Genomic DNA, 144,179 nt, shown 5'->3' with positions numbered 1-144,179 from the left:
ATTGAGATGAGACAGCCTGGAAACCAAGTTGTTTTTCATAGCAACTCCATGTCGCTTGTACACTAAAAACTCCCTATATTTTTTGCTGGTCACTGATATTGCATTATCAGAACATTGTTATACCACTGCTGTTTCCATCTCAGCATTTAGCAGCTTAACGGTATTAGCTAATGAATATCTAAATGGCCAACTTAACATGTATTCTCACGCAGATGCTTTTCTAAACAAAAAAAAAAGGCAAAAAAGAAAGAAAGGATCACGTTTGACTTACAGTCCCATTTTCAAAAGGTTTATTGGTAAGATAATTAGCATGACTTCCAATCTGAGAGTCAGCATCCCTACAATTTGGGATCTAGGAGAAGATGGCATTCTGTAGCTATAAGTCAATATAGAGCAGCTGAGAAGCACAGCCATTCAGCAGGGGTGCAGGAAGTTGCTTCTGAGCATCTGGGAACCTACAGGCTGCACGCTGCCAAAACAACACTACTTTGTCAGGACACATTCATCTTCTCTTTCCCCATTCCCCTGCACAGCCAAGCAGTTTGCTGGATGCCATACCGAGAGCTGTAAGCAGCAGAGCTGAAGTACTGTATCCTGCATATTCCTTGTTTTTCCTCCCAGAAGGCCAGCAGAGCTCTGCCTACAGGGAGAGCACGATGAATCCCAGCCCCAGCTCTCCCACGTGCCAGGCAGTGCTGCCCCCTCTCACACAAGTGATAGCCAGACCCCATTTCTTTACAAGAGCACTGCACTGCTGGCTAAAAGCCAGGCAGATCTTAGCAGTGAAGGTGTTTCTTTTTTAGGTCAAATCTTTTCAGGCGTTTTTGTTTTCTGTTGGAAAGCTCTCCTGCACGCATATCTAGAGCAGCATTTCAAAAGCAGTCTGCTAGAAGAAAATATGCTTTTGACAGGAATAAAAGTTTACGGTATCCTTTGATATGTCAAATTATATCAGTGAATATCAAAAATATTCTCCAAAACACAGGTTGTTTTTAATGCTTAAAGTTCCTGGCAGAAGTGTGCCAAAGTTGCTATGAACAACTTGTTAAAAAATAAAATAATTAAAAGAAGGAGATTTGTGGATGTTTATCCAGGTCTGCCAAGTTTCCCTGCATATGATCTGTGTATGTGAATTGTTAGGTTACTGAAAGAAAGACGTACTCAGCAAACCTAAATCAGTAAGTCATATAAAAGACAAAACAATTATTTTCTTTTAGGACAGAAGAAAATAAAAGTCTTATTTAATTACTCCTCCCAGTGGTACCGGGGTTGGTTGGGAAGATGAGCTTGTACAGATACACTGAATTATCTCAACATTTTCAGCCTAGGGAGATTGACATGATTTGATAAGTTTCTCTTAGAGAGCTTATCTGTAAAAAACGATGCCACAGTATCCAGTATGCTGTGCCAGCATTTGTATTAATTCACCCCTGATGCTGGACAAAGTACTCACAAGTATTAAGTTCCTCCTGATGGCTTTCTCAAGGGCTTATTACTTGTTGCTTGACTGGTTGCCACCAAATGATCTCTCATTTGATCATCCTATTTATTATGAAATAACTGACAAGTCAGAAAGCACAAAAATGGCACCCTGGTTCACCTATTTTCTCTTCAACCCCAACAGTCAATACCATCTATCAAAAGCCAGTGTTGGCAGTGACAAGTCAATTGAGCTATTTCAAACTTTCGAGACAACACCTACTTAGTTTAAGATGAAAGGGAATCTGTGCTCCTCAGATTTCCTATGATTTTTTTTTCTTACTAATGAATACACTTGCACTGGAAAGATTAATGGATTATGTTTTGACACAATGAAAAGAATTCTCACAGTACAAAAGTATAGAGCTCATCAAGCAACAGTAAGATTTAATTAGTACCTGAGATGTCTGCAATGTAGAATCCCAGCACCTAGCAAGCCCTTACAAACGTGCATATGACTTAGCTGATTTTCAATGCGGTGAATTAGAACACTGTTTCAAACTCACATGTTGAGCTGCTTCCCAGATGAGATTCATTAACTACAGACCATGATAGTTGGAAAAAAGCTAAGTGTAACTCCTTCAGACAAGTCTCAGTGCAACAGAGCTGAAGTCCATCCTCCCATTCATACAGACCTGATGATAACCTGCCTTTCCATCTTTCTACACATGCAAAGAGGATGTAAACCACTAAGAAACTGAAAGAACAAATACTTCTTTTAATGTACTCTACGACAGTTTATATGGATAGATAGTATGCAAAACAGCACTGTGGGAATATGCTAAACCGAAATATAACATATTGCTGCAGCTCAGCTGAGAACACAGGGACTATGTTCATTTACTCCACTGGTGAATTTTGTATCCACAATATATTAAGCTGGGGCTTTTTCAAAACTCTGTTCAAAAGTTCAAGCTCAGCTTGCAGTTTTCATCCTGTACTATATTACATGGAAATCTTGCTACCCTTTTGTGAACTCAGGGTTGTTGGTTTCTCTCCTATTACTACTTTTATTTGTTATCATACTTCCTTATTTATTTAATCAAAAACTGGGAGCTCAAAAGGACCTCAAGATAGGCCATTGCATCAACAGTTCTGGCCTAAATGGAATTAGGAAGTGATAGGATCTTGCCACAAATTCGATTTCAGCTTTCTTCAGTTGCCAGCTCAGCACTGAGGATCTCCCAGTTTTGTTGTGTTTCTCTGCATGCCACAGAAGAAAGCAAAAGGCCCAACAGAGAGAGTTTTCCAGCAGGGGACAATAAAAATGATATCTGCACACTATGCTGGCTTTCATCCACAGACCCCAAGATTGAAACAAATGAATCCCAGACTGAATCTAAGAAGCCAAAGGTTTCCTGAGCTCTGTATTTAATTCTTCATTTGAGATTTTGTCTTTATTTTGCTGCCTTCTTCACATCTATGTCTGGCAGTTAAATAGAGCTCTGTGAAATCGGTTTGGAAATATATTCGTAAAAAGACTGCAACATAGCAGAGAAGAAAATTTCTAGTTAGAACCAAAAATAACATTTCCACCACCATAAGCCCTGCTATTGGTCCTTGTTATGAGACCTATGTCCAAGCTAAACAGAGCTTTACAGTTTTTAAACAATGCTGAAATCTTACATTATCCTTTCTCATAACCAACCACACTTCTATGGCTGGATATTTCTAATAATTGCACTTCTACAAGTTGCTAAGAATGGCACCATACCCCAGTTAACAGAACAGTGCTTTAGAAAATGTATTTGTGTGTCTGTTACGGTGACTCATTGGAGCTGGAATCTCTCTGTGATGGTGCCTGTTAGAAAGAACATTTTTGGATCTGTTTCAGCAAGTGGTATGCTAGTGGTTTGACAGGTAGTTAAATGAACACTTTTGTTCCACCTCTAGGTCGATTCATAAAATAAGTAAGCTACCATCACCCTTTCTCTTCTAGGGAGCAGTACACCTACTCACATCTCTCACTTCTGAGAAAAGTGAAGACTGATGCTTCCTATTAGTTTTCTGTAATTAGTTTCTTGTACTAATGGTACAGAATAAATAGAATAAACTTGTTTCAGATCTTTCTCCCTATGTGTCAAGAACACATACAGAAACACTTTGATGTCCAGAGGTTTCTTAGACATCTGCATGACATACAACTTCAGTTTAAAGAAATACCCTGCTTAAACCACTCTTAAAATCTACCTCTGTTGTGTTTGTAAGGTACTGAGCTGGCTTTGGGTTGTTTTTTTTTTTTTTTTGCAGGAGGGTCTATTTTTTTTTAAAATATAAAATAGACACAGGGGAATAAACTGCTTATAAAAGTGTTAGCAGGGAGCTACAGTGTTTGAATTGACATGCATTAATAGTTCCAAGTTATCTATGATTAAATATTCTGTGGTTATTATTTAACGCATGGAAAGGTCAAAAATCCTTTTCATGTGAAACCTGTTGTAGCCTACATCAAAACTTAGTGAGAAAGATCAAGGATCTGATAAAAGCCTGAAAAGCTGTTAGTAGAGGCTTTAATAAAGACCTGTCTCCTGATCTTATTGTCTTGTAAATAGCGTTCATCACAGTTTGGCCTTTTACTTGGCAGGATAAGCAATGATCTTCAACATTACTTGCAAGGGCTTTTTATTTATAGAGATCTCTGACTATTAAAGTCTAAACCCGTCATGCGCTGTGTCATATTCTTCCACATAATGCACGTATAAAATAAATAGCCTGCTTTTCAGGGAAAAGCCGGTGTGTGGTGACTGCACAAGGGTTTGCAAAAATAAGTGGCATTACTAAAATGAATTAAAAATGCAATTACTGTCTCTATAGGCATATTTGGCAATGTCTGTACAAATGGAGAAAAACTGTAATAAGCCATGAAAGCCCTAAGTACAAAGAAGAGACAAAGTGGGAGACTGGTTGCTGTATAATGGGCAAACGAAAAACCCAAGGGATGATTTATTTTAACAGCTGTGTTTTGTAAGTGCTATGGAGGAAGCTGTACTTACTGCAGATAGCCCTGAAGGAGCTTACAACTTTCTATGGAGACCTGTTATTTCTTCTCTGTCTTCTCCTATTTTTTATTGGAATGGCTGGTCTTCATTTTAAAATTTAGGCTCAGATTGTTCAGTTCTCCCAAATATCAGGTACCAACTGCATCACTGGATAAAATCAGCAACAAAACAGCAACAATAAATGCAGACAAGTAGCAAGCTGATGACAGTATTACACAAAGGAACAAAATATGTCAAAAATAAATGCAATTGGCAAAAAGGTCTGTAGCTGTACTGACTGAACTCTTAACTATTCACTACAAATGAAGTGCGCATACTCGGAATTTAAGAATCAGATTTGTCCATGCAGGTTCACATATGACACCCAGAGTAACAAATACACAAGTGTCTCACAGAATGCCAAATAGAGCAAACCCAGTGGGCAGTCAGTCAACTAGTTCAGATGTTTCTCAGCTTCAACGTCATACACCTCAGACTGCACCGGCATGTTACTGTTTGCAAACTGTGGACAGTATTCCCCAGCACAAATTTAGCCAACTGTAATTAACACTTCATTGGAGAGGTCCTGAGCCCTGACTGGCAATTATTCTTGTTCCAGGGGACCATCACAGCAGGGAGCTTGCATGAAGCCACTCAGTACTGCAGGCTAGGACAGTTTGCTGGACCTACCTACTGGCCCCTAGTTGGCTTCAGTGCCAAGAAACATTCTCATTCATAAGTGTACTTTAACATGTAGTCCAAGTGCTTGTTTTGTGGCACTGTGAAAATTCCATACAGGCAAGCATGCTAAAAAAATTAACCACAAAATTTAGCCTTATTTGTTTGGTTGCAAATGAAAATCACCATGGTGACACTGCAGTAGGATGATTAAGTCTGTTGCTTTGCGGCTTTCTAAATTCTGATAACTTTCTAAATGGTGCCTATGTCTTTGCTACACGCTGAAGCAACAAGGGGAAGCAGCACAAGGAGCTTTTTACCCACGTGAAAGTCTGAACAGGACATCAGTAACACTTGCACAAATTAAAAACTAAAAGTGCACTTCTCCATGCCTGCTTCAGCACAGATAATGAGAGCTTTCCTATTGCAGCTCACCAGCAGGCATAACATTATGTCAGATCCCTTAAAACAGGAAAGAGCTGCTGGAAGTTTTGATAAGACTTTGTTTTATCATCCCAAAATTTCTTAAATGTAGTTTCTAGCCTATATGTGAAACTTCTTATAGACTGAACATCACAAAAGCTAATTAGGCGGGAATGTAAAAAGAAAACAATCAATAGCCCTATGTGGTAAACTCATGTATTATCATCCTGTGGTACTTACCTGAAGCGTAGTCACTTCAGAAATCAAACATTTTGCACATTACCCAGCCTCTCTATTCTGTACAGTAGCCAGGGCATTAAAAAGATGACTGAGGCAGTGCTTGACTTCAGCCCAGAACAGGCAAACACACACTGCACATGAAGGATGTTCTCATTACTAAAGAGCTATAGGTCATGTCATTGTCATCACCCTATTTTAGCACTGCTCATTTAAGCAGAGATGTGTTCACTCTCCTTGCTTCCTTTCATCTCTTCTTTCTGATGCATAGGAGACCGCCTGATGTTAGACTTTTTTTCTTCCTTTTCTTTTCTTTTAGGATAACTTCAAAACACCTGCCAAGGAGGTTCCTACTCCTCAATTAATTCATGGTGAGTTGATAACTGCATTGGAGCTCAGGTAGTCTGGAAATACTGCTTAGTCATGCATATACTTTGTTTCTGATCACTCCTTAGGACTGAAGCTTTGTTCTTCTAAAGACACACACAGATTTAGATCAATGATTTTAACAGGTCTGTGTTGGTCCCCAGATCAATGCAAATGGTAGTGAACTGAATAAAGTGGGAAGTGGGGAAATATACCGCTATAGATGGCATATGAGTGGCACATAAATTCAAACAATGTAAAAACAAAGGGGAGGTAAACTCACAAGAATAAATGATCCACATGTGGTATTAATGACTTGTGGAGTTAGAAAACGGAACATTCTCCTTAACTTAAGCAATTCTCACCAATAGTTAAAACTACCACAATGGCATCATAAAGTGTTAACTGACTTGTGATGCAAACTTATCTCCCAGTGCCCAAACTACCACTTATTTCTTCATATCTTCCAGTCCTCAGATCCCACAGCTCAGCTCACAATTGCTTTGTTCTGTGAAACAGAGTACTGTGGTACTTCATTTTGAGAGAGCACACAGACTGGCTCATCAGCTGAATTTCTACTCAAACTACAATTGCTAGTTGGTGATTACTCAAAGTACACTGCAGAGGTGAAGGCTGAAATAAATGCAACAATAAAGGGGAAAAAAAAAAGCATGAAAGTGTCTTTAAATCATTGAAATTAGCATTTCTGTCAATGCCTACCTCTTCATCTGGTTATTGTCAAGTTGGGGAAAATTCTGGGCAAAAGAAAAAGCTTTTTCATAGGATAGAAGAAGTGATATGTGTTAATTTAGGTATTAAGTGGAATGAAATGGTTAAAACCAGATGAAGATCACAGGACAAGCAATAAATTTCAGTGTCACTTCCATCAGTTTACTTGCTGAAACTTACACAGCATCACTGAATTCTGTATAGTGACCCACAAGCAGATCTGAATGAACCTGTAGCAAAAGTACTGAGACCCAAACCTGTTAGAAGTATAGCACAATACTCGTTAATCTCTCACCTATGAAATCCATTCCTTGTTCCAGCAGATAAAGGTTTTGGATAATTTTATTTTGAAGGAAAGCAACTTATCAGTGGATAAATCCTTCATCCTGCTTTTATTGGTTTCAGTCACAGCTGCTATCACATCTGACCCCTGGAACTCTTTCTGTACCTACAGCAGGACACTATCTTAAACTGGATATCAAGAGATTATGGAATTATAACTTTTGTAAATCAAGTTTAAATTGTTTTTGTGTTGTGGTTTTGTTTTTGTTTTTTTTTCTTTTCCCAGAGCTAAGCAGATCTAAGGCAAAAAAAATACACAAACTCACAATGTTCAGAAAAAACAGCCCTGAAAACAGCAGGAGTTACTGTGTTTAAGCAGTGCTATAGTCCTTGCTTCCTGTAACTTTAGACCTGAGATGATGGCAAGAAATTTTACTTATAGCAAACAATGATATTATATTACTAGAGTCCAAAGAATTTGGCAAGTATGAGGAAGACCATTCAGGGAAATGTTAACAACTTCTGCCAAAGCTCACAAGCATCCCAGGAAGTGTCCCTAGGGCTAAAGAAGGTGGAAAAGGCTTTTGATGATTTCCCAGGTCTTTGATGTTAAGCCACACAGAGCTGGATGTGTGTGTTCTTCTCTTTCATGTTACCCGGGAGAAGTGTTTTTCCTACTAACTTTCAGGGCAATTCCTGAGACCATCTTGTGTGGCATTTTCCCAAATAAAAATTATAATTAAAGTATGACAATATCAGTAATAGAGAGCACTGAAGACAAAATCCAGACATCTGTACACATGCCAGGGAACATGCTGTTCAGAGAGAGATTTCATTGGAAAAAAGAAAATCCATGTAAGCCTTTTGTCAAGAGAGGTACAACCACAGCTCAGACCAAAAGGGAGATGTCACTGTGTTAGCTGGTCAGTCCTGCCCAGGGCAGACACAAGAGAGAGTGTATAAAATCATGGTGACGTAGTGATGAGGCAGACTGAAACACATTTAGACTATCTCCTGCCCAATACCAAAAATCAGACAAGGATTGCAGTTTAAGCCCAGAACTTCTCAGCTACAATCTTTTCTCTGTCCATACCATCCTGCCTTGTTATCCCTGTTTACAGCTTCATCAGAATTATGGCATCATACACATTGAGTGCTGTGCATGTTCATGTCTGTCTGTGTTTGCATGTGTGTGTTTATAACTTACAGACCAGTTTCAGCTCAGTAGGACAAGACATGAAAAGTCTCAAGGATAAATGAAGTGACACAAGTTTAAAGGACCTAGGCAGCTCTGTGGGGACAGATGGTCAATGCCCTAACAGGGGGAAGAACAACAGCTTGACCTCAAAATCACTGGCCATTAAGGATACCAAAATAGCAGAAAAACTTGATACATGCCTAAGCTCCTTATTATACTAAGTTTACTTAGTGACCAACCTTACCCACAGAGTAAATGAGGCTTTACTGGTTCCAGTCTCTCCAAAACATCTTGTTCATGCTGTGTCCTTCTGCTCCATTGAGTAATCATAAAGAAGGACTGATGCTTACTGCTGCTTAGTATGAGGGACTTTATCCCAGGCTCAAAAGTGCAAACCATGAACACTTACAAGAACAAGGTCTTGGGCTCTGGGGAACTATTAAAGATTGATAAATCTCTGCCGAGGTAAGGAAAGAGCTGAATAATTTGGTCATCATTTAATTTCTTTTGTACATGATTGTTGCCTTCATACATTTGCCTCAGAGCAAAACCAATTTGGCTTTCATTAAGGATTAAAAAGTCCTAGCAAAATTTCCTGTGACTGGAATTTTATCCAATGAATCTGAAGGACACTATCCACATGCAAAAAAAAATTCTATTTACTTACAAATATTAGTACTCTTCTTTCATAAGTAAATAATATAAAATTGTAGGAAAATAAAAACAAAACAAATGCACAAATACAAAAAAGTTTTTAATTCTGAACTGTGGATTATTTGATGTCAAAGACAAATAGTGGCTCTTTGGGTCTATCAAGATGACAACTATAATGCAGCTGGATAACAATGAATTATTTTTCGTTTGAATTAGATACAATATGAAATAAAGGTTAGCTTCAAAACAGTCAGTGTGGTAACTGACTGTTTTGAAGCTAACCTTCTAGCAAAGGTTAGCTAGATCTAGCTAAAAACAACCTCACTCTTTAGGTCAGTTTTTTTCTCCTCATGAAAGGTTATTGTAGACTTATATGCTATACTTAGAAAGTACGATTTTGTTTTCAAAGAGATGGAGTATGTTCTAGACCCACCTACAACAGTGGGGGTTATGGCTCATGCTTGTCAGGGCCAAACCCCCAGCTTTGATACAAGGTAAAACAGAGGCAAGTAAATGAGTCAGAACCTAAGCAACCTAGCTTTTGGATGGCAGAAGGCAAGATTAACACAGTTGACCATTTTTAGTCTCAGAATCTGTGATGCTAAGTCACTTACTGCACTGTACCAGCTTTTCTTGCTCACCTATTTCCTAAGTGTTGGAGTTCTTGCTGCAGTTCAGCCAGGGAAGCTCCTAACGGCAGTGTGCAAGATGATATAACTACCATGATCTAACTGAGGATTAATTTAGGATGTAACCTCTTCTCTAGATTATACACTAGTCTGCTGGCCACATTTCAAGGTAATATGCAAAGGAACACAGGATACGGAAAAAGCAGTTACAGGGCTATATATTAAAATGAGTGAGCCTGTGTATCCCCATGATAGATTGAAAAGATACCAAGTGACAGCTCTCCCAAACTGTACTCTCCTAAAGCGCAGTATTACCCTAAATAAATATACCCAAATTCACAGACAAATAGGTCTACAATGAAATCTTCCAGGATTTTTCAAAGCTAGCAATACTGTATCATCAAGTATGATCATCAAGTACGTTCTTACTCACTCTCTCAGGCCTCTATAACTATTGCAGGGAACAATAAAGACAGGTTATGATGCTTTTCACTGGGTTTGTACCACTGGTAAAGATATTTGATTTCCAAAACTACACAAGAATTCTTGATATCAAGTAGTTGGAATGACTAAGCCAGATGCCAGACTGGGATCTTTGGAGATTTATGTCTTTTCCTTACAAGAGCTTATGCAGCCATTCCCTTGCAATGACCCACTCATCTGACTCATCAGTTGTGGTCAAGAGGCTTCTTCCAAAAGGGAGAACGCAGTTCATTCATACTCAATTTGCAATTGACAGTGGCACTCTCAGATGTTCTGATGAAAAAGAGCTCTTGTTGTGATGGTGGCTCTTGATTAAAGCAATTCAGCCATAAGAACAAAGCTGACAGCTCTAATTTGTTTCACACAAGCCAGCACAAAGCCAGATTTAACTGGCAACAAACCAATAAATGTCTACACTTTCAAATGTCTAAGCCACCCAAATATATATTGAAGAACACATATTTATTTTATATTTATGTCTGTACTTACTTATATTTAAAAAAAGGAAACTACAGATTCTGAAATGCTGTTCTTTCTCCCCTTGATCTATTTTCTACTTTCTGACAGCACAACATCTCTAAAGCAGCTCAGATAGGAAAAGAATAAAGTAAATGGCTTAGGCATTACTTTTTTTTACTTTCTCTTTTTTACTTTTTAAATCTTGTCATCATGTCAGGAGTTCTAATAATCATATGCCAGATCCGAAATAATTAGGCCTACACCTGTTTGTAAGCTGGGAGATAACTGAAGTGATGACAACCAAAAGCTCTTCAATTATAAGAAAAAGGTGGACATGCCAACTCAGGGAGGGCTGGATCTATTGCTAGACTGAATATTATTCTGGCATATTCATTTGACCTAAGGAATTCACCTTCAGCTATCAGCAGAGGATCTACATGGTTAGAAGAGGTTTAGTCAGATAACAATTCCTGTATATGTACTGGGTAAAAGACGCCAAAAAGGAACTCGAGAACCCAAGTAAAGCAATTATTAGGTGAAAGAAAAAAAAAAGAAATATAATCTTCCTTCTACTGTAAAAAACAAAATTACACAACTGGTACTCATGGAATTACTCAAGGTCTCCTATAACGTTTGCCTTCATTCTCAAGCTTGGACATGTATTGCCTGCAAAACTGACAGAAGTTTCAAGAAAATTAACTAATTTTGTTTCATTCGTGAAAACTGTTTTCCCCAAGGGTCTGCAGAATCCTTCCACTATCATTTCTCCCTGCTCCCTCAGCTAAGTAGCCAGTAGTAGTTTCCTGGCTTACTCTCTACTGTGAACATGAGATCCACTGCCCTTACTCCGGAACTAATCACAAACAAGTTACTCTTAACAAACTCCTAGTCCATTAAGGTCATTCCTGATGGCATTAAGATAGCGCTTCTATATTACTGCCCTCAAAGCATCAGTGCTGATAAAGACAGAGCCAAAGGAGGCAGGAAGTGATTCCTCCCATTCAGGTTAGTAGCAGTTATCAGCAAGGGAACAGAATGAGACTCGGGGCACAGCTGCTGGGCCTGGAATGATGCAAATAGGCTAGAAGGCTTTTTTCTCTCCTAGACCCAGCACTGCCTGAACCTCAATGGTGTAATTAATAAGTTAAAAAAAAAAAAAACAACCAACAAGCCAAATGCTAAAAATGTTCCCCTTCAAACCAAAAACAATTAACAGGAAACATTAGGAACTTTATCTGTACAAAGAAAATAAGTCTGATCACTCAATTAAAAATAAATCAGATAACACACTCCAAACTGATTCCAGCGAATTAGTACTCAGGAGTTTCCGATTAATTGCTGCCAGACAGCCAGAAAACATTGTCTTCTGTAGTGTTAATTTTTGTTCAAAAAGAAAATTGCACTTCCAAGGAAAACATTTCTTGTGTCTTTAGCACTGTTATCGGAAGTGTCTTATTACAGAAGGTTAAAACAACTGGCATTTTGCACTGCAGAGCCAGATCAGATGAGTAATGAGTTGTGGAAGAAGAGGGAAGTGAAAAAGCTGTCTCCTTATCTTGGTATTAAACCATAAAAAGCAACGGAAACTTTAATCATGTCATCTTTCAGAAAAAAACACTGTGGGGGGAGGATCTTTGAGAGGTGCAAATGAATTTTTCTCATGATAGAGGTTACATTAAATGATTAATGGATAGAAAAACAACACAAAATTTCACCAGATTCAAAATATAGCTATAATCTGTTAACAATGTTACATTTGTCTATAGCATCATTTGCTCAATACTATAACATTTGCATTACCCTTTGCAGAAGAAATGGGAATGCTGGGTAACATGGCCATAGAAGAGACACATGGCCTATAGGTGTAGAGCTGGATCTAAGATGTAGCCAGAATGAGCACATAGCACAGCTAACTTCCCAGTGTGCATCAAACATGGCTGCCTCATTGCTGAGGTTCATTAAAAAAAGTCAGCAAGGATCCTTCCCAGTTAGAAGAAAAGGCCTCATCAAAAAGTGGAGGCACAAACCAGGGAAGAAAAATCCTAATCATTCTGGGATAGTTGTGAAACCAGCTACTGAAAACAGCCCACCTTTATGGCAACGCACTTCTAAATACTCAGATCCTCCTTTGTACTGACTGTCCTGGTAAGAGAAGAATTCCTATGACAGAGCTAAACGAAAGAGTTTCTATTCTCTCTTTAATGATAACAATACATTCCACTATTATGGTGTTTTCTTCTGTCTATAAAATGATTTCCAATATTAGCTATTTCAAAAGCTTGTCCATTTCACACAGCCAGCTCCTACAGCAATGTGGCTGGATTGTGCTAAAGACATAATTTCTTACCAATGCTAGTACTTGTATCCCCAAGTATATCCTTACTGTATCATCAAAATATGCAATACAATCACCATATAAAATATTTATTTACCCAGGCACACTCTATAAAACGTATATAATAGAATAATTACCTTTTTCATAATCACTATACTTCACACCTGGCCCAGTGACAAACATATGTCTTGCATTTTCTTTATATACAAATTCAGAATGGGCAAGTTGTTTTTACCAGACACCCTTCTTACTTTGCAAACATATACATTTCGTACAAAGAGGTACTGTGATATTTCTGATAAACACTGTGTGCAACTACAAACCATTCTGCACTGCACCTGTGTGCAAATATCTTCATCAAGTATCTATCTGCTCAAATGAAGCCCTGTGGAAAGGGTTCAGGCATGGTGCATTTGCGAGTTAAGCTCAACCATATATACCCCAAGTCTCTAAGCATAGGCAAATACCCCCAGGGTGAACAAAAGAGTATCTGAACACACTAACTACAAAATGATTCTGGAACTTGGTGGAAAGTGAATGGGTAGTCATAGCCCTACCTGTTTCTCAAGTTAGGAAATAAGAAATGAAAACATGAGAGAGAAGGAAAAAAAACCATCCTCTATGAAAGTTTTATTGATAGTTCTGATTGAGCACAATCTCTTTGACTGTTAGGAGAAAAGTTTGTTAAAAAGAACACAGAGGTAGGCCTTTCCCTCTCTTTCTCCCCCTCCCTCCCTTTTCTGCTGTTTCCCCTGATTAAATCTTTTAGGTGGGAGAAAAACAATTTTGGGTTAAAACTGCCATAGCTCATCCTGGTCAAAATGAAGGAAGAAGGATGTAGAGCACCTGTGTTAGTAATGGATGCTGAATTCCTGACCTCAGTTCTGCAACACTGGCAGACAAGCTTTGCTCCAGCATAGCTGCTGCAGATTTACACTGGAGCAAGAGACAAGAAGTCAGCTCAAATGATGAACACAGAGAAAAAGGGCAGGTTTGTCCTCTTTCAACTTTGTACCGTAACTGCTGCTCTCAAAGCATATATCCCAGTCTCTGGAGTCATTCAAAGCTACCAGTCTGGACACAAGAAAGATTCCAGAGTTTTCCCTTCTCCTTAAAGTCTCAGCCATCAACTCAGATCAGTCATTTTTTTCAAAGATAGAGATTTTCCATTTGAACAGTAACATTTCAACACATCTAGGACCCACACATATTTATCCCTTACCAAGTCAATCAGTCCAAAGGAGGGCCACAAAGATGATCAGGGGGTTAGGGCACCTCTCCTATGAAGGCAGGCTGAGAGGGTTGGGCTTGTTCAGCCTGGAGAAGAGAAGGCTCAGGGGAGACCTCAGAGCAGCCTTCCAGTACCTAAAGAGGGCCCGCAAGAAATCTGGAGAGCGAATTCTTAGGACATTAGTGACAGGACAAGGAAGAATGGTTCTATGCTGAAAGAGAGTAGATTTAGATTAGATACTAGGAAAAAAAACCTTCACTATGAAGGTAGTGAGACACTGGAACAGGTTGCCCAGAGAAGTTGTGAATGCTCTATCTCTGGAAGTTCAAGGTCAGGCTGGATGGGACTTTGAACAATCTGGTCTAGTGGAAAGTGTCTCTGCCCATGACAGGAGGGTTGGAAGTTCATGACCTTTAAGGTCCCTTACAATCCAAACCATTCTATGATTCTAAGATTCTATGAAAAAAAAAAAATCCCTCTGTGTCATCAAGGAATAATTATTTGAAATAAATTGAAATAATTTTAAATTTGGAAAAGATAAGCATAAAAAAATAAAAATCTGAAAATGTTTTAAAAACCACGGTATCATCAGGAGACTGCTCTGTGTATTTCAGTTGCTTGTTTTATTCACTGAAGCATTCTGGTCAATCAAAAAAAGGCCTAGGAAATCTTACCCGTTTCATAAATGATCACAGATGATAAAAAGAGTCAAAGCAGTCAAATCTTTTGTTTCATATGTATCACTCTTACATGCAGGTCCAGTTGCAGATAGTGGAATGCGATTCCACAGCTTTTTGTTTACTGTCTTCTGTAGCACTTATTGTTAATTATGTTGGAAAGGGATGCATGGATTTTAGTTATGACATTTTGATTTTCAAGAACACATTTGATAGGCATGTTTAATCATAAAGACACTGTAAACTTTCAAGTTGTTAGCTGAGAATGAAACATTGAAGAAGTGTTCCCTTATACCATTGGACAGGTCTCCTTTCTTAAAGATTTTGAATATATTTTCTCTTTTCTCACATTGAATCCAGGCATACCAGCTTTTACTCTTGTTATCTCTAGGCCTATAGCACTCAAGGCATCATACAACATCCGGTGAAAAATGTTAGCTTTGGACAGACTATTATGTCTATATGCATACTTCACAAGAGACTAAAGTGGGTCTTATCGGTTAGTAAAGTGAGAAGTTGGGAGGCTCAGTATTACTGAGAATGTACTTGCAATTTAAGGATGCAGGGGTCAAAGTGGGATCCTTAAGAATTAAAGACAGATGTCCTCCTACCTAAGAGCCAGTAGAGAGGCCAATTTACTGACAGATGATACACTTGAAAGCCATAGTAAAGAAGTGACAACTGTTCACTAGGAGCCCAGCAAACAGAGGAAACAGGTTAACCAGTTTGCACACCCATCGGGCTTACAACTACTATCTATTAATTCTTGTGATTAAAATCAGATACTCCCCAGTGGAGTTAACACAACCGAACACTTAATTTCTACACTGAAAATTTCCTGAAATGCTCTTGGAAATCTACACATTTTATTTGAAAAGGTCACCCTGTAATGCAGCGCACTGAGACAACCATGCCTGTGGTTTTGGAAAAGCAGCTGAACAAAGAATTGGTTCTTCACACTCAGGTGCTTTCCACAGTTAGATTTCTTAAGAAGAAAAGTCAAACGAAACTTTAGTTGAATTTTGCATAAATGTAACACTTCTAGTATTTGTCTTTCTATGAGAAGTGTCTTCTTGAGAGGAAAAGAAGTTCTCAGTTAACTGCTTATTAGTTATGAGGAAAGCTGAAAAGGTCAGAGCCTCAGCCGCGATTATTGGCTGTCTGAGCAGGCGTGTTAATGCTGCAGGCTGCACTGCAGTCCCAGATAGAGATAAAGCCAGTTACCGAGCTCATTTGGACATCAAAAAACATCTAGCCAGAACAACAAAGGCCTCAGCATGATCTCATTTACTCGGTCTGCTTTTGTTTCTAATATGTGTTTGATGTTTTTTGCAGTATTCAAAGGAGCACCACAATAATGAGAAAATAATATCCCATAGCCCTTTTTCTCCTTATGCTGACATTTTTAAAGAACATACTGACAAAATGACATTATAATTACAGAACCACTCGGCCCAGTTCTGAAGTTCTTACTTGGTTCCTGGTCAGGAAAACAGAGCAATTACTAATGTTTGAGGCATAGTGAGTTCAGTTCAGCACTTTTTAAAATTTATTTGTTAAATAAAATATGCTGAACAAAAAACAAGAACAGCAAAGGCTGTATCACAAAGGCTGGCAGAAAACTTGATTCCCCTCTTCAGGAATATACATTAAAACATACGCAAAAGCACATGCAAGTCACTCAGTTATTCAGGAATCTTTGCTGTTTATTTGACCCATCTGGAAACAATAACATGACGGGAAACTTGGTAGAAAACCATGTTTTCTTCCTGCTTGTTCTGCCAAAAGAACAGGTGCCACTGCTCTCCCTTGTGCTGCTGACAAGCTGGGCTCTGCAGAAATAGTGCTTCCAAGACAGGACCGGCTGAGCCTTGAGTGAGAAAATGGCTATCTTTCAGGAAGCCTTCCAAAACCAGGGAAAGGAATGTGGACAATTTTAAAGGATAAAAAGGTGAAAGCAAATGCTTGTGTGGCCTGTGGTGAAACCTACAGATTTAAATGTATGCTTTAGGTTATAAGAATAACGTAGCTTGGTGTAAGGGCTGTGCCTCTGAGCACACTCAGTCATCAGTAAGACAGTAACATTTGCTCCCCAGCACACTCCTCCCCAGGTGAGATTCCCAACTGATAGATAAAAGACTTCTGCAGTGCTGCCTTGCATAGACAGCAGCAGCAGCTGACTGATAGGAACCCCCGATGGAGAACTCTGGTTTCTGATCTATATTATGCTTACATATATTTATTTCTGGATAGGACACTTTTTTTCCTAGATACTTAAGGTATATTTTCATAACACAGTATGTTTTCATAAGATACATTTTGTACATAGCTAGAGATAGTCAACAGACCTCAGAGTAGTCATGTAGAAATTACAGTAATTCACTGGACAACAGTTCAGGGAGTCTCCCCTGACCTAGGTGAAGAAGCTGTCACAAAGATGTCTATGATGGAAATCCCCATGACCATCTAGACAGTGAATGACCACCCTGTTAATTGCACTCCTTATGCAAGTATTAACCTCTACAGATGATACCAATAAATCAGATTCTTTAACTTACAGTCTGTGCATGGGTATCTGTGCACCACACCAGTAGAGAAAAGAAACAAACTCAGGCATGATATGACCCAGATAATATATGATATAGAGTAACAGGAGTTTTCCTGGAGGAGAAAGGTTGTTCAGCAGTTTGAGCTTTAGCTCAAGGCTTAGGGGACACATTTAATTTTTAATTCCCTGCTCCAGCTATTTCCTTCCTATGAGGTTTCTGGATATTTTCAAGATAATAAACCTCAAAGTACCTTTAGTATTGGACCCTTTACAATTTTCCTGTAACTCAAGTCTTCATTTTTACATTGAATATTATAGAACTTCCTGATCTCACGGGAGTGTTACAAAGAGCTAATTGCATGGAAGATGGTTAGGTGTTCAGGTGCTGCAATGGTGAGGGTCACGTTAACATCTGGCTCATAGTCTTGTTGATGTGGTGTGTGGCTGTGTGACTAGAACAAACCCCTCCACCTTTTAGTACCTTATTTCTTCTTCAGAACTGGAAGAATATTTTTCTACTCCCTTTGCAAAGTACATTAAAGCAGCACTCATTAATGCCAAAAGGTGATGAGAAAAATAATGATGAGTGGCTTCTGCAAGCTCATAAATAAACAAAACATACTCTTGTAATCAGAATCTTTGATAGCTTTACTATGAAAAGAGACTGTAGAAAACCAAGGAAAATAAAGCCTGATCTAAACCCCAAAGGAATTAATGGTTTACATTTTTGGTTCCTTGATACCATGCAGATAAATAAATAAGTCACTTTAAGAAAAGGAAAATACTTAAACTGCTCAGTATAAGATTGAGATATTCTCTGCATGCAGAACAGAACTTTAATAACCTGGGGAAATCCTAATATTTTGGGGGATATAGACATCTTAAGTATTTTACCCATAAATCTTGGCCCTTCAGTTTCTCTTGAATCAAACTTGATGCTCTTCAATAGTTCTGTAGAACTTTAAGCCTCTTTACACTTGGACTTCCATGATCCAAGACTCACAAATTATTTAGACATTTAGAAATTGCAGAGAAATGAACACAGCTTTTTCAAATGCTTGTAAGATTAGAAGTTCCAAATCTTACTTTCTGCCCTTACACTCCTTTATATTCTAGTCAGTGCCTGACCATAGTTTCATAGCTCAATGCCCTAAAAATCAGATCTTCTGCCATTTAGGTGCATTAGAAAATTTTATCCAAATCATATTACATTTTTTTTGTGCTTTCCTTATCAGTAACAGATGAGTGACCACTGAGACAATTTCATACAATATGAGTCATCTGTAAGTACTTTGGTATGGGTTTTACTAGGGCTTAAATAATTGAAACTTATTACTTGTGACTTATCATTTATTTGTGTAACAGTGGTAATGTAAGGCTATACGTTATCCAAAATGAAATACTTATATAAAAAGGAAAATGAAAACCCACAGCTTTTTTATATTTCTCTAAGTCACAGTGGTTGATCTACTTTATTAGATAAAACTGTAGAGATGATATCTGCTACATCAGGTATAACTTCCACCAACACATCACACATTCACTGAAAAGTCACCTGACTGCTGTGGCAAAATGTAAAAATCCTTTTAAAAAAAGTTGTAAAGTGATAGCTATTAGTCTTGATACATCTGATGCATCACTGTGCAAGCTGCTTTCCATTAATAGATGATATTAAAGAGAGGATATAAAATGTTACATAGATGACAAAAGCTTGGTACATTGTCCAAAAGAAATTGCTGATTTGGGAACTTAATTCCCTCCACACTGGAAGGACAGTAGAAAGATCATTGATGCCACTAAATCAAACTCTATGTTAATGATCTGTGTGAGACCAAGGTGAGGGTCAAGCCTATCATTTCTGCAAATTTAAGTTTCCTTTTAACTAGATCCATCTTTACAGAAAGTGGGGCATCCATTCCATTATCAAGCTGCTGTAAGATGCTTATGGTTGATGTGTCTGGCAAGCAAAATGATTTGTAACAGGAAAAAAAGGGACATGAAACTCAAGAGAATATGTGGTGCTCAGAGATTCATTCACAGATTGTTTTTATGACAGCTTTTTCACATTCATTTCCTACTTAATCAGTGGAAGCATGCATTACTGAACTGCAACTATGTTCAGCATGGCTGGGAGAATCACCTATGAAGTCTTTTACTGAATGATATTCTAGGTCAAAATAAGGAAACCATAAGATATCTTCATTATAACTGAAATGTTTCAGTTCAGACATACTTACTGTCAAACTAAAGACCAAGAACAGGAAGAAAAATAAAAATTCTTATTATTCGAATGTGCAAATCTATCAGTTAAATGCATAGATGACTGTGTAGTTAGATACCATTATTTTAGTGTTTTGCAGATATAGATGTAAATGAGTTCCTTTTCTTGTGGACAAATCTCTGGGATTCTGCACCTTCAGAAAGAGATCATTACCTGTTTTCTCAGTATTGACTCATAAAAGCCAATAGCTGAAAAGTATCTCATTTTCTGTTATATGGTACAGTTTTTCTTTTTTATATAATCCATGCATGGGCCCAAACTGATGTTTTTAACATCACCCCAGAATTGAGAATAAGTTGAAACCAATATATTTTTTTCGGAATGTTTCTAAATGTCTAGTTATTAATATTACTTATATGCATTTTGACTTTGTGAAGTGAAATCACATCTTCCGGGAATTGATCCAGGATGTTTGCCAAGGACTGTATGTACATCAAGGACAGTACGTCTCCCTAGAAGTGCATTTAGTAGCTAAGAGCCCTCAGGAACAATGTTTAGATTATCAGTGAATTAAATATTCTCTTAAGACAAAAATCTGCCCACAGACTTAGCCTGTCAATCACTGCCATGCAAGTTAAAAAGAGAAGAGGAAAATGTATTTATTTTTGGAATTCATAGTGATTTTCATGCAGTGTGTGAAATTTTCTGCTATACAAAGCCAAAATGACAAAATTCAGCAATATGTATGTCATAAACCAAGAGAAATAATCAGTGATCTCCAAAATGTCTTTGAAATCACCAGGGTAGATGGAAGATGATTTTCTAGCCTTGGACAGTTTCATACATCAGGAATTTCAATTTAGCTAAAAATTGCCCTGCAATATTCATGTCCTATCTGGGACAAATAAATTGATGTATTCTCTCTTTTTATAAGCATAAGCACAGAATCAAAGAAAGAGAAGATGGAAAATGAAAACCAGTTTATACATTCATGCCCGTATCAGTCATGTTTGGTCTTTCCTTGGTGTACTGGTCCAGTGCAGAACTCAAAACACCATGTTTTACAGCTAAAATTCTAAGGTCTGCTCTGATACATCCACTTATAACACTCAGGGGACATTTTCAGCTTAAAGGAAAATATTCAGTAAACATTTTTTTTTATTTTCTCTCATTTTTCCTGTTACTTCCTAAGAATAAAACCCCAGGGCCAGTTTTCAGAAGTCTGAAGGCTTACAACTCCCACCAACTTCAGGTACAATTCTGGCTGGCTAAAAACAGGCCTGCAGCACAGTAGTTTTTGCTGCTTACAAAACACACACAGAGATTTCTAATGTTCACACAAAATCTCTGATTCTACAGTGTCAGCCTAAAGATTCACATATGAAATCTGTTCATTATAATATTTCCTGTCTCTAAAAGATGAAGCCATGCTGCCCACATTTCAGTGTACCCCTCCAAAGCATTTCTTTCATGTCAGAGGTGGAGATAATTATGCTAGGTTTAGAGATAAAACACTAAATAGAAAAAAATTAATCCTAAGCACTTAACAGCACTGATGCAATTTAAACCTCCCTCCTATTCAGCTGTGATAATATAAGCAATTGCACACAGCTTCTGGGGTTTGGAAGATGCTCATCAGAAATTTTTCCTTTTTGTTCTTTGAAGCATACTCACTCACTTAACCTATTAATTTTCTGCCCATTTCCAGAAAGCAGTTAAATATCAGATGTAACTTCAATTGCCTCATTGCAATGCATGGTAGTATTTATAGGACAGCTGAAGAGGTATCTGAGCTAGAAAGTGAGGACACAGATATGGGGGGGGGGAAAAAAACAGAGAAGACAGAGATGTTCTATGTAAATTGAATCTGTATGTCTTACAAAAACAATTAAACTAAACAATGTAAAGAAAAATATCTCCAGGGAAAAACTTCTCTTCTGGAAAGCTGTTTGAGCATAAACGATTGCTCTTTCTTCCCTTGCTCTTTCCTTCCCCAGACTCAAGCTACCTATTAAACTAAGACAGCTATAAAATAAAGTGATTATGCTTGAACAGGTTGTGTATGTTTAAGGCCATGTACTGCAGAATACACACTGTCATCATGCCCCACTGAATTTGCTGCCTTATGGAAGAGTCCAGCGTGCTCTCTTCTTCTGTATTTCATCGACATGACATACCATTCCACAGAGAATAACAGCCAAACTCCAACAGTCGAAAAGGCATAATTACACAAAGAAGTAATTAGGTTGGGATGATAACCACAAAATCATAGTTTTCGAAGGGAAGACAATTAAATAACGCAGGGGAAATGATTTGAATCAATATAACAGTTTTTTAAATTTAATAAACTGGCACCTCTTTGAAGAGTTGAGCCATTTTATTCGTTCCTTTTTCAGCCGCTTGTACATCCAGATTACCCAGAAGCCTGCACTGCCTTCATTTTTGGCAGCAATGATAAACCAATCAGGTATTTGTTACTTTAAGAGGCTTACATTTTGTCTTGGTTATGATTACAGTCTATCATGCTGCATCACATTTGTTGGTGTTGCTTCCCTCTTGGCAAGCTAAGGATGCTGCTATTTAGGTAGTTCCAAGTAAGTGGTAAACCTCCTAAACCTTTTTATTCCCTGCTTGACAATTTACATGACATTATCATGTAGTAGTTCTGTAACATAGTTTTTAAACCTATTCTAATGCAAATTAGGGCTGTTACCTAATACCTAGACAAGTTCAATTTAGATAGTATTATTCAGATTAGAGATTTGATTGTCATGTTTATTATCTACCTTTCACTGCTAGGCTTGCATATATTTTCATTCGACCCTTTTTTGTTTGTTTTCTTCTGCACTTAAAGAGAAAATATCACCCTTAATTATGTGAATGGTTTTTATTATCTTTCATAATGTCCTTGCAGTGAGCTACTATTTACTCACGTGAATCTCACTGTGGAAGTGGCACCCTCATTCTTTAACCCACTAGCAAATTTCACCTTCACTTACCGAAATATATTATAGTACATAAAACTTTAAAACTGCAGCACACTGTTTTCTTTGGACATTTCACTCTGGTTGGTCAGTTGCTCATTTTTATGTGCATCCTCTTTATGTGCATTTTCTTCCTCGCATTCAGAAGAAGACACTGACCTCACTGAAGTTTTCAGTGACATTTAGAAAAATGATAAACATAGTTTTCAGTGGAATAACAACTATCCTGGAAAAACTTCTGTCTAACAAAACTGACATGTAGGTCCTTGATACTGTTTTTTTTTTTTTAACAACTAATCTTTTTGATAAGAGGGTCTCAAAACTGTGTAATTACTCCAGAAAAATGGATAAATTGTCCTCATCAAGAATCAGGATTCCTAGCATGAACGCCAGATAAATAGAAACATGAAGTCTAGGCATATTGGTTTTGACACAGAACAATCATTACAATTTCACTGTATAGTCATCAGAAGGGCTCTCCCTTTAGCAATCTCTCGTAGCAGAGATTAGTGAAGGGTTGAATCACATGCTTCCAGAGCAGCAAGAGTCAGAACAGTTGTGTAGCTATTGATTCCACATTCAAAACTATTTTTAGGGTCCTAAACACTTCCTCTACTTCAATTAATCTGAGATGGTGTTATCTGAGAAAAGGTCTGCTCAAGGATGATTAGTATGTAAAGACAAGTATCTCTGTGGTTTAATAGTTGTATGTGATTTTTACAGTGCACTGCAAGTCAAAATTCAGCATGTGATTTTCATCTACAAACCTCTGCTGTTACAGAATCCTGGTTAACTCCTTATAAGACCAAGTGGTAAACAATCCCTTTACTATCCCTTCTGGAACATTTCTGTAAAGGACAACTCATTATATTGAGCCAACTTGGCAGAAACATAGATACTGTTGAGCATTTATTAAAGTGCCTTGTACATTGCTATAGCTGTACAAAATCTAATTAGAATGGAAGCCAATGTATACAGACTTATAAATAACATAAAGTCTTGCATTAGAGACCCGCTGTCTTTGCACATAATCAGTGATCATCTATACAGCAGATGGCTACTTAGCCAGTTGGCTAAGGGTTACAGTACATTTACATTTGTAAAAATGGCTGAGAGTTTGTTAAAATCCTCTCAAATAACTGATTTTCTGTTATGTATTTGCCCAACAACATAACTTTAAAGACGGTTTATTGGCTGATTGAAAAGATCAAAAAGGAAATCAAACTGGCTCATTAAGGGATGTTGTAATAACACCTTTTCATCTGCTTCCATTTAATATTCCTTGATTTTTACTATACTGAAAAAATAAGGACACTTCACTGAACATAAAGCTTAACTGCACTGCTGCTCTGGATATCTTCCAGACATTTAACAGCTTTTTAGCCATATGGACAATGCATATACAGTTAGAAAACAGCTTTTATCCAGATACATATGAATTTACAGGGAAATGAAACGGAAAGTATCTTGGGAAGTTAAGGACAAGCATCTGGCATTCCCAGAAAATACCTAATTGCTTATTTGTAAACCAGGTATATTGGAAGTTATCTTCAAATAATTACAATAAAAAATAACACAAACCACAGATTAATGCATTTATATTCTCTCTATATAAACACACACAGTGTACAGGAAGGTTGTGGACAGCTCTATAATTAACTAGTTTCAGCACTGCAGTTAAGAAGGACTCTGTCTTTTGATACGCATGAAAATTACAATGTTTCCTTCCCCCAAATTACCACACTGAGTCATTAAGAAATGAATTTGTACATAATGAATCAGAAATCTACTCATTCTTTTAGGAATTACAATCAATTAAAATTTATTAATTTAAGATATTAATACTCCATGCTAGACTAATCTTAGTAACAATAACACTGAAGCTTCAGGCTTCTGATATAATTAAACTAAAGAAATTCTATAGGATGGGCTATACTACAATTTTTCAGAGTTAAGGTCATTTTTATTTCCATTCATTTTTATTTATTGTAACAAAAAGTTATTTATTCACTGCGCTCTAAAGGATAAATAATCAACTCCAAATCATACTGTGAAGAACAGCCTCTTCTAAAGCGACTGTCATCTCTTATTCTTCCGCAGTGGGACTAAAACCAAAGCTGAGCTCTGCTTCTTGCCACTCTGAGAAAGACTGGATGGCAGCCTTTACACCCTCAGAAGACTACTGGGCTCCCTACGTATATTTTGGTGAGGATTAGATTCACACTGTGCTTTCAGCTCAGCATCACACCTAAGTTAAACCCAAGACAGCACAGAAAAAAAGATTACAAGATATAAACGTGTCTCCTACTTATCTCTGCTTTTGAACATTGTGGACATACATATAGGTGCAATTCTGTGGCCTAAATGTACACTGTACATGCTGACTTGCTTTGTAGTGCTATATTGTGGCAAATGTGCAGCATATAGGATTGTGATTTCTTTCTGAGAAGATCCTGGAGTGCTGAGCACAGTGTACTGTGCTGTAAGTAGACAGTCATGTTTGTCAGATGATGGGGTAAGGTGTATGGATGCACAGTGTGTAGAGATTATGCACTACCCCATGCTTCAGACTGCTCTTGGCCTGTGCCCCACTGAACAGTACAGATTCAGCTTTTGACAACACAAGGCACTGCTGAATCACTCTGAAAGGAGTCCTTTCTTGTGCAAAGAACTATTTTTGAGATGGTAACTGCAAAAATGGACTATTCATTTTCAATCTATGACTTCTGAATAGCTACCCACTGAACCTCATTAGCACATCTGGGGTGGAGGAGTGGCAGAGGACAGTTTAAATACACGTGCGAGAAAGAATGAAGCAAATGAGAGAAGCAGAAGTTTACACAGGAAATGCAAATGTGTGTGTTTGTGGAGATATGATTGAACAGGTATACGTCCAGGTATGCAGTTAAAGAAAGCCAGAAGGGGAAAAACCCAGGAGCTTTCTAAAGCACAGGAGAAAGAGAAAAACTAGCCTGCCAAAATGCAGGATCTCTCAATGCAGTTAAAATGGCCAGTTTGCACTGGGAGCTTTGTGCAGGGATAACAAAAGTTAGAAGGTATTGCTGAATCACTGATGCTAAAAAGTTGATGAAAGATTGATACTTCTTATTTCAAATTACTGTAAATATTAATGGACACACTGTGTTTGATTTTCAGTGTTATTTTGTGCTAAGGGGCATTGTTTTTCACCTAGGAAGGACCACAGAAACTTTCCCCAAAAAACTGTGCTAAAAAATTAGGTGGGGTGAATGTACATGTCTATGATTTGGAATAAAATATACTACTGAGATGTTGTAAGTGTTCTTAGATATGCATTATGACCTCCAAAATTACTCTTTAAGACTAAGCTTAGTAGCACTCCAAACAGATGAAGTTGGAAATGTCCTGCAAAGATTCTGATATGATATGGTATTATTGACAAATTCTTCAAATGAGGAAGAACAAAAATTTATGATCCTTCACAAATTAATTGTTAAATTCTTAATCAGTGGAACTGTATAGAAGCAACATTTGCATATCATTTTTTAACTGAATTGTGTGTTTCCTTATGTAAGTTTTCAGCCTTTATATTATTTTTCTTTCAATAGACATATTTACCTGTTCTTGATGCTACCCTTTCTGGTAGCTGAGATAAATGAGAATGAAGAAGAACATCCCACTTACCTGCAGTGGAATAGGAATTTCTATATTTTCTAAGGCAAATAAAGTTTAAATAAAACTAAAATCTTTTTCCCTTAAATCCCAGGTGATTTTTTAATTGAACTTGATCTGTTCTTTTTTTAGTTCTAAACCACTTGAATAACTTCCTTTCTCTGCCTACAAGCCTAAACCAGGCATTTGTTTTAGACTTGAAACTAGGTCAGGAACTGACAAAATAGTGATAGGATTACTTTTTTAGCAGTGTCAGCTCAAATACGTTTTAGTTGCTGGGGATCCTTTGCTGAGGGCACAGGCACCCTGTAGCTCAAGTTCCTCTGTGCAGTGGTGTTGGGCACATTACTGCTGTGTAAGCCCCTGCCATCCTTTCTTGGTGCAAGGAGAAAACAGTTCGGAGTTTTGTTATAGTTGTTGATCAGTTAGGTTTTGGTGGGGATGAAAAGGCTTCCCTGTGGAAGAGCAGGCTCTTCCCTGTAATAATTCCAGCTGGCAGCAAATGAGGAAAATATTGTGAATTCCAAAAGAAAACCTAACCAAGACTCTCCCCTCCCTCAAATCCATCTTTCCATGTATGCCTACCTTAGACCAAACCTGCTTCTAACCACCTTTTCACATTTGTTCCCTCACAATTTCTAAGGTAATCCTTGCCTCTTTAAATCTCAGTGGAAATCAAGCTGTGAATCATCACAACTATTCCAGACTGCTTTTCATTTGCCAGCTTTCTTCAACTCTTCGCTACTTCTTAAAGAATACCCTTTAGATATTGCTAGAAAAAAAGAAGATTCATTAGTTGCAGTTCTTTGTCTAAGTGGGTAGGCTATCTGTGTTATTTTGTTCTATACAATTGTCCATTTTAAAAGATTTTAAATCTAAAAGCCTGTCATAATTCTTGTCATAATTCAGTCAGTGGAATACAATAGTTAATTTGCTAGTCACTTCTCATGTTTCACATATTAGTGATAAAAAACTCACAGTGTTTCAGATTTTTTTATACTTACACGAGCAAACACCTGAGGCATTAGTGCCTCCTAATAATGTAAGAACAATTACTTCCTGTGTGAGACTGGCATTTCATCAATGGGTCTTCCATTAAACCAGCCTTCTGTCTTGATAATGCTATGGTCTTTTTTCAAAATCTTGACAACATTACAATATGTCAATGCAAAAGCAAATCTTTGATGATTTTAAATATCAGAGGAATAAAGACACATTTCTAGTGGTGACAACTGACAACTTGGAATTGAAAACTTTCTTCTTCTTATAAGAGCTTGAGTTCTCCACAAGACACATGCAAATATAACAGACCATGACTTAGTGCAATCCAAAACTCCAATAATAAAATTGGAATGTTTAATCTCCTGCAAAGGTTATTTATTTAATATTTTGAGATATTCCTATCTTCTAAGACAGTATTATAGTATGCATGGTGTACACATACTACATATTTTCCCTGAACACAGGAAAATACTCTGCCTTTGAAGTATAGCAATTCCCTGAACATATTAATTATCTCCAAAGCTACAACCTGCAAGGCTTTCATCCTGACACGGATTTGACTGAGTAAATCTAATTTGAAACATTTTAAATCATATGTGCATTAGAAAAGTATGTTTGTTTGTTTTTCCTGGTATTTCCAGCAGAAAGTATAATTTTCATGATTATTCTAGCATGCAATCACATATATGTTATTTTGAATGTCATGTGTCAAATGTCTAATAATCTGATCCAACGTATGTTGAAACTAATATTAATTTCTCTTAATTGCTCTTATTCATTTCACTGAACATTAAACATGACCTAGTATTTAATCCAGGATGCAAGTCCATTTTGATATTTGCAGAATGTGAAAGTTTGAACAACATGGTGAATTGTGACTATGAAATGATGTGACCTCTTCCTTTTTTCCCACCTTCTCTGTGCTAAGCAACATACAAAAGTCTTAATGAACAAAGAGGAGGCAGAAGACAGCTCTTATGCAGTAGAGAAATAAGATCTCCCTTTTCTTGGCTATTTGATATGGACATATGTAATTCAGATTTTTAATGTGAAGTTCTGCCTGTCTGTCTTGGTATTGTATGTCTATGACCTCGAGCCATTAAGAGGTATCATATAGCTACTGTGCACTGGAAAGATAGGAGAAGCCATTAGAAGGAAACAAAATATATACTGTTGTAATTGGTTGAAATGTGATGCTTCTACTACATTAAAAATGAAGAAAAAATCAAAAACAGAGACAGAAATAATCAGAATGCTGTGGGTAGGAAGGGAGAGATGACAGGGAAGATTATTGGTTATCAGTACTGCACCATTTCAGTATCTTAAAGTCTGCTCCAAATTATCCACATACAGCCTCAACCGTATTTTTGTTAAATTATTATAAGACTTCAAATTATTTCAAGAAAGGCAGAGTCAGGTCTACTTTTCTGTAGGAATATTAGCCCATTATTTTCTGTAAGTTCCTACTGCAACTACCGCTTTGTTTTGTACATTGAATATTCTGGCTGAGTGACATGAGGACAATTTAAAGTTGTAGAACTGAAGCCTTAACATACACCTTTGGTTTTAATTAACATTTCTATATTAGGTTACACAATCTGGCAATCTAGCACAGGGAAGTTCAAATCAACAGCTTTCGCAAGGTACAGTTCAAACAGTGGTAGGGCAAAGGAGGGAGAAATCACAATAATTTCCATAATTTCTGTCAGTTTACAGAGCTGTTTATGATTAAACAATATTAAAATCAATGCTGATATCTATGTTGAATGATGGCACTGCTTGTCCATCAAGTCTGGGGTAGCTTTTCTGCTAAAGGCTGCAAAATTGAAGCAAAAGACAAGACCAAGACTTCGAATGAGAAAAGAAACCTGGTGAAAAGGATGTGTAGGAAATGTAGAACAAAGCTGTATGAGCATCACCATCTGCAGACCTGTGCTGAACCTCTAACAACAGGGCAGAGCATCCTTAACCTACCAGAAAAGAGATTATTTTACTAACTGGATCCCAATAGATTTTTTATTCTATCTGGGTACTGAACTGTATTCCTTCTATGTATCATATGTAGAAACAGTTTATTGAAATAAAAAACCTGGCCTCCTGCAGCCTTCCTCACTACTTGAGTAGGAGAGAAGAACTCTCTTTAGTCTTGTGGGGATTAAAGACAGTAAAATTTAATTCCCATTTAGAAATGTCTGTTATTTCCACATACCTACTGTGACCAAGTAGTTTATTGCTACTGCTGACTATCCATAGTCTAGAAATCTTGAGTAAATTCCCATCCAGCAGAAAGGAAAATGGTGGTATATGTGTTACACAAACCAAGGTTTATAACCATTTCCACTTTTTCAACCAAATTTGCATTTTGAATATTACAGAATAAAACCTGAAGCTGCTCAATGTGAACACAACAGCAAATCAGAACTTATTTTGGAGATCTTTGGCTGGACTTTTACTGGAAGAAACTGCTGAAGACTGTAATTGATAAGAAATTACGACATAACATAAATAAACAACATAAATTAACAAGAAAATATAAAGAAATCATCCTCACAGATGTAACCTAGTCGTTAAAATTTTTACAACCCCTTCAAAACAATTTTTAACACCTTCCTTTATTTTTATTTTTGTTTTTGTTGTTTGTTTTCCTTCTAAGATGTCACAACCAAATAATGGCTCATTTTTAAAGATTCCTAAGGAAGTAATTGACACTCCTTTTACCCATATCACTGGACTGGGAGTTGGGCAGAAGCAAGTTATAATTGCATTTTTAGCATTAACTTTTATTAGGGCTAATTTTAGCTGGGCATCTAGGTACTTGTAGTATTTGTAAAGGAAGCACAAATACTCCCCAAACATTTGACCTTAAGCACATATGTTTCCTTTCTTACTGTATGATTTCTCTTTCTATGCTGCTAAGGACATGACCACCTACCTAAGGAACTCCTTCTATTTGAAATATAGAATTTCCACAGTTTGCAGTTCTAAGAGGGTGTGCAGGAGCAAAACACACTTCTTTGAGTGTGTAGAGCAAACACTGGCTTGCAGAATATGACTAGCCAGAAAATGAAAGCTACAATTTTGTAAGTCTTAGGACATCTGTAAAGGTCCTCCCTTTCTATGATTTTTACAAGTGAAAAAGGAAATTCCCTTACATATATGTTTTGTTAAACTAAGAGTTCAATCAAAAATCATTACCATTAAGGATGATGTGTTTTTAAAAAAATAAAATATGTAAGAAACCATGAAGTTATTCTACAGTCCATCTCAGAAAAAAAGCTTTTAATGCTGAAGATATTAACCATGACAGAGCTAAGAGATCCCACCAGCCTAAAGACATTTTGAACATTTTGAAAAGACCACAGTGCTAAATAAAATGCTAAGACAAAGTAGGAAAGATTTTACAACTGTGACTCAGTTTACATGCTCTCTGGATCAACAGGCTGCATTATGTGGTTCAGTGCCAAATGGATGGCCACAGCTGTAAGCTATCAAGTACAGATGACTCCAACAATACATTTCTCAGAGACCTGCTTATCTGAAACTGATAACAGAAAAATTGCTCTGTTTATCTGAACTGTAAAATGTGAAGCATTTAATAACACTTATCTTAACTTAAGGCCCATAAATCCAACGTTTTATATGTCAATACTCATATTGCAACCCCCTTCTCAAGAATCCTCATTCACACACGACCTCCTGCAAAAACAGTCCTCATCCTTCCAAAACAGGTCTAATATGAACAAAGTTACTTCTTACAACTAGCATCTCCTCATCCTTTCTAACTTGTTATATCGTTTTAATTATACTACAATTATAATATTGTAATAATATTATAATCCTGGTTCAGTTGCAACCAAGTGTGGCAAGCAACAGCAATTTCCATTCCAAGCTTTCAAGTCATCCATTTATAATTTCCATTTCCACACTGGTCCCTGTAGAAGTCCCTAAGGATGTTTTTCTAAACATGAGTATTGGTAGCTGGGATCTGATACGGGTGTTAATGACTGGAAGGTAACATAATGCTGGAAAGGGTTAATGCTGTTTCATTAATGCTGGAGAGTTGGGCGGGGAGAAACTTGATGAAATTCAGCAAGGGCAAGTGTAGAGTCTTGCATCTGGGGAAGAACAACCCCATGTACCAGTACAGGTTGGGGGTTGACCTGCTGGAAAGGAGTGAAGCGGAAAGGGACCTGGGGGTCCTGGTGGATAGGAGGATGACCATGAGCCAGCAATGTGCCCTTGTGGCCAAGAAGGCAAATGGCATCCTAGGGTGCATTAGAAAGGGTGTGGTTAGTAGGGCAAGAGAGGTTCTCCTGCCCCTCTACTCTGCCTTGGTGAGGCTGCATCTGGAATACTGCGTCCAGTTCTGGGCCCCTCAGTTCAAGAAGGACAGGGAATTGCTTGAAAGAGTCCAGCGCAGAGCCACAAAGATGATGAAGGGAGTGGAACACCTCCCTTATGAGGAAAGGCTGAGGGAGCTGGATCTCTTTAGCTTGGAGGAGACTGAGGGGTGACCTCATCAGTGTTTACAAATATGTAAAGGGTGGGTGTCAGGATGATGGAGCTAGGCTTTTTTCAGTGATATCCAGTGGTAGGACAAGGGGCAATGGGTGTAAACTGGAGCATAGGAGGTTCCACGTTAACATCAGGAAGAACTTCTTTACTGTAAGACTGACAGAGCACTGGAACAGGTTGCCCAGGGGGGTTGTGGAGTCTCCTACGTTGGAGATATTCAAGGCCCGCCTGGACAAGTTCCTGTGTGATATACTCTAGGTTACCCTGCTCTTGCAGGGGGGTTGGACTAGATGATCTTTCGAGGTCCCTTCCAACCCTTGGGATTCTGTGATTAACCAAGTGACCTCCAGACATTTTTTGTTTGGTCCATCTGAAAAGGTTGATGACTGGAAAGAAGAGGTTAGTAAATATCCCCAGGTATTTGAGTACAACATCCTTGATTATACCCATTCAAACTTTTCCACAGAGAGACTGATTTATTGTACAGCTTCAAAAGGGACTTCACAAACTCTTAATCAAGGGTTCCTGTACTACCACAAGAACATGAATGTCAGTGTCAAGAAGGACCACCTTTCTCCACCCTACCCTTTCTATCCTGTACTTTAATTTTTTTTTAAACCTTTTTCATAACTGAATATGTGCACAAAGTCTCTGCCTTGAAGAAGAATACTTCCTGAAGATGTCAAATAAATAAATTTGACTCAGAATTTTTGGATCAACAGCTATTTCTCTTTTGAGTTCTTTCTTGAAAACTTCTTGGATAAAGGTAAGCCATGTACTCTTCCATTACACCTATGTACAAATAACACAAGGAAATGTAAATAACAGTTTGAAAATAAGAGAAAATAAGGCCAGGATATTACGGGAATCAAGTGAAGAGGCTTGTCTAGAAATCCTTGCCCGAAGTTAGAGCACTGCAAACAGAAAGTTTTTTCATATGTGCTATGGATCTGCTTTTCTCCAATACTATAAGCTCTGTCTGAGTGCAAGCAAATTCAACAGTGTACTTCCTTGGTAAGAAGAACCAATACCACTGTTCAGAAATTCCTACCAAAACGTTCCTAAAATTTTTAATCCCTATTTTAAATATGCAAATGCATGCTATCAATAAGAAAGATCTCTACATTTTACAGAATAGAACAATCTCTGTATCTTACAGAATGCCCACATTAGAAAAATAAGCTATAATTTACCTTCAGCTAGTGAGAATCAACACATTTTGCAAGAAATCAGCATAGCTAAGTCTGACTACAGCACTCAAGGAGTGTTTGCTGACATTAAGACATCATACACTACCTTCATAACCAAACGCACCAAATAAAGAGAAGGACATGACCCAGTATAGTTATATTTGGAACTACTAATGAATATTTCTGCTCTGATGTCATGTACAGATGATCCAGATATTTGAAAATTCATACAATATTATTATTTTACATATGTACATGCATTTATAAGCACACAAGGTTTCAAATCCAGATACTGTGGTGATTTCCTGTGTTTGCTTATGAAAACTTACTTTTTTTAAATGCAATGTGATGAAAAGAGAAGGAACTAGTTCAATCACAAAATTAACTGGTCTGCAATTTAGAAAGCCCTCAGTAATTTCAAAGCTAGTACCTATGTTTCAAGGACATATGACTAACTACTGAAGCAGAATGAAGTATTCTCATTGTGAGGAAAATTCCATGGTAAAAATAGCCTTTGAGTAAGTCACACAACATTAGCAGAATAATTAGTCTTAGACAATAAAATTAGACAATTTTCAAGGACAGTTCAGAATGATGTATTTCAGAGGCTGTTTTTTTTGTTCTAAAATCCAGTACGCAGAGGTACAGTATGACCTATAAGGTACAGCTTTTATTTCCTTTATATTGTAACTGAAATTACCTGTACATTGAGCTGTTAGAAAGCTTAGGCAAATACATTCCGTTATATTTACAATGAGAATCCTGAAGTTCATCAACCCACAGCACAATCTAGAAGGTTTAACTATAATGCACTTTTAACACTGATATGCTCTCATATGCCCTTCCTGCAATAACACCACCTTGGCTATGTTGGCCAAGCCTGTTGCCTTCCGTATCAAAACCAACACCAAAGCTTTCTCTGTTATGTATATTAAAAATCTACTGCAGAGGAGTCACACAAACCGCATCCAAATGTGAAGGTTAAAGTACAGCTGACTTTGCTGGACTGCCAGGCACTTTAAACAGAAACATCACTTCAGGTGTTACAGATTATTCCATCTGGGAATAACAAAGAAGTAGCAGATGCTCCCCAGTACTTCAGAGAGGTATTCTAGCTGAGGTCATTCACTGCAAAATTAGGTATTCTCTTGCACTGAAAGTTATGAAAAGGCTTCCTTCCCTACCTTCCTGAATCAAGACTTCAATAATGATGACAAATACCCACAACACACAGGACATCAATCCTTCCTGTCAAGGATGTTCCAGAGCCTACTCTGGCCTCTCTGGGTTCCTCATGTTTTTCCCTGAAAGCAATGGTAATGCACAGGTACAGCATTTCTGTGGGTATCATCAAGAGGAATGAGTCTCTACCCTTAGGCTTTAATTTGGGTTAACTTGTAGAAACTATTTGAAGAGGAAATATATGCAAAAAATGTCCTTGTCTCAAAACACTTCTGGCCTATTGGAAAGAATGCAGCCACTTTACTTGCAATACATTCCTTGTATCCTGGTACTCCACTAAGGAAGGGCAATGCCACAAGTTTATTTTTTTCCCAGAGTTTAGAAGCAACATCTTATACTCTGTGTCTCCACAGAGACACAGAGCCTCAAAGCCAGTGCAGCCATTTTGAAAGGCATTTCCCAAAAGAACATCCCGTGGCACAGTACCAATTCCCACAGGTACAGTTGGGAAAGTGGCCTTGGCCACTTGCGAAAAGGACTGGCCAGTAGTTTCTGATGTTCCAGATATTCCTAACTCCTGTGTCCGAGCAAAAGTGGGCTCCCAACATTTTTGCTGAAAACCTGGCTTAAGAAGAGGAGAAACTAGCAGCATGAGGCTGTCTTTTCACGCCTCTAGCCCTGTACTGTGCCACATGCAAAGCTAGGAGCATCTGGGTCACAGATTTTATACCATGGCACACCAGGGACACTTGTTTGCTCTCAGTGGCACCCCGATGCAACTTTGCATACAAAAATACTTTGAATATCACACTGGGGAGACAAGTAACATGTATCACCCTTTGGGTGAATCCGAAAGCCAATGCGACATTTACCCCAAATTTGCACGAGCAAAACTCTATGCTCCTCAGCAGAATTACTTCTAAATGTGTGGGGGAGACTGCACAAGGTAAAAAGACAAACTGAAATTTACCATTAAATTTTTCAGTTTATTAGGATCAAGGTTTCTGCTCACACACTTAAACTGAAATGATCTGCAAGTCTCATATTTAACTTAAATGATTTTTATGCAGTGCAAATTAGTTACAGATTGGGGAGATAATGAATCAGTGCTTTGAGCTGTTGCATCTGTGTTTTTCCTATTGAGTTGATGGATATGGTTTCCACAGCCTTACAACCTACACGTTGATACGTCAGGCACTATTATGAGCCTGGACAGCAGCTCATATTTTTTTGTTTTTATAATGCATAAAGCTTGCAAGGCTCCACTGCTACTACTAATAAGCAGCTTCACAGAATAAAATGACACAGCTGAAGTTAAAATTATGCCCTCTCTCAGAAATTATCAAGCATTATATATCATAATTCACTGTTAGTAGGAATAAGTTTAATTTGGGGGAATCATTAATACTTGTATAATGTTTTTTAAATCTTTTTTATATTAAATCTTTTTAATTTTACATGATAAAACTATACATTAAAAAGTAAGAAAGAACACTTCTGGCTATAGAAAATGGTTTAGTTTTGAAAGCATATTGAGTATTTTATTGTGGATAGTATTAAAGTGGACTGATCTTTTACTTTCTATTATTACACAGCTCTACATAATCTCCAGGTTCTACGAAGATGTGCTGAGATATTTATCTTGGCTTTGGTGAACACTTCATGAATAAGCCATGTATTCGAATGCAACCAAAGTTCTGCCATCAAATCAGATTTTGTTCCAAGAGAAGCTTGGAGCTTGCTTCCTCAGCTGCATAAAAGCCTCTGCACTGCCACTGTCCTGGGAAAGATTTTCACCTGGTTTTGTACATCTCACAATCTGCTGGCTCCTCCAGTCATATGCAGGTGCTTGTGTAACCCAAGTGTAATATACAGTTTTTTACGCTGGAGTGAAAAAGGCCTGCGCAATTTCATTGTGGCTTTATTGTCTTTTGCAAGCATGGGGCTGTTTCCAGAGTCACGAGGAGTATGAGCTGCAAGAAAGGATAGATAAAAAAGGCCAAAAGGAAATTTTGGTTGTCGTGGTTTCCTTTTTGAAAGGTCTTCTAGTTGAAGTTCCTAGTTCAGAGCTGAAGAAATAAAGGTCCTGAGGGTGGTATTTAGTAGAAGTCAAAAGAAACTTAACTGGGGATTAGGGAAAAACAGCACATGACCTACAGCTGGTGTTAAAAAATAGGGTGTCCATATTGAAGGCAGTCTTTCTGAGAATGAGGTGCACAGGAAAATACTTTTCAGGACCTCTGAGCTTATGATGGTTTGGCTTTTGGCATTTTAGTTTCATTTTTTCATTTCTAACAGTAAATACAATAGGATTAAAGAATGATAAAAAGGGAGTATTAACCAAGCACAGTGCCTCCATCCAATTCATGCATCATCCGTGGCAGCACAGCTATCAAAAGATTCTTAGTTTCAAACCCGAACAGCTGTGGCACTGCTTTCTTTCTTAGGATGTGATGAAAAATTCATGGAAAGATTGCCTAAGTATCATCTCACTTCTCTTTAGCCATCAAAAATGTAACTTTCATTTATTTTCTTCACATGTATTTGCTTTCTTCGTGTATTTTCCCCTGATACATCATTCCATTCTGATTAGAACCTTTTCACGTTTTAGCTGCTATCAATTTCATCTCTCATAAGAAAGCTCCAAAGCAATTTCATCATCTTCATAGCTTTATTCCCCAGTCGTTTAGGAAAGCACACACTACTGAGATGAGCATAAGGTGGTCACATTACACAGTCAGCAACAGGCTCTGCACGGCCAGGCACTCACTAAACAGGCTTTCCCTTTACCACTTTTCATACAGATAGGACAGTTCAACAGAGAGTTGACTGATGACATTCAATATCAGCAGTTCCTCTGCAACAATGCTCAGTGTAACTAGCAGTCCATGTCTTTTCTCGACAAAAAAGCACTCCTAAAAATGTTTAAACTACATCTCATGTACTCCAATTGGTTGCATTATCTACCATATATTCTGGGGGGTTTGAGTCTGGGATTGTTTAGTTTGGAGATAAGGAAGCTTATTGCTGTCTACAACTACCTGAAAGGAAAATGGAGTGAAGAGGTAGCTAGTGTCTTCTCCCAAGTAACAAGTGATAGGACAAGAGATAATGGCCTCAACCTGTGCCAGGGCAGGTTTACACTGGATATTAGGAAAAATTTCTTCACCAGAAGGGTGCTCATGTATTGGAACAGACTGCCCAGGGAAGTGGTGGAATCACTGTTCCTGGAAGTGTTCAAAAACCATGTAGATGAGGCCCTCAGTGACATGGATTAGATGGCAGTCCTGCGATGAAGGCTGGACTTAGTGATAGTAAAGGTCTTTTCCAACTGTATTGATTCTATGATTCAATGAAACAGTCTTCTGCAGAATACAGCTGAATCATAGAATCATAGAACAGTTAGGGTTGGAAAGGAGCTTAAGGTCATCTAGTTCCAACCCCCCTACCACGGGCAAGGACACCTAACACTTAACCATGTCACCCAAGGCTCTGTCCAACCTGGCCTCGAACACTGCGAGGGATGGAGCATTCACAACTTCCTTGGGCAACCCAATCCAGTGCCTCACCACCCTAACAGTAAAGAATTTCTTCTTTATATCCAGTCTAAACCTCTGCTGTTTAAGTTTCAACCCTTTACCCCTTTATCATGGGTTCAGCCGTAGCAGTCATTTTCCTCCTTCTTGTAGCTGGTGCAGTGCTGTGTTTTGACTTCTGGGCTGGGAGCAGTTGCTGATAGCAAGTATGTTTTAAGGGTGTTTTTGTTCAAGGCCTTTTCTGAGCACATGCTCTGCCGGGGAGGAGGGGAGGCCGGGAGGAAGGAGAGACAGGACACCTGACCCAGGCTAGCCAATGAGGTATTCCATACCATAGCACGTGATGCCCAGGAGGCAACGGGGAGAGAGCTGGAGGGGTGGAGCTCTGGAGGAAAATGGAGGAGGGAGCACGCGGTGCTCGGCCGGGCAGGGTGGAGTGAGTTATGGATCGGTGGCTGGTGGGGTGTTGTATTCTTTTCGCTTGTTGTTTGCTGTATCATTATTATTTGTAGTAGTAATGGCAGTGGTGATTTGTGTTGTGCCTTAGCAATTAAACCGTTCTTATCTCAGCCCGTGGGGGCTACATTCTTTGGATTTTCCTTTCTAACTCTCCAGGAGTTGGGGGACTTGCTTTAAACCACGACACCCTTGTCCTATCACTACAGTCCTTATAGGCCCCCTTCTGATACTGGAAGACTGCTATGAGGTCTCCACGCAGCCTTCTCTTCTCCAGGCTGAACAGCCCCAACTTTCTCAGCCTGTCTTCATACAGGAGGTGCTCCCTCTGCAATCCGCAATAACTGATTGTCCAGTAGCTAAGCTGAACGGTTGTGTTATTGTTTGGGGGATTTGGAAGAGGAGGGGACACTGGATTACATATTCTTTTTTGAATGCTATGCTGCTGATAGAAGAGGTAAGAACAAATCACAGGATGTGGGAGATGATAAAACTGGTACTGCTGCTGAATGCTTTGCACTACTTAAACCGTGTTCTTGGCATATTGTCCAGAGCATGAAGTCCCAATTTCCAACTGTGCAACTAAACACATGCTCATGGAAAGGCAAAAGAGAAGAATCTAGAGTTTAATCTTTTTCTTTAGCAAGGAAGGCTAGTAAATAATAACAGGAAAATAACATTTTGGCTGTTTTACATTTTAAATGGTTGTACCATGTTTAGATTTATATTTCATGTAACTGAAGACATAAAACCCCCCACAAATGACCAAATCACCCGAAGCACAAAACATTTAGAAGATTCCCTTTTAAAATGTTTATAATCAGGTTCTGCCTAGAGATTATAAAAGCAAATTTAATATAAATGAAGAAACAGAAAGAATTAAAAGCAAAAATAAAAGAAGCTGACTGACCAACGTAAATGACTCCCTGCAGGTTAGAAGTTTGCAAATGAAATACTAAATATTTCTAAATCACTGTAATTTTCTAGATGCAAAGAACTCTCCTGGTATTTTCATTAATGAAGCATTTCAGAAGGTAAGTGTTCGAATTGCTATGGCTGATGCAATTTCAGGTTGATGATTAGGTGGTTTGTTTGTGTACATGGCAGGGGGCACTGGGAGTCATGTTTACATTTGAGGTTACAGTTTTTGTAGCACATTTTGTTACAAGGAAAACAGCATTACTGTGATTGGAAGAAAAAACATCTGATTTTTTTTAAAAGTGATTTTTGTATTTTAACAACACAAACAGAAATAAATGTTCAGCCTATCCAGATGCAACAGAGAACTCATCACACAGATTACTATCTGCCTGATAGCCATCTGTAAAATACTTGTAGTATGACTACCATGTCATATATACTTATACCTATAAGTATACAGAAGGGACTTCTCAGAAGAAAGAAGAGAAACTGGGGGAAAACAGCATCATCCCAAAAGACAAGAACATAGCAAAAGCCGAAGACTGACAGGCCAGTTTTCACAGGTACCTCACTTCCATCTTCTTTCAGATTCATCCAGTCCCCACTGGATGATGAATGAATATTTAGATGCTAAAATGGTTCTGTATTTCAGGATTAAACCAAATCAATGCAACTGGTCAAAAAATGCAGTCTATTAATATAAAAAATGCTTAAAGGAGTATGGTGGTCTCACTTTCCGAGGGGACTATGCTATATGCTAATTGCAATACAACATAATATAATTTTGAGATTGTTATTTACATGACTTATGTTGCAACATTCACATGAAGGCATTGATTATAACATTATGTTTACTATTTTATATTTCAGCATACTGTCTCCTATTATCAAAAAGAAGTATTTTCCTTATTAAATTAAAACATGTGCCATTAAAATAACTCATTCTTTAAAATCCTTTTCAGGCAATGAAAAATGTTCAGATTTCTTCCTTTTCTATCAGTCCAGCATAAAACATTGGTGACTAGAAATTCCTTTATCATTTTTATCTGATAAACATACTTGGTATTTTTGAAAGAAACTATGGACAGACATTGCAGTTGGGCATTGAAGTTTTACCCAGACTAGGTTGTTTTAAGAAACAGCATATTTTTAGAGATGTATTGAATGAAAAATAATAGTAGGAGAAAAAAAAATGTGTAGAGCTCTAGCTTGTATGGTCACTGGATCCTGGATATAGCCAATCCAAATTTATATAATGATACTGTGCAGCATGGTATTCCTTTATTAGACATTGCAGTGCATAAAAAAATCAAGGTCTACTTGAAGTACAGTGAAATGTCTTTATGTTAGATACTGGGCATATATCAAAACCTCTCTCTCTGTTTGAAGTCCTGTCTTTCCTTTGTTTAAGACTAGTCATTATTTCCCTATCTATATTCAGGATTTGTTTGTGTTTATGGAGATAACATTACTTTTTTTCCCATAGGGACAAATCCTCCAGTTTACCTTGAGATGTTGGTTATACTTGCAGATCAAGATCCTGAATCTTAACTTTTAACTGAATACTCTGCTCAAAGCTGTAGCTTTTCATAAAGCAGCAGTGTACAGAGAAGGAGTAGCACTTTGGTGATACTTACAAAAACCTGGTTTTATAGAGTGTAATAACAGAATGTAAATATTTGCACCAGAGGTCATGGCTCATACTCTGTTCTCAAAACCTTTTAAACTTATTGGCTTAGACAAACATAAGAGTAGCCTAGACCAGGCCTGGATATGGTTTCTTTCCAACATTGCTTACGCATCTCAACATGGAATTAATACTCTCCTTTCTAGCATTCTAGCAATAGCTTTACAGAATTATACATGTTAACAGAAAGTATGCCTAGTCAAATCCCAGCAAAAACCACTTGTGTTTATGTAATTCCACTAAATGGCTGAAAGCCACAATACCTTTTTGCTATGCGCATAAAGTCCTGACTGATATCTGATGCTAAAAATGAAGCATTTTGTCTCTTATATAAAGCATATTGCTATGTGTGCAAATATAGTGTAAATTAAATGCATAAATTGTTAGCCGAAGTACAGTTTATTTCAATACATAAAGAAACAACTACTGTTTTTCCCTTTTATCCTAATCATTCACCCTATCTGACAGAATTATCTCAAGAAGAAAAATCATGTTTGATTTTTCAGGCTCAGCATTTCCAACCTGCAGCTCCTTGCTGAAAATGGCAGACAACCACTTTGGTTTGTGAAGCAGGTGACAAGAGAAGCTACAGGAACAAAACACAGAACAATTCTTATCACCACCACTATCACTGTCTCGTTCAAGTACAAATACACAACCTAGTTCAGAGAAGAAAATTCTACCTAATCCACTGGCAATATTACGAAACATAATTGTGCATTCTCCATCACTCAAACATCTTCACTCTATATTGAGAACTGCAAGTTACATCTGTGCTGCATAAGTGTTTCATAGGTCTCAAAGGCTACAAGTCTCAGATTTTATAGAAGGATGAAGCAGTCTCCATCAGAGCATTAGTTACACATATGTAGTGGTTACTAAATAAAGCAATTTTTCCCCCTTTAGTTATGGGTCACCTCATTTCAGTTTAGAGACAGTTCACAGTCTATTATCCAGCATCTAAAATGTCATGGATCAGGTTGTCTTAATGTAAAAAAATTCCAGATAATGCAAACATGAGAGGGGTAAACCAAATGCCAGTGGTCAAATTAATAATTTACATAATAAAGATGAACTCCAAATCTTTTTACATATTCCCCCAACTTCAGCAGCAGATGTTGAACTGGAAGATAAAGTTAGGCACAGCATAAATGAAAGTCAAACCCCACTGGTTCTTAGGCCCCACAACATCCATTTTGTCAAACTTCCTGCCACCAGTTCTTCAGTGATGCCTCATTATACATTAAAGTGCCTTTATTACCTCAGCAATGACACCAACCTGAAGCATAAAAGTGATCTTCAAAAGTAGAGAGGTCATACAAATTACACCTCTTATAAACTAATAAAGGTGTATAAATATACACCATTATATATATTTTTTAAATATATTTTTATATATTCATAATATAAAGGATATAAAAAATTATTTCTAAACTTGTCAAAAAATTTCATTCCATTTGGAAATATAGAGAGCATTTCAACTACATATTTTTACAGCTGACATTTCATGCCAACAGAAGATAAACTGACTATAACCATAATTTATTTCACTTCTTGAAAGCATGGTGGATATTCTCAAAACATTACTGTAAATACACCTACTCTCTGTTGCACCTAAAGTAATTGTATGCTTATGCTGATTCTTTATTAGGCTTGTAATAAACATAAGCATCATATATGTGTACGTACATTCTCCGATTACTTTTGAAATATGCATTATCAGAATTAAAAACTATATTTAAAATATCATGCATCCCATGATAAGCAACCAGTGTGATTACTTGTCTAAGCAGGGCCTGAGTGAAGGACAGCAACAGGATCATGCTCTTCATTTTCTCATTTTCAGTTCATTTTCCAGTTTTATGATCATAATCTACCCTAAGAATACATTTCTTTTAAAACAGGATCTTGATCATCCAATCCCCTCCCCAGAAATCATCTTAGAATTAATCACAGCTAAGAGACACTCTAAAGGCACAGTAGCTGTGAAATAACAATATTTGATATTTAATTGACCCATGGAAATAAGACTTTTTTAAAGCTGATTCCATAAAAAGCTGGTTTCAAAGGACCATGGAAAGCAGATGGATTCTGGGAAGGAATTAAGTGTCTGCTGGAAGGGGGGTGATGGGTTACTTCATTAATAAAATGTGAACAGCAGGAGGACAGTAATGAATAGGCACCCTAGAACTGGCACACCAAATTTATTCCATCAGGCACACACATTCACACGCTCTCAGAATGGGAAAAAAGCAAACCCTCACCAACCCAACATAGTTTTACCATACTGACAAGTTGAAGGAGTCTACAAAAAGATTCCTCTAACAGCAAAGTAAAAGGTGACTGCCTGATAACTTTGAAAGCAGTGGAAGGTCCTCTGAATGCTCAGCAACTTTCCCCAGCAGGTGGTCTGGCTTTTATGTTGTGTTTCTTCTTAGGATTAGCTTTCCCAAAATTATCTTTCAGTACACTGTTATCCTATGCAGTATAAAAGACACTGCTATTTTTCTCTGAGCATTCATGGCACTTAATGGAATGTGACAATCTCATACAAGGAAAATATAGCAAATTTAGATCCCAATTCAATATGGCATTTACTTAGGTATCCAACTTCAAAGATTGCATGAATCTCCTCCCCTCTTTAGCAAAGAAACTGTCAGTCATGATTGAAGATCTCTGACAAGTGCAAGGTCCTACACCTGGGTCGGAGCAATCCCAGGCACAGCTACAGGTTGGGCAAAAAGGAAATCCATGGAAGTCCTGCGGAGAAGGACTTGGGGGTGTTAGTCAATGAGAAAATAAACATGAGCCAGCTTCAGTGTGTGCTCACAGCCCAGAAAGCCAAGGCTGCATCAAAAGGAGTGTGATCAGCAGGTCGAAGGAGGTGATCCTGCCCCTCTACTCTGTTCTCGTGAGACATCACTTGGAGTACTGTGGGCAGTTCTGGTGTCCTCAACATAAAAAGGACATGGAACTGTTAGAACAAGTCCAGAGGAGGGCCACGAGGATGAACAGGGGACTGGAGCACCTCCCATATGAAGACAGGCTGAGAAAGTTGGGGCTGTTCAGCCTGGAGAAGAGAAGGCTGCGTGGAGACCTCATAGCAGCCTTCCAGTATCTGAAGGGGGCCTACAGAGATGCTGGTGAGGGACTATTCATGAGGGACTGTAGTGATAGGACAAGGGGTAATGGGTTGAAACTTAAACAGCAGAGGTTTAGACAGGATATAAGGAAGAATTTCTTTACTGTGAGGATGGTGAGGTACTGGAATGGGTTGCCCATGGAGGTAGTGAATGCTCCATCCCTGGCAGTGTTCAAGACCAGGTTGGATGAAGCCTTGGGTGACATGGTTTAGTGTGAGGTGTCCCTGCCCATGGCAGGGGGGTTGGAACTAGATGATCTTGAGGTCTTTTCCAACCCTAACTATTCTATGATTCTATGACTTGACTACATACTCAGCCTTACCAACAGTTGTATATAGCAGTTCTTTATTATGGATTATAATGACCAAAAAAAGTTTTATTTAATTAGCCCTCACAACACATAAGACCTAGATGTATGGATCATGTCATACACTTTTGGAAGGGAGTACAGAAATATTGAATAGTGAAGTATTAGCATTCAGCCATGATAAAATGCCCAAAGAGCTCTACAGAGAGAGAAAAAAATACACGGGAGGGTGTCACTAAGCACTACTGATGACGGCTGCTACAAAATGAGTGATATAGTCCCTTTTTAACACATATTGAGGCATATATTTAGTACTAAGACAAAAAGTGTCACTTACATGAACCTTTCTCTTTGGTATACAGTTGCTTCATAAAGGCCTACCATCTACTGAAGTGGTCAAGCCTCATCCCCAAAGTTTATGAGATCCCAGGGGTTCACTTATCATTTAAGTTGTCATATTGTGGTCCAACCCTGTAAATCAACAGTAGGTTTTCTTAGCTACAACAGCATTACACTCCTGAAGAGTCAATTTGGTCCCTGGGAATTTAAATACTCCTTCAGAGGCATAGCTTAGAGGAGAGTATGTTGCCATTGAGTACCAAGCACATTTCTGCTTCTTCTGCAGAGCTAATGGCAGTGATAAGCTGTTATTTTCTGAAAGCTAGAAGTGGCTAAGGGAGCCACTAAATCACTAATTTTTACATTTCTCAACTGTTTATTTATATATTTTGCAGTTTTCATTCATCTCTGTTAATAAGTCTCTAAGAAATCATTACTCCATATTATGAAAAGTCTAGATGTGCACTATTCCTTGGGGTGTGGAAGTTGGTGCAGTAATAAAACATTTATTTTCTCTAGAAATATTGCCATTTCCAAAAGAAGCACTAAAATGGGGAAAAAGTAGCCTGAAAAAGCACTGCTGCAATTTAATACAAAAGGGCAAAAAGCACTGAGTTAAAGCATTGAAAGGAAACTGGTCTTTGAAGTAAAACTGAAATGGCATTTTTCCTCTGTAAAGTATTTGAAGCAGAATACCACAAATCACCCAGTAATCTTCTTACGTGAAATTCACTGTAAGATTTTATCACCACTTTATTAACTCAGGCACCCTGTGCTCTTCTGCCCATCATGGAAGAGGCACAGTTAGGTTATGGAAGGTGAACGTGCCTTATTTATCCCAAACTTAGTTTCTACAGTCCTTACTCCCAAGAGACAGGATGGACTCTGTTATGTATGGCAAAGAGCCAGGAGTCCTGGCTGTGAAAGGGCAGAGCATCTCCAAAATAAAAATGCAGCCTATGTTTCTGGGTTTCCTTCTCCATCAGTACAACATATCTAAATGCCCATCAACATTGTGGAAGCTGTCACCTTTGTCCAGAGCCCTGTAGAAGCAACGGAGAAGGGAACTAGCATTGCTTCAACACTCACTGTCCTCTTCAGTGATACTTGTGAGTTAGGGTGAACATCTATCAGGTGCAGTAACTGCCCTCTAGCTATACTGCTAATATAACCACAGTTACTAATGGCTTTAAAATTATTTATTGCAACTTCTAACATTTGAATACTTTTAAAAACCAAATGAGACCAAAAATGTATTAGCTGGATCTGAAAGGATGTTTTTTTTTTTTTTTTCCCAGCATTAAGAAAGCAACACTCTGGAAAGCTCTTTAGTAATTGCTGCCATTAAATAAGAGTTGTAATGCCAGAGTTTGCTTGTGCACACTCTCATACCAAAGATTTCCATTTGTATGAGGTAGGAAAAACCCTGAATTGTCTTTAAAAACATAACTTTATATTTTCTTCTCACTCATTTGGCACATGAACAAATACAGCCAGATCAGCTCAGAATTGGGTTTGCTAAAAAATTCATCTCTTACATTCTAGAAAAACATTTAGAAATGGTTACTTGACAGTGCAAATGACTTAGATTAGCAAGGTTTAAACTAAAATAGAAGAACATTCAATATACAAAAAGAACATAGTAATTTATAAATGCAGAATAATTGCATTTAAGATATTTAAATAAAATTACACATTTTAGATGTACATATATAAAATAATTTAAAAACTCATTTGGCATACATATTTATGCACATGATATTTTTGCAGTTTCAGCTTTATTTGATGAGAACACACTAGTTTCCTTAGCTATATACAGTCCTAAAATCCTTCAAAACAGAATTTTTGGAAGGCATTTATGGATCTAAAGTGTATGTGTGTATAACTCATTCAGGGAACTCACTGCAACAACTCTAAACATTGCCCATTGCCCCTAATCCTTCCACTGATTTCCTTTGAGAAAAGTCTGGCTCCAACTCCTCCACATGATACCATTATGTAGCTGGAGACAGAAATAAGATGCCTTTTCATCTTCTCAAGGCTGAACAACCCTAATTCGTAGTCTCTCCTTATATAGCTCAAGCTACAGTTTCCCACTATCATAGTGTTTCAACACAAGCATCGCTGCAGTATATCCCTGTTTATGCTGTACTGGTGAGCCCAGCACTGGATGCAGTGCTGAGCAGAGGGGAAGGATCTTCTCCACCGTACAGCCCAGAATGCCATTGGCCTTTTCTGTTCCAAGGGTACACTGATGATTCCCCTTCAATTTGCTTTCCACAAGGACCCTCATGGGTTTTTTTGCCAAGCTGCAGCTGTTTGGCCCTCCATCTGGTCTGCAGCTGGGGTTCCTCATCCCATATATAGGACTCAGCATTTGCCTCTGTACTCAGCGAGTTTTCTGCAAGCCCTCTTTTTTTTGCCTTGTTTAGGTACTTCTGAATAGCAGCCCTGCTTTCCATTGTGCAGACCTCCCACAAACTGGTATCACCTGAAAATCTGATGGGATACTCTAGGTTGTTAATAAAGACGTGATGCACTCCTGGCCACAGTATTAGTCCCTGAGACATGCCACTGGTAACCAACCACCAGGCGGCCTTTGCAGAACTTTGCAGTGCCATGGTCTAGCCCATTTTTCACTTGTCATCCATTTTGGTCGGAAGTTGCTTCATGTTACTAAAAATCTCTCTTAAATTCAACAGTTGGCAGAAATTTTTCCATTTATAATTATGAAGACTGCAAATTGACTCAAAAAGCATTCCCCAGATCTCTATATCCCCATTCCTGTGATAAAAATCCAAACAACACGATGCACTGAAATCCCTAGGGATTACTCATGACTGACAGAAAGTCTTACGATAATAAGGTTCTTCAGGATCATTTGAAATAGATGCTACTATCTAAATATAAATGTACTATCATTATTTCAATGGGCAATCACCGAAGTAAACAGCAATATATCTATCTATGTGAAGAGCTCCACTGCAGACAGGTGCACATATATTTGCATGTATCTGGAGCACCATGCACTGGCACACTGTTGGATTCAGTGAAAAGCCAGAAACTGAGTATTTTCAGCATGCAGTTTTCAAACACTTCAAACTATGTTTTGTCTTAAGCAAATGTAAAGGCACTTTTATTCTTGCTGCAGGCTGAAGAAATAAAAATAAGCTACTTCTGAGTTACCCATATTCAAAGAAACAATCTGAGAAGGTGTTAAAACCTGAAAGCATCTTTTCATCTAGATATAGCTATTTTCAAAGCAGAAGTATTATTAAAGTCCTTGGGAATACCTGACAGTTGAATGTAAAAGTAGGCATGAATACTTTCAGGCTGAGTTTTCTACAGGCATGTATTTTCTCTTAAAAAATAGATAAGTGAGAGGAAACAGAGTAGGTCTGTATCAATTGGAGAACTCAGAAACAACAGCTTGTTACAGGTGGGCTACTTACAGGTTATAGTTTCCTGGTATAAGTATTTCAAAGGCCAAATAGATGGGCACGCAGGAAAACAGCTCCTGTAAATAAATAAATAAATAGTCTCAAACAGTTAAAAGTGAAGGCAGAAAATCATCAGAGATGTCTCCAAAACTTCTCAACCATAACTCCAATAAAATATTCAAATCCCAAACAGACAGGTTGTAAGACTCGATTTTACAAAGCCACTCCCAGCAGGGGTTGCTGCTGTTTTAATTTCCTTCACATAAGCACACTCAGTTTGACTTTGGGAATCTTCACTTTTAACCTAGCTTCTTTGTGCCCCAACACATCACTTTCTTTGCTGAACAATGACATCAGTGTAATATAAAATGATGAAAAGATTTGCAAGCTCAGCTCATTCTGTCTACAAAGACAAGGCAGCAACATCCAAGCAGGGAACTGAATGCCATATGGAGAGAAGAGCATCACTGAATGTGTTCACTTGCATCAATGCCACTGCAAAGCATATGCAAGATTGTTTATACTGTGAAGGCATGGAGAAACATCCCTTTTACACCCCTGGGCAAAGCATCTGAATCACTACAGAAGATAAGAGTTAGTGTAAAAAAAAAAAATCACACTGAGCTATAAGCTGCAGTATACTGCTAAGTATGTCAGCAGATTTAATTTCAGCAGATAAATGAGATAAAGGGATGCCACAATAACCAGCTTTCTAGTTCCTCAGCATGTATGTATTCAGGAACCCATCAACTCTACTTTCCAAAAATATGTAGTGAGAATGGCAAGAGAGGGGAAGAAGGAAAAAACTCTGAATGATATTCAGTCTTGACATACATAAAGAGTAAAAATCTCGAGTTTCTGGACCAAACAAGAACTCTGTATTTTTTTCTTGTTCCTACAGTCCCAAAGCAAGTGTCAGGGATCTAATAGAGAATTACTTTCCTTATGGGATTCCTGCTGGTAGGTGAAACTGGACTAGCTCATAAATTGCAAATATATAATGAAGCTCCTAATTTATTTGCATTTATGTTCAGCCCTTAAGGGACTTCCTGATACCAAATGCTATAAAACACATCATCATTGTCTCTAAAAAAAATTCCTGTCTTGCCTTCAGTGATAAAAGACAAGACCATCATCCTCTAATTACATATATTATTTCCCAGGTGAAACCTTACAGATTTTAGCTCCAGAACATAGATCGTATTATTTTCATATCAAAGAGCATGAAGCATAAAAAAAAACCCACCAAACCCATATGTGTACATTTGTTTTTCCTTATGAACAGAGCCATGGAAAAAGTTGTAGAAATGTAGATTTTGAATTTATACAATGGATTAACAGAGCACTGCAATAATACACATCGATTTCTACTAAAAGATGAAGAAAATTAATCAGTACAATGATAATAAGAAACAAGATTAAAAGTTGTTCAAAAGAGTTTAGATAAACTTTGTTTAAATTTAAAAGCTCTTCCCTTCATGTAAAAAAAAAATGAGGTTCTTTTTACATTCTTCTATTAAAAAAATGAAATATTTCATGAAAAATTTTCCTTCATCAAAATCAGATTTCACACAGTTAATATTTTTCTGTTAATTTTTTGATATGATACATATTTTATATCTCAATGTGAAAATATTAAGGAAAAATAATATTAAGATGAAAATATTAAGGAAAAATTATAGAAATAATCACACTTAATGAAGAATTTGACTTTAAAAAAAAATCTCTGACTTTTCAGTTTCTGTGAAACTCCAAATATAAATTTACTGTTCCAACCTAGAATATATATCTTACATGATAGAATTCCTCATAAAATAAAAATTCTATTCTCAATTTCTATTAGTTAGAAAAACCAAAAAAACAGTACAGCAGAATTTTCCTAAGCATACTCAGCACAAACATGGCATCACTTGTGCAAGGTGCTTTTCCTTGCCATCTTGTTGGCTTAGTTGTACAGTTATAAGGATTTACTTAATCTTGCAAAGATGGTGAGATTGAAAAAAGTACTTTCCTGACAAAGTCATCATAAAATTCTATAGAGTTACCAAAGAAACAACTTTCCCAATTCAAATCATTAGGGAAAAAAAATTGCCTGTTTGGAAAGATGAATTGCATCGAATCCTTGAAAAATGGCTACATTACACTCTGCTAGGAGATTTGCATTGATTGTACGCTATGGTATCTTGCCTGGATACTTGAGGGAGGAAAGCTGTGTGGGGCTGTTATTACGTGCAATGTGTGTTTTGTTCTGGGACAGCTGCATGTTCTTTATGTCAGATCTGCTGCACCTCTTGATAAGATTGATCCTTGACTAAATAGCACACTGAAAATAATGACTCATATTTTATTTGTCCTTCATATTCCAGTATTTTTATTTAAATAAATAAAACCCACCAATCCTAACAGAAGCCCTGAACCTCGCTTCAATAACGTGAATGGGGAAACGTAAATTGATTGACAAGGGGCAGGATCAGATCTCAGTACAGCCAACTGGTGCAGTCCCAGAAAGGACACTAAATAAAGCACCTGCACAGAGCTTATGTGAGCATATCTCTGACAGTGAAGATTTAGCCTCATTTTTCATGGTCATTTAGGCCTTGAAAAAAATAGTAAAATTGGATGTCCAGATGGAATTAGGAAAAAATAACAAAAACCATCATACTTAATATTTTCATTACTCTCTTAATTTGAAGATGTGCTTTAATATTCCTTTTTACACAATTAAATACTTCAGCTCACTATATATTATAAACACTCCATAGCAGATTAAAATTATTATAGCTATTAAGACTTTTAAAAGCATTATGCAAATTCCCTTTTAACTATAAAACTATTTCATACAACTAAAAGACAGGAAAGATGAAATTAGTTCAACTATAAGGAAAGAACACAACTTTTTTATCATTTGTGTATGTGGCATGTAGCACAATGTATGTCCTATTCTTAGTTCAGATGCCAGTTTTTTAATCAAGACCAAGATAGCTGCCATAAACAAGCATCCTATCAAGCAGTATCTTTTTAAGATAGCATGAGAAGAATACTTACATTCAAATCCTGACTACTCCTAATTAATCATATAAATAATAAATCCAGCTGTGTCTTGTAAACCATACAATTTCACTACTCATTCTCAGTGCTTGACTTCCAACAACATTGTAATCCAAGCACTTTCAGACTGTCCATCTGGAGCATGCACTCAGTTAGATTAAGCTATTTGTTTGTTGCTAAAGACCAGCTAATATTATGTGCCTCTTTTTGCAGTGCCATGATTATTTTACACAGCCATATCACACTGACTTAAGGTGATTGGAAACCCTGATTCAGAGGACACCAAGGAAATTCTTTTCAAGACTCACTGAATGCCAGTCAGTATCTCTTAGGAGTCATTAAGCCCTCAGCAACAGAGGAATCTACATGAAACCTGCGCTATGGCCAGAAAATCATCAGATCAACTTTAAGAGGACTTACACAAAGAAAAAGTCACTACTCTTATCTCACTCATAAGCCAGAAATGAGCCACATACATTGACCTCATTAATATCTGCTTACAAAAAGATTTGTTGACTTAGCTTTTGATGTGAATTATTAGCTCCAGCGCATGAAAAACTTCACCTGAAAATATATTTCCTTAACCATGATAAAAGCACTTTTCCTCTCAGTGGGTTGATGGCTTGCTAGTAGTTTGGTCAAGCATAGAAGTTATACCTGCTCTACTAAATGGTCACTGCCACTTCGAAGAGATGGTCACATTCTTTCAGCTGATTGCTGCTGCCTCTAAATTCCGCTCTGCAATTTAGTTCCCCAGTTGCCCTCACTAATGGTCCAGAAAACTAGCCAATAAAAGCAGAGTTTGATTTTCTTCTCTTTAGTCACTAATGTTCTTATGTACCTCTTTTTCTAGAAACCTAAATAGTATGGTTTGGATTTATAATTAATGTTGCTTCCACACTATTTTAATAATTTATTTTTTTAATCACCCACGTAATCTGTGGGCAATTATACTGTAGAGGCATGGCTATCCTTAAGTGAAGGCAGTGGCAAACTCCTGCCATGTCCTGAAGATTTACAGACTCAGAGCCAGGCAACTAGGCACCTGCTCAAGGGCACCATCATTGTCAGTCAGGCAAGTAAAACAGCAGCAGGAAAGTAGTAAGATGAATATCTGAACCTTCAGAGAATTTGTGGCACACTCTTTACATTTTGAAACACTTCAGGAAGCTAGTCTGCCCTAACACTGGAGATCACAAAGAAGATTTTTAGTCATTCTAAATGAATGAATGGGGAAGCTTTTGTTCATTTCTAGTACCAAGTATTTGCGGAAGCACAGAGAGAAAACAAGAATTTTCAAATTGTATCTTGGTTGGCAAGAAAAGATACCATTCTGAAAAAAAAAAAAAAAGAAAAAAGAAATGTCCCAATCTTTTAACTCTTTCCAGCACTGGAAGTGAAATATTAAAGCCAAGCCTAGATGGTATGTCCTTTTCACTCCTTCCAACTCTCTCCATGTCATAAGGAGAATTTAATGAATGAAAATCCCTTCACCTGCCACCCACATCTTTGGCCTCTTCCTGACAGAAGGGATGTCATATAGGATGAATTTCTTAAGAAGTCAACAACTATTCTCCTGCAAAGACAGGCTGAGAGAGTGGGTATTGTTAAGCCTGGAGAAGAGAAGGCTCAGGGGAGACTTTATAGCAGCCTTCCAGAAACTAAAGTGGGCCTATAAAAAATCTGGAGAGGGATTTTTTAACAAGGGCATTTAGTGGTAGAACAATGGGGAATGGCCTTAAGTTAAAAGAGGACAGATTTAGATTAAATATCAGGAAAAAAGAAAATCTTCACTATGATGGTGCTGAGGCCCTGGCACAGGTTGCTCAGAGAAGTGCCTGCCCCATCCCTGGCAGTGTTCAAGGTCAGTCTGGATGTGGCTTTGAGCAACCTGGTCTAGTGGAAAGTGTCCCTGCCCATGGCAGGGGGGCTGGAACGGGATGATCTTTAAGGTCTCTTCCAACCCAAACCGTTCTATGATTCAATAAGAGAAAGTTTCTTCTTGGCCTCTGATGAACAGTATTATCTGCACCTGTTGGAGACAATGGCCATAGTTTCACTGAAGAAAACCTCCAAATACATACAGAGCAGAAAGCGAGAGAGATCTATGAGCACCAGCCAATGCAGGAGTGGCTAAATACCCTCCTTTAACTGCAGGAGGATGGGAATCAGTAAAAACTAGCATTCTGCTCTATAAAATGCTATTATCTGTTGCACTTTGCAGCAGCAATGGCAGCAGGCTGCTGCTTCTCAAAGGATCAGAGTCCAGTCCTCCCTCCTGTCTGAAAGGGAAAATCACTTATTGCTATCTGTCTTGACCACACACATGGTATTGAATCAGCACAGAGAATGAATTCAGCTTCAGGTCAACAGAATTATTTATTTTCTGATAAAAGCCTGGTATTCCTACATATGGGGTTTATGTATGCCATCACACCTGCTGCTAGATATTTCAGGGATTGTGTAGATAGCAAATAGTATGATTTGCATGAAAGATGCCTTAGTAATGTCACTCTGTTCCTAGCTGAGGTCGGTGTATGTCTTGGTTCTTTGTTTAGCAAAGAGGCTGTTCTGAGACTTCATCAAAATGCAGGAGGATAAAATTAAGTTTGCTGAGGATTTACTGAAGCTGTGATGTTTATTATCACTTAATAGTAAAGAACCATGTGCTATTGCCACCATCAGTGCTGCATTTAAGTCTTCTGCTATTGATCCTTCTCTCATAATCCGCACACTGTTGGCTGTCTAGTCACTGGCCCTCACACACCACCAATTGCATGCCATCTCAGCGTGCTTGCAGCTCCTTGCACAGCAGAATATTGACTACTGCATTTTAGTGAAAGAGGTACAGCTATTTATCTGTTGGCTGGGAGTAGCTATGCCATGTGAAGTTGAGTAGGGAGTAGCTTTGTAGAAGATGAAGCTTCCTACACAGAGAAACGGCTCATGGCAATGTGCACTTCTTAACACATCCAACAAATACACATACGACTGTGGGCTTTTATGACTCTTGCTTTTCCCTGACCTGAAAATGACTTAAGAAGTTTGCAAAGCAAAGTTTTTGAACTAAGTTAATGAAATCATGGAAAGTAGCTATACTGGGAAGTTTAACTTTCTACTGCCTGTTTGCTTCTCTCAGGAACTTTTTTACAGCATGTTTTCTTTATTATTGTTTTATGTCTCACAGGACCCAATGTCATCTCCACTCTGGGATGGTTTTCTGTCTGAATAAGCTTGCAGAAGAAGGAAACTTGCTCCTTTTCTCTTTCTAAAATGTCCTATACACTCTTGAGAGCAATAATCTGCTGTGATCTCCTAGTACAACTAATTCACCTCTCAGATTTCAATTTTGAGAAAGATGTTGGAACCTAAGTAGAACAATTGTTTAAAATGGAGCTCTTTGTGTTTTGTTTTTTCTTATTTTTTTGGGGGGGGGTGAGGGTGATGGTGGTTGGTTAGTTTGCTTGTTTGGTTTTTATATAAACTGTGTTTTCCTGTCCATTTGGATGTTGGGGAACACAGCCTTGCAGTGCTGAGTTAAGCTCAAGGCCTGATGGCTATCTCTTAAAACAACAATGGCACAGGCCATCCAGCATGCACGGAAGCCTTCTCTGCTGGGAGATAGATACAGAAGATCTGTTTCTTCCAAGAAAGATGAAATATACTCTCTCCTCCTGAATCAGAGTATATATATATACACAGCCACTATATGAATAGGCATTGTACCAGCAAGCAAACCCTGAGAAGCTAAAATATGGCTGGCAACTGACTAAGCTAAGCCAAGTAGAAAAGAGCATGGCTATACCAAAGAATAAACATACCTGAAAAACAAAACTCCCCAGCATCAAATTAAACCAAACAGAGAAAGCCAAAATTAAACTAGACATCTGAAAATAATTTTTTAAAATGAGGCAAAGTGATCCAGTCTGTTCGTGTTATAGCTAAACAAAATGTTCACCAAATATCATGCTATTTAATCACAATACTGAATACATCAGTACTTTTTAACAAGAAATGGAGTTTACCAGCCCTGTCCTCCCACAGATTCCGTTCATTTAGAAACTGTGCTACTTGAATACTGCTCTTTCTGATTGTTTCAGGTCATCCATCTGAGCTTTATAGCTTGATCTGTGACCAGTAAATTACAAAAGACAACTTCTCTAGATAAGGAAGGAGAATCTGTATGTAGCACTGCAAGTGGGAGGTTTATAATCCAGCCCTTCTCAACAACTTTATAGGCTTTTAAAATACTTCCCAAAGTTCACTCTTGTCTGAACTAATTACTCTTACTGGTTAGCAAGCTTGGTTAATTTTTTTTTAACTAAAGTAAATGAGGCAGTTCCATAAATAAAGCAGTTTCATACCATGATAGCATTGCAAATAAGAAAAAATAATTAGTTATTTGTGTGTCTGTGAGCAAAGGTAAGCCTTGACATACTGAAACATATCAAAAAAACAAATCCCTCTATTCTTTCTTGTCATGCAAACACAGACCTGAAGTATGAGTCTAGCATTTGTTGACTGAAGGAGAGCTGCATGTGTTACACCAGATATGGTCAGAGTTAGTAATTCACATGCTTTGCAGAATATATTCTTTTATACTCATCACTTTATGCTGTTTAACATATTTATAATGGTAACATTGACAATTCATACTTAATCTACAATCAAATATTGCTATAAGGACATAACTACAACATTTGTATCTTTATCATTCCACTCTGTTCAGATGGTTATTTCTACCTAAATGTAATATCATGCACTTACTGAAATAACTTGTTTTTAGATCACACCTCCCATCTGTAAAGATCATTTTGGGAGTAAACCTTTGAAAATATTTTGTCAGGTTTCCTGGGATGGTGTCAGCTGCATCTGTTAGAAACATACTTTATTTAATTAGTCATGCCATTAATAAAAATATTGAATAGCACAGGAATCTGAAGAGATCCCACTGCACTGCATTTTGATGGTGTAAGACTGACAACAGCTGTCTGGGAACAGTTTTCCAGTTAGATTTACACAGAACCCTATAGTAGATTAAAACAGGTTAGGATTCTCAAATTGCTTATAGTAGTGTTATGGGAGACAAAATCCCTAGTGAATTTAAAATTTTGTATCTGTTGCTTGTCCTTGGACACAAGGTCTGTCAGCATCCCACAGTGCAACTGGCATGATTATGGTGCTATCCATTATTGCAAAAGCCATTTAGGGTGTTAATCTTCTCCTTCTTTATATTCTAGACAACTACACATACCTGCTTTTTTGCCTTTTTCTTTTTTTTTAATGGTATATCTGCTCTAATTTAGTTGTCCATCATCTCACGCACCCCTTTCTAACTGCAAAAATAGTTATCTTTGAGATTCCTGAGTTTTCATCAACAAGTTTATCAAGCTCAATGGGTTTAAGAACATCTAAGATATTCCTAATCAATTTTTTCCTGAATGAAGATCTCGGTGTTGTAATACTAGATAAAAAATGAATAGGAAGATACCATTTTATCTCCACCACTCAGTGGATACATTTCTTGCTGAGGGAGTTTTTCTGGTATATATCTGTAAGCCTATTCACAAGCACTGGATATGCACTTGCATGTACACATGAACCCAAATGCCATAGGATAAATGTTATTTATTTTAGTTATCCCCCATGCTCATCTGACACAGATAAATGCACAAACGTACATGTTGATATTTCACATTAGTTATGTAATTTGCATACACTTTTAATAATCAAGAAAATGCGGCTTGCCTAATTAACGTAAGGGAGTTAAGTCATTCATGATTCAAAAGTATTATCCTCTCCATGATGCACTTGAGTAATTTTTTTGGTCTTGAGTAATTTCTTGAATTTGTAATTTGGTAATAAACCTGTCATACACTTCAAACATGAAATGCTAATCTAGCACTGGACTGCAGTATGGTTATTGTGCTTTTCACTTATTATTTGATAAGCAGTAGGGTTCTAATTGTAAATCTTCTACGTTTCAGAATTCTTTTTTCTTAGTTTACATGTGTTAACTAAGATGCAAGGGTTTCCTGAAGATTTTTAGAGGTTTATTATTTCTTTCCTGTGATTTAACAGGAAAAAATGGTGTTGCAGATTAGTGTTGCTCTCTTGCAGTTTTAGTCTCGCCTTCATGAGAATAAAAGATATTCTATACCACTTTACAAAACTGACTTATCTTCCTCTACTTGTGTTTTCTCTATATGTGAAAAAGGGGTAGGTGGAAAGGGAAAATAATAGCCACTTTTGCTCATAAAACACTTAGAATGTTACACATGAGAAGTATCATGCGCACAGTAAGTAACTGCAATAAAGAAAAAATACGTATGAAGTTTTAAGCACTTGAAGTGCTGTGGGAAAATTTTGCCTCTGATTTTTTGATGCTATTCATACTTGGATGGTTACTCTTAGGTTCATCATAAAGAGTTTCCTCATGTGTACAAATTTAAAGGACTGCTTTATAGATCATAAAAATATGTACTCAATTACTTCAAATAACACTTGGGGAACTGCATGTAAATGGTGCATAAATTGCTCAATGAATCAAGCCAAAGTCGCTTTCAAAATCAGGAACCTGGGGGTAACCAACGTCAACAAACACATATAAACTGTTAAGAAGGGAAAGCTTATTACTGCAGAGTAGTTTTCACCTGTGGTGTAAATAAAACAGAGGCTTTAAACAAAGCCACTTCAATCATGCATCTGCAGCAATTCTCTTATTAAAGCTGGTAGTGGCTCAGGGACAATCAATGTACTTTGCGTCAATATTGTTTTGATTTGCATTACAGTAGACTTGTACATCGTATAGATTTATAAAACAGCCTATTCTCCACTATAGAGGGTCCCAATAGGCTTACTTAAGCCCTATATATCATAAGCTGTAAATCAAATGTTTGACACCACAGAGCTCTAGAGAACTGACTTCACGAAGTTGGAATTCTCTTGCCCTCTGCCAAGACATGTATTATCATCATGAAAGCCTTTAAAATTATTACAAAATGCACTTCTACAATGTGTTTTATTTATTACGATACTGAAATCCAAAACCAAACTGTCAGTTGATTTGAGGACTACTGGCTTTTGTCTTTTTTGGGTTTTACCTTTTGATTAAAATCCTATTGAAATTCAGTGCACGGGTGGTTTTTTTTTCAGTTGATTTCAGTCATAAGCTCATAATTGCAGGCTCAATAATGTACAAGTAACGCCGGATTGTTTGGTGCCTTTTTACACCAAAGCCAATTTTAAAGCTACTGCTAACTTATATGGAAGAGACTAAGATCTTAAATCTCCAACCTGATTCCCACTATTGGACCGGTATAAAAGAAAGAGAAATATGAGTTCCTGTTGGTTCTTACTTTGGAAAAATTACATTATTCTGTAAGTGCATATGGGAAATGCTCCTTCATGCAGAGAGAAAGTGGCTGGTAGAGGGACTAGTTAGAATCATGGAGTTTGGCCCTCCTTTCCTCTGCCCACACTTATGCTGGGCAGTGTTACCTAGAAGCTCTGGGGGAACAGCACACACTGGTAAAAGGAGAGCTTGCCCTCACCTCAGGCATCGTATTGTTTCTCTGAAGCAGTGAAGCACTGTAGATTACACAGCCCTTATAATGACTTCACATATTATTCCTATTTTACTTTTATCAAGCACCCTATACCTGTGGATGACAAAACATTTCTGAAATACTCAGTAGTCTTCAAAGCTCTCTGAGCAAGATCAGTGAAAGAGGCAGCACAGAAGATTTAAATAGTTGTCCTTAGTCACCAACTTATTTGATGGCTGTGCAAGGGGCACGAATTTTATGACATGCTTATAGGATAATTTGTGGATACTTCATTCTGGAGAGTGAAGTAAAGGAGAGAAGATCTACACTGCTTTGAGACAGGGGCTATTGATTTTATGTTCACTACTGCATTAGGAGACTGCATCAAGAGCAAAGAAACACAGCATCTGAATATGAAAAGGAAATACTATTCAGTCAGTACAAAATAAAATAAATACTAGTTCTGTCATTCAACATCATTATAAAGGCATGCCAATCACTCTACACAGAGCAGAGGTCCCTAAATACAGCTTTGACTTCTTGACTGAATGTTTAAGATTGATAATTGCTTCTGAAGGCAAATGAATCAAAAAATGTGGTTTCCACTGTGTACTTTAAATCATCAGTCTCCAGTTTACAAAGAGTATCTGACCGGACCTACTGCTTCCAATAACGCAGTTCAAACTAATTCATGTTATATTTGTGAAGAAAAAGCATTTTTCTCCTCAAGTGTTCTCTCAGCCTTTACTTTGAGACTATTTCAACACCTTGCACTTGAAAGTAAATGGATATTCACTATGCCAATTAAGACAGAAAATAGTGCTTTATATCATGTTTTCCAGCATGCCTTTTCACACCACTGTTTATGCATGGAACAAGTTCCTCATAAACATAAGTGAAGACAATGTATTGTCCTCCTTTAAATTTCTCCTTGTGACTAGTGCCTGTTATGATGCCTATTTAAACCAAAAGTGAGTAAGCAGCTTGGATACCATTCTTATTACAGTGCTCAGGACCTCCTGAATATAGCTTGTACTGTCATGCCCTCAACAACATAAACTTCATCTTTCTATGATGTCCACCTGTAACTTAGTTCATATCTTCGGCCAAACACTAGCATAAATTGTGACAAAAAAGGCTTGATTCTTTGAACAGTATCATAATACTGATACTAATAATCCTGATAGTAGCAGGAGTTGTTGTAGAAATAAGAATCATACTAATTCTATCTGATGAAAACATTATAATCCCCTCCTCTTAGATGTGCTACTGAAGCTCAAAGATGGAATAACTTTCAGAGTTGTCTAATGGCAGAGACACAGCTAAAAATCCAGCTTAAAGATTTTTTTCAGTTTTGAAGATTTAGTGGACATTTTAACCCTTAACCTAAATATGTGGGATCACTGGATATCTTAGGAAGAAAACTGAATTATATTTTTGTCATCAAGCAAAAGCCAGTTTTATCACAATAGGTTGAAGGACCTAATTCTTCAGACTCTACTGTGTCTTCAATAAATAGCATGCAGACAGAGACCTAAAGAGCTGTATAATATACAGTGGGCAATAGAGACCATCCACTGCTGCAGATGCTGTGGAGTGCATCTTTGTGGATGTGTGCTGTGGGGTTATGATGCATCCACTGTCCAGAGGCCTGTGCATGTAGCATCTCAACTTGAGCTAAAAAGCTAAAGAAATACTGCAGAGAAGAGACACCACTAAGGCATATTTCCATCCGAACAGCAAATATTTAAAGCAAGTATGTAAATCAGATCAAAAATGTTTCTGGGAAACATCCTAGATCTCTTTGAGCATGTACGTATAAGTTATTAGATCTTGGATTTACCAATAATTCTTGTCAGGATTAAAAACTGAATGCAGACCTCCTTACTTCTAAATCTGCACATTAGCCAGCAAACAATGTGTCTTCTTGGCTACCTAACATGTATTACAGTATGAAGAATTCAAACAAGCCAGTGACTATATCATCAGTTGAACAAGATGAAATTCTGTTCTGTCATTTAGTCTGGAATACTGCAATAAATTCAGTGACATTTCCATGGATTTAAATGTTCCATGAATGAAATCCTCCTAATGTAAAGCTCAGCCACAAAACTCATAACATCTGAGATGTGGCTTTCAGGGTCAGTGCTTAAGCAGGTGACCCTCTGTAAAGCCTGGTCTAAACTTTACCTTCAAACTTATCTTTTGTAACAGACTCTTAGAAGATACAGCATATCTCATTTTTATATCCACTGGTCCCTGTTTAAACCAGATTAATTTAACCACTAATTTTTATACAAAATAAAGATGGTTTACTTTCAAGAAAAATGTTTTCTGCTGCATATAATGGCATTATCAGACCACTGATCAGTGACTTTACAGTCCAGAAGCTGTTCTCAAGCCTCATATGTTCCAACCAACCCAACAAAAGACTGCGGTGTTACTTTATGGCGTCAATGCAGAAATTCATGCTTAGCTGAAATCTGAAAGCTTAAATTGCTCCTCTGGTTAAAGTAGACAGCAGTGCTATCTTTATCAAGCTGTTGGATGCTTCATCCGATTGCCTGAGTCACTGGAAAATAGCTTGAGGCTCGACAGGTATATTACTCTTTAGAAACAGATGGTGATGCACACAGGAGACTTGAGAAACACGCATTCTCAATGAAGCAACAGCTCTTTCCAAAATGAGCTGTCCAATTTATTATGGTTTATACAAAATTTCTGCTATTACCCTCTATTACCCCAAAGTACAGTATTTGGAAACAGGCACCAACGCAAAGAAGTTTTATTTCTGGGAAGCAACATCAACAGAAAAGTATAATAAACTCTTTTTCGTGCAGCACATATGTTGGAAGAGACAAATTCAGAAAATTGATGTTGAGGATTATCATTAGATAAGGATTTTTTTTGTCAACAGGGCCTGAAACACATAGTTTTCTGAAGAAGATTCCGTAGCTTGATACTATGTTTTTGTAGTAACAGCTTGGGGCTGAGGGACGAGATGGATAGAAGAGAAACACATTATCGTCGCAATGATTTCTTGATTATTATCCTGCTATTTCATCATCCAGCTATCTATCTGTACTTTCCTCATGGTAATAGCTGAACAGAAAGCTTATTAATGATACATCAATATTTCTTTCTAACTCAACGTATTTAAAAATAAATAAATGAGCTTGATATGTCAAAGTACCCTAGTACATTCAGAATTGTAATTACATTTCTAATGTCAACTCTAAAGTTTGAAATCAGCATCATATGGCTAAAACTGCTCTTTGATTTCCATATGAGTAACTAAACTTCATCTCCAAAACAAGCACAGAATCTGGGAGGCATAAGAAAAAGCAAAAAAAAACCCCTACTATTCCTGTGTGTTTTGTCTTTGGATTTTGAACTTCTAGATTTGGAGTTCTATACTTCGTGAGAACTTTGGAGAGAAAGGAAAGTAAGAGTACCAATTTTCTCCTTAAAAGTGAGAAGATCAAGAAGCACAATAGTATGCAATGATTGTATTCATTGTATTACTTAAGAAAAGAATAATTTAGATCCTAAAACTTGCAAGCAAATAAGCTGGTAATTACCCTCAAATTCAGCAATGTTCACAGTTTCAGAAAGGGTGGAAGGGGGGGGGTGAGTTTATAGTGAACTTTGAACTATGTTCAGCATCATTTTATAGTAAAAATTAATTTAGATAGTAGTAATTTAGTGAAATCTTGTTAATGAATTCTGTCTCTCAGCAATTCGTCTTACTGAGGAGATGGAATTCAGATTGGACACTTGCTTTTGTTAAGGAAAATATATTGCAACATTCTCCTGCTAAGAACAGCTTATGTTATTGCCAGCATTAATCCCTGTTAGTATTTGCTAGCATTTGTCATTTTATGTTTATATTTTTCAAGAACTTGTAGCTTACATTTGTAAAGACTGAGCATCTTTACAAAAGATGAAAGAGTGAGAAACTAAATACGTAACAGCCTACAATGGTTTGTTTCTCACTGCTGATCAAACACAGAAATAAAACAAGTAAAGTGAATGTATTCTATTGTTATGAAAACTGAAGTTACAGCAGCATTTGTCTAGATCGCTGGATTGTCTAGATTACCACAGAAGGTGACATACCCTAGTAATTTCAAAATGTGGAGACCACCACTTCTGTAAGAGTTTCTATTTTTCAGCTAAGTAAAGATGTACTTGCTTGCTCATGGTTTTTCCAGAACCTACTGGGTACTATCTTTTCTTCAGGAAGGGAAAGATAAAAACATAAAGTAGTACAGCTACAACAGACTGACTTATCTTTCCTTTACAAAAATTGGTGATATTATTCCTCCAGCTGCTCAGCATGAGGGAGGTCAGTTGGTGATAATCCTTGCCAAATGTGTCCAGCAAGCACAGATGAAGAGTGGAACCTTCACATCATCATAATCTTCTCCCCTCTGAGCCTGTGGATTCTCTTTTGGATGAACACAGCAAGGTCCAGGGCTTCTCATAATTCAGAGGATATGTCCAGCCAGGAGGTAGTGCAGCCAAGCAGCAACCACCCTTGGTGGCATCGTTCCATGGCAAACTGGCTGATAATCCACCAGAAAATCTACTGAAGTAAATGTTGATTGGAGATGCATTACCTTGAGCTTCCTGGCTTTGCTCACATTCTGTGTTCATTGTGGACATGCACAGTAAGGGAGTAAACAATTTTAACAAGGCCACTAATGCTACCATGGCGCATGACTGATTTTTTTTGCCAAGGAAATAAGCCAGACCACAGCATGAACTTCACAGAACTCTCTGATTTTGTCCTGAAATTTACAATGTGGGGATGAAGATTTCTTGCAGATCCTTATGTCAGAAATGCATATGGACATGCTATGTGGCTCCTGGCCAAATTCAAGGATTTGCAGCAGTCTCCTTCTCCTGTCTTGTTAGCAAGAAAGTGGTTAGATGTATCTTTATGCACAAAAGGGAATGGGCATAAATCATGATACCATTAGATAACACATTACTTGTAATGCATGCATTTAGAAAACTGGGGACTAATTTTATCAGGAGGTTGCAAGAAGGAATACGCTAACTACATGCTCATCAGAAATTTTTTTTAAAGTGCTTGACTAAGTTTCTGGAATGGAAGTACCCTAGATAGGAAAATCATTACAGATATTTGTGCAAACCCCTTTCATTTTCAGGGAAGTACTCTCCATTGATTTTAATAGTCTTCACATCAAAGTCTTAAAATTGATTTTTTTCTTTAAATGCAGTTGCACTCATTCACAAGCCACTCCTGACTTCTCAATAGCCAACTGAGACTAAGCTCCATTTACTGGGAAGTTTCACTGTTCAAGCTAAGCAGAGGGAAAATGTGCAGCAACAGGGGTAAGTAGTCCGAAACAGAGGAGAAATAACATGTTAAGTACACTTTACTTAAAATGTACAGTTACTAAGGGCCATTCTCATTCAACTAAGAGTATAATTGGACAGGTACCACTCTGTCAGCACAGGAAAAATGCTTTCTGATCAACTGATAATATCCTGATTAATTTTAGGCTACCTTCATCATTAAGTAACAGTCTGAACAAATAAGACAATAAAATCCTCTGTAGAAGGCACTAGTCAACAAAGACAGCCCTAGAGAGTGGCAAAATCTATAGGAATTGTCCCCAAGGACTTCTGATTAGTCAAGTGGTATTTCATGCCAAACAAACAAACAAACAAAAACCAACCCCCCAAAAACCAACAAACCCAGAACATTTTCTGTTTGTGTCTTTTTAGACTAGCAAAACAAAACAAAACAAAAAACCTTCCTACTGTAGAAAGCTGACATTTCAACACTGCATGAGAAATACATAACACATAGAATCATAAAATCATAGAAGAGGTTGTGTTGGAAGGGACAATCAAAGGTCATCTTAGTCCAGCCCCCTGCAATGAGCAGTGACATCTTCAGTTAGATCAGGTTGCCCAGAACCACATCCAGTGTGGCCTTGAATGTCTTCAGGAATGGTGCATCCACCACCTCTCTGAGCAACCTGTCCCAGTATTTTATCATCCTCACTGTAAAGAATTTTTTCATCACATAGGGACGGAATCTCCCCTCTTTTAGTTTAAAACCATTACTCCTTCTCCTGTTGTGAAAGAGTGGCACTTTAATATCCAGGTATCCATTTACCCAGCGCATCTGAAAATACTGAGGCATGATAATGCCACTTCTGTTTATATGGAATAGTTTCTTGCCCCACAAATTTTCCTATCAAAATTAATTTAGTGTCTTGCATATAAGAAGTGAATGCTGGAAGTGAACACCTCAATCATCAAGTCCAGCACTTCACAATGACGAAGGTATGAGAAATATGTGGTTTATGCAGTTGGGACTGAAGAACAACTGTTTTTTAACCTACTCTGTAGAAATCAGTTCTTGCCACTGCATAGGAAATTTACAAAAATAATACACAACAAGATCACGTTTAGAGTTCCCTGAAATAGCAGGGAACTTGTTATATAAAAATCTAAAATTATTCTAGGAGAAGACTGATCCTCAAGTTACAGTCAAAAAATAACAATGACAGTATCAGAAATCTCTGCCAGCTTCACTTGATCGGGGAAAATTCAGCTTGACCTCAAATCTGAAGACAAACAATCCTAAATAAGTGAGCAAGACTAAGGTATTTTTCAAGGTGATAAGTATGCAAAAGAATCTGGTTTCATGTAATGAAAATATTTTAACTGATAGAAGCCAGAATCAACAGTACAGATGTTGAATACATTTCTACCTGAACAGGCATTACTGCTACCAGGTCAGTGTTCCATTAGAGGCCCTTTCTCTTGGAAATACCACAGTATCCTTTTTTTGATTTTAATTATTTTTGAACTGACAATAAACCAAATGCAGCTGCATTCAAACACTGATACTAAACTTTGCATATTTCAGAACTCTATGCATTTAAAAACAACACCCAATAATACAACTTAATTTCATACCTATTATACAAGTCAGAAGTTGTCATCCAAAACTTGATGGCATACTTTTTGCTTTCTGCTGTCAGTTGGGAGTAAATCCATTCCAGAATTTTTTAGTCGGAAGACTCATCCATCGGATTCCTCATCAGAATTTCTCAGGGTGTACAATAAAACTTCCCCATGTCATACAGGGCCACTTTCTGTGAGAAAATTAATTTCTTTGTCTCAGTTGAAGTAACCACAGATTTTAATACCTTAAACTACTGTTAAAGACACGTGCAAAACTCTGCTTAATCTCTTTCTTCAAAACTGTGCAGTGTCATTCTTCAAAGACTGATAAAAGGCCTATTATTTTGTGTAATCATGATTTAATATACTCTATTATGTTCATTGTTCAATAAGGTAAGAGGGAGGTGAGGTCTCTTCAATTGCTGTGACCCTTCCCGCAAGCTATATTTTCCTGTCTACTGTGACAATCAAATACACAGCTCCATAAATAGGATTTTTTTTTCTTTTTTTAAGTCCCACCATATCCAATCTTGGAAATACCTTTTCCAGAGTGGACAGATGTTCAACATTACCTCTGCCTCTTCTGGGAATGTCGTCAATTCTCTCTACCACAGTGTTGAAAGATAACCTTCAACAGATTTTCTGTTGCTCTCTAGGAATTTCCAGGTGGTGACAATATTTCATAGGGTGAACCATTACATTTCAAGTAGCCCTTACAGAGTTTTAGAGGTAAATGTCTTCCCATCTTCCTCCAGCCTCAGGTGCTGACAGGGCTTACAACTTGCTGCACTTCACTAATTTTGACAGTGCACTTGAGGGTGAGATTAATTATAGGTGCCATTGTTATTTTTGTCTGATTTAACTAAAGACAGTAAAAGAATGGCTTATTCAGGAAGCTGTATAGGTGACATAATACCTTCAACTTCTGATCTTTATTCAGGGAGAACAGAAAACTGCTCCTGCTCTCAGGAATTTGGCTGGAAACAAGCTAAGTCCTGTCCCTCCGAAGCCACTTGTTTTTAAAGACAGTGGGTATGTCCTAGGCTTTTCCAGGTATTCCAGGCTTTTCCTTTTCTAGGGTATAATCTAAGAATTTAATTTCTAATTCCAGTAACTCTTTGTTTATGCACTCAGATCAGAGGCATGTTTTGTTTCATTTTGTGAGAACAAAACCAGCATTAGAACACAGCAAAAGGATGCAGCCAACAGGCACAGGAGTTTGCACATCAGCCTCTAGGCACTGCACTGGGAATTTCTAGACCTTCTGGGCACAAGGTCCAGGATCACTGGAGAACTTCTGGGAACTCTCTGAGAAATCTGATAGTGCCTCTTATTGCCAGGTGAGGATAAAGTAAAAGGACCCACAACAGTGTACACAAGAGGAAGCTCTTGCAGCTTCTAACAAGCTTGGTCAGCTGGCTTTGACTTAGTATAGCTGCAGCCTTTCTTGCAGTTGTCCCATGATTAGGGAGGATTCAGGACCATTTTAGCTAGTGCTAGGGAGAAGCACAGGCCTAGAGCATAGCAGTTTGTGCAGAATAATAGGAAATACACTTTTTATATATGTAATCTATAAAACAGCTGATCTCTTTTTCTTTTTTTTTTTTTGTGCTTTGGGGACTCACCTCCTAAATTTGGGATGGATTTTGACAGCTACCTTTGCTTTTTCAGGCTACAGCACTTATAACACTGGACCACTTCAGGTTTACAAACACAAAAGAAGTTCCTCTACTCAAAAGTACCTTTCCTGAGCTTGATTGCTTTAATCTATCTTTGCATTCTCCAGGTTGGTTGTACAAGCAAATCTTGTAAGTTATTCAGTGCTACCTAAACTGGAGCTGCTAATTCTGTTTCTTTGGGGCAGATTAAGTTCCTATCTGTCAGCAATAACCTTTAAATGCTCCTATCACAAGCCAATCTATTCCCTGCTTTTGAACATCTAAGCAAGCAAACTGTATGCCATTAGTTTGACAGGTCATCTCATCTGCAGCAAAAGAACCCTGATCTAATCCTGCAATATATTGTCACCAAACCTCATCATCTGCATCAGATATTCCTATTTTTCCAGTTTCTCAGCCTTTTTTGGTTTTACAGTTTTCCAGTCATCACAATTTTATAAAAATATTAAGGAATGGTTCATTTGTTTTTTTCCTCCCCTTTGAGAGCTTTATAAATGAATCCTAAACATTCCTTCAATACTATTTGACAAGTTATAGCTGATATACAGTGAATAAAATACTGTCTGCTTGTCTTTGCGATGTTTTTGTACCTCACCTTCTACAAAATTATATCTGTACAAAATAACTGCATTTGGAACAGTTAAGTATGCTGTTCAGACGCACACAGTGCCTTTTTTAAAGGCGCATCTTCTGCACCCAACCTCCTCTTTTTCTGCCTTAGGTTAAAATAAAACACATGAAAGCACATGGCTTTTTGTGCTCAGCCATTTGATTACAGTAATTGCATTCTATTTCCCAAAATTCCCCAGGGAATTCTACTTTTTCTTTTGTTTGTTGTTCTAAACTTCAGGTCTTTGCAAAACTCATCCCACAGCCAACCTGTGTTGGGTATCTCTGGAATAACTCATAAAGTTACAAAACTAGATAGTAAGGTTGTTGGGTCCTCTGGGAAGAACACTGATAATACTGCAAATCCTTATCAGATTAGCCCTACTCAGTGACACAACTGTTTTTACTCCATCCTCCTCAGATGTGCGATTTATGCAGCTGATGACATAATGATCTTTGGCATATTCTATAGTGCACGCCATAAACATTACAATGTGATAGCACTGGACAGAAAGCTAAGACTACTTACTTCTTTAGCACTGCATCTCCTGACTCTAATCATTATAGACATTTGTGTTAATTTAATTTTCTTTTAATATGGGATATAAAGAGGAGAAAATAAGTCATAACTTATGCTATGAAATTTACTTTTTAGTTATGTGACACCTGCCCCTCAACGAGAAAAGCTTTTATTCAGCTTTTTACAGAATCAATTTTTTCCATCCCTTTTTTTTCTTCACAAGTCACAAGACTTTCATTCTCTGCTGACACTTAGCAATCAATGGATTTTCAACACTGAAAAAAAAAATAGAAATAAACTATATATGCTTCAAAAATTCCTCTCTACCCTCTCATAAAGGTGTACTTCCAATTTCTAAGCAGTGCACAGGAAAAGGAGCTGTGCCTCTGATCTGCACAGACTGTACCTGACTTCAGAACCCAAGCCTTGGAAAGGCCACACAGGAAAGCATGAGGCTATTCTAAAAGCCCATCAGAAGAAGCAGGCTGCCTGAAGCCATTTTTTTTCCTTACAGTTCAAGGGATCTGAAAATGTTTGCTGAGGACCTGCACGTACCCCAGTGCTTCAGGGAATGGTGTTCTTCACAACGAAGTCCCTATATATATTGGAGGATGCTATTAAATGCCTTCCAAGCCAGTTGTCATTAAAGTACTATTCAGAACACATGCACAGAGAGATTTGTTCAATACACCGCAGTTACCACACAGCTTCAACTATCTCACTTTCATGCTGCTCAGTAATCCATCAATCCTGGGATTACTCATAATACCCATAATATACCAAACTTTACAGGGCTGCCAATGACTACAATTTAAAAAATAAAAATTGCCAAAATGTTTCCTCTCTTCATCGTAAATGAGGATTTTCTGTACAAAATCACGCTGGCTTGTGACCAAAGATGGGCAATAATCAGCACTGGAAGAGGGACAATTTGAATGCCATTATTTCACAAGACAGCCAGGCTAGAAATTAATGGTATCTGCCAAGAGATAGCAGTGATTCTCATCTTCCAGTGACACAAAGAACCTGCTTCTAGATCTGAAACATAAACTGAAAATCACAAGCTAGTCATTCTTTCACTCATGTATTTCACAATAATTCATTTTTAATTCTTAAGTTTTTTGTAACTTTCTGTCTCTCCAAGTTCCCCACAAGCTAAACATACTGTGATAAGGAAAACAGATTGTTAAAATAAGTAAGGAAAATGACCCTCACTAAAACTTTGTAATCCTCCCTAAGCATCTATCATGATTTAATTTGCAACCTCTCTTCTGTACATACAGCAGGATACATGAGTGGGTAGGTTTTTGTTTAGAAGAATAACATATAACACTGAGAACTATGAAAGCCTCTTTAATACTTCTATGGAGATCCACAAAGGAAGTAATCATCTTGAGCAAACAGATAAATACTGTTAAGCAGGAGGAGCTGCAAATCAGACATTTCACTTTCAGGCATCCAGTCTGCCTGCAAAGAATCTGAAATTTACAGCAGAAATTTGTAAAAGTAGGAAGCTGCATTTCCTTGAGTTATCAGGATGTGGCAAGTCTTGCTATTTCTTCAAAAGATGCTATTTTAAGGCACTGTAAGTCATTGTTGCTACAAGAGAATGAGCCCCTTTACAGTGCAGTGACTGATGGGCAAGAGGATGGTCTACATTGTGTCTGAATGAAATTAACAGAAACAACTTTCTCCTGTGAGTTTTCCTTAGTTTTCACCATATTTGACATTTATGAGACTTATTGCAACTTCTGAACTGCCTACTGCATTGAGAGGTAGGCAATTAAACTTCACTGTGTTGTATGATGGAGACATGGAAAAAAAAGAAAACCCATGAGAAATTGGAATGTCTGGGTAGCGGCTTGAAGGTTGAGATGGTGTCCTTGACGATGCTGTCAAACAAAATACAAACTGTGTATATATACTATAGAAGTTGTGCACACAGTAAAAGAAATGCTCTATTTTGCTTGTTCTTTTGCTGTGTTGCAACGTCTAATGTTGGGGTAAAAATAGGACATGACCTGTGCTTCATGTTCCCAGCATGTTTAATGGTACAGCTGTTCCCAAGAGTCCACTCTTGCCTGGGACTCCAAAGTAGGATACTGCCACACATACACATTTTAGGGTCAGTTCCATTGCTGTTATAGCTTTCTCTGATGAAAAGTAGAAGAAAAAGTTAGCTTTGGTTTGATGAGTTACATGTTAAAAACCACCATGGATGCTATAGATAAACTAGCTATACAGGTTCCTTAACGTCAATACAACAGATGAAGGTATGCTGGATTACTTCTTTTACCCATTAACAGAACTGTGGTAATTACAATGCTTATTTCTTATATCCTTCCTGAATATACCTGAAATTTAGACTGGATCTAATTCACCTTAATGTAACTACTCAATGTTGCAACACCTGGTCCGAACACAGGAAGGTAGGGCTCATTTTGGTATAGTCAGTGTTTAAGGATTCACTTGTCAAAGAAAAATAAACAGTAAATATTACTACTTTCAGCATAAGCTAGAAATCAGAGCTCTCATCGAGTCTGTTAAACCTTATTTAGCAATCCATGGAACTTGCATTTCATTTCAGGCATGCAGGACTGCACTGCTAGCAGCCTCTGACTTGAGCACAGCTTTTCTACAGACAGCACAATAAAAAGGTTTGCCACCAGTCTACGCCTTGTGCTTGAATGAAGATGACATCGAGGCAGCTGGGTTGCCAGGGCTTGTTCTAAACTGGCTATTTGAGCCAGTTTTCTACTTGCCTGGTGTCACTAGAGCAACTCAAAGCAGTCAGATGCATGACTGGGATGTGAGTCTCTGGATAACAAATCCTCCTTGGTCTGTGAGAGCCAATTTTCTTGGACAATTTCATCTGGTATTATTGCTTTCTTCTTTTTCAGTTTGTTTTAAGAGCGCCAAAGCGATGATCTCAATATATTATAAGCCCTTCAGATAACAGTTTCAGGATTACAAAGAACAGTTGAATGACTAGCACTGGAGCCAAGTATGTCTTGTCTGGTGCTAAACCGACATTTCAGGAATATTTTTTTCCCCTGGTGTTAAATGTTGAAACGAATCAAGCATTTCACATATGGCAGTATTGCCTTAAATCCTCCCTTCTGTTTAGTCAGCTTCCACATGAACCACTAGACTGCTGCTCATACATTATCAACCATAGGGGGAAAAAATCCCTTAAAAAATACCGTTTCTTGGTTCCTTTCATGCGGATTTTGCAGCTTCCTTCCAGTACTATAGTTGTTATTCTGATATAAAGGAATCTGTGCTTCTTTATCACAACATAAATCAGGAATAGGTTCATTGGTTTGAGTGAAGTGATTCCTCACACCTACGTGTGTGTGGGGAGGGAAAAAATACTCTCATGTTACAGCACTCCACTAAGCTGTACTTCAGTGTCTCCACAGACATCAGGACACACTGGCATTTAGTAAAAAGACAAAAAGCAGAAAATATATCTGAGTGCTGCACCTCTCCTGTGAAGGGTTTGGCCCTGCATTAAACTCATCAGCAAAAAGGATGCTGAAGGGATCCTAGAAATGCTAAAGAATGCTTGAAAATGATAGACAAATGACAAACACTTGAAAGAGTCTATTGTCTATCACAGTAGCAAGGAAATTCAATAGAACAATGTACGAAAAAAATAGTATTAGCTGAGTATTAATAGAATAAAAAGAGAAGATGGAGCTGCCATACAAAGGTGCAAATACCTACCTCAACACACACTTGCTCTACATAAGTATAAATGACCAGTTAATGTTCTTGTCCCTGAAAAGGCAGGCATACTTCTGTGAGATGAATGACTGCATGTAGTGATGTAGCATTGAAAAGAAAAGGAAAAAAAAAAAAAAAAAACAAAAAAAGGATAAAAAAAAAAAGACTTTCAGCTGGGTTTAAGCCACAGAAAAGAGAGTAGGAATTATGAACTTGGCATGCTGAAGAAGCAATTTACCATTTTAAGAATCCTTCTGCCTACTTCTCATCCCCAGTACCTCTCTTCCTGCATTCAACATTTCTTACACATGAGGGTGATGCCATTCTTTGGTGAGACATATGTTCAGTCTTGGTCTAGATATTTTATGTAACTCCTATATGCAACTCTTATTATGGCAAGACTGACAGATTCTTCTCTTGAGCACCCTATCACTGCTGGGTGAGGAGGAGAAAGGTCATCCTATGCACACTGCAATTTCTACAGCTGTTAACACAAGACCCTGAATGCCCCACTTCAAAGGAGACTGTAGCTCCAGCTTTGCATCAGAAGGGTAGCTGCACTGAACACAAATTCAAATAGATTTCCTGTCTTCCTGATGTGCTGACAGGTTTTAAATGTTATGTTCATCTGACTGGATTTTCAGGTCTTCAAGGTTTTTGCTAAAAGAATCTAAAAATCTGGAAGTCCTATCCTGTGTATTTATATCTGTGTATTTATCTGAGAGGCAACTTCACCTTACAGACACATAAAAACAAGGCTCCCAGGCTTGTGGGACAACTGTCTATTGGACTGCCTACATGTTTCAGTCCAGTGAAACCAGCTACCAAACCAGGGAGCTCACTAGACAACTGGTCCTGGAAGCTGGACACAAGGAAATGCCTCTTCTCTGGATTAAGACATATGGTGGCCATAATCTTTGCAACTCTCTCTCCCCTCTATTCAGTGGTGAACTGCCACGAACCCAACAAAAGTCAGACTGATTTCACTTGATAGCTCTTAGAGTCCCAGGCAGTATATGCAGTCCATCTGCTGTTCTTTATATCAGTCATTTTTCCCTCCCCCTCAGTATCTCTCTTCTGAATATTTAAAAAAAAAAAAAAACCTCCAAAAAGCAACCAATTTTTTTTTTAGAATCTGCCACCTCTTAAACCATGCCACTTGTGTGGTGGTGTTTCATTTTAATTTTGTTTTCCTAACACTTCTGCAAAAGCAAAATACTGCATCATTTTACTGGATACTTCTCCTCCTACATCAGCATTCTAGTAATTTCTAAAACAGAGAAAAATCAACTCACAAGATATTTTATGGAGCAGATAGTCAGCTGACACAACATGGCTTAGCCTTGCTAATAAGCAGTAGAAATTTACACCAATGGATGATCTGGCCTTGCTGTAGCTATTCCATCTTTGAAGTAATGCAGCAAGAATCCAAATGTTCACAGCAGTATCAGCAACATCAAAAGGTGGGGAAGGAAAAACTACATAATCAATCTGTGGGAGGCCACAACTGTGCTGAAGAAAGTCTGGAGGGATCCCCTTGTTTGGGTTTCCCATCCTATGTTCAGCAAGCAGTGCTGCAAAACTGAAAAATACATTCAGTTGTGGCTTTCTCAGCTTTAGCACAAGCCCAGCACAGCTCATGTCAACAACTGACTCTAAAGGCTTTGCTAGCTCATGACAGCAGTGCTATCATGATGTGCCTTTCACACTGCAAAAGTGAACAAATCTTCTTGTGAGATTTAACACATGCATTTCCCTGACTAACTCACAAGCCTTTCAGATCAGGCCACTGTGGGAGCTGCACACTTTCTATATTAGTGGAAATAACAAAGACAAAGACTTCATGACTTATTTAATCCTCTCCTGCTTCCTTGACTTCTCAAATTCCTTTGCAGTCTCACAAAGCTCAATATGCTGTGCTGGTGAGCTACTTGGTGAGTGCAGAAGTGGTGATTTTCCATTGAATATTACAATTAACAGGCCTACCAGCTCATTGTTTCATTAATTCAAAATGAATAAATTCTTTCATTCTCTTTTTTTCTTTTTGGTTGCACATGACTCATTTCAGACATATTCCCCTCTGCTTTCAGCAAGGCAAGCAAATTAACACCAGAGAGATTCAGAATCTATGAAAATGCATCCTCTGAGCATCTGTTAAGTAGATTTTTGTTATGCCATATAAATGAGGATCAGACCTAGGTCAGGTCAAGCGCTGTGAAGGACATGCTAAACATATCAATTTGCAGCAATCACTAATCTCTGTTGCCTGCATTTTTAAGACACAAAGTAATAGCTTATTTGTCAACATGCAAAATTATTGATAGAGATAAGATTTATGATGGCAAATGGAGGAATTCTCCAGTTTTTTTTAAGATCTAAATTTCTTCCTCTCATCTGAAAATCTATAGAGGTTTTACTATTTGCAGTTTTTGATGTAAGAAAACAGTGTTAGTATCATTTGGAAAATACAGTGGGCGTATTCTGTGCACATCCATTAAGAGACACATGCCTGGAAACCTTTCAAAAAACCAGAAGTTCCTGCTTATCTACATTAGCCTTTGCTTCCTTGCCTCAGCAGGGATGAAGGGGATCAAAACAGATTAGGACAGATAGGCTAGACAGACAGACTGACCAACCAACCAAACTATCTCTGGTCCCCTTCTGTTGAACAGTTGGCAGTCTGCTGCTGTCAGGAGTCTCCTTAATGTACAGCAGTGAAAAGACACACACCATGCATTACAGAGACAGCATGTATAACATCAGTGGAGAAGGCAAAAAAAATGGGCTTCACTGGCATTGTTACTCTCAGCTTATCCAGGCAATGGCTTTTGCTAACTGTTACTCGTACTACAGAGGCAAAGGACAAAGAACAGCTATGCACAATAATCTTAAAAAGAAAGAAGCATTTCTACAGCACTTTGTAAAATGGTGACCCATTTCTAAAGTCCTTGCGCATCAGCCTCAAATCTAAACTGGGAGCACTGGCACATGCTAACGTTAACAAATTAAATTAGTTTCATTATATTAGGACTAACATTTCCTATATTAGGACTATTTCATTGTATTAGGACTGTTTCATGGCAAAGACAGCTGTTCCCTAGGATTCTGGCCAAGATACAGAAATTCCTTTTTTTTCCTTCTAATGTTAAAGTGAATTTCCAGCAAGGGGGAAAGTGAGAGGCTAGGATAATGTGTAGGGCAGGATAAGGAAAAGGTGACAAGAGCTGGGTCTCTCAAAGACCAGTCTTCAATCTGATTTCCTTTAGTGCTTCAATAATGGACTCAGCCTAAGAAAAAAGACTGCAGTAATTTAATGCCTTGATGATGAGAAAAAACAAACAAAACAAACCCTGCCTAACATTGCAAACTCATCCTAAGTGAAACAAATAGAAAAAACAGCATGACCTCAAAAAATGGATTAATGGAAGAAGAAGTAGTACACTAAGGGACAAAAGTCTTCTCCTGTAACTCTGGATTTTATTACAGGAAAGTGCCTGCAGAAGAATGAGAGAATTACAGTTGTCATATGCAGTCAAGAGCCACACAAGTGAGGAGGAAAAGGAGGTGGTCTACCTTTATCTAGTAAGATCCTCTGCATAGACCACATCTGAAGCTTCACCCAGTGCACAGCTTGGACATCTAACATTGCGCAAGACCACTTCAGTGAACAAATGAAAGAGAAAACATGAGCTGAATTGAGCTTTCTATTCTATTATACTGGAGAACGTATAGGTCCATTATGTACAAACAGATCAGGAAGCTGAAAAAATGACATATTAAAGGCAAATAATGGAATAAGGATTTACACATTATCAGAACTTAATAAAGAATAGGAACATTAAGACATAGCAACTTAATTTACTACTTCAGTCTCTTAAATTTTCATGAAAGAGTTTAGGATCGTGGCCAGTAGCTACTGTTGTTTGCATGAAAAATTAGGACATTCAAACTTCAAAGGTTCTTCAGTAAAGAGTAAGAAACTCTACGGTGAAACAGGACAAAAGTGAGCTTCATTTAACTGAAATAAGTGAAAGCATCTGGGTAAAAATGCTTTAATTGACATCTTTACTCAGGCATTGTTAGTGAATCAAACTTTGGGTCAGATCCTAAGATCACAACTGTAATCAAATTTTACATTAAAATGCTGCCTTAAATGCAACTGTTAAAAAGGGTCTCATAAATGAGAGGATGTTTGTTGTAATTAATGATTTTAGTTTGCTCTGAAAAGAAATTTTATAAATTTTGTTAGGGAAGTAATAATGATACATTTCAATTCCATTTTACTTAAATTATAAACTCACAAGGGTCATTTTTCATTGCAAAGCTGAAGTAAATTCTTTCTTAATCACTCAAATCAGCATTTTGCAAGGCATTACCCTCAATTACCTAAATTGTTGTTTGACAGGATATTTTTCTAAGGAAACATACATTCTGGTGCAGACTTCACTAGAAAACAAATTCCAGCCAAAAGAACAGCATCTTAAAAAAAAAAATAAATTCAACTATGTTACTGAAAAGAACATAGAGATCTGCTGGCAATTTCCAGAACTAGAAAAAGAAGCTGTCTGAAGGTGCTGTGACTAATAAGTCACCAAATCAGCACGTCTTTTATGGCAGCTTTGGAGAGAGACCCGAATAAATCAGATTTGTCATAACTCCAAATACCATTTGAAATGTCAGCTGGGTTTTCAAACTCAGCGTACCACAACGTGTTTGTAAGCCTTGACTGCACTTCACAAGATGCCTGTTGTTTTCAGAGATCAAGAAGCCATTTTCTGTGTGAGAAATTCTCCACTTTTTACCAATCATCTTTCTTCTATCTGTTCACATCAGATAAAGATGCTCATCTGTTCAATCTGGATGTTCTTGCTCCTTAACAAACACACTGCTGAGTATGTAGAGTTGTTCTCTCAGAAGCTGTTCTGAACACTGCTGGCTTTTTACTCATTTGGCTTTTAAAAAACCATGGGTGACAACACAGAGAAGTCATACTGCCTTTACCAGCAGGCAGCTCATATACTTTCCATGTTTTAAAACTGCCCCATTACCTTAGAAAAGGTCTCTATTCTTCAAAAGTCTTCTGCTGAAATATAAGTGGTCATTCATTTAAAAGAAAGTGAGAACAGGTGGGACAGAATCTCACAGGAGCTTTTTTATGGCTTTTTGGTTTTCAGTCATGAGAAACTGAACGCTTAATCTGAAATAGGTTAAAGTCTCATTGCCATCAGCAGCAGAAAACAGTATAAAACAGATTGGACTGGGTTGTTTCAGAACATGGTAGCTGCATGTTACCTGACCTACCTGTATCGTTACTCTTCAGAAATCATTCACTTACGGGAAAACCTTTCCCCATTGCTCATGACCACCCCTCTTCATAGGCATACCAGAGAATTCAGTGACTACTTTAAATTAATAAGCCACCAACAGGGTGAAGGCAGTAGCATTGGTTATACATCAATATACGAAGACAGAAGGGAGATGTGATTTGATTTTGTGACATGAAGATTCCCCTCAGAGTCAGTCTGTCTTTATGCAGCTATGCCAGATTTATATCACTTTCTCCACACAAAGTAAATTTTTCAACAGAGAATCTAAATGTGAAATAATATCTGAGGTGCCACTTCATCTCTTCTCCAGTGGTTGAGACAGTTGAGGACATTACATTGACCTAAACTGAATTCTTGTTAGTGTAGAGACATCCTGAAGCCATATTCAGGTATCAAAGTCATGCTGTAGTTAGAAATCACTACATAATTGATTTCTTGGCCGTCTTTTTTTGCACTGGTTTCAATTCCATGGATACGTATTTTGTCAGTACAGCTTTATTTGCTTTTTAAGCAATCTATATATTTGCATTGTCTTGGGAAACTGAATGTTTACAAAGCCTTAGAAACAATCTAGTTGATACAACAGATAAGCCTATCACACAAAGTAATAAATTCCACATTCAAAGAACTCCCAAACAACTCCCAAAGAAACAAAGGCCACCATCACTGAAATTAAAAATTGTCAGTGCCCTCCTTACCCTGAGAGACCAGAAATATTATTTCCCTGAAAAATCTCATCACAGCACAGGAATAAATGGTGCAGCCAAATAACTGCTCAGTTGTAATGATTTTAAGATAACTTTTGCAGGTACACTTTCATAATAATGTAAGCCTATGAATTAATTTTTAAAAGAAGGCTTTATCCTTTTTACTGAAATAAAGTGAGAACTCTTTCCTCTTTCTTTCAGTCTTGCAACTCTTATAACAGGCAATATTAAAATGGCTTGTTCTCTGATATTCTTTGGAAAAAGGTATTATTCATTAACCAGTGTGATATATATTGTGACAAGGGAAATGATTCCCTGTTCTGAATTAAAACTCCATTGTGCATGGTGCAAACATTGAGCAAAGAGGATACCCAATCTATGTAGCAGCAGACACAGAGAAGGCAGGCAGCTAGGCAAAAATGTACTGTCAAAACACCCTGTACTGACAAATCAGACCCCATGTAATTACAGGAAGCACCCTGGGTAATTCAGGAGCATTTAAATCCCTCTGCATAAAGTGAGCATTGTACAATGACAGGAAGGGAAAAGAATAATTTACATAGCATAGTCCTTCTCATAGTATCCTGTTCCACATTCCTGTGCTAAATGAGTAATTATTGGACTTTTGTATTAATTCTGACAATTGCAGAAATGTATCCATCATTTCTGATTTTTTTTTATAATGATTCTACCTGTATGCATGCTCCAAGCAGCTTCATACCTTTATAAAGGAGTAGCACAGATTGCCCATTTACAGGTGTACACCAAGAAAAAGATACATACATGTCCTAGCTAACAGCATTGCATTCAACTATGAAAGAGAGACCAGACAACCACGACATGGACAAGCCAGATCTGAACATGCATAACTTCTTTGGAATCTGCCTAAATGTGAGCAGGAGAGCTCCCAGGCCCATAACTGCAGCCATCACATTCAAGGGAAGCTGATCTTGCAACTTCTATGCTCACCTGACTGTGGAATGCTTCTCTTTTTTTAAGCCATTAGGAGTCTAGGTGTGATTTTTCAAAAGGTGAAATATGCTATTATGGTGCAATTTCCACATACAGAGGTTAGCCCACCAGCTGCACTGGCTGAGTGTTTAGTGGAAGTAGAAGAGTTAGAGCATCCTGGACTGGCTTCCATCATAAACCAAGTTCATTTTATCATTCTTTCACACTAGCGTAATAGCAGTGATTTTTAGGAAGGTACTTCAGACTTACATTCAGTAAAGATTCGAGTTAAAATCCAGTCAAGTCTCTGGAATTTTAGGAACGACTTTAATGCTCATGATAACAAGCTGCAAGTGGTATCAGAAGATCAGCCTTTGTTTATAAATAACATATTGATTCTTTTTTAAACAGTGAGTCAATAGGAGACGCAAAACATATTTTTCAGTAAAATGAATGCCTTTTTGTTAACTACTTAACAGTTTGCTATTTTCTTAGAGCTTTTCTGTTGAGGATATAAATCATTGGGCTTCATAAGCAGTATGTCAAAGGCTGGTTTTCATCCTGGAATATCAGATTACTCTTTATTTCTACTAAGATGCATTCTCCTCTATCTATACAGATTGTATTTCCCCTTCTCTGTAATTTCAAAAAGAATTTCTCAAAAAAAGAACAAGACAGAAGTATTTTACACTTCAAACCTTATCCATTTCTGAAAATGTTCTGAAAGCCCGAGTAGGAATTCAGTTTTGCAGAAGTATTGTGTTTCTTCAAAACAATGAAAATGTTGATGTTTCCTCAGGAACATTATAACCTTTGCTGAATCCACAAAGGCAGCGTTACATAGCAACAGGATAAAATGTTCTCAGTTCCATCTATTCAAACACAGCCAACTGTTTTTTGAAGACAGCTAACTAAACTGTATTAAAAAGCCTAGTCAGTACCCTTTCCTGGTTAGTATGCTTTCTTGAAAGTATTGTTAAGGCTCTAGAAGTGAACTTCGGAAACTGCAACAAGGAGGGACCTTTTGTATCATCAAGTCCTATTCCCTGCTGCTGCTAAGGGCACTGTATCATGTATTATCACTGCAACAAACTTTTCCAGTGCTGTTTTAATTCCAGTTTTGTCCCCAGCTTCTGCTGAAGAGCTGACAGAAGCTCAGTGCTCTCAACCTCCTCTAAACCAAGGCTGCAGCCAGTCCACATTGACCAGGAATTGTGTAAACTGATGAGCTTATGAAAAGCCAGAATAATCTTCTATTAACTTTCTGCCCTCTCTTCCAGGTCCTCTAAAAGGTGCTCCAGTTCCTGAATTTCCTTGTCCAGGTGTCAAGTACTGCCATACAATCTTTCCAACAATTTCTTTCTGAGGAGAGTGCTTTATCCAGGTTCAGTACATGCAGACTCTCTCTAAAGCCTGCCTCTTTCTTCTCCTGTATAGCATCCATTTTTTATTCCTGTCAGTCGGTCTCCTCACTGCCACAGTATTTTTTGCCATATTCTTATTTTTACAATTTTTCTTGTCCCATACATTGAAAATATTTACCTCAACCATCTCTCCCAGTTTCTACATTTCTCACAGGAAGAAAGCCATACTTCTCTATTTCTCAATACAATTGGAACTGATATATTTCCTTCTAGTTCCTTAGATGTTTCTCCAACCTTGGTTATTTAAGTTGAAACTGCTACACTGTGTGCCTGCCCTCAAGTGTGTCCCACTTTTACTTTATTAAAAAAAAAAGTAATAATAATAGTAATAATAATAATAATAATAATAATAAACAACCTGCTGGTATAAAGAGAGGAAATAGCTGGTAAGTAAATAACCAAAAGGAGTACCAAGAAGAGGAACTGAATGATACAGATGTGTAGATAGGCCTGGGGAGAAAAAGGTATGCTGTCTTACCAAAAGAGGAAGAACAGTCTAGTGGAAAGACAAGGAGAGTGTGAGGAGAGCCAGACCTTTAGCTGGACTATGGAAATGAGGAACTGGATGAGTGTAGTAGGAGAAATGCTCAAAGCTGCTGCAGCACACACCTCACAGAGCTTCGAATTGAACCCTAAACTCCCTCTGCTCTAATCTCTGCAAAGGCTATTACGGCCTCTAGAAAGTATATGGATGCATGGATGGCTAGGTACAGATGTCACCTTACCTTACTAGGTACAGATGAACTTACCCTGCACCTCACCCCTTGCCCCTTCTGCATATGACAGATCAGTGAATGGAGCAAAGCTCTGTATGATCATGCTAAAAGCTGAAAGAGAAATAAGCATGGAACTGATGCAAAGGGAGCAAAAATCGGGTTATGGCTAGAGCAGTGAAGGAGCGGGAGGCTGTACTGCACAGGGTATAAGATTTGGATCTATATATAACATCAGATTAAAACCCCAAGAAAACTGAGTTATGATCCTATGATTCCACCTTGTCAGGGTTCTGGTGGCATATAAAACACTGTGGTAGCTTATTTCACCTGACCCTACAGTGACATCGGAGATCCATAATTCACAGTTACCTGCTAGTTTCTTACAACCCAAAATTTGGAAATAAATTAGCAATGCCATTAACCAAAAAAACCACAGCTATTGCTATTTCAAAAAGTAGACTGAAATTCCATTTTTGAAACAAAACAAAAAATCCCAAACAAAAAAAGAATTATAGCACAGGAATACTGTATTTCATTCATATTTCGTTTTTTTCCTTACCTAGGCCAATGTCAATTTTTAGTTAAATTATATTAGAAGAAAAAAAAAACAAAGAAAAAGGTTTAATTTCACTCATTAGTGCAGGCAGCAACAGCAGTCAGTAACACAGTCTTCATATGATATGTCTTATTGAACATAATAAAAGAGCTGACAGTGAAACTATTTATAAAAAAAATCTATAGGCTCTATTGTTTCATTGTGGGGTTATAATATTGAACTACATATTCCCTTGTAGGCAAAGCAAAGTCCTGTTCTAATCATAAAGTAGAAGTTCACTGAGAAAGATATTTACTTGCTTTGAAACCAGACATTATAGACTGTTAAACAGTGTCAGAAGCTACTACTGTATAAGCCCCTTGTAACACTGTAACATTACTAAAAACCAGAGACAATGCATCAGCAGTTTGTAGAGCAGCTAAGCTTTTTATACTTTTAGACATGCATATACATAGTGCAAAGGATTAAAGAGAAATCTGTAGCATAACCACACGAAAGGGTACAGGTAAATGTGTAAGCAGCAAAATCTGCAAGGCAAAAGTAAGATGTACTGGCAGTAAAAACGCATGGTGGAATCAGAACGTGAACTGCCTCTTTTTCTGTTTGAAGAGCATAAACCAACAATGATGAGCAGCTAAAAATAAGGGAGAAAAGGTCATCCCTTGGCTTCAGCTCCCCTTTCCAAAGAGGGCTGGAGCCTGGTCCTTAAGCTTCAGCAACTTTGAGACCAGTGCAGATCAGAGCCATTTGATATGCCTCTGCAAGGCTATGCACGTACAGCTAGTGTGGGATATGATCATTAAGGACCATCTGTTTGAATACTTAGTGATAATGATTGATAATGAGTAAGAGCTAACCATTAGCACAAATCACTAATGAATGTCTATCAAGCAAAGGGGTGCTCTGAAGTTTGCAACCAGCCTGATCCCTCCATCTTCCGAACATGCCCACCACAGCAACCTCTGACTCCCTCCTGATGCAGAGATACACCTCTGTCAGTCACAATACCCTCCTGACAGTGGTGGATTTATTTTCATGTCAAACCTGCTAAAACAGAAGTTTCCTACCACTCATACTTAGGTTTTCTTTACATCACTTAGTACTATTTTGTACCCAGGGATTGTTGGACACACACATATCCACCAGGTATCTTTACTTCACTCTTGGTTACATTTCTCTCACCTATCACCAGACATCACTCAAACTCCCCAAGTATTTTAATTCATTGTGTTTGTGCTTTCTTTAGATAAATATAGAAAAGGACATATTTTCCATCTTCCAATAACACAGTGACAGATAAGCATTAGAGTCAACTGCTGCAGGAGGGAAACTGCAATAACAACTGTCACTATGTATCCATAATGACAACACCAATTGTTTCTAATTTTTTTCTAGGCTCATGTTCAGTTTTAGCATTACAGTGAAAAAGGTCAGAAAGAGATTCTAACATATAATCTGTTTCCAGAGGTACCTAAATGCATACCCCAAATTCCTAAGTTGTTACCAATGTACAGTTACTAAAACAAAAAATACATAACCAAATCATTTAAATCTATAATTCAAATATGTGCTTCTTAAGATCTAATGGGTAAAAGGGAGATATTATAAGTACAGATGATATCTTTTCAGAGTGCTATATCAACAGCTCCAAGATTTCATAGACAGAGCTAGTGTGCAATAAAAAAACCCTAGAGATGTAGTGTGTTGAAAGCACGTTATCTGAGGTTTACTGAGCTTTATACTATCTTGCTACTGTATCCTTTATGAGAGCTGTATAAAAGGACTGATGAAAAATCACTGAGGAGTTTAGAAAGCATTCCAAACTTGTCTGCTTTCCAGCAGAGTCCTGCTGAGGTTAAGCACCACACTTTGCTTATTACCATAATTACCAATTGCATTTTTAAGTTTGGTTGCATGCTTGAAGCAAATAATAGCTTGGGAGAATTGTTTGCCTGTTTGTGTGTTGGGGTTTTTAAACAAATTCCCTCTCATGAACTTAAAATTTAGATGTCAGGGAGCTCATTTCAAAGACTTCCAGCAATTACATGTGATCTAAAGCAATCACAAAACCAAACTGTGCAAGGAACTTGAGTATTTCTCTACTCAGAAAGATGACAGATGATTTTTTTTTGTTAGTTTTCCACATGTAATCGCCAACAGAGAACAACTTTGTGTCAAAAGTCAGTGTTTATTTTCAACCTATGAAGATTTGCTCTTCAGGGAAAGATAGGCCTTTGTGCGAAGTCATGCCTTATTTCCAAAGACAAAGCCATAGCCTTCAATGATGGGCAGTAGGGCAAAAAACAAACATTTTACACTACTTGCAGTATTTTTAAGGGAAAGCCTTTCTCATGGGAAGAAGATCCAGTGACAAGAACTCATTAAAGGCCAGGGTCAGCTCCAGCAGTCTCCCTGACTAGTAAGGCTCTCATATTATTGCAACAAGTGTATTTTGTTCTGCTTCAATGCAAGCATTTACGTGACTTATGCATAGCTTAAATTGGTTTACTGTATGTTTTTTCCACTATTTTTACTAGAAATCATTCTCATGTGAGAAAAGAGAGCCATGAATATATGGACCCATCTACCTATAGATTCAAAGAGCTTATTAAATACGCAGAGCTATTACCCACTAATGTGAGGTTTTTGTCATGTGAGAATTGCTGGTAAAATAAAGAACCTGGCATTGACTTTATTTATTTGATTCTTATTCTGTGTTTAGTTTCTGTGCAAGAGATCTTCTCTAACTGTAACTATTTAAATTATCTCGGCTTATTATTTGGGGCAACTCCTAACTTAATCCTCATGTAGGCAAAACTCCTATTGATTTCACTGGATTCACTTCAACAAACCCATTATGACGCCAAGTTCGGATGACACAAATGACAATAATCAAAAAAATGGCAATATCTGCTGGACCTCAGAGAACAAAATATGCAAGAGTAAACAAGCTTCTGCAGCAAAAAAGTATGTAATATAGTGTACAATAAAAATTTCATGCACTTTGTGGGAAAACACAATTAATAAAACACTTGATATATACTTCACATTGTGTATATGCTATAAAGTACTTGGTTATTAATTTTTTTTAATTCTATATGTGAGTTATTTACCACTAAACTGATTTACAATCCCTGCAAAATCCTACTGTATTTCTATTCCTTCTCTAGACACAAGTAGTTACTGTACAAACTAAGCAGCAGTTGATGTATCTCTTCCATTATCTAATTCACAAGCTAAAATACCTTTTCTTTGCTCTAATAATTTCTTTGTAGTAACTTATATTCTACAGGTTGTTCCCTTCATGGTTTTTTCAGTCAAATGGGATGTCTACTAGTACCTTTACAGTACTTAAACATGCAGCTATTGCTCTGAAGATTTTGTGGAAGCTTCTTGACCATAATACCTAATATTTTTACAAGTTCATTCCTCTATCCAGCTTGTCACAGGAGGATCCTGGTTCATCTAAATACTTAAATTCGCATTTAACTTTAAGTGCATAGGAGGATACTCTTGAAATCAGCTATTCCTTCTAAATTAAGGAGGAGCTTGAGAACCTTGTTGAATTAGGGTGTACGTGCCTTAAGAGATGCTGAGATAACTGCATAAGATTTGAGGTTTGTTGGGCTTTGGGTTTTTTTTCTTTCTCCCCCCCCCCCCCCTTTTTTTTTTAAGGCTCTTATCTGATTCAGATAAATCTTCTGGAATTAGCAGAAATTGTGACACCAGTGGTGCTACCTGCACATTTTTCACATTCGTTATGCTCAATTTGAATAAATGGTGCAGCTACTATTGCATTTCCTTTTATCTATGTGATCTGGTTTCTATAGTAGCCAGGCTTCTTTTCACTTCGTACCTGCTATCTCCACACTGAGGACAGAAAAGGCCAGGGAAGGAAAAACTCCAAAGAGAAGATACAAACATTAAATCATAAACAAACTCAATTGATCTCACCTGAAACCAGGAAGGTTTGGGAAGGAATAGGAGTGCTGGTAGAGAGCAGGAAGAAAATAGGCCAGTTTGTCCAGAACAACTAAGTGATGCCTGTCACTGAGGGCATATGGCAAAACCACACAGAAAATCTTACACATGCTTCATGAGACAAGTGAAAGATCCTTTTTAATTCTAATGAGTAGAGACAGCTTTTCAAAATTACTATTTGTTCCATAATTCACTGATATTTGTTGATTTGTGTATTAGCAAACACATTTTCACTAATAGATGTTTTTATTATTTGACAAGTTACAGAATTTTTCTCCACAGTGAACAAATATCAGTAGATATTTTCCTAATGCAAATACAGAGAATTGACAAAGAAACTAGAAGATAATAAACATTTTAAATTGTTAAACTTTTAAACTGAGATTTTCTCAAAGGTATCTTAATTAGCAGGTGAACTGAAGTTATAATTAACACCACTTAGTTTAAAAAATTAGTGTCCCATCATTTCTTTAAAGTAAGTAAAATTTACTTCAGCTGTAATTATGGTATATGCTTACAGTTCAGCATTTCTCTACCAACTCTCTTCCATCTCATACTTTTCAGGGGGTTAATTAATTTCATGTCCAAATAAGTTCAAAATAATATTTATTTTATTATTATCACCTTAGTAAGATTAGATTGGCAAGAATTTTAATTCTAACCAAATGCCATAGTATCTCCTTCTCTTTTAGATTTTATTTTGTATACCATCAGACTGAAGTTGCAGCACCAGACTGGCCTTGCACACTTGGCTGCTTCCTTTCTCCCCAAGCTCAGCAGCAGCTGATTTACTCAGTTGTTTAAATAGACTGGCAGACTGAGCTACTGCTGGTGTTCGACAGTCAGCCTCACCTGTTCAACCTATTTCTGCCAAATTCAAAGGGGTTTTTTATCATCTTCTTTTTAAATAACACAATGGTGGAATATTGAGCTTGCAAATAGTACCACATTAAACAAAAAACGTGCTAGAGGGTGTGATTTGCATTGCTGAAAAAATAGAAAAATGGGTGGGGAAAAACAGAACTCAGGTCAAATAGGACCATTTAAACATATTATTTGGTGGAAATTACAGCTGAGGGGAACAAGTAATGAGGCAGCAGTATAGTCCAGTTACAAGCTGGACAAGCAATCCAGGAGGTTTCTCGATTGTGTGGAAGACAACTTCCTTCTGCAAGCAATAAAGGAGCCGACGAGGAGAGGTGCCATGCTTGACCTCGTGCTCACCAACAGGGAAGGGCTCGTTGGAAATGTGACTCTCCAGGGAAGTCTTGGATGCAGTGATCATGAGCTGGTCGAATTCGAGGTCCTCAAGACAGTGAGAAGAGCGTGCAGCAAGCTCACTGCCCTGGACTTCAAGAGAGAAGATTTTGGCCTCTTCAGGAACCTACTCAGCAAGGTTCCATGGGATATAGCCCTAGAGGGCAAGGGGGGGCCCAAGAATCTTGGTTAATATTCAAGGATCACCTGCTACAAGCTCAGGAGTGTTGCATCCCAACTAGAAGGAAGTGCAGCAGGAGGGCCAGGAGACCTCTGTGGATGGATAAGGAGCTGCTGAGGAAAATCCACAGGAAAAAAGAAGCTTATAAAAGGTGAAAGAAAGGACAGGTGGCCTGGGATGAATACAGGGATGTTGTCAGGGTAGTTAGGGACCGGGTTAGGAAAGCTAAGGCCCAATTAGAGCTAAACTTGGCAAGGGATGTTAAAGATAATAGGAAGGGATTTTATAGGTATGTAGCAGCTAAAAAAAAAGACTAATGACAATGTAGGCCCCCTCCGGAAGCTTTCAGGAGAACTGGATACACAGGACTTGGAGAAGGCTGAGGTTCTGAATGGCTTCTTTGCCTCAGTCTTCACTGGCAAAGGCTCTGACTGCAGCACCCAAGTCTTGGAGGGCGGATGCAGGGAGTGTGAAAACTTAGACCTTGGGCCCACTGTAGGAGAGGATCTGGTTCGAGACCATCTTAAGAACCTGAATGTACACAAGTCCGTGGGACCTGACGAAATCCATCCGCGGGTCCTGAAGGAGCTGGCAAATGAAGTTGCAAAGCCACTGGCCATCATATTTGAAAAATCATGGCAGACAGGTGAAGTTCCTGATGACTGGGAAAAGGGAAATATAACCCCCATTTTCAAGAAGGGGAAAATGGATGACCCAGGGAATTACAGACCAGTCAGTCTCACCTCTGTGCCTGGCAAAATCTGGGAGCAGATTGTCTAGGAAGGCATGCTAGGGCACATGAAAAACAACAAGGTGCTTGGTGACAGCCAGCATGGCTTTACTAGGGGGAAATCCTGCCTGACCAATTTGGTGGCCTTCTATGACGGGCTACAAAAGTGATGGACAGGGGTGGAGCAGTTGACGTCATCTACCTGGACTTGTGCAAAGCATTCGACACTGTCCCACATGACATCCTTGTCTCTAAATTGGAGAGACATCAATTTGATAGGTGGACCACTCGGTGGATAAAGAACTGGCTGGATGGTCACACTCAAAGAGTTGTGGTCAACGGTTCAATGTCCGGCTGGAGACCAGTAACGAGTGGTGTCCCTCAGGGATCGGTGTTGGGACCAGTCTTGTTTAATATCTTTGTCGCTGACATGGACAATGGAATTGAGTGTGCTCTCAGCAAGTTTGCCAATGACACCAAGCTGTGTGGTTCAGTTGATACGCTAGAGGGAAGGAATGCCATCCAGAGGGACCTTGACACACTTGTGAGGTGGGCTGATGCCAACCTCATGAAGTTTAACCATGACAAGTGCAAGGTCCTACACCTGGGTCAGAGCAATCCCAGGCACAGCTACAGGTTGGGCAAAAAGGAAATTCATGGTAGTCCTGCGGAGAAGGACTTGGGGGTGTTAGCCAATGAGAAAATAAACATGAGCCAGCTTCAGTGTGCACTCACAGCCCAGAAAGCCAACCGTATCCTGGGCTGCATCAAGAGGAGCGTAATCAGCAGGTCAAAGGAGGTGATCCTGCCCCTCTACTCTGCTCTCATGAGACCTCACTTGGAGTATTGTGTGCAGTTCTGGTGTCCTCAACATAGAAAGGACATGGTACTGTTAGAACAAGTCCAGAGGAGGGCCACGAGGATGAACAGGGGACTGAAGCACCTCCCATATGAAGAGAGGCTGAGAAAGTTGGAGCTTTTCAGCCTGGAGAAGAGAAGGCTGCGTGGAGACCTCATAGCAGCCTTCCAGTATCTGAAGGGGGCCTATAGGGATGCTGGTGAGACACTATTCATTAGGGACTGTAGTGAGAGGACAAGGGGTAATGGGTTGAAAGTTAAACAGCAGGGCTTTAGACTGGATCTAAGGAAGAAATTCTTTACTGTTAGGGTGGTGAGGTACTGGAATGGGTTGCCCAGGGAGGTGGTGAATGCTCCATCCCTGCCAGTGTTCAAGACCAGGTTGGATGAAGCCTTGGGTGATATGGTTTAGTGTTAGGTGTCCCTGCCCATGGCAGGGGGGTTGGAACTAAATGATCTTGAAGTCCTTTCCAATCTTAACTATTATATGATTCTATTTCTTAGATACAGATCCTGTGGTTCAAAAAGGAACATGGAAGATAGCCTGGCGATCATGTAATTTCTTGATCTTGTGATTAGGTGGGAGCTTTGAAACATTCTAAAGTAATCACTAGGCTCTTTCTAGTCATGCTCATAGAACTCCTCTAAAGGCATTATGGCCACAAGAAACTGCAGAAGTTCAGCAAATTGAATTTTAAACTTGGTTATTCTTTTATCAGAGATAATAATCTTTAAACTGTATCTTCCATGCCACGGGGGTCCTTAGTTGCTTGCCTTAGCCATAATTAGGGTTCCTCTGCACACCCCAGGTAATGGGCAAAGTGCTTAGAAATTCCCTCCCTTACTTATACTTCTACAGCATCTTATCTTCCAAAGTGCTTGATGATGCCACATTGACATCTCAGTGAAATGGAATCAGTTCTGAGTAGAGAAGAAAAATGCTGCAGGAAGAGTAGAAGAGTAATTCTGGCAATGACAAGAAGAAATAGCAAGGCTAGATCTTTGACATGCACAGTGCAAGCACACCCTCATCTGAAGGATGTCATTCAGAAGAATTACTTACTTCTAAATGGATTCGCTGAATATATTGCTCCCAAAGCCACAATTATGCACAGCTCAACTATATCCCATTTGAGTTCTCCTAAAACTCTAATGCACAACAGTAGGAAAGTAAACTGCATTTTCTAAATGTCAGGAAAGCTTAATAAAACTAAAGAAGGATATGAATGTGCCTATCTTTTACTTGGACCTGTAATTTGCAGTCATCAGTGATGATGTTCATTACTGAAACACAGTGCAATGACTGAAGTATCTAATTCAAACTGTGTGCATTAACTAAAAAATAAATGCAATCCTAATTCCACAGGCAGAGCCTCTGTGCCAGACCCTTAATAAACATAAATTATCAGCTGAGGATTTGGACCAGCCTTGCTCTGTCTTCCTCTCAGTTTAAAAGAAAATACCATTAATTGTATATAAAAGATACTGATGCCTCTGTTTTAATTAAGCACAGCAGGACTTTTACATTTTTATGGCACTGCCTAAAAGGAGCTCAGAGATCAACCTAGTCAAAGATTCCAGACTGCTCATAGAAGACCTAAAGATGGAAAGAGTGATTATGAGTCCAAGATTAGTACTGACTATGATGCCAGTGATTGCTGACACAAAAGAAATGGAACCTGTCTGTAATACACATAAAAAGCAAAAAGAGATGCTTGGCAAATATAAATGTTAATGAAAAAACTTACATCTAAATAATGCCTGATGAGTTCATGAATTCCAATTATTTCTCAGAATCTTGTATTAACTTTAATTTAATAGCTTGATTAACGCAAGCTTGTTTCAAAGCCACCAGAACCTGTTCTCTCTATTCCAGAGCATGCAAGGTTAAGAAATGTCCAGTCCCAGCAACTGCCCATATGATGCTCTCTTGGAAATCTTGTGGTGAAACAATAGCCTGCTTGCACAAAACATACTGCAAAGCCACATCTTCTCGCTTCACTGACCTATTTATTTACCCAGACTAAGCTCCTGCAAGTGCAGCTTGTCAGAAGAGTAACTGGGTTCACAGGCCCATCAATCAATCAATCCAAATGGACAGTGAGGCTTATTCTGAAGTTCAACATAGAAGACTTCATGAAGAACCTGTAGGGGCCTGAAATACTTAAGAGATGTAAATAAATTCATTGTGATGTCTCTGCGTGTTGCTATGAATAAGTTAAAGGGACAATGTCAAGGTTGCTTGGCTAAGAGATTGTTAGGCACGAAATTTAAAACAAATAAAACCCACACAACTTAGTGTGTAAGGCAGTAAAAACAAACCTAAACTAGCTATTGTTTGGTGCTTGCTGCTTTTGTTATGTTTTTTGTTGTTGTTGTTTGAGTGTTGATTTTTTTACTTATAATTTGTTTTTAAATCCATGACCTTGAAAGGAGTTGGCTTTCCAGACAAATATATTGCAGGAATCAGGAGGACATGATATATGTGAGGCACTTTTTGGTAGGGAATTTTATTCTTGTTTATCAAAGTTAAATAATTGATGTTGGAAACCAGATCAAGCTTAAGCACATCATTGGAAAAGAATAAATTGGTGTTCAGTCAGAAGGTATAAACCAATGGGAGTTGTGAGTTTGAGACCTGCTAACCATTCCCTTAAAGCTGTTTTACTTCTGTATGGAGTCAGAGAACTAAAATTAATCATGCTATATTTCACTGCCCAAAGGCTTTATAAATTAAAGAGGACATCTTTAATCTCTTTCACAGATACAAAAAAGGGTACAGAAAACAGTATCTCACCAGGTTTTTCTTTTCTTCTTACAAAAGCCAAATATATGGCTAGTGTGTTTCTACTTGCACATCCAGCAATAGAAAATACCTTTTTAAGGAAGCACTTGAGTAACATTAAGGAGCAGAAAATAAAGCGGTCTCTCTATATTCATTTTGACAAACTTACAACAGGCTTTCTGTCAGAAAAACTCAATCCATGAAATGCACTCAGATCCGTGCTCTTCTTCTGGTGTATTTTAAACAAAATTTTTTATCATAAGCAAAACCCAACCTTACAGAAAAATCAGTTACCTCCCCTTCAATATATACACCTTTGGTTTCGGTTTTGTTTTCTTTTGCTTTCCCAAGTGGGGCTTTCAATCCTAATTTAGTCTTCTGTGTTAATCATTTCCAACATCACTGTGTGAACTTTTTATCTTTTTTTTTTTATCTACAAATATCACTATTTTTATTATCTAAAAATGCAAAAAAAAAAAAAAATCCCCAAAATTTCCCACCAATACAGCGTAACTAAAAAAATGCACTATAGGCTATGCTTAATGCATGCACACACTTTAAATTAATTTTGTCATTGTCCTGGAATTTTTTAAATAGCCAGAACAGTATAGTCTAATGGAAATATTTCATGGTAGGATTAGGTTCTCTTGTTCATAAACCGGAATACACATTACAGGAAGCTTTATCTAGGTTACATAATAGGTTACATATTGATTATTTATAACTGTGCTATTTAAATTAAAGGAAAAAAAGAAAAGAAAATCAAGATAGCTTTTTGGTCTGTTTCACACCAGGAAGGTCACTGAATTTCTGCTGCTCTAAACGTTAAGATTAGGACAATTTTTGGTTTGACCAAAACAAACATTAGCATATATGGCCTTACACTGAATACTTAAAACCTGATTCTATAAAAGTTCATGTCATATAAGGCATGCCTTCCTCGCAGACATCTTAAAAAACTTAGGGAATTACTTCTGTAAACATTATAGCAAATTTTAAGTGAATGCTAATGAAGAGATGTTGTTAAAAAGATTTAAAAGGCAGAGGAAAAGCAGAAAGTGTGTGGTTGGATGATGGTATAAAATCTAATTTTCAAAATTAGTTACAAAAAATCACAGGCTTCCAAAGGGACTATTAAACCACAGAAGTATAGAACTACTCAGCAGTTAATTTTAGTCAGGAGATTCAGGTCATATAAGTCATAGCTCAAATTTCTGGACAAATGGAAAGAAGGCAAGTGACTTTTAAACCCTACTCACGTTACACAGAAAAGCTTGTGGAGGCCTCAGAATACTATTGTCCCTATTTTACCAGCACTGGAAGCAGGCAGTATGATGGGAGCGACTGTAGAGCTGTCCCCATGCCTTGCCCAGCCCTTCTCACTAAGCCTGTGTTGGAAGTCTCAGATGAAGCCTTAGATGGAAGATGCACATGGTTTATGCATCCAGCACTCTCAGCATACTGTATGAGAGTACAGGTGGGTGATATGGCTGGAGCTTGGAAAACACAGATGGGTTTCATTCTACCTTCACAGAAATGCTTCGCTGCACCTGTGTAGAGCATCAACACCCAGCTCTGAGGTGTGGATCCAAGTCAACATGAGACTTGAGAAACTAAACTTCCCATGGTTTATACTAAAAATCAGTACAGAATGGCAAAGCACAAAGACAGGAAAGCAATACAACCAGGTGTGCAACTGCTTTTTTCAGCAGCTTGAACTCACAAGGATAGAATCTGTTTTATTTTCTAGCGGAAGTTGGCAGCTTTGTCATGGTGGTGTCCTAATTTGGCTGAAAACTGCCATGTTTGGATGATTCATTATTTGCTGCCTTCCAGAACTGCCGTTATGGAAGGAACACATTTTAAACTGAGACAACACATACACTTAAACATATTGCAAAAGATGTGCTAGAAGCTGCACAAAGAGGTTGGTTTTAATTTGCCAGGTTTGACTTTAGTGTTGCTTTTTTTTTAATAGAACATGTAACAGACTCAACTGAGGAACTACTTAGAGCTTGATTCATTTCAGAGATAGAACTAACTCCTACCTAAATTCCTTAATTATTTCAGTACACAGGTGTGGTCCATCAAGCCATGTATGTAAGAATGTAAACTATTTCCTCACACCTATATGAAACATACAGACTTTATTATCCTGCACATTTACTGTAATCCCCTCATAGCTAATTGTTTTGACATCCGTAGGGGGACTGACTCATTCTTCCAAAAATACAAGGTTTGGGAGACTATAAACTCCTACTCCCTTACTCTATTTGTGGAGTCAAGGAGGGAAGCTGATTTTCATTTACAGACAACTGATATCTTCTCACAAGTCTTAGTCCAGGAATGCAGAATACATACACATATCCCCAGTTCTCCTCACCTCTACCCACCCTCCAGAAAAGGAGAAACTCCTGTGAATCTGAAGGATTCTATTTGAACATTTTCCAAAGTACTGCCATCTTTTCTGGTTTTTTTTTTTTCTCAAAATAATAATCTCACTTTTCACTTTTTTCGGTAAAATAATTTATTGACAACTTTTACTTCTTTTACCTTTAATTTTCATTTTCACTACTGAAAAGCAAAAAGAAAAAAAAAATAGCTATCACCAAGATCTAGTTCTGTCTCTTTACCTGAAAAACTTTAACTAATAGCTAATATGCCCTGATTTCCAGCAAACCATGTGATGCAGTTTTAGCATTCAGGTTTACAACTCTTTCTGTTCTATTCTCAATTTCTAATCCTCCACACCATCATCAAATAAGAGAACATTAGATGTTACCTTCAGCATTCCTCATACTTAGCATCTCCTTTATGGAAGAAAAGGTAAACCAGCCACCTTTTAAAACTAGGTTCAAATGGGTAACCTTGATCAACTAGGTAAACAGTTTTACAATTCTATGGACTTCTCATACTTGTTTGGTCATATTTGATAGGACTGATCTCACTATGTGTCACAAAAAAATTTGCATCTATCAAGTTTTCCCTGTTCCCTCCAGAGACACTACAGACAGCAGTTCATTTCATCCATGATGTGCATATGTTCAACTTTGGTTCTCCTGGTGACTGGAGGTAGTAGAGTTAAGGCACAATTCATCACTTAGATATTATGCCCTATTTTCAAAGTGTTAAGTACCCAGTCAGAGTTTACCCAAATAACCAGGCTTCAGGATTTAAAGGGATAGGAGCTCTTTATTATAATTCAATTACAATGAATGACAATTCAATGACAGGCTCAGAGCCTGAATATTGCAGAGCATGGAGGACCCAATATTAGAGACCATGACAATTAAGAAAATAAAATGGTGCAAATTAGTAATACAGGAAGTCAAAACACTGATTTCAGAAGAGTAAGAATTAAGCCATTACTTTTTTACACAATCAAGTCAGTTTAAAGACAGGATCAGGTTTTACTACCATTACTCATGACTGTAGTCTGTACAAATTGAACAATCATGAATTATATTCCCAAACCACAAAAGTGAGATTGGAACAAAATGCACCAAATTAGTCAGCCTGAAATGTTTTTGATGATTTTAAAGGTCTTTTCCAACCTAAACAATTTTATTATTCTAATTTTAAAAACTCAGAGCTTGTTTTTTTTTTTTTTTTCTTTCCTTGTTTGGTGAGATTTTGCTTTTCTGTTTTATAATTGGGGATTGAAACTGTTATAAAAACTTACCTCCCAAATAGTTTTTATGCAGTGCTTTTCACTGAGATGTATTAGCGACATTACAACACACCCCTGTTGAGGTTCAGAGGCATGGGCTGCTTGTCAGAAGAGGTTTGTTTAATTTGCTCTGGGTTTTTTTGCACAGCTTGGACTATTACAAACAAACATTCAAGTTCTTAGTCAAATTGAACCAGATAATTCAACTGTGGCTCCCACTGTGCTCACATTTAAGCATGTATATGACTTCACTCACATGAGTAACCATCCTGACCTCTCTCTGTGATCAAATATCAGAACTATGTTAGGGTTTGCCTGTCACCAGAATGGGGAATAAACACAAATAGTCTAGTTATGAGCTATTGTAAAACTTTAAATAAAGAAACTTCAACTTCTGTACTGGAAATTATTAGAATTCAGTTTTGTCAAGATTTTTTTTTCCTGGGTGAGCATCAGATCTGAGAAAAGCCTGAAATCTTTCCAAGTGAGAACACTTTTTTGACAGCCCATTAATTTTGCCCTGCTCTCTATGTCATTTTGCTTGCCTTTCTGATCACTTCTGAATCACTGTGAAAACGACATTTCAGAGTTATGTGGGAAGGTTTTTAGGGGCACCATACTAAAAGATAGATATTGAAAGGGGTAAGATGAGGAGTTGCCGTCTGACGTTGCAGAGTTTACAGTTAAGATAAATTCACTAATCAATTCCTATCCTATCATCTTTCATTAGTCAGTTCAGTGCAGGGTCTGAACACCTCATGGGCTACTTGTCAAAGGGACCAAAAGAGAGATAAGAAATGATGCAAAACTATTTCCCTTGACAGCACCGACACAGATGGAGACTTCATTCTGACCATATTGTCTGCTTTAGTGCCATCCCTAAAGCCATTAACTATCATAATGATGGGGCTCAAGTTATTTATGTCTTCACAATTTCCTGATGGTTTTTGCAGCATTACATCAACATGCTGAGACCTACAGCAAGCCTTTTTATTTGTCCTTGAAGGTGGCTGCCACATGCAAAATGCTTGATCTAAGGTATTCACTTAGCAGCAAAAGTACAATTGGGAGTTAAAACACCAATTTTGGACAGTAACTGATCCAACACGAAGTAGAAATGTTACACTCATTTGCTGTCATATCTGTGCCTTTGTGTGTCAGAGCTTGAGGATCTTTTTAACCTCTCTGGCATTTTACTGGTGATTAAAACCAGCAGATAACAGTTACTATTGCTGATTTGTTATAACCTGTTTCACTTCAAATACTCTTGTGAAAATTATCATACTTCCTGACTTACAGGAAAAAAATGAAAAACTACTGGTCTCAGAATTGCAATTTAATAAAAATAAAACATAGCAATGCAGACTGATAAAATTAAGATACATCACTTCCACATTTAACTCCCTGTATTCCTATGCAGGCAATACAGAGCTCTCTAATTGCAGAGCTGCAACAAGCAGGTCCCTAATTCAAGATCTGGAAAAGAAAAATATATAAAATTGGAGATTTCAGCAAATTAAGAAATAAGTTGGTGAGTGATATAGGGAGTGATATAGGGAAGGGCCATGACTACCTAACATTAGAATCATAGCATACAAGGCTGGAAGGGACCTCAAAGATCATGTGGTCTAACCTTTCTTGGCAAAAGCACAGTCTAGGCAAGATAGCCCATCACCCTCTCCAAGCCAGATCTTAAGAGTGTCCGATGTTGGGGAGTCCACCACTTCCCAGGTGAGATTATTCCAATGGCTGATTTTTCTCAGTGTGAAAAATTTTCACTGAAATAACTTACAATAGGGAAAGTGATGTTCAAAACATCCCCCCCCCCAAAAAAAAATAAAAAAGGAAAAAAAAGTTAATCAGACACTCTAATATCTCATTGTTGTGTTTTAAACCACGTTGTTAAGCCATATGATTTAGTATCTCACATCGTGTTTTAAGCCACGTTAAATTTATGAGAATAACTTAATTTATCTGCTCTGTGTCAAGGAGTTTCCCACTGTAGCAGGAACCCTGACAGCACAGAAGCAGAAAGAGCAAGACAGAACTACTAGCATGATGCATTTTGTACTCCTAACACTTTTATCCCAGGTGTAGTTATTCCAGTTTTCAGGTGTCAGGCCAAACTCAGCCCTTGGATACCACTCTCGCAACCGCCACCAATTCCAATGGGGCTGCCTGCATATCTGCCACTGCAGGGTAGTGTTTGTCTCTCAGATCAGTGAAGGCATTGTAAGAGTTGTTTACATACATGAAACAAATTATGAAAATGTCCTAAAAGGTTGTGAAATCCACCCCACTGTTTGTCTGATTTCATTTACATAGAAACTGGCTTAAATTAACAGTCCTTTCAGTTAGCCTAGGTGTGATCTGTGGAGACTCCCTTTCTGCTGTGCTCAACTTTCCCTATGAGAAGAGGTATTCACACCTGTGCTATTCATGGTGCTGCCTTTCAATACAGAATAGCAACCTAATTTTGATGTAATTGGAATGGTAGCTTAGCTACTCAGAGCTACTGTTCCGCAGAATTTAACAGTGTGATGTTTGGTCTCTGTAATCATGGTGATGTTTATAATTTGCTGCAAAGTAATTCAGCTAATAGGATCTTAACTAGAACAAGCTCCATGGTGAATGCATAGCATGAATGTGAGCATGTGCTGGATGAACAGTCACTTGCAGGTGATAAAACTGGTTGCCAGCTTGAGTATCATGTAATTTAAGAGGATAATTTGCCAAAGTTGTATGAGTCCCATTACTAAAAAAACTCAAAGCATTTAAATATTGAACACACCTAGTCAAAAGGCCTCATTCAAACAGGTAATTATTAATTTAAACCTTAAGTTGCAGAGAAACTGTGTAATAGCTGGACAAACATATGACAGGCCAACTGTGTTTATGTGTATGTACACTTACAAGTGTATGTGTATGTACATACAAGCCCTACATCCTTTAAAAGGAAAAGAAAACCTTTTGGGAAACCTGAAGACAAGAGGCTGAGGCGCCTATTTCCACGAGTTTTTAAATAATATTAGAAGTCTGTGAAATTTTATCAATAACCATAGCTCACATACCTGCCAAATGAAGACTATAACCCTCTCTTTGCATTTACCTTTATGCACAGTTTTATCATTTTGAAGTCTGACATCCAGTATTATTTTAGGGCTGGAAATGCCCCAGAAAGAAAGGCTTCCGCTGGGAAGTTGGGAGCACTTCACTTGCCCTCCAACAGCTGTATAAGACAACATTAGACACATGAAAATGAAATGCATGATGTGCTTCATACAAATAATAATGCAATAACTACTAAAAAAATCATGGTAATTACATCTGCAAATACATATTTCTTCAAGAGTAGAGTTTAGTAGATTAAAACTCTAGTGATTTGTGGAGGAAAGGTGCATTTCATGTGCCTGTGGAATATACGTGTCAAACAGATTCTAGTTCCTTCTGTGTTGTTTTTCCTATGCTATCATCTAATTCTGGAAGAGTACAAGCCAGTCCCTTTGGAAAGCAATAAACTACAAAGACTGTATGCTTCATGTGTATATAACATACCTAAACAAACATACTAAGTGTTGGCTAGCCCTAAACTTGGTGCATATGTTGAATCCCAGCCACAAGCTTACTGGCAGTGAGATACAATATTTGCATAGTTGCAGAAATTGCCACTTTTTGCATTCTTTTTTCTTTTATTGGAGCAGACTGAACAACAGGCAGGGCTGCCAGAGAACAGTAGCTTTTGATATCTTGTCACACAGAAGTCCTCCAGTGCAGAAGCCTGGCACTGGCAGGAACACTGAATATGTTTAGTATTTGGAGTCTTTTTTAGTTTATTCTTAGAATATAAAACAAAATAGAATTTCTTCCCTGATAAGAAGAAATATGAGCTTGTAGTGCACGTGCTTCGGAAGGCTCATACATTTTCTGTCACTAGTTGCAATCCTCAGCAGTGAAGGATGGAATAGGTTTTTCTAAAGATTAGAATGTAAGCAGGCGTACACCTGTACAGCCAAGCTCTTTATTGACAGCTTTCATTTCTGCTCCAACGGTGCATAAAAATGTGTGGCGTCAAAACACCAGCCCAATTTAGTTGACAGGCAACAGCTATATGCATTTTCAAAGTAGAGGTTTAAAAAAGAAGTTCATACTAAATGAAAAGCTCCTACCTGCTCAACCTCTGTTCAATTAAATGACTGCTTTCACTGCAAATTTTGCTTCAAAATTCCTGTCATTCAGGATTTCTATGCATTTTTACAGCTTTGAAGGTGTATATATGCTGGTTTGCTATGTGAAGAATCACATTCCACTTCACTGCCAGAAAGAAGATCAAATTTCCAAAGCCAGACAGTGAACTCTTGAGTCATAGCAGTCTCTCCTGGTGCCCAGGCCACCTCTGTGCTTGCCTTTCTCTTTTCCCTCTGGAGTGTTTCTACTGTTGCTGAAGCTATCTCTTCAGGAGGATGTAGCAGGCATCAGTTAACCTGCTATATTTTCTTCATTTGGCTATAATCTTATACCACCACTGGAAGAATTACAAACAGCAATTTTCCCCTAAGACTTCTGCCACTGCATTCACCACACCATTTGAACGCGTTCTACATAAAAATCATCATTAAGGTCCCTGGCTGACCATTCAGATCATTGCAGGCACTTCTTCTTACAAGGATCATAATTTAGGGGAGTCTGAAACTATGTTACCTGCATATACATGCACCTCTCAGTTATGTCCTCTACTACCTCATTTGCACATCATAATCACCAATCTGTGCAAAAACATGGAAAATAGGCATCTTACAAACCACACTAAACTGCTTGGTCTGTACTTGTGCGCTATATGCTAGTCTAAGCAGCCGTGTGTATTTGTCATAACTAGACAAACTGTCCAGAACTGTCCAGCTCTAGAATCTGTATGTATACAAACCAGTTTTAGAATCATAGAATCATTAAAATGGTTTGGGTTGAGAGAGATCTTAAAGATCACCTAGTTCCAACTCCCCTGCCATGGGCAGGGACACCTTCCATTAGACCAGGTTGCTCAAAGCCCCACCCAACCTGGCCTTGAACACTTCCTGGGACGGGATATCCACAGCTTCTCCAGGCAACCTGTTCAAATGTCTCCCCACATTCATAGTAAAGAATTATTTTCCTAACGTCTTATCTAAATCTACCCTTTTTCAGCTTAAAGCCATTCCCTTTTGTCCTATCACTACAACCCTTGTAAAAAGACCCTCTTCAGCTTTCTTGTAAGTCCCCTTTAGTTATTGGAAGGCTGCTATAAGGTCTCCCAAGAGCCTTCTCCAGGCTGAACAACCCCAACTTTTTCAGCCTGTCTCCATAGCAGAGGTGCTCCAGCCCTCTGACCATCTTTGTGACCATCCTCTGGACTTGCTCCAGCAGCTCCATGTCCTTCTTACGTTGGGGCCCCCAAAACTGCACACAGTGCTCCAGGTGGAGTCACACAAGAGCAGAGTAGAGAGGCAGAATCACCTCCCTTGACCCACTAGTCCCCCTTCTTTTGATGTAGCCCATGATAAGGTTGGCTTTCTGGGCTGCAAGCACACACTACCAGGTCATGTTATGCTTCTCATCAACCAATCCTGTTGTCCTTCTTCCAAGGGCTGCTCTCAATCCAGTCTCTGCCCAGCCTGTATTTATGTGTGGGGTTGTCGTGACCCAGGTGCAGGATCTTGCACTTTGTATGGTTAAACTTCATGAGGTTGGCATCAGCCCACCTTACAAGCCTGTCAAGATCCTTCTGGATGGCATTCCTTCCCTCCAGTGCATCAACCAAACCACACAGCTTGGTGTCATGAGCAAACTTGCTGAGGGTGCACTCAAACCCACTGTCCATAATACCAAAAAAGATGTTGAACAACACCAGTTCCAACAATGACCCCTGAGGGACACCACTTGTCACTGGTCTCCAATGGGACAATGAGCCATTGACCACAATTCTTTGTGTGCAGCCGTCCAGCCAATTCTTTATCCACTGAGTGGTCCAAGCCCCAAATCTATGCCTTTCCAATTTAGCCCAAGGAAATTTAGAGATAAGTGAAACTACATAACAAAAAAGGTCAAATTTCTTTCTAATGATACTCTGATAACAGTGGGGAAAAAACCCCGCAGTTCAAACAACCTCACCTCTATCATCCTTTAAAGTATTTTTTAGACTTTCTTTTAGTTGTAGGAACACATTTTTCTTTGTTTCAGAGATATAACTAGAAACTGCATCGACGTCTGTGAATTTGAACATGTCTAGGATTTATTTATTTATTTATTTTTCAACTTTAGAACTTTTCCTCATTTCTCTATCTTTTAAACAGTTGAAGATAAAGTCAATAACCACTGAATGGACACTGCAAACTGCACTGTTCAACAAGAACAACTATTTTTACTATTACTACTCAGAGACCAAAGTTAACACAAGGAAAGAGAACCCCCCCCCCTCCCCCCATGTGAGAGAATCTTCAGATATAGAACTCATCCTTTCCTCAGCAATAGCCACTAGCTCAAATCCCATTTGGGGGTAGAATTTTAGGAAAATACATTATTCAAAACCCCATTCAGGCCAACAACAACAAAACCTTCTCTATCTCCGAGGTACAATTTGTCCAACCTACAATGAAAACTGAGCTTAATCATTTTGCTTCCTTGTATCAGCATGCAAATTTTAAGTAGAGGAGGACCTTTCAAGCAATACCAATAATCTTACTCTAAACTCAGAAGAAAAGAAAATGGACAGGAAACATGCTATTCTGACACAGAGGTGGTGTCTTTTCCTGGTATGCTCTAAAGGCAAAACAGGGAAGATGTACCACATACCTGTCTGGGAAATTCATTCAGGATCACTGTTCCCAAGCTAGGCTGGCAGGTGTCTATATACAGACACAAAATCAGACATCTGTCTGACCCATTCACCTCATATAAGGTGAAAGGAGACATCATTTTATATTCTTGTGTTATTTCTCAAGTTGCAGAGAAAGAATGATTGTTACTGGCCTTGTCTTTTGGAAATATTGGGGGAAAAAAATAAATAAGAAGAAAGGATTATACAAGGAGTGATTCTGGATCCAACAGAAAAGAAACCTGGCAAAGCTTTCCATTTCCACACAGAGCCTCAAGAGATTTGCCCTCTAGTTTCCAAACAGAAGCCTAAATAGTGTTTTTACACTTTCTTTCCATTATTGTCCTTGCCTCACTGATGTGAATAGTGCCACTGAATTACACGTCCTCAGTGTGACACAAGGGAATTGCAAAATACAACTGCTGGAATATGTTGCTACTCACTTGTGTTTACATGGTTTTTTAGAAGAAAGATTTGTGTATTAAGAAAACTAAAGAGAGAGACAGCAGGATGATTCCCATTGGAGTTTTGAACCATGCCTAATAAGCTGATTTAGTAGCTAACAACTTTGACAAAAAAAAAAAAAAGTCATTTGAATGCTTTAAAATAGTTTCTGCTCTCAAACACTACCAGTATCAGGGGACTCTTTATCATGTTTCTGTCTCTGGATGTAGCTCATCCCAGTTGTTGAAAATGAGAATGGCTAGATGTGAATAAATCAGTATTTTCACTTATACAAACTTCATGCCTGAAATGACTGGACTGACCCCAATAACACACACCACCTCCTGCTTATTTTATTTGCAGTTTTGTGGAGGTTTTTTAAAATGACCTATGGGGCTTCAGATCCTCTGTAAGTAAAAATGGAAAATGTGAAATGCTGCCAGGTTTCACACAGCATATGTGACTGGCAAACTCTCCCTGTTGTTTGACACTTGAATCATTTCATGCTAACTCTGTTTCCCTGCATACGCACAGACACCACCTGCATCGTCGCAAATATGCATCTTCACAATCATGGACGGGTACGTTGGACAATTGCATTTGCTTTGAAGACAGCTTCCAATCAAGTTAGCATATGGTGATAGCACGCTGAGTGACAACTGGATGATTGGTTTCTGGGACAAACTCAAGCTTGCAGCATCAAGAATAGCAAAGTAAGAGGTTTTTAGGGAGGTGATGCCCCTGCCTTTAGGAAGACAGCTGCCCAATGCAAGAGCATCTCCCAGAAGACTGGAATTGGCAATAGTTGGTACTATTCTTGACTGAGAGAATAGCACACTGCAGAACAGATGACTGAATGTAAAATAAGGAGGGGTATCAATAAGAAGATAGGAAAGGAAAATAAAAATCCTTGTTTCTCTCCTCTGCAGGATATGCAAGCAGATCAGATGATTGCTATGGAAGCAAATTAGCACCCTTTCCTGTTACACAACATTGTTGTCTGGAGTGCTAGACTCTGCTTGTCTTCTTCTCCTCGCATAAATATGGTCCTCACTTCCTTTTGCTGAGCTTGCGGGAGTGCTGCACATGTCTGACATGAAATTACCTTTGGTCTCTGTCTTCCAGTTTGTCACACTAGATGTGGGAAAATGATTGAACAGGACAAAACACCTAATGTACTAGTATTTGTCTAAGCCTGCTTGTACCTCACTCTCTGAGCCTACCAGATTTTGGTACTTAGTTACTTCCAGTAACTAACCACATAGTAATTTTCACTTAAAAAAAACAACAGGGGTAAAAAAGCCTCTTCACTGTCTCACAGGCTTGACTGCTTATCTCTTCTCCTCCCATCATTTCCTTTACATTTCCTCTGCCATCTTTTTTCCTTGCTTTCACTGGAATTCCTTCCCTCTTCTTCCACTGTGTGATTCTCTATCAGCCTTCTCATCCCTTAATCCTTCTAATGAACATTTATTTTCTTTCTCATTTTATCTTTGGAATAAAGATAATAAATAGAAAAGTACACTGCTTAGTTGCAGCCCAGATAATAATGGGCCATTCTGGATGAAACACAGAAGACAGTCTTATGGCAGGCATCTTAACATACTCAGTTCTCATCCTCAGGTCTATTTTAATGCTACGTAGACAAACCAAACATAACAGGCCCATATTAAAATACCTGTCTGCTCCTTTCCTGTAGGTGACATCAGAGGAAAACATTAGGGTTTGGGAAGTACAGTATTTTCTTCTATCAGAAGTAAAGATAACCTGAAAAGGAAATTTCTTAAAAAATGCATGACTTCCCTCTTTGATATACCAGTTTATCACTTAAACATAAAAAGATATTAGCATAAATTAAATCACATTCTGAGGACAAATTCCCTTCTATTAACATAGTATTCCAAACCCCATTTTTTCTTCTTCAAGTGATGCCTTATTTCAACATCTCTCATTTGAAAACGGTATGTCAGAGTGGCAGTGTTTTAATGCTCTCCAAAAAAAACCCCATCTGAACTGAAAACTAACTGCATGTTTTAATGTAGACTGAACCAACCAATCCTACTCCATAATACAACTGCCACTACATATAGTTTAAGTGAATTCCATTAATCTTAAAGACGTGAAATTGCATATAAACAATTGTGTTATATATACATATCTACATAATCCTATTTTATCTAGCTTAATTTTTAAAAGAATGTTTACTATTAAGTAGAAGAAAAAGACTGGTGGGAGCAGAAGATCTAGATGTGGCCTTCAAATAGACAAAAAGTGTTATTTTCCTTCCAGACAGTTATAAATGTTCATTTATCTTAGTTTTTGAAGTGTTCATCTGGTAAGGTAGGGACCGTAAATATCTGTTGTCAACTGCTTATTAAAAGCCCTCTTCCCTCACACTCACATAGAACTCCTCCAGCTTCCTATTCACCTTTCTTCTATCTCCACAAAACCCGTGACTATTTGCATTTAAGGCTATTATTTTGTAAATGCAAATACATACCTCAGTGGGAAGTATACCTGAGCTCCAGAATGTCTCCACTGCTCAGTATAAGCCTTCATAATTTTGGTAGGTGACCTTAGTTTCTGCTGGAACAAAGGCTACAGTTCTAAGTGTTACAGACCTGTTCTTGCTGCAGCACAGTTCAGAGAGCACAATGACAATGCCAGTACAGGATTTTTTTATTCAATGCTTTACTTTCTGTCTAAGGTGAAAAAAATACAGTTATCATTGGTTTAACTGATGGAGCTAGTATCAGATATATACAGAGCAAATGGTTTAATCATTAGAACAGATGCTTCTGAGCTTACAGCCACAGATTTAAATCCCAACTGGGAATTCACTATTAGCCCTCTCATTAGCATAAATTGATTGCTCTGATTGGCTAATCACTTAATTAGGAAAGAGATCCTTAATACAGAACCATTTTAGAATAGTTTTTATAACTACAGGATTTTCTTAGGCACATTCTGTTTAGACTTTGGACTGTACTTGTAACTTGCCATCTATGCGGTTTCCAAAAATCTTGTATTATCATGAATATACCACAGAGCATATTGACTTTCTTCAATTTTTGAAACTTGTTAAATGAGGAGAATAAAGAATTTTTTCTCAGCTTTCTACACAGATTTGTTCCAATTCTCCAATGCTCTTCTCCACCACAACGCAGAGTGTATTACAAAGTAAAGTTTTGCTGTCATCTCCTTCACTGCCCTTAAATGCTCAAGCTAACACTGTCCCTGAATCACAGTGCAATATTGGGCGCAAAGCAGAAGACCCTGTGTTGCCTCAGAATGCAATTTAAGCTACCATCTGCATTACTTACAAGGACTGCCCTAACAGTGATAGGATAGCAGGAGCCGAGTTTTCTAGTTAAAGGTAATAGTTGATACGTTAGGCTGAAAAGGTATGAATAAGATATAAGGAAATTGTTTCAAAGGCCAGCCCAGCAACTCTCTGAAAGAATCCCATGAGGTCTGCCGCTTTCCCTCTCAGATGAGCCAGATTAACCGCCTCACTCAGTGGCATCACAAAGTAACTAGTTTAAAACAGCACTTCAAGAGCTTTTTAAAAGCAAGAATTAAGTGAATCAGTCTCATTTAATTTCATTTAATGTAAGCAAGCCTCTGAACTGCATTCCTTTGCTCTAACACTGAGCTTGAAGCCTTGCTGATTAATGCCAAGCTGTTTGAAGTATACTCTTTTCTTATCTAGCACTGTGCAGGCCTCACTACAGCCTGGGGAGACCCACTGTTAAGTCAGAGCTCGGGGAGATTTTTGTCTGCTCTTCACAGAGTGGGATGGAGGCCAGATAGCCCCATGCTATAAAACAGGAAACAAAATGAAAACCTGTTGCCAACACTGAAAAACTTGTTTATATGGAAACCAGGGGGAACACACATTTATATGGAAACCAGGGGGAACACACGTTTATATGGAAACCAGGGGGAACACACCGCACTATAACACCTAGCTGCTCCTTCTGCCTACTCACTTATGACTTTCACTTCACCAATGCATTAAAGTCCTCTCAACAGAAAACACTCATGTACCATTACAAAAAAAATTATTTCTCTGCAGATGTCCTTCTAAATTCTATTTGAGCTTCTGACATAAATGTCCATAATAATAAAAGCAAGGCCAGGAAATATTTGGTTAGTCTCTAAAAGGGTAGCTGTGAAGACCTGTCTTCCCAGAGTGGGCCAGTTAACTTCACATCATGTTCACAGTGAACTCACACTCTCTCTGATCTTTTGAAATCCACAGATATTATGGATCCCAAGGCAACAAAATTTAAGGCACCAGCATTGGGAGCAACTTAAATATGTGTAAATTTGTTTTAATACATACAAATTACATTGGTGATTATTTCCACAGTTAAGATGGAGTAAGAAAACTGCTCACTGGAAGCACATCCTGAAAGTATCTTGCACTTCCTTTTCTGCTAGAAAGTTGTGTAAATATATGACTTTGATAGCATTAAATGATACTTCATTCGAGACATTCAAAGCTGATGGGTGCTGGAGCCAAAGAAATGAAAACAATACATAAGCAGTTCTTAACTCAGTATGACAGTTTTCTACAGCCACCAACTGAGAACAGCTCCCTTATCAACAGCATCCACAGAGATAAAGAGATAAAAACGCTAAAATTGAAGGTCTTTCCTTGTAGCTTTCAGCTGAACTTAAAAAAAAGGCTTAGAACAGGTGAAAGAGTTCAGAAGTACCACATTCTAATAAGAGTTGACTGAAACACTTGTTTGTCAGTGTTATGTTATTTGACAGGACTGAGAAGCATTAACAGGCATAAAAGGGGGAAAAAAATAAGAACCCACACAAAAAAACCCCAAAACAAATAAGAGTCTTCTTCTGAACTGTACAATATCAGGAAAGTTTTTATCTCAAAAACACAATAGGCAAAAGAAAAGAAATTCTGCAGTTCTTTGTTGGCAAATCTCAACCATGCTTCAGGAAAACAGCGTATTGTTTTTCTGACCAGATGAATAATAGGTGAACTTTCTTTATTATCTAAGAATGAATAAGATAATCTAAGATAAGAATAAGATGTTCTAAGAATACAGAAGACAGCTTGAATGAAGACAGACTGTCTTCTATTAGATGAGCTGGTAGGGTTAGAAGAGAAGATGGGGTGGGGAAGAAAGAAGAAGCAGATCAAAAGAAAATACTGGCCCCAACACATAGAGAAACTTCTGGGGACTTTCCCTTCTCACTTCCTCTCTCAAAAATATTTACCTGGGATTACGCAAAATGTTGCCCCTTATTACAAACTGTATGTCTTTAGATATCCCTTATTGCAGAGCACTATCTGACCACCACAGGTCAAAGAATTACTCATTTCAGAGGAAAAAGTCTGATCTAATGCTCATGTATATTGAGAAAGTTGAGTCTCACTTTGCAAAATTCACATGTGTTTGGTCTAGGTTCTAGCTAGATACTGTATCTACATCTAAAAAACCCAATCTAAATGCAAAAAGTACATAAGATTATCAAAAACATTTTAAGATTAAAATCATCTTTAGCATCAGTAATATAGTTACTCAATGTAAATTTGAAAGTATAATTAAACCTTACGAAAATTTCTTTTCAAAATCTATCGATGAGTTGCTGTTGATTTTTCCCTTTTGTCACTGCTTTAGTCTCCATTATATAATTTCAAATTTCTAGTATAAGACTGCTGCTTTTTCTCCTGCTCTCCTGTTCTGTGATTGGCTTTTCACTTCCCCCCAAAAAAAACAACAATATATACTGCATTTTAATGTACATCAGTGCTTCACTACAGATATTGATGATTATTAGGCTGTGATTATACCTGAAAAACACTTTTCAAGCATGAAGGATATTGACTGAAATGGATTTTCTCCATCTTTGCATCATGCAGAGGAACCCTATTCTTTACTGCACTTTTTAAGGGAATGGAAATAAGTGGATTGGTCTCCATTCCTATTCACTGCCAGCCTTCAAACCTGAAATTTGCCAGAGTAAACAGGACTACAACTATAATATATATATATTTGGTGACACAAATCTCACTACAGTACTATGAAGTACCTTTAAACAATGCAGAAAAAGGCTCCAGAAATATTATCTGCTGAGTGTCCCATTACTGAGACCAGTGCAGTCTCACCACTCTTCCCACACACATGTTCCAGCTTTGGCTGGGATAGAGTTGGTTTTCTTCACAGTAGCTGCTATGGGGTCATGTTTTGGATTTGTGCTGGAAACAGTGTTAATAGCATAGAGATGATTTAATTATGGCTGAGCAGTGCTTACACAGAGTAAAGGTCTTCTCTGCTTCTGCCTCTCAACCCATCCCACCAGTGAGTAGGCTGGGGGCACACAAGGAGCTGGGAGAGGACACAGCCGTGAACAGTGACCCCAACTGACCAAAAAGATATTCCATACCGTATGACACCATTCTCAGCATATAAAGCTGGGGTAAGAAGGAGGAAAGGGGGATGGGGAAAGGGGTGTTTGGAATTCCAGTGTTTTGTCTTCCCAAGTAATCATTACACATGATGTATCTCTGCTTTCCTGGAGACGGCTGAACACCTGCCTGCCCATGTGAAGTGGTGAATGAATTCCTTACTTAGTTTTGCTTGTGTGCAGGGTTTTTGCTTTACCTATTGAACTCTCTTTATCTCAACCCACCAGTTTTCTCACTTTTACTCTTCCGATTCTCTCCCCCATTCCACCAGGGGGAAGTGAGTGAGTGGTTGCGTGGGGCTTAGTTGTCAGCTGGGGTTAAACCATGAAAACAGGTTAGTTCTATCAATATGCTACTCTGTGGAATCAAACAGATGAAAGATCTCATTACCTACCATACTTCTAAAGAGACTAGATTTTAGGGCTGTTGAGTGATCTTCTAGATATAATTTCAACAGCATAAATCACAACGGCATTCTGCACATGAAACCTAATACAAACACTCATCCTCTTTAATTGACCTTTGTCAAAGAAAATTTCCTAAATATCAGTTTTCTCTTGGAATCTTAAAAGAAAATAAATGTATTTCCACTGGTCTTGAGCTCAAAAATATCATTAATTCAGTGTTAATCCACTCTATATTAAAATCAGTATAAATTAATTTGCAATATTAGTTATGCGATGAGCATAGTACATCACAATGTGCGTTTGAAGGACTGTGCTTCAGCCTCAGATATAAACTGTTTTCTTAAAGGCAAAATTTGGAGAGAAATGTTATTATACTGATAGAGCAGAGGAATAACAACTTTTTCTAAACCTTTAATAACAGTGGATTTCTTTTTTTTTTTTGGGAAAAGTCTGTAGCAGATGTTTTTAAGAGACATCCCACATTATAGCTGGGATGCTATACTTGTACTCATAACTGATGTGCTTTCATGCTCCTACAGATTGTGTCATGCTTGTTTTTACAGTGTGGTGATTAGGGCATTAAGTGGTATTTTTCATATTTATTACAATCCTAGAATGGGACGCTTTTCTACCATGGAATTGGTTTGTTAAAGTAGGAGGCAAAAAGACTGTTTTATTGTTTGAATTTTCAAGTTTGCTACTGAGAACTACATGGTTTTGTACAAATAACAAACTCTGCTTTTCCAGAATAGTTATCTGTACAGAACAAAAGCTGCCTATGTAAAGCAAATATGGATTCTTATATCTCTTCTGAACAAAAGAAAAAATAAATTGCTAATAAATACAATTGTTACATACAACAAAATAAGTTGTACTTTATAAGCAGAGAAGAAAATGAGCAAGAGGCAAAACAGAGATCTGTGACTGAGCTAGACCTCACATTGAGGTCAAACTGACAGAAGCAAAGTTCAAAAGCACCACTTTATATTTCTATGACTAAGGTGTTCGATGGTTCACATTTTCAGAGAAGAATACACTTGGTTACCTATACCATGCATGAAGAGCTGTTTCTGAAAATTCTCTGGCAATCAAATGATTTCATTAGGCTGATGTTTTCTTATTCATCATCCACTGATTTATGCACAGCACTACTTCAGATACTGGAAACAGGGGAAAAAAAAACCACACACATTTGGGGGTTTATGTAGGTTTGGGTCTAAATTCAAAAGGAGACTTAGAAGCTAACTGCTGGTTGCTACACCATATTTTTTTTTGGCTAGTCCATGTGGTATAACCTATATTCCCCATGAAACACCTGGATTTCATGTATCTGGCTTGCACGTGCTGAGTGGGCAATTGCCTACCAATGAGAAGAGCTGTGGACTACAGATCACGTTAGATTTCATCTCTTTGTAATGCTTAACTATTCTTAAGAATCCTTCTGGCTCCTAGAAAACATCCTCTTACATTCTGCAGCACCTTCCAAAATGCTCATACTCCCTCATCTCCTCAAAAGCTAAGATAAAAATACTATCTTTGGGAAGTATCAGCTGCAATGATGCTGCTTCTCTATTTTTTTTTTATTCCTCACCCCACTACTGCACCTTTTAATATTGTTTACACTGAAGCTGCTCCATTCTACAAAACAAGATTTTGTGATTCGCTGTGCCAGAAACAGAAGGAAAGCCTATAGGACTGTGAGGAAGTCTGATCAGAGCACTCACTGGGCAACAGCCTGTCACAAGACCTGTTTTTGCACTTCAAATTAACACATACTACAGATTTCTAGAGATCAGAGATCTGTTCCAGATGAGAGTCTTCAATTTCTTCAGATTGTAAAAGCATCTAACCCTAAGAACTAGACAGAAGTGGTACAGCTGAGTCCTGGTAACACAGAGATTCTTCAATATCCAAACTCAGGATTCTACACTCAAATCTAACATGTTAAGGGTTCCCAGATGTTATTTTAGGAAGGGCTGTTTCTCAGCTATTTATACTAAGCATAAGGTTAGGGCTGTTTCCACTTCAAAACTGCAGCTTTCCTCACTAGTGGCCCACAGCTCTTTCATGATCCTCTAGATGGAAGACACTCCAAGATTCAAAACGTTGTGCGGAATGAATGGTACATAGGAAAGCTTTTCCCATTCCCTAGCTCCCAGCCTCACAGGCCTACAAGACTGTTTTAAACTGAGACAGATTAAGGAAATCAAAAAGCCAAATCAAACCAACATAACCAAACAACAAAACAAAACAGGTCTGCTGAGATAGCACCACTTCCTATTTGTCTGTTAAGCCTGCCCAAGTAATTTTCTGCTCTTTTCTTTTGATTTGGGGGATAGCCATTGTGATTGTCTGATCTCCATACATAATCTCTGTTGCCACTTCCTGTGCATTGGCTTTTCAAAAAAAGCTGAAAGGTGTTGAGAAAGGAAGAGAGTCTTACAGAAATTTATGGTATAAGTGTCAATAAAGAAAAAGTTGCTACTTTAGTCTGTAATATGCAGTGGAATATTCATTTTAGAGATCTCAATTACTGCTGAGCATTGGCTTGTTAAAAATTTCAAAGGACAGCAAGGTCTGATGCACTTCATCTGCTGCGGTTGTGCATTCTGCTTCCATATGCCAGTCATTAGTTCCATTTCACTTCTATCCAGGACGGGGCTTTGCAAGCTAATCTATGTCATCATGTGATGTGCTTGAAAATGACAGCTCTCTTCAATGAGAAGCTGATGAAAATTGCAACCACAAAGAAAGGAGTGAAGGGGAGGACACCTAAAGCCAATGGATTTCTCAGAACTTTGGCATGGTGCCCACTTATAGCAAAACAGGCACCAACAGACACAAGAAACAGCTGACAATTACAGTTAAACCAGTCTTGGGCTCCACAGGAATCAATCACTGGAAGCCATGGAAGCTTACAAGAGCCTCTGGTGGGAATTTTTAGACAAAAGACCCAAACAGCTTGCAATGTTCTCATTATCTGCAAAACAAAGTGTGTTAATAAGTATGCCAAAACACTGCCTGTTTCTGAAGTCTGTACGCTGCAGACCTTTCTTTTCATCAGTGAAAGTTGGAAAAATATTATCTTTAACAGGCAAGAAAGCTGGTCTGGGCACAAGGGGCAGCTTAATACGTAGAACACTTCACCCAAACTCATTTTTATTCTCTCTTGACTTCTTAAAAGAAACTTCTTCCATAAACCCATATTTGTGTTATCATATACGGAACATTAAGTGAACTACATATTACACCAAATCTAAAGATAAGTAAGTCAGGATTTGTCATTATGGACTTATTTTAAATAGAGTCAACAGTTTCTTGTAACTGCAGTCCTACTGTAATGTTGAAACAAAAATATGGCCTGTGAAAACAAACAGGTATAACCTGTACATGTATTGTTGCCTTCCCGTCCTCTCCCCACTGCCACCAAATCTTGGAGGGAAAGATGATTCATTGTGAAGAAACACATGAATAATTAAGATTTACACTTCAATTACTTTTAGGCTTGCTCCAAAGCCAATTCAGCTCAATAATAGATTTTGCTGATTTTGAGGAGCCTGATGTGAACACATCCCAATCAAAGCTGCCATTCTAACCTTTTCACTTCAATGCCAAGCAAGTTAACCAAATATCATATATGCAGGTTACTCATATCTATGATCAGTATCAAAAGCATTATCATGAATACGAAAGAAAAACACTAAAGTAACTCAATAATCCAAGAACAAAATGCGGGTTACGATCTTATTTTAGTAATTACCTCAGTGTTCTTTAACTAGCTCATATCATGTGAGAGGCAAACCAGATAAAAACAAGGCACTTTCTCCCTACTCCTGAATATGTAAAAGTTACTACCTGGACATAAACTGCCCCCAAAACCATTAAAAGTTGAAGGTTGTGCCATTTGTCAGTGGAAAGGTCATTCCACTAACATTTGGAATCATGTCTCATGATCTGACATATGACTTCACATCAAAATGACTTGAGCATATTAATACAGCATTTTTTTCCTTCAGACAAGAATAAAGATTAATAATGTGGGTCCAGCTGTTGCCAGCCTCATGTACCCATCAGATAAAGAGAGCAGAAAAATAAACACCAAATAATTTTCTAAAAATTCTTCTCTAGATATGGAGATTTCTAAATCTATAAATGTTTGCCATCACTCTCTCTCCCTTTGTCTCTCCTTTTAGGGAGATACAAGGTTCAGTGAATGCTGTAGAGTTCGAAAGGAAAGGAAAGGAATAAAAACTCTACAATGCCACACACCTTGTTTTCTACCCTGCCACTCATAGATCACAAATGCCTTAATACTGATCCCTGGGCAACACCACTTGTGACTGGCTGCAAACAGGTTTTAATTCCATTCGCCACCACTCTTTGGGCCCAACCAATCAGACGGTTTTTACACCTGTCCAAGCCACAAGCAGCCAGTTTCTCCAGCAGAATGCTGTGGCAAATACTGTCAAGGCTTTGCTAAAGGCTAGATAGACAAAATCTACAGCTTTTGGGGACTACAAACCGTAATTCCCATGTGAGCATTCTCAGGCACTTCTGTGGTTTCTAACATATCAATAACCCTTGTGTGTCTTGGCTGCCACATGGATCTCCACCCCTGACATCCATCAAAGCAGCAGACCAAAAGACCTCGCTTGCACACTGCTCCTCAAATACTGGCATGCTACCCCTAGGCTTATCTCTAGGAAGCCTGGTTTTATCCTTTTCCCCCTTCAAATGTAGTTTAAAGCTCTTTCAATGAGCCCTACTAACCTCCCCTTTTGAGAGAGGTGCACCACACCTGCTGCCAGTAGGCCTGGTGTTTTGTGAATCAACCCATGATCATAAAACCCACAATTCTGCCAATGACACCAGGCTTGGAGCCAGCTATTAATCTGCTGGCAACTAGCATCTGCTTGTGACTTTGCCAACTTTTAACATCAGTCCCAAAGCACCCTGAACAGGCAGCTTTATGAAAATACATCCCCAGCAGTACATAGTCTCAAAAGCCGAATAGTAAGAGTTAAAACTGAAGAGAGTGCTAAGGCATAGGGCAGTTGGGTGAAAACAAGGAACTTGGTAGAAAAAAAAAATACAGTGAAAGGACATCAACATGGAACTGGAGCACCCATGATCCAGGTTGACCCCAGGAATATAGTCTTTCAGATTTATAGCTACATTAGTGTATAGGTCAGTTAACATGAGCACAGTGGTGATTCACTCCTTTATACCTACACTGCTGCCTAGGAAAAGTATTGGCTTGGCATTTCTGAAGATTCTCAGCTCATTTTATCACATGTAGGCTGCTTCATCTTTTGTAATCATCCTGATTACAGGCTAGAAAGTTAGTTCTACTGGACTGCCCTCTACATGACTTCTGGAATTGTAATTTAACAGCTGCTATATTTTGGTAATCATTCTACATGCATCTATTGATACTTGCCTGAGTCCCAACGCCAGTTAATAAACAGTAATAATAAAATCATAGAATAGTTAGGGTTGGAAAGGACCTTGTCCTGGGTTCAGCAGTAGTAGTCATTATTCTCCTCCTTAGTAACTGGTGCAGTGCTGTGGTTTTGACTTTCGGCCTGGGAAGAGTGCTGGTAACACTGACATTTTTAGTTGTTTCTCAGTAATGTTTACTCTGACCAAGGACTTTCTGAGTCTCATGCTCTGCCAGGGAGGAGGGGAAGCCAGGAGGAAGCAGAGACAAGACACCTTGACCCAAACTAGCCAAGAGGTATTCCACATTACAGTACATCATACTCACTATATAAACTGGGGGCAGTTACCCAGAAGGCCAAGGTCACTGCTCGGGTCAGGCTGGGTATTGATCAGTGGGTGGTGAGGGGTTGTGTTCTCTTCCCTTGTTATTTCCCTTATCATTATTATTATCGGTAGCAGCAGCAGTGGTTTGTGTTATACCTTAGTTACTGGACTGTTCTTATCTCAACCTGTGGGAGTTACATTCCTTTGATTCTCCTCCACATCCCTCCAGGAATGGAGGGAGAAAGGGGGGGAGGGGGGAGGTGTGGGAGAGTGGGCCCTGTGGGGTTTTTTTTCTGGGTTGCCAACTGGGCTTAAACCCCAACAGACCTTAAGATCATCCAGTTCCAACCCCCCTGCCATGAGCAGGGACACCTAACACTAAACCATATCACCCAAGGCTCTGTCCAGCACGGACTTGAACACTGCCAGGGATGGAGCATTAACAGCTTCCTTGGTCAACCAATTCCAGTGCCTCACCACCTTCACAGTAAAGAATTTCTTCCTTATATCCAGTCTAAATTTCTCTTGTTTAAGTCTTAACCCATTACCCCTCGTTCTATCACTACAGTCCCTAATGAATAGTCCCTCACCACCATTCCTGTAGGCCCCCTTCAGATACTGGAAGGCTGCTATGAGGTCTCCATGCAGCCTTCTCTGCTTCAGGCTGAACAGCTCCAGCTTTCTCAGCCTGTCTTTATACAGGAGCTGCTCCAGTACCCTGATCATCCTCATGGCCCTCCAATAATAATGACAGTTGTTTGACTTAGTTTTCTTCTAAACCCCTGTTTTTAATGATTAGTACTGTTGATTCCTTCTGACATTATTTCTTCAAAACAACAACAGAGAAAAGAAAAACAATAAAAAACAACAACAAAAAAACAACCACACACACACAAAAAAATAAAACAAACCACCCAACAAACCCAAAATCACAAACCACAAAAAAGCCCTGCACGTAAACAACTTGTCCTGCAGGTAAAGGGAAGGATTTTTTTAAGGGCTATCATTTTTTTAGAACATTACTTCATTCTTCCACCTACGTATCTATTCTGGGCAAGGCAGGAAAGACATCATTTCAGTCTATCCAGGAAAGTAAACTGTGATTATGCCAGTATGTAAAGGTTACTGGTTCGTGAGTGTTACTTGAATGTAATACTTCCCCCTCCCTGTTGCTAGAAAGCAGTTTGGCTGACTTCATCACAATGAATCAAAACCTTAGCAAAGATATATTTTATTTAACAAGAAGCCCCAATCCACAAATATTTCACCATATGAACACACAGGATAAACACGAAGTAGTTACTCTGGCAAAAGAGGCTGACAAGACCTCATGAAGTTCAACAAAGAAAAGTGCAAAGTACTGCACCTGGACCGGAACAATCTCATATAACAACTAACATAGGCTGGGGGGGCCATGCAGCTGGGAAGCAGCTATGCAGAAAGGGAACTGGGCTCCTGATGACCACCAATTTGACCAAGAGTCAGCAACGTGCCCTTGTGGTAAATAAGGTTAATGCTAGCCTGGACTGCAATAGAGACAAGTATTGCTAGTAGGTGGAGGGAGGGGATCCTCCCCCTGTGCTCAGCACTGGGGAGTTCACATGTGGAGTGCTGGGTCCAGCTCTGGGCTCCTCAGTTCAAGAGAGACAAGGACATCCTGAAGAGAGGCCAGCAGAGGGTCACAAAGGTGACTAGGAGAGTGAAGCATCTCTCCTATGAGAAAAGGCTAAGAGAGCAGGGCCTGTTCAACCTGGAGAAGAAAAGGCTCAGGAGGATCTCATCCATGTGTATAACTGAAGGCAGGGTACAAACTGGACAGAGACAGGCTCTTTTCAGTGGTGTCCAGTGATAGCAACAGAGGCCATAGGCACAAGCTGAAACACTGGATGTTTCCTCTGAACATTAGGGAACACTTTTCTACTTGGAGAGTGATCAACTGTTAGTGCAGGTTGCCCAGAGAGGTGGTGGGGTGTCCTCCTTTTGAGATATTAAAAAGGACTGGAATCAGTCCTGGGCAACTGACTCTAAGTTGTCCTGTTTGAGCTGGAGGACTGGACCAGATGACCTCCAGAGATCTCTTCCAGCCTTAACTATTCTGTGCTTCTGTAATAGAATCATAGAATAGTTAGGTAACTTTTACTGGCACTTTGTCCCAAGCTGGTAGAAACTAGCTAGCTGTACAAAAGTGCCAGTAAAAGAAGCCAAGGCAAGCAGTACTCCTTTTCTTACAAGATAAATCTCATTAGCAGGTCATAATATCCAAGACTTTTTCTTATTATCTCTTTTTTTTTTCCCCCTGTTATTTTTTTTTCTCTCATAAAGTCATAAGAAAAACATGATTCATATAACAACAGATGGTGACAAAAAACAACTCTACACAGGAATGTAGGTGATGTCAGCAGTCATTCATCTCAGCTTAATAATCTACATTCAGTGCTTCGGTGGAGTAAAGATGAGGATCCATTCCATATAGACTGTTGACTTTATATAAGTCACAGCTATACTATATGCCAAACATATCAGTTGGGGATAACTGTAACCCAGGGACAAAATTTTCTTAAATGAGTTGTGATTTTTCATGCCTATCCTGATAAAATTAAAATATGACCAGATATTACCAAGACATTGGTGGCAGAAGGAGGGCATCTTTAAGTTGTCTTTAAAATGTTCCACACGGGGGAAAAACATTAGGTATCAAATTTACGATATGCATGTAAAACACACGGCCAAATAGGCCACTATGATGTCATTTTAGAAATGCACAAAATGCTATTTTTCACTTACCAGACACCATTTTACCTTGGATAATTTGATTCCTGTGTTTGGTAGATTCTCCTCCATAGAACATTCTGATTATTTCCACACTTGGTTCTTAAAAGTATTTGCATTTGATAGCACTATAGCGGCTTAATCAGGGAGTGGGACTATTCCCAAGAGGGCATTTTGGAAATGCTCATCAAATTCACATTCCTCACTCAAAAGCTAAGAGCCATACTCTCCAGTGCAGCTGTATTATCCCTAATAAACAGGTTTAGCCACAGAAAGCATCTGATTCCTATGCAGCATGACTAGAAACTACTGAAACACAGGCAGAAGTAACCAAAAGCTATGGGTCTTTGTTCTAAATAGCTAGTATCAAAATTTGATTCATCATTATATAAAAGACCTGTTTGCTTAGGCTTTGCTCTTTTAAGGGTGTGCAGCATCACCCTACAAACACAATTAGTGGCATCTGCATAGCAACTAAGTGTGGACAGTTTTGTTTCTTACAGAATTTTCTCTTTTGATTTTAAAAGAATCCAGGGAAGGCCAAAAGCATCTTTAATTCTGTACATTTTTACAAACAACAATCTTAGTTTTAACTATGTCCATAAACACCTTGAACTGCATGCAGAGCTAGTAGTAAAGCTGAGAATCTGAGTTATTACCTTAAAGATATCATGGGAGATTGATCATTATATCTGTGATCTGATTGCACTTCCACATGTGCTTAATTTTACATATGGGTGTAGTCCTACTAAAATCAAATGAGCACCTTTTTTATACAGATTTAACCACATGCAGCAGCAAACTATGATTTTTCATTCCTTTAGGTATTATATTTCATTATTGGTTCCCAGTTTTGGCCAAATACATTTAAATGTATTTGTATGGTGCTATATGCCTGAAATATTCACACAGCATTTAACAGAACGGTTCTAAATCCATGACTGTTAATGAAATTACTTGGCTTTTTACTAGCCTGTAGTGAATTTCAAAAATATTACCATACTGAAACTTATTTTTAAAACAAACAAAAACCCCACTGCTGATGCAGGACAGGAAGTACTAAGAAACAAGAGAAGTGAGAAATAGGCACAAATTTACTGTACTGAAAATTTAAAGTGCTGATCAAGAAATAGCATAACTGCCTTTTCCTAGCTATAGAGGAATTAGATAAGTCCTGCATTATACTTGAGACTGTATAAAATATGCTTACACATTAGAACATACTGTTCTGACCAATTTACAGTCTTATCAAGGGAGGTAAAGAATGTGAGTGAAACTTAGAGGTGAATTCATTTGTCCTCTCTCACACACTTCTCTGAACAGTGCCCCAGTTCCCAGTCACTGTTCCATAGGGCTGGAAAGCAGAACATTAGCTATTGTAAGATATCTTCATAATGTATGTTGTGATCTGTACTACTTTTGATTGCTGATTAGATTGTGGAAAATGATCCACGAAAGTGGATGGATGAGAAGCCTAGAGCAACTGCGATATGAATCTCTGCTTTCTGCAATTTCACTAAAATGGTAACTAAGAGTAGATCATTCATTTGACTGCTGGAATAAGAATTGTTTTTCCCCTGCAGTGTACCTGGAGAGACCAATACTAATTTCTCTATATTTCATAAATATGTACTATATATAGTATGAAAATAATCAGTTTGGGGGTTTCAACAAAAAGTATTTGTACAAAAAGATCCGTATAGCAAGGTACTTTAAACACCATGACAAATATTTAACTACTTTGTCTTCATCAGAAGAGCTACAACACATCAAGTTACTTAACCAGACTTAGCAAGTTTCAATGGTAATTGTTAACTAAACCAGATATTTTCTACGTGAACAGCATACCATATACAGAAATAGCCAGTTCACACTTTGAGAAAAACATTATATTTACTCACCTTTTCTAAGTCTGAATAGACACTAACAGAGATCTCACTGCCCATGCAGCACGCCAAAAGAAGAGGCTAGTCACTTTATTCTGCTGTCAGCGATGGCGTACAAGGGACAGGCTTGGGGCAGCTTCTAACCCCTGTCAGAAATTACAAGCTACTCTGGAGATTAATCCAGATGATGGAAAGATAATCTTCTGTCTTCATACATCTGCATATCCATCTGCACAGCCTCTCAAGATCAGACACATTACTGACAAATGCCATAATAATTCTTTTTTTGCCTTACCTTTTATTGCACTTTCATACCTGATGAACTCCCTATGGCTAGTAGGAAGATTATGACTATATAAGCAACTAGGCAGAGCTGACTTATTTCATGGGCATTTGTAATTTTTCATCAGAACCACCAGAATGACCATAAATCTTAGCAGCATAAAACCAGATATTTTTGTATATGTCATTGTGGCATACAGATTTTCAATGGAATCAACAACCATAGATTATTTTGATCATTAATAAAAGTCAAAATTAATGTAAAAGACCAATGAATCATTATTTGCTTAGCATCATTATTTGTTTAGCCATCCCAGCAGCCAGAACTGACATCAAACTAGACAAGAAAACAGTTATCAAAATGCATTTTTCTTAAGATTTTTTCCAAATCCTCTTAGGACTCCTCAATGAGGAAAAATACTGCTGTAAACAAACCAACCAACCATCCTGTATGATCATGACTGTCTTATTTAGTGCAGGAATGCAATTACACAAATCTGCAAAGATCCTTTTAGCAGAGTTCTAAGATCTCAACTGCCTTATTTCAACAAGGGCTAAATCAGGTGACAAAGAGTTATTTTCAACAGAACATAAGAGCAAATACCCTATCATAAAGTTCAACAGAAGTGTTTCTCAAAGCACAGATGACTGAACAGGAAGTAAAGGGATTAAGCAGAGGCTAGAGAGAACACATTTATGGGAACCTCACACTCTAGTACCTGAATACCTTATGATCTATAATGTCCTATTCTTAGAATACCCTTATGAGAGAGAAAAATACCATGTTTCTGATTTTATCTTTAACTGATTTTAGATCATCTGAAAGCAAACACAATGACCTTCACCACCTGTTTATCCCTTACTTGCCAGCTTTAACCCAAGGAGCTGTGGGAAGCTGCAGCAATACCATTCATGTCAAAGAAAGCTCACTGAAACTACTACTATAACTGCTTATTTCAATCTCTAGCTTTTTTATCCTTTTAGATGTTGATATCTGTTATTCAGCAACCCTATCTGGAGGAACGTGGTGTCCTAAGGAACAACCACAAAAAAAAATCCCAAGAAAATTCCTGAAATCGTACAATCATCTAACTTTGGAACTAGAAGTTGACACTTTTCTTGTTTGAAAAAGAAAAATAATGCTTTGCTTCTTAGGATAAGGTGGAACAGAAACTGAACACCTGAGCATACTAAAAGACGATTCAAAGCATCAATGGTGGGACCTCCCTCAACCTACCATAGCACTTCATTACTGCTCTAGCAATTCATTCCAAAGCTGTTCTTAATTAAACAGCTTCTTGAAAAGCAAGATTTATTTCTATGGGTGGAATTCTGATGTGGGGAGCGCATTGTGACAAGAGCATATGCTAGACTACAACAATAGACTTCACAAGCAGAGCACTATCACCACCCGCAGAAATCAGGCGTTTAGGGAAGAATTTACATAATTCATTTTAAGTTACAAGTCTAAATGAAAAAAAAAAGTGAACTTTATATCTCTATATTCTGTTTGCTTTGGAGGCTGATGGATACAAATGGTATATATGCATACACTACGCTCTCTTTCTTTTGTCAAATAATGAATACTTTCACAGAGTATGAAAACACAGGTCAGTTTACACAGTCAACCAAAGCCTAAGAAATGGCAAAATAAATTTCCTAAGATTTATAAGCTGCACAAGAAATAACTTGTTGGAGATGAAACATTTCCTGCAGGGAGATGAATCAGTGCTATACTTCATCTGGCCTGCTGCTCTCCACTGACCAAGTTCTCATAGAATCATCAACTAGTTTGGGTCAGAAGAGACCTTAAAGATCATCTAATTCCAAGCCCTCTGCCATGGACAGGAACACCTTCACTAGACCAAGTTGCCCAAAGCTCCAGCCAGCCTGGCCTTGAACACCTACATAGAATCATAGAATAGTTAGGATTGGAAAGGTACATTCTCTTTACATTGTTATTCAGACTCTATATTTATATAGTGTCAGAAATAACTGCCTTTGCAAAAAGATCCTGGCTTGTACCCAAGCTTGTGTGAGTATCAACTGCAGGACACACACAAGTTGAGAGAACCTAACCGCAATAACTGACTTCTCGTACTCGTGTCTGCAATAAATCACAAGAAAGTTGTGCTCAAAAATACATTTTTAAGTGAATGAAGGAAAACAGCTCTTCATTAACTGTGAAAAGTATTTCCATTAGGGCTCCATTTTAAATTCCTTCACTTCAACAGTATTCTTCCACACACAAAGGCTTTTGGCTTTTGAAGGCTGAAATTTCACAGCTTTTTTTTTTTTAACTTAAGGTGACAAGCTTCATTCTTGTTTTTTGTGAATACTGAACACTCACAACTAGAAAGTCAACTATAATTTGAATTTAAGTTTTAAATTAATAACAGTGATCTTGAGGCCCTTTGCAACCCTAACTATTCTATGATTTTATGATTCTACTGTGGCAATGTTCACTCTTCAAATGTAAAACACACATTCACTGGTTGAAAAAAAAATCTGTTTAATTCAGTGGTAGAGTTTTCAAAATATATTTATTAAGACATATATTAAGGTGACAATGTTATGGCTCAGCTAATACCTAATTAATGTTAATTGCTAAATAAAATTAAGAAGTTGGGTAAGTACGTGTAAAAGACTGATATTCTAATACCACTGAATTTGCAGGGCAAAAGATTCTTTTTTCTTGTTATCATACAGACTTAAAAACCTCAAGAAAGCATGTTAGTTGGAATCCTAATTAAACACAATACAACGTACACTGTAGCTCTGACATTTAACAAAATTTCATAGCCCCAGGGATCTAGTCTTGAACAGGAGCTTGAAATATGAATGAATTTGCAATTCCAACAACACTTAAACTGAGCTCAAGGTTAAAAATATGATTTTGAAGGCGGACAACTGAAAAAGTGTGAGAAGGTTAAACAAAACACTAAGAGGCAGAAGCACAGCACAAACCAATTTGAAAGCTGAGTGATGTTTTTTACCTATGCAGGTTTTAATTATCATTGTGCAAAGAATGTGCTAACAAAAATGAATAATAGCATACCAAATCCTAGGATGAAAATAAGTCCAAGACATACAATGTGACTGATTAAACACATGGGCAAAAAAAGTGGGAAGAAAACAGCAGAAGTATTCTCCTACTCCCTCCCACCATCCTCATCCCCCCCAAGGTTTAGAACAACCAGAGTTCCTGGAATAGAGACAGAAGTATTCTGAATAACTTAAAACAGCAAAATGGCACTAATGAGATAAATAAAACTAAGGAAACTGGAATTTCAGTATCAAGAAAAGTTAACATCTCAGAGGGAACCAAAAAACAGTAGGCAAGAATGCCTTACTGCACTGAGATGTGCCAGAACAAATGTCAAGAAATCTGGGGCTTCCCCCCCCCCCCCCCTCAAATTATGAAATAAGGAAGAAGAATTCTTTCTTGGAAGCATATTTCAGGAATGAATTAAACTCATCTAAGGATATACAAAAAGTTTATTACCTTGAAAGCATCTTTGAAGAGAGTAACAGCATTTTAAGAGCTGTTCTCTCTCACATTTTCAAAGCATTTTTCCTTCCACTAATTTTCTTCTTTCTACAAAAAATTGAGATATTTCCTTTTGATATTTCCTTCACTGATTCTCTGTCTTTAGTCAGCAAAAATCAAGTCCTTCTTATGAAGCAGTGTTCTTTTTTTCCATGTCTTTCTTTAACTGTTTTCTCTTGTCCATAGAGGAAAGATTTAGTTACTTATGGCATTTCAGAGCATACAGACAGAGATATCAAGATTTCTGTGATTACAGAAAGGGGAAGATTGTATTTGAATTTACGTGGGTGCAATCACAGAGAGTCAGTATATCTTGTAGAGGACAGTATCTCTGAAGCTTTAATTTTAAATGCATCAAGGCAAAAAAAGGAAATTGTCTATGTGCTTCAAGCTGTTGTAGCAGTAGAATACTGTCTGATCTGAGAGGCAAGTTTCTGCATTTTGTTAATAAAGAACATCAAAGCCTGTATAGGTCCAAACATGTACAGCCACACATTTGGGCTTTCTTCTGCAAATCTCAACTGTGTGCAGAACACACAATTTTAGAATAGAATATATTGTGTTAGTTTCCAGAATTGTTCACTGTTAAATGCCCTATTGAAGAACTTGTAGAAAGGTTTGCTGCCAGGATATAAGCTTCAATCTCTTCTTCTGCAGCGTACAGGAAGCTTCTGTCATAGTAAAGAGCAAGACTTTCAGAAGGGCCAGTGGTCAAAGCTCATGTGATAAAGAAACATGCTGCTATATTTTTTTTAACCATTTTAATGCTTCTCTCAATTCTTTATGATCCTGGCAGTATTTCAGAGAGAAGTATACTTAGAACAAAACCTGCTCACCAAATGCGAAAAGCATCCCATCTAACCATACAGTGGGGTTGGTAAATTCACCTCATGATGTTTATCAAAAGCTTTCAAATCTGACTTCAAAATGTTTATGAAGATATGAACTATCCTTACATAATGGAGAAAGAAGAGCCTAAGGGAAACAAAATACATGGCTTGCAACAGAGAGAGAAGATTATCTGTGACATAAGCCACCCACTTTTTAATTTTTCCAAGGCTGGTAGAAATTACAATTACTAGAAAACTAAATGCAAGTCACAGCACACAAAAATTCCTCATCTGATTTGAACTCCTTCTACAAAAATTGTTAATATCGATTTTGTAAGAAAACCAGCAGAAAACATATGTTTTGGGATAGAGATAAATATAGGTATCTCAAATCACTTCAATAATAAGTGAGAGATTTTACTTGGAATATTATTTATCTGTCTTAATGTAACACTTTCACACAATACAATTATCACACTACTAGAGTCAAAGACCAGAGAGACAGATAAGTGCACTTTATTCTAGCAAAACTTCTCATTTTATATTCAATCAGCCCACTATGATTATACTGTTAGCCTGTTCCAGTTAGTGACAACTTAAAGAGCACAACACTATTCTGACTACTAAACAAATAAGAAGGAAATTATTCAGTTGATAATGGAGCTGTTCAAAACAGGACATAGAAAAAAATACCTTCTATCTGTAACACAGTAGGCAAAAATTAAAGATATCCAGTGGCTATTTGTATATTTACGGCTTTCTTCCTTTCATCAAAGTAACTGACATGACTTAAATATTCAGAAAAAATGTCCTTTTGCTTACTGCAGCAACAGAACTTCTGTGTGACATGTAACAATGCACCACACAGAGTTCAGAGCTTGGCAAGCTACAGAGCTCAGCATTTCACACACCTACTCAGGTTTGAAAACATAACAGTTATACCCCCCACTACTCTCCAGTTAGTCCTCAGGTGCTTTGAAGAAAGTTATAACTTTCTATATCAAGCAATCCAGCAAACGTAAATTAGCACACCTAATGTGAAAGCTTCTGAATGGTCACTGAATTAACGTTTGTATTTAAGAAAGGAAGATTAAAATGCCTATTATATGACAAATGCCTGAATATTCAAACAAATCTGTTTCCCTTATAAATCTGTTCAGAACTGAACTGCTGAAAACCATGCTGAAAGCCAGATATGCTGTATACAGTATCTTACAAATAAGAATTTAAATCCTTCCTAACAATCAGTAAGTTGTTTTTTCTTATATGTATGTGCATATAGATATATGTTTTGTTTTTGTTTTGTTGGGTTTTTTTTTATCAAGTGTCCACTGGTTTGAAACTTTTCTACTTAGGACAAACAGTAGAGTCATCACCAACATACTTTTAAGCAAAAATAAAGCTAAATCTCACTTTAAAATCATAGAATCATAGAATAGTTAGGGTTGGAAAGGACCCTAAGATTATCTACTTCCAACCCCCCTTCCATGGGCAGGGACACCTCACACTATACCATATCACCCAAGGCTTCATCCAACATGGCTTTGAACACTGCCAGGGATGGAGCATTCACAACCTCCCTGGGCAACCCATTCCAGTACCTCACCACCCTAACAGTAAAGAATTTCTTCCTTATATCTAATCTAAACCTCTGCTGTTTAAAGTTTCAACCCGTTACCCCTTGTCCTATCACTACAGTCCCTAATGAAGAGTCCCTCCCCAGTATCCCTGTAGGCCGCCTTTAAATACTGGAAAGCTGCTATGAGGTCTCCACGCAGCCTTCTCCAGGCTGACAGTTTTCAGCCAACTTTCTCAGCCTGTCTTCATATGGGAGGTGCTCCAGTCCCCTGATCATCCCCGTGGCCTCCTCTGGACTTGTTCCAACAGTTCCATGTCCTTTTTATGTTGAGGACACCAGAACTGCACGCAATACTCCAAGTGAGGTCTCACAAGAGCAGAGTAGAGGGGCAGGATCACCTCCTTCGACCTGCTGGTCACACTCCTTTTGATGCAGCCCAGAATACAGTTGGCTTTCTGGGCTGTGAGCACACACTGCCAGCTTATGTTCATTTTCTCATCAACCAACACCCCCAAGTCCTTCTCTGCAGGGCTGCAATGAATTTTCTTTTTGCCCAACCTGTAGCTGTGGCTGGGATTGCTCTTACCCAGGTGTAGCAGTTTCTTCACAAAGCTGATGAAAATTTTCATTAGTGCAGAAAGATGCATCCAGAGAACCTGGAACAAGTCTTTCTGTAACTGACTCCCCAGCATGAGCTTTGCATCACTACACAGGGGATTAGCTCTTGAGATTTACACTTTCACTGGTTACTAGATGAGGGTCATACTAAATGACAGACTGCTCTTTCAATTTCCTGAACATCTAAGATAAATGCTTGTCTTTAAGAAATAAGAATTAGTTGTGAGTTAGGTTTTCAAAGGCTTCCATTTGAATCACTTAGTATTTACATAAAAGACCAATACCACAAACTACTGGGACCTAATAAAACTGAGAGTAGTTCAGATATAAGCCTCTAGAGAAACCCAATTAAATTCTTCAAAATAACAGGCACAATACCTAAGCTTTTAAGAAGAAACAGAACTACAGCAAAGCATTTATTATGGCTGGTTCTTTCTACCTGCTTGTATCCAAAACCCTCTGGAATTTGAATCAGGAATTTGTCTGTATTCTTAATCAGTAAAGACATTACACAAATACCTTCAAAGAACATAGCTTGCTTGAGCTGGTCTTACTAGTGATTGTCACTACTTTAATTAATATATACCACCTTAAAATAAAAGGGAAAATTAGGGGCTTTTAGGATATCGGCAAATGCTGGTTTGCAGCAAAAATTTACCACCAGAGAAAATGGATTCATGCTCAAGCAGACTATTTTATCTTTTTCTGAAATCCGGGTATCCAATATACTCTTTTATATGTATGTGGATATTTTTCCACATGCACAATTAGTACAAGTACTAGTGAGAGAAGTTAAATACAGAACTAGTGCTCATGCAAATTAAATAAAGAGAAACATGTAGATACTGTGGAGGTATCACACCTCACGTTGCTCACAGCTGAGGAGTCAGAACTTCGATTATGGACCTGGACTGGCAGATTAAAGTCTGACAAAGATTATAGTATAGAGTCTCAAACCAGTGTCTTGAAGATCCAAACCTGACATATTAATATACAATAAATAATTCAGCAGTAATGAAAACTGTACTATAAAATTTATGCAATAAGCCACAAGACCTTGAAGGCAAAGTATCACAGGGAGAGTTTTAGGAACCACAGTTTTCTGGACAGATCAGGCAACACATCACTTATTTTAAATGACCACTCCCCACTGCTGAGCAGCACCCTTGGAGAGGAATATTAACTGTAACTCTATCACATGTAATGAGGATGGGATTGTAAAAAGACCATTTTATATGAAATTATTTCTATTTCTACAAGCTTGTAAAAAAGAAAAAAAAAGACGATAATTCTAAAAGCTTGCCTTCACAACAGAGAATGGCCTGTGAAGGCAGGAATGTGCCAATCAGTTCAGCCATGGTCAAATGTCAAATTGGATTTCAACTGACCTTTCAAATTTGGGGAATTCTGAAATGTATACTTAACTCACTAACCCAGATTTGGGCTCATACTCCTTTGCAAGATTCAGTTTCCGCAGTACTGGTATAAGAAATTACAGCCTCAAATAAATGAGTGCAAACTAAGATTTTCAAAATGTGACTAAATAAAACTTCATTAAGTCAGAGGAACACAGAAAATTAATCAAACAAAAAGTTAAAGAAGCAGAAGTCATTTAAACTCCCCTAGCTGCTGGTACCAGAACACCAACCAACCAAAAAAAACCCCACAACAAACACATCACCTGGGTGGATTTAAATGGATCTCTATTAATTGGCTAGAGAGTGGGGCAGAGAGATTATTCAAATAGAATAGGATTCAAGGTGTTCCTGATCATGGCAGGGGGGTTGGCACTAGATGATCTTTAAGGTGCCTTCCAACCCAAACCATTCTATGATTCAAATACGGGTGAAATCTGTTGTTAAAGTAGTAAGACAGACCTATGTCACTTCAGCATAGCAGTAAGTTCTTAATTTAAATCCTTATTCTATTCTATATCCTAGTTATAACACAAAGTATTTTTTTTACTATTTTCAACATGACTAATCCTTTTTTATTTGGTATATTATTACTATTTTTAGTTACAAGTTTCTGAGTAGAAGTATTTGCCTTGAACTTACAGGTGTGCAAATACCAAGGTAAATATATACATTAGTTTATTATTATGCTCACTACTAGGAGCTTTATTTAAATCTTACCTTCTTGCTCTTAAAAATAAAAAGAAAGCTATGTTTGTCTTCCTTTCATTTTCTCTTGTAGTTGGAAAAGGAATGCTGCTCACTTTGAAGCTTCTAGGCACCTCATACAATATAAGATCGATTCCCTTAACCCTGAACTAATTATGATTTAATTCTCTATTTAATTGAGTCAAGCATCTTACATGAACCACTGAAACCAAACCATATGAAAAATTATGTGTGATTCAGCTCTTAATTTTGAAGGTCAAAATGCTGAGGCAGACCTGAATAATGCTAATATTTCTGAGGTGCATTTGAGAAAACATGTTAGAGAATTAGTAGAAAGAACTTGTTAAGATTTGCCAAGTTAACTGCGTAAGTAACTTTCTGTGCAGGGGTTGAGCTCAAGTCGTCCCTACTCTTGATAGATAACAGGGTCTATGATGCCATAATTGCCCCTGGCACCAGTAGGGGTGCAAGTGGGTGCAAGAACAGAGGGATGAGTGGAAGAGGGGCAAACAGACAGGAAGAAACAAAGCACAACTTTCCTTTCCACAGACAGACATTGGAAATGCAGAGCAAGTACTTGGAAACACTGTTCATCCTTGCCACACAAAAGCAGAGCAGAGCTACTAGCTCTTCTTCATGGAATTCAGAGCACCTTTCCTGTCTACCAGATGCATCACCATGTCTTAATCCGAAAGGCACATCATGTTACTCAGTATATCCTCCAAAAAAACCTCCTCCTCTCTTAGGAAACATTTGGCAGCTGAAAAGAATGGGAAAAGGCACACTGCTTTAAAAAAAAAAAAAAAAAGCTGCAAACAACAAAAATGTTTTGCATTATGGAATCTTAGATGCTTAGGTACTTCTAGGTCTTTCTATCAGCCTGGACAGATTTCAGCCCATTGAAAACAAAGGCTAGAAGCTGACAGCCAAGCCAGCAATACCTCTTCCCTCAAATATTCACTAATTAGTTGTGACAACAATTTCTGAAATCCCTATAAAATGTATTGGGAGAGGAGAGCAGCGCAGGATTGTATTTCTTACCTATCTTCTCTCTCCTCAGGAACTAAGGAAGCCCAACGCCACTCACTGATTTCTGGTAATAGCAGTTCTTACTTTATTTTGCATTTACAGATTCCTGCTAAAGACTAAAAGACAAATTTATTTCTAACTAGTCCATTGTGTAGACCAAGTGATGCAGAAATTAATCTCCCTTCTTTTAGAGCCTACCAGGATCTTTGGAACCCAGATAACATTCAGATTTTGTAGCACAAAAAATAAATCCCAGTCTTTATTACATTCCCCTAGCTGTAACAGTCCTAAAGACAAATAATGTACAAAGAAAATACAAGAAGCTAATTCTAAACAGAATTACTGCTCTCATTCTCTCTCACTGTTGCTATCTCTCTCTCTCAAGCTTCCCTCACCCTTATAAACACAGCAGTTAGAAAGAAGACTTGCAGGGATAAAAAGGCAGTGTTGTAGAAACTATTATTAAAACAACACAAGGAACACAACCAATTGGGGCATCTGTGTGGAATCTGTCTTGGTTTACATACAGGCTAAATTGTTACAAAAAGCATGACAGATCAACAAAGGCAAGATGGGTATGTCTTGGTTCTTCATCGGCTGAAAGATTTTTGTCTAAATGAGATTAAAAAAAAAAAAAAAAACCAACATCAGAAAATATTTTTAATTAAAAAAGCTAGTAACCTTCAGATCTTGACAAACAAAACACAAGATTTATCTAGATTGAGTTTTTTTGCATCAGTTCATGTTTCATTTTACAACACTCTGCAAATTACTAGACTAGAGCTGAAGACAGCATAGAAATAGAAAAAAAAAAACTTTGGTAATACAGATTTCACAGTGGGGTAGGGTGCTGCCTCAATGTGAATGACATTTGTCAATAACTTAATGACAATGCCACAATGTCAGAAAAGCACATCTGAAGTAACCAGAGAAAATGCAGATCCTCTGTTGTCAGCCATAGGGAAAAACTTAATGGCTTCAGGTTCCCTTGCTGCTTCCTACTTTTACTCCCTCACCTTCTCCGTTCTTCTTTTTCCTGCATTCTTCCCACACTGACTAAAGTAAGAAAAAAATTGAAGAGAGACTTTAACATCACAGAAGGTGGAAAAACCTAAACCTTGGAACAGTAGTGATCATAGAAACAAGACCAAGTTATTAATTTGGCAGAGGAACCAGAAGTATTTCTGTGTCTTATTGTACCAAAGAAAAGGTCTCCACTGACCAGTTTAATCTTAGTTCTTCTGAAGGTATTTCAAACTGCAAAAAAGATACATCACATAACACGTTCTCCTTTGACTTTCCCTGCACACCGCCCAAAAATATACAGCATTCTAAGAGTCTACACAATTAACCTACTACCAGCGCATAAAGACAGCCCATGCCTTCAGTGCTAGGTTTCCAGTAGCCAGAGCAAACACAGGAACAAAGTACCCAGTCAGATGTAGATGGATGGTATGACACAGCCATGTGAGATCCAATCCTACGCACATTTGTAGAAAAACCAAATGTACTTGTCTGGCAGACTGCCCAGCACAAGGACTGTCATCCTACAGGTGTGACAGACCTCACTTTGGCAGCTAGCATAGCTTTTTTGATAGGATGTAAAGGACAAAGCTGCATTTTCCTGGTGCTGTGGTTTGAATTTTCAGAACCCTAATAAATAGAATTTTTTTTTTAATGTCCTAACTTCTAAGAAAATTAGAAGCAGAGAGCATGTTGTTCAAGAAATAACCACCAAACAAGCTTACTTAACTGCTGAGGTACAGTCTAAGAAGTTACATTAGGATTACCTCCCTACTGATACAAGTTTTTGCATAAAAATCATTCACCTACTCACTATAAAAAGGCAATGGACATAACATAATGCAAATGCAGATTCTGCATTTACTTAGTCTCAGTTGTTTCCTGAAGAGTACGTAAGTTTCCTAATTCTTGGTCCTGTGCTCCAGGACCCATCTCATTTTGTTAACAATCAAGTGTTACATGTTAAATTGGGGTGCTAAAAAAATACAATGGGATTTTTACTTATTTGAATTAATTGTGCTTAAAATGGCCAACTATGCAGGCATTAAGAAACAAACAACATTTTGAAGGGAAAAGCACTGGGGCTTTGCAATTAATGAAATAACAAAAATGAAGGGTGGTACTCAAAAGGAAGTGATGGCTTAGGAATATGATCTCAGTGAAGGTTAAATAACAACTTGAGGAAAGAAGCTTGATAGGTTTAATTTAAACATATTCTATAAATATTTGTTGGTATCATGCAATTGTTAATAACAAACCTATTTCATCTGTTCTGTCTTTGTGCAGTTACCTAGACTACATTTCTTGACACCACTGTTCTGTAATAACATCCATCTGCTCTGCTGTGCCTGTCATTTCTTTTGCTGTAACATATTGTGACAGAGGCTTCATTTACCTAAACTTATCTTGGCAACTTGTACTTCATTAAAGAGAATCCTGCAAGCATCAGTTAAAGCTTTCTTATCTGGCCATGCATAGCTAAGCTTCATAAATCATTCTTTCACTTTCCATTTTGCAGCTTCTGGAAAGGTAACATTATTGAATTCAGATCACTGGAATAGAGCAGTACTAAAATGTTTATTGACCGGCTTTTAGGCACTGAGTTCTGCTTTGAATGCAGACAGCAATATTAGCTAAAGCTTTTGAATTTAAAAGGGATGTCACTAATATGTTTTATATATTGCTATAAATACTGTTTGATGGCAGGCCACTTTAGCAAGCTGCTACTAATCTAACAGAAAAAAAATATTATTAGCATATATTATTCCCTCCTTCCTTTTCCTTTTTTTTTTTTTTAATCATGGCATCTGCAAATAAAATACCATACATTCATAAATCTAAGCCCTCTATCACAGCTTAGTAGTACACACTGTATCTGACAAAGGTGGCAGCAGTGTGCAAAGGGACCTTAAACCAACCTTTATCTTACCATCAGATGAGTCTGGCATTGCACCAGGACAGCAATCAGTGCAAGCCATGGCAGCTGTGGAAGTGCCAGTCACTTAGGACAGTGGCTCTTGGTTTGTGAGACCAGAGAATTAGGTGGGGTTTCTGTGCCCTTCCAGACTCCTGTGTAGGAATCAGATGACAACCAGAAATATTTATACTGCAGACAGTATTACCTCATGATAAGAATAATTTATTATTAGAATGAAAATAACGATGAACCCATTCACAGATGGACAGAGCTATTCTCCTTCACATTGCGTTCAGAAGCAGCCCCATGCTGTGCTGGCTGATGAGTCAAATCACAAGTGCTGGGCTGTAACAGGGTAGGAGGAAAGGAAGAAGGAAGGCTATTTGCTAGGCAAACAAAACTTAATCAACACAAATGATATAAATTCAGATAAAATTCAGCCAATAGTTTCAAATGGATATTTTCTATATGAAAACAATATCCAAACTGTTCATTTCAGCAACAATAAAATAAACTGTTTTAACATTTAAGATAAAACAGCTGAAATACTGTGTAAGACTCTATGAGACAAGTTGGATGCTGGTGGCCTGGATTCAGAACTCTTCTCTGGTACACAACAGTTTGACCTGACATATCGCACCTTCCGTGTGTGCATCACTGAGCTCCAGGGAATTTGGGGATATGACTCTGCAGTTTAGCATTGTCTAGTTTACCTAAACTAAGCATTCTGTAGCCCAGAGAGACAAGAAAGGACGTGAAAGTCATGGAAAAGTAAATTAAAAAAAATAATCAATGAGTAACCTAGATTTAAATGTCTTTCATAGTTCATAAAAATTCAGTTTAAGATGGAGAGATTACTAATTCCTTGTATATTAAATGACCTCCAGTGACGAGGAAATGATTGTGTGGACAATGGGATAAAGTCCTAAGCTCTCAGCTGCCCAAGGACAGGACCAAGAAGCCCTCTGTAGTAGCTGCCTTTTGCCCTTAAAATGCTCCAAAAATTGAATTAACTTTTGAGTGAATTATCTGAAATTAATAGTTTCAGTTCACCAAATTTAAAAAAATAATGTTTAAAATTAATCTGAAGCAACATTGCCATAGCTTCCCAATCACACTTTCCACTTCACCTGCTGAGTAAAGTAAGCTTTGATTATTCACACTGGCTCTCAAACCACTCAAAAATAAAGAGTCTTGTCAGGGCAATATTGAATAAGGTACAATCAGTCCGTAGCACCTATACTCAAAAAACATGCAGCTGCCTAGGACACCATTTCCACTGTGTTCCAAGCTCTATAAAGTAGGCCCAGTATCTAATAACTTTAATGAAATCTTACTAAGTTATTAAGCTTGGTCTCCTCTCATTCCCATGCCTGCTCAGGGGAGTCTGTAGCCTCTAGAAGTCTACCATTTTGATACCTGCTCTTTTTGGTTGAGTCATGATGAGAATGAAGAAGAAAATGCTGTAAACACAGGTCACCAGCTTGAAAAAAAGCCCTGACTTTCATGTAGATGGTGACATATTCCCTATGAATCCTGGATACAGTCAGATCTTGGTGGCTGCAATTTTCTCATGGGATTTTGTATTTAAAATACATATTCTTTCTCAGGTTTGAAAGATGTATGGAAGGGGTTTATACATAAATGTGGTGACAAGTTTTCCTAATCTTAGAATTTGTCTAACAGCTGAGAAATCTGTTACCAGTTCAGATAGCAATTCTGTCATTAAATGATGCTTGATTTTAATTAATTATATGCAAGAATAATTCCATTTTAACTAAGGGTTTGTTTTAGTGGGTTTTTGGTTTTGTTTTTAAATGTTTACTCTGCATCAACTGCAATTAAGTCCAATCTGCAAGTCAGGTAAAATGAAACTATAATTTTTTTTATGATCAAGCAAAGCATTTTCTGCTGGGGATTTAAAAGCAATTGGTTTTGGCTGCTTAATTATGATCTTCACAGTTGAAAGGGGTAGGAAGGCGGAAACCAGCGAGATGCTGCCTCACAGAAGGGAAAAACAAGACTTATTAAAAAAATGCAGTCTTAAGGATAATCCAGGAAATAAGTAGGCAATAAACAACTGTATTCAGCCAATAACAATACACTTTTAATTCAGACTTTGCATATCATTCAAGTAATACTAGCTCTTTATAGGACTTTTCATTAGTAGATCCCAGGATTTTCAGAAATCGCACTAATGATTTGAAAGGAGATGCAATACTTTCATTTAGGCTATAGGGTAGAATCCCCAGAAAAAAAAATGGTCCTATCTATAGGTGGAGTCAACAGTCAGACATCTTCATAAACCTCTGCCCATTAATAAAAACATCCTAAGAGTCTCTGAGTAGCTGAAGAGCTGCTGAATTTGCATACCTTCTTCATTTTCATGGTCTCAGAGCAATCACCCATCAAAACATGTCTTCCCTCACACCCTGTCTGCACAACCGGGGCATAAAACTTTCGAAAATAGAGAAAGAAATGGGAAGTTAATAAGCAGAGATAGACACCCTTTGAAGATTTTCTCTACAGCTCAATACACAATGAATTCAAATCTGTAGATGAACCTCAAGGGAACTGGTTCATTTGCAGCTCCTGCAAACCAAGTAATAGGAATCAATGTATGAATCTTTCTATACAGTGATAACTTGTGAGGCTTATGTAATGTTTGTAAAAGACTTTTTGATCCTCAAGTAAAAGGAGCACATAAGGGCAAAATATTATTACCTCTAATTATAGAAGAGTTCATAATGTATTATTTTTTTAGATGTAACCTAGAGTTTGATGGTTTTCTCTAATTATAGTAGTCCAAAGATGTCTTGTACAAAAATCCTTCCCTAATAAAAACATACAGACATGCTGAAATTAACACAGAACCCAGTTGCTAAGCAATTCAGAGAGTCACACCGTCATTTTTTCCCTGTAAAGTGCAGAGTTAAGACAGCAACTCTAAAGACATGGACAGTCATCTTATAATCTTCAAATACATTCTAAACAAACTGATAGCATTCCCTGTTATTAAAAGCTGTCTCCTTTCTCATTTTCAACTGGTCACAGCTTTACCAAATCGTGCACACTACAATTTTGCATGCAAAAATCTTTTTTAAAGTGATCTTTTTGTTTTATTTATTTTAAAATCCTCAGCTGGAATAAAAATGTTACAGAAAAATAATGTTTTCCCCTCTTTTCTGCATTTTATTAACCTTTTGTTCAAGGCATTTGAATACTTTTGACTTTTGAAAACAGGAATTAAAAAGAGGCAATGGAATGAATTCTCTCATCAATGTTCTACATATCTTTGAGATACTCTGTTTCAATCACACCAAGTGGTAAAACTTTTGGAGAAAACCATCATTTGTGCATGCTTGTGTACATTTGGTGAGTCTTTACAGAAGTCTCTGAAGAGTTCAGACTCAGTAAGGCTTTCCCTTCAAGTGAGATCTGGGAAGCAGTGAAGCATTTTTCTTCCCTCTGTTTTCAATGCCCAATTGGCTGAATTCAGGTAGAGCAAAAATTAAAGCTACTTGAGAGAAACCAAAGTCGAGGGAGGAAGAGGTGCTGAGCAAGGATTCCACACATGGGACCAGGAAGGGTAAAGCACTGTAACACAAACTACAACCAGAAAAAGAAACAAAAAAGCTCAAAGCCCAGGAATGAACAAGAATAATTAAGGAAAGAAGTGGAAACTGTGATACCTGTATATGAAGTCAAACTCTGATTCCTGTAGTTCTGCATTACAGGAACAGAAGTTAATTCTTTCTCATAGTTCTCAATAAGTCTCATAAGTTCCTTACCTCTAGTTAGCTGTTGTCTACAAAATATGACAGATGACTTATTTTATCTCTCATTGCCTGAGCTTAAAAGCATATATCAGTATCTGAGTTCTTGATAAGAGTGATTCTTTTGCACACAGTTCGCATGGACTTCAGATTTTATTGTTCACATAATCACATAAGCTATTACTTTTCTGGAGTTCTTTGATACATTTCATAATCTAAATACTTTAAGCCACAGTTATGCCTTTTTTTTTTGTCTGAAAACCTGAATATTTACATGGAAATCCCCACAATCATAACCACTTTCTAATCTCTTTTGTACATTACTTTAAATTATATCATCCAGCAAACTGCCTCTGTGTGACGCAAAGACAATTGCTTGCTGCATTTCTTGTTAAAACACATGAAAGATATATCTTATTGGGGCCATATTAATGCATCCTAGTAAAACTGTAATATACCATAAGAGCATAAAGCTGAAATTATGAGATCTGAGCCTGTCTAAGATTTTCTACCAAATAGATAGGATTAACGAAGTAGTTAACAGAAACTGCAGTACCTTTTCAATGAGTTTTAAATATCAGATTAGGTGAAAAAAATCTTACAAATCTTACATTGGATAAATGGAGCTGTTGGGGCATTCTGAATACTTGCAATTCAGGAATCTGTCAGCCAGGAATGAGTATACAATCAAATTTGTTGGCTTTCATTTCATCAATTTTACTACAGTTTTTTACAACAGGACCTCCAAATTCAAAATCATTATCCACAGCCCTCTGGTAATGATGAGTTCTTCTGTCTCAGAAACTATTAATATGAAAATAATCACCGAGCAAAAATAGAGAGGGAAAAAAGAAACAAACAAACAAACAAAACTTCTGAAACCCCCACAAAACCTTGGCAATAATTTTCCACTGCCTTTTTTTTCCCCCTTGCACCTCTGAGTGTTAAATAACTTAAAACTCTATTTCAGCAAGATATGGGCCTGGCAATCTTCCTTAGTACATGGTATTCAAACATGCAAGTTATCTTACATACTCTACCATGAGCAAGCAAATTGGGAAGATATTCCCCGAGAGTATTCAAGTACAGAAAGAAGTATCTGATGAACTACCTGAGACATGGTAAGGGTTGTGTTTTAGCAGATATGCCAATACCTCTCCCTGATCACAATGAAGAAAGACCATGCTCTAAAACCACTGCAAAATTCCTTAGTCAGCTTTCATCTGCAGAGCTTTTTCCTGCATCTTGCTTATAAAGAAAATACACATCTATAAATTGATGGTAGTAATGCTCTGATTTTGTATATGTAAAAAAATTTTCCAATATGTCTATAAAACACCAACTGATCTTACACGGGGTTTAAAATTTCCACTGGCAAGGTAAAAAATAGCATTTTAGTCATAAATGAGTCTTCATATTGCAGTGTACCAAATCTACAAATTAGTTCGCAATAGGCTAACCAAATCATAAAAACTTTGAGCAAGAGACAATCCCTAAAAATTAATTTTGCTACTATATACAAACTGTTGAAAGCATCAAGGTCCTCTGTGCCAAGAGTACAAAACACAACTAAAGTTGGAAAGACAGCATCACAGACATAAGTCATTGCCTTTAATGAGGATTCTTCTTGTGTTAATAAATGTCTATGTTTCAGACACACTGATTTCATTTTGCATTACGAAAACCCTCTGTGTCATTATCTAATCATTTTTAGACCATTATTAAGTTTTTGTAAGGAAACTGATTATTCATAATGTGGCTTTTCATTTGTTGGCCACAAGCCTTTAGTTAGAACTATATTGCTGTTATCACAAAGCATTTAACCAAGATCTGTAGTCACATAATCATGCAGAGTGTGATTACTCTGAATGAAAGGAGTAAAAACAAAAAATAAATCTGTTGCTATCCTGTCCTGTCCCCTCCCTGAATTTTGCTACCTGCTAAAATTTTGGTCAAGAAGATCCAATTTCCGAGATACTATTACAGTAAACAGCTAATGACTCGAATGGAGCATGACGCATTTCACATCAGATGCTGGTCTGGCTGTTTGGTAAAACAGAGCACAATATCTGTGCTGAATTGTGCTCTCTTTGATAACAAAGAATGCCAAAACTTGCCCTACCTTGCAAAAAAAACTTTTCCCAAAAGCATTCTACTGCAGTAACAAAACCCTAACCAAACAGGATGACTTGCTTCCTTCTGAAACCACCTACTACACTCACAGTTTGAGGAACAAATCTCTCATAGATCTTCTTCAAGTTTGGAGAACTGTGCTTTTTCTACAACAGTGGTCATTCCCAAGTGTACAGGAAGAAGCCCTCCTGGTTAACCTTATCTGCTGGCACTTAACCACTTCAGTGTCCTCATCATACTTGTGCTTTACCCCTCATATACTTAATTTTAACATGACTGGAGGCACAGGAGTTATTTGTACTGACTTCTGAAACAGCCCTCACTTGAACACATGGACAAATATCAGTGCTGTATACTAAGACAAACTCTATCTGTCTGTATATGGGATTCTTTACGTTCCTATAATTACTCAGAAGAACAAAAGTCTTCTTCATTGCCATTTATTTTGTTGCACCATACTAGTTCCCTCCACCCCTGATGCTTTATTACCTGCCTTAAATGCTTGAACCTTTCATACCTGTATTGAAGATAGCAGCTTCTGCCATTAGTGTCAACTGACACCTCCAACACATTTCTTATCTGCAAAAATCAGTGCAGCAAAACAAAAAAAAAAAAAACAAACAAAAAGATACTTTTTTTCTTTTGAATTGTCTTTATAAAATGTATCACTAAAGCAATCCAGTGCTGTAGGGCAAATGGCAACTGCATGAAATTAATACATTCATTGATATTGTTAATACTTGAGAAGCCTCTTTCCATGGAAAAGGGTTAAAAGCATTTAATGGTCTGGGTTAATAACAGTCAAGTTACTGAGTCAATCGAGTGATGAATTGAGAAAAATCATTAATGCAGATAGAGCTTGACCTGCTCTTTTAAAGGCAAAAGCTAAAAATGCCTTCTCTTTAAAACACCAAGCAACCTGGAGTGATCTATGCTTATGCAAATGTTTGATTGACACCTGTCTGGTGGATCAATATGATGAGTAAGACAGTCACTATTCTGAAACCTATAAGAAAAAAAATATGGTAAAGACACCTTCTCAGTGCACTGATAATCAAGGCCAGAATTTTCAGGAAACATCTTTAATTTATTCTCAGAGGAATTTAACAGCCTGCCTTTTGATATCTTCTTCTTTAAAACCCAGACCTATAAGGGTAACTTTTTAATCCACCTTCATGCTTTAGTACACATCTTTAGCAGCAACATCCACATTACCAAAACTGAAATCACATAAAAAGAATCAAGGGAATTTTTCACTTGCAAACAATTGCAGACAATGATATTTTCTGACTTAAGAGACCCTGCTGTGAGCATGGGGGAAAGGATGAGCAGAGATGAGAAAATCTAAGAGTGACCTATGGCATGTTCGGCAGGAGGTGGGCTCTACTATGTAGAGAGGTTCGGCTGGGAGCCATCTCTGGGAAAAGCAGCAGATGTAGAAAAATGCTACCGCTAGAAAATCAGCATTGCTGATGTTCTGCAAATCAAAGCAATGTTATCTCTCAGATTCAATTATAAAGTACATATAGTTTTTGCCCCTGAGTATTCCCATTAAAAAAAAAAAGTACAAATATATCGCTCAAAAAATAGTCTCTGCTTCTTATATCTTTATCTAAAAAGTTTCCACCTATGAATGAAAAAAAAGGCCATTTTGATACTCAAAGTTTCCTCATACAGTGAAAAGCTGTTAAATAAAGAGATGCTAACTAAAATGCTAGTGTATTAACAAAGCATCACGCCGTGCTGAAATATGAAACATACCGAATTATGTCTTTCTAGCTTTAATTTAGGAAAGCACTTGAGCACAAGCACAATTTTGAACCCAGCACCATGAATACTGCCAGAGTCAAAAAGACTGGTCATACATATTGACATAGTTTAGAGCCTTCACAAAGTTGGACTCTTGAATAAGTATTAAGTTACAAGTATGTGAAGTTGGACTTTCACAGTTCTTAGCCTGGTTCTGAAATTTTCTCACTTTGTGGCATGCTCACTTGTACAGACACCTTTATTTTCATTTATGATAAGGAAAGTTTTTTGGCTTCCAGTATTACCTGAAATTGTTTACATGCTTTGAAGATGAGAGGAACATACATTTACTAAACCTCGTACATTATTATTAATCTAATTTAATTCTTATGCCTGAGCCAGAAAACATAATATTCTCAATTTATAAACCAAATGATAGTGAGCCACAACTTGATCTAGACTGTCATTTAACTTTCTCTTCTATCTAGTTCTTTCATCTTCCAGCAATAAATAAAAAAGTGTTGCTGCTTCCTTCATAACTACCAGTGTGTTTCAGCAAAACTAATATAAAAGAATCCATGTTTGCAAAAGGCAAATATTAATGCATGAGTTCTGGAACAACAAAAAGATCATGCCCCTTTCAGGGAACATATGTGTAATCTATTTACTTCAGGTCTAGAGAAAGCTAATTTTATATTTATTTCTCTTAAATTATGGCTTTTGGTTCTTACATTTTTCTGTGAATACTGAACTTGGTGCTATCAAATCAGCATAACACCTAGTACAAAGCACCAGCAAACATCAACAAGATGATCATTACTGGCAGGCAGTATGTAAATAATTATTAAGTCTATCTTTCCCTCAATGAGTAATTTCAGGGTAGAATGGATGACAGGTGTGTATTTCAAGCTCTGTTAAGCACTAAAGTTTTAAAGTATCTCCCTGGACATGGATTTGGATTGATGGCTGATGTATCATCAGTTACTCAGAAATCCTGACAGATTCTGTGAACGATACAACCAACATCCTACAAACCATCTCCCGTGTACATTTTTTTTTCCTCTATCAGCATTTAACACAAAGATTTGTTTCCAGTTAAACTGCAGTGCAAGTAGGAAAAAAATAAATACAGCAATAAGCTGGACTAGTGGATAAACAGGAAGCTTGCAGTAAAATGAATAGCAGCAAAATGAGGATGAAGGGCCAAGGCATACATGGTTGCTAAAAGAATTACCAAACCAGAAACAGTCTGTTTTGCATGAAGTCATCTGTAATTCTAACACTGGCTCAGCAAAAGGACTTATTCCATTAAGATAAACTGATCTGGCCAAATGATATTAATCCTTTTAGCTTGATCTTGCCTGATTTTTAGTGAATTAAGGAATAGTTTAGAGCAAAATTTTCAGTATTTTGCAAACTGAAGACACTTGCTGGCCCAACAGTGTAATGTGTTTTTTATGCATTAATCCTGAAATTTAGGACATGAGCTTGTTCATGTACTACTCTAGGAAAAAAGCTTACGCTAATACATAATCTTCAGCCTTAAATATTCCAGCAGATTCCACACTGAAGAATTAATAAGTCTTTCACAAAAAGTAATTCTTGGAATAATCTATAAAATCATGAAGGAGGGAAAGGATCACAGCATGCTTACTGGAGTATATAGGTACAATCTTAATTTTTTGCTCAAGAAACTGAATAACCTTAGGTCAACAAACACTGAAGACTTTCCCAGAGAGGGAACCTTAGCAGGGTTTCTCCAGTATTACTTAACATCACCGCTCAGCTTCCAGTTTGGCACAGTAATATGCATATCACCCGTTTTACAATGGTTATTAAGTGCATTGTATGTGTGCAAAGACTGAGTATGAAAGGGCATACACAAGTATGCTGGTAAAAATACTGGTCTGTTTCCACGCCATATTGTGCAATACCTCACGTTCTCACCCAGTGCCTGCAGGCATTGTTTCACACATGCACTTGAGGAAATGATTGAGAAGAGTTCCCCATGAATTATCTTTTCTATCAACCAATTAAGCTAAGTACTAAGGCAAAAGGAACTTCTAGCTCCAGTAGTCTCTCTGAAACAACTACAGGCTAAGCTGCACAACTGCTTTGCTGGTTCAGACAATGAGGCATTGGACAGACATTGGATATCCTTAACATCTCCATTCACCAGCTGGAGGGTTTTGTTCCTACTGGCAAAAAATGCTCAAGTGACAGCTTATTATTTATTTCAGGCTATATAAACCCAGCTGGTCTAGCCTGAAGCAGGTTAAGAAGAACTATAGAATCATAGGCATACTACAGGAATGGCAAACTCTATAGAGAGAGGATAAACTCAGTAGTAGGGAACATTTTCCAGCCACCATGGTTATTTGGACCTCAATCAACTACTGAGATTAAATCTGACAATTACCGCTTGTATTTTCTTGTCCACGTAATGTTCCAGCTATATTTGAAACAATTACAAAAATGCCGTGAGGCAATCCTGAGAGGCCCACATTCAATTCAGCCAGCTACAGGCTAAAGCGAACACATACACACCAAAAGAAAAGACTGCTGATTCCATAGAATGCACCTCACCTCTGAAACAGCAATAACCTCTCACACTGTATACAGAGTGGGAGCTGGCAGTTTATCAAGCAACATTCAAGTGATCAGCATCACCTCCATACCTTCTTACTCCCTCAGCAGGAGTCGCCAGCAGCCCTAATTATTTAAACGGCATAATAGCAAGGAAAGCAGGACTGCTGACAAAGAAGACAAATAGAAGTACCAGTTCTGCTCTCAGATGCTCACAGAACTATGGGATTGCACAGCATGTTCACAGTAGGTCAGCGTAACCATATGGTCTTGCTCTTCTGGGAAATGCTTCATCTCTACTTCAGTCCTCACAAATGTCAGGGATGATTACACAAGGCCTCCGAATGTGCACTATGGTTCACGGAGTCATCCTTCTACAGAAACAAGGAGCAGATAAGTATCCACTTGAATTTAATTCTAAATCTTAACTATATTAGTAATCCCGTGGTTGTACGGTTATTTCAGTTTTCTAGTCTACGCATTTTATCAATCTTCAGCAAAATGTTACCTGCTGCTGGGATTGGATAATATTTATAGAGTGCTCAGAGCACTCTGTGATAGCAAGTGCTACTAATACCCATTAAAAGCTAACAGAACTTGCACCTATAAAAAAAATGCCTTCCCCTCTGCATTGAACAGAGAAGACACAATGCTGAAACAGGCATAACAGGATTTAGCCATAGTACTAACCAGAGCAAAAGATGACAACAGAAAGGAGCAGAAAACTAATGTAAATTAACCCCATGAAAATGGAAAATGCTTTTTCCAGCATATCCAAATGGTAATACACTGAAAAAACCCCAAACAAAAAATACACCAGAGATCATATACCTGTAATGGAAGATGTTTAGATTAGAACTGGAAATCTTGCTCTATTTTGAATGCCAGTGGAGCACATGATTGAGTTTCACTGCTGAACATTGTTGGGAAAGACCAGTGACTTACAGCTTATCCTAAGTCTAGTTCATGACTAAGGTATAAGTGTTGAGGGAAGATATTTATATTTGGAAATTAAAGACTTAGAATGTGGAAGAAGAGTTCCACATTTGTTTTGGACAATGTGGTTGAGAAATGACAGGGGTATAAGCAGAACCCACAGAAATATTTGAAATTATTTAAAAAATAATAAAAAAAAGAAAATTGCATAGTTCTGTTTTCCTCAATTTATAATACAAAACTAAAAGGATAGATAATAGTGTTGAACAAAACCAACCCGAAAAAGAAGAGGGGGAAACT

This window comes from Melopsittacus undulatus, chromosome 7 (assembly GCF_012275295.1).
Source record: "Melopsittacus undulatus isolate bMelUnd1 chromosome 7, bMelUnd1.mat.Z, whole genome shotgun sequence".
NCBI classification, from domain to species: domain Eukaryota; kingdom Metazoa; phylum Chordata; class Aves; order Psittaciformes; family Psittaculidae; genus Melopsittacus; species Melopsittacus undulatus.
Note: the sequence above shows the minus strand (reverse complement) of the source record.